Raw genomic sequence first — 143,210 nt, forward strand, 5'->3', positions numbered from 1 at the left:
CAGAAAGGAAGTGTGATAGTGGAGCACGAAAAAGAAAAGCACAAAAACTGAAAGAACAGCGAGACCAAGATCTACTAAAGAATTGACTAAATGAACAGGATTTTTCAAGGTTGCAGACTCTTCTTCTGTTCTAGAGGTTATTTTTTTTTTTATAAATCTTTATTAATAATGTGGGTACCCAAACAAACAGTAGCCTAGGGGCCCATGACCACCTTAATCCACCACTGCACGTTCCATGTATATAAGAATGGAAGGTTGCACACACACACACACACACACACACACACACACACACACACATATATATATATATATATATATATTTGTAGAGAGATAGAGAGGTGGGGGTGTTGTTGAGAAAGCCCTCATCGATCTGTCCGAGAGAGAGAGAGAGAGAGAGAGAGAGAGAGAGAGAGAGAGAGAGAGAGAAGAAAATAATTGAAGAAAGCGCAGCGCCTAGCTGCATCTTTATCCCAGCAGACCCCTCCTCTCTCCCCCCCTCCCCCCTCCCCCTCTCTCTCTCTGTCTGCCTGCCAGCTGATGCTGACTGGAGGTGAAGCTGTTTTTCCTCGCCACTCGTCATCACTGGGGAAAACCTGGACGAATGTTTTTGGATTCTGACACCGACTAACACTTGGTGATGACAACGGGAGGAAACAGCGAATCTAAAGAAAACAAACCCAAACCGAGAGAGAAAGCGGACAGAAAGCAGGACAGTGCGCAGTAACGCAGGAGAGGTGGGGGGAAAACAACAACTTCCTGCGGCTGTGTCCCCGGGGCGGTCTGCGGGGAGCTCTGGAGCTGTTGCCACCAGAAAGGTAAGACATTGCACAGCCTGCTACACAAGTATGCACGTAGCCTATATGTGCGTGTAGCTTTGCGTCTGCGTCCTGGACCCCCACAGTGCGCACTGCGTGTGAAAGCGCGCCTCTGTCCGCCTGCGGTCTCCCACTGTGTTTATGTTCAGCTGCTTCAGCTGAAAGGTTGCCTTAAACAGACCGTATAGATATCGATGGCGCGTGGCGCGGCGCGCGCGTGACGTACGTGTATTTTACATTATTGTATCTGCGCATTTAAGGTGCATTGGTGTGTGTTTCCTGATCGTTTAAGTGTGTTTATACTTACTCTGTCTTGTGACAGGTGGCATGGCAAAGATTTGTAGAAGTTTGGTGCATGCAGCCTGTGTGTTTACTTCAAACACCTGCTCTGATTGAGGTGTACTTGTCACTACTCATTGAGTGCGTGTGTGTGTATATGTGTGTGCGTGCATGAGAGTGTTGCATTTTGGCGTCTTTTGTTGTGCCAGGCTTGGAGTGGAGTCTTTATTTATGCTTTCTTGCAACACTTTTTTATTGTGTCTTCACTGCCCTTGTGTGTTTATGTGAGTGAGTAACTGTGGTGTGACTACTGAGATACGTTGCAGCTGATCTCTGTGGAAGTCTGTTAATGACAAAACAGCAGAACAAGGATCAGTAAAGTCTCACTGTTTTTGACAGATGTGGAGAACTTGAGGACATTAGTAGATCATAGGAAACACTTTAAGTTTACAGGTTTTCAACAACACATGCTCATCAGTCGTGAATTTGTCTGACCTGATGCACCTCAGAAGGTTGAGTTTAACAGAATGACGATTCATGTTCAGGTCAATTCCAGTGGAGTTTCGCTGTCAGGTGTAATTAAAATTTTGAGGGACATAACAGGAAACCGAGCTACTCATCTTTAAGGTTGTCAAAAGTATCAAGGATACTGTTGATACCACGTGTTTAGTTACTGTCGCCTCACAGCAAGAGGGTTCCCGGTTCGAATCCCGGCTGGGACCCTTCTGTGTGGAGTTTGCATGTCCCTGTGTCTGCGTGGGTTTTCTCCGGGTTCTCCGGCTTCCTCCCCCAGTCCAAAGACATGCAGGTGTTAGGTTAATCTGTCTCTGTCTGTCTCTATGTGCCCTGTGATAGACTGGCATCCTGTAACCCCCGCGACCCCGTTTGGGACAAGCAGTTGCAGATGATTGATGATGATGATGATGATGATGATGATGATGATGAAGATGGTGTGTAGTTACATTTAATAGTATTTAAAGTACATAATCGATAACAAAAACCCTACAATCAGACTCTAAAGCAAACTATCCCAATATTACATGTGTTGTATGTTTTCACTTACTTTTTCTCTACTACTTTTTCTCTGTCCTCTTCTGAATAAGTGCTTAAAATTAGATTTGTGTTGGGGTTTATTTACACAGTTTTATAATCAAGAGACTTCCATAGGTGCAGTTTATATTAGATTTATTAGGAGCAATCCTTAATTTAAAAAAAATCTTAGCAAAAAACATAAGTAGCCAACTGAAAGTCACAGTCTTAGTTACTGAGTTTTGTTAAACTAATATTAGAAATTTCTGAAATATTTGACCAAACAACTCAAGTCCACTGACCTGCCTGTTCTGGATCTCTCGACTGCACCACGCGGTCTTCGTCAGAAGATGACATTTTCAAAGCTGTCATGACCCTGGATATATTAAAACTTTACATTATTATGAGAACATATAGGACTCAATGTCCCTGTTGGGCTAAAAAGTTGATCTTTTAATAAATAATAGAGGTCATTCATCTATTGAAATTCTCCAGTATTGTCTCTCTGCAGAGAGTCACACAGAATGATCTCAGGCTCACTGCCTATTAAAGATGAAAGGATATTTGTGAATAGTACCGTGATGCCAGAGATGTCATATTTTCCACAACAGTAATGACCAATGACTTGGAACTTATCTCACATTAAAAAGACCATAAACACAATAACTAGTTGCGTACAAAGGTTGTTGAAGACAACTGAGCAGCTAAGAGAGAGCAGCACATTATATAGAGTATGTGGTCAGACTTGTTTTCCTCCTGCTGATGCTGATGATGTGCAGATAGAAAAACAAAATAAAAAAAGACTTATGTGACATTGGAGAAGCCACTGAACTCGAGCTTATTAAAATGTACTTGAATAAAACTTCATCAAAAACATGCACGTGTGGTGTGTGTGTCTTCAATAGAGGCGTATTTCAGCCTGTAATATAGGGAAGTAAACTTCTGCTTGAAAAGTAATTCCGGTGTAAAATCATCCCAGGGTCTTCAGATCAGGCATCGAGACAATTTTTTTTGTGTATGAAAGATTAACAAGGAAATTCGGTTCGGTCGCTAACAGCCGAATGTGTTACACTGGGCCGAACACTTATTAGCTCGGGGCAGCACGGTGAACGCATTAAAATGTCTTTTTTAACCACTAATACTGCTCGAAATAACACCAAACCTCTGCAGCAGCATGAGAAGAGCCCCTACACATTAACAAAAGCACCAATGGGCTCCTTCCTTTTGGATTGCATTTGGTAATCGACTTGAATGCACTTTACTATGAAAGGCGCTGGTACAGGGGCCAGTAGGTAAGTCTTTTAATACACTCCTTTAATAAACTCCGGGTTCACTAACTACAACTACTACTTTGAGCAGTATTAGTGGTTAAAAAGCTGTTTAATGCCTTCACCGGTCTGGCCCTAGCTAATAAGTTCTAGCTCTGTTAGGGCGTGATCACACTGTCCTCCCGGACCACGACCCGGACTTTAGGGTACTTGTCCCCCCTCCCTCTCCCCCCCGCGCCCCAGCCCCGTTTGTACTCACACTACCTGGGCCTCGGCCAATGCTTCTTGCTGTCCATACGCCTTCAAGCCGTAACACGTCACACGCATTGATCGCGTGTGTGGCTTTGTTTACAAATCTTTCCACAGACCTCGGAGTTTTTGTGCGTCTTGTCGACTGTTTTTGAATATTTTCATCCGACCAAATCTGCAGTAAACACAACGTGAACCTTTCACCACCATTGTTGTTGTTGTTAAATGTCCGCGCATGGTCCGTCCTTCTATTTACATGTCCGAACAGGCGGACATAACGCTACTGCCGTAGGGCTCGTGCTCGTGCTCGTACACGTGCGCACGCTCGTGCTCGTACATGTGCAAACGGCTCCGCTAAAGCCCACCTCTTTCAAGCGGGCCGTGGCGGCCCAGCTGGCCCCAGTTGAGCGCGGAGCGGGTGCGCTCACACTACTTAAAGGTACTAGACTTTAGCTGAAAAAACGGTTTTGGCCGCGGCCAAAAGGATAGTGTGATCACGCTCTTAATCGTTCGTACATGAAAAAAATGGTCTGAATGGCTTAATTTATGACCGAATTTGCCGAAAAAGCCCCTGGGATGATTTTACACCAGAATTACGCTTTAACTGAAGAGCAGAATATAGCTGGATAATCATCCCGGCCAATTAGTTCTCAACTATGAAATTAACTATGTTAGAGCGAGGGGGCTGCCAGTGGACCGGCGCCCCGGGCAGTTGGAGATTCGGTGCCTTGCTCAACAGCAAGGCACCAAGTAGGTTGAAAGATGAAGGGGATTTTTGGGGGAATAAGGGCCAAGGATTGTGTCTTTTTATGGAACTCTAACCATTTGCACAACTGTGATCAAGCTGAAAGGCTGAAAATAAGCAGAGACTACATCTTCCACCACAGTTTACCTAAACTGTATGGGCTTATTAACCGCTGTTTGTATTATGTGTTTCCTCTGAGGGGGTGGAGGAGCCTGCAAGTATCCAGTGCAAAGCATTGCTCTGCAACAGCTGGATGAGCTCTTGTGTGTATATTTTAGTTAGTAATATTTATTTCTTCAAACAATCATTCCAATCCTTCTCTGTGGATTTATTGTTTTGTGTTCCTTATGACCTCGTTGTGGATATTCTTCGAAACCTTTGTGTGGTGTTGGATAAACCTTTAAAAGTATGAACCAGTATACTCAAACTGGATCCCAGCTGTGTTGGTTTCAGCCATTTCCTGAAATAACATGCGTTTTCATCAATGGATTCATATGATATCTAAGAAAAGTTATGCACAGAATATTGTATGATATCTTTTGAAGTATGACATTTATACATAATGCTGTGAAACAGCGACCAGTAACAGACCGTGACTATTAAGCTGAGCAAATAACATGGGGCGGTTAAGTTCAGGCACCAAAACAACTTGGTTAAGGTGTGGTTTTGCTTGGTTCTTACAGGACATGAACACCAGTCCCCCTGGGGAAATTCCTGTGTTTTTGGATCCATCCACCACCTCGACCCTCCTCCCTATTCCATTTTCATTGCTCTTACACTACGTCACCTGCTTTCCTCCTTTTCACTGGACATAGTTTGTACATTAATAAATATGTGGATTACAGTGCATTACTTTTTGTAGTTAGATGTACAAACATCAGCCATTTTTGAACTGAAAATTAATTTGAGCCCAACTACACACTTGTAGGTATCATGACTGTATCTTGCAGGATAGGGACGCTATCGCATTGAGGACATCTGGCTGCGGACAGACCGATAGACAGATAGAAATATAAACAGTTGTATAGTCATTTTCTTATTTTTTACTCCAGAATTAAAAGAGCATAGATGGCTGACCTGAACATCCCCAGTTTGAGTCCAACTTGAGACACATGTTGCAGACCACCCCCACTCTCTACCTTCATAGCACCACACTACATGACATTCATTGATTAAAATAACAGTCATCTGAGGTTGGAAACAGCGAGTGTCACAATGAATCAAGAGTTAGTGCTGCGCGATTCTACCAGGGATTTAATGAACTTTAAGTGAAATTCCAGCTTAAAATCATCCCAGGCTCTTTTTCGGCAAACACACTCATCAAATTAGCCATCGAGACAATTATTTTCGTGTAACAACTATTAACGGAGAAATCCCGGACAGTCGCTAACAGCCGAATGCGGCTAACATTGATTAGCTCGGGGCAGCACGGTGAAGTCATTAAAATGGCTTTTTTAACCACTAATACTGCTCATGATAACACCAAACCTCTACCGTAGCATGCGAAGAGTCCCTACACATAAAGCACCAACAACGTAGTTAGTGAACCCAGAGTTTATTAAAAGAGTGTTTTAAAGACTTACCTACTGGCCCCTGTACCAGCTCCTCTCGTAGTAAAGTCCATTCAAGTGGATTACCAAAGTCAATCCAAAAGGATGGAGCCCATTGGTGCTTTGTTTTCTGTGTAGGGACTCTTCTCACCCTGCTGCAGAGGTTTGGTGTTATTTTGAGCAGAATTAGTGGTTAGCGACTCTCCGGGATTTCTCTGTTAATAGTTGTTACATGAAAAGAAAATTGTCTCGATGGCTTATTTGATGAGTGTATTTGCTGAAAATGACCCTGGGATGATTTTACGCTGGAATCACACTTTAATGCTTAAAACCGGACAACATTTAGGACAACACATGATTTGCACTTTGCACTGTTTCATCCAGTAACATTAATAAGAGCACCAGTCTCATTAGTGCTTCTTTGTCCTCTCACACGCAGCAGAAGTGGTCCATTGGCCCACCCAGAGTGCCACCACAGCCTTACATGGACACACTTCAGGCTCTAAGTTTAACCGTTTATTCATCAAGGCTTAGGCAGCCAAAACACACACACACACAGCAACAAGTGCACACACACGCACACACACTACTACTGCTGCAGCAGCAGCAGCAACAGCGATCGAACCCGTAAAACATGCTGTGCCTTAGATGTGAGAGGGAAGAAGGAAAGGAAAAAGAGCTGTCAACAGAGAGGGAGGGAGAGATGATGAAGGTATAGCAGTATGAGTGTATGAGAGAAGAAAGAGAGAGATTTTACGGCATATATGACCCATTTGTGTTGAGCCTGGCAGTAACTCGGGGGAAATTCAGCAGCACAGCAGAGTTACTTTGCTAGTTTTGATTTGATGAATATTCATGATCAGGCAGGGTGGGGGTGTGTGGATATTTTGCTCCTGTAGCTCACATGAAGAGGTGTTGCAGAGAAAGAACCCATTGCCTGTGAGGCCGTACCATGATATCTGAGCACTGACACCCCAATCAGAGTTGACCAATCACATCGGAGTATCACAGTTTATACAGTATGTCCTTACGTTTTTTTATATCACAAGGGAAAGATTAACGTTACAGTATAGTTTGTAACAGCCAAAGTAAAAAGTTTGGCTCCTTTTCATGTACTCTCTGCAGTTGGTGTCTGTGTTGAGCCAAAGACTGTTCATTCCTCAACTTCCTTTCTTCTCCTTCTCCCCATCTTCTCACCATTTCCCTCCTATTTTCCACTATCCCCTTGCGTCTCAAGCTTCTTCCTCCATTACTGTCCTTCAGCCTGTTCATCCACCCTTCTTGTTTGCTTTCCTTCATTTTCCATTTATTTCTCCCTACCTCCTCCTATCTTTCTCTATCTGTCCTTCCTGCTTAATTTATCCAACCAACACTGCTTAAAGCAACATGTGTTTATATTCAGCGAAGCAGGAATCAGTTTGACATTAAACTCTTGGTTCAGGGTCGAGGTTGTCATAAAAAGCTTGACTTTCACACCTGTATCATCTCTGCGTACAATAAATGTGGGTTTCTCTAAACCATGTAGAGGAACCTTCTATGACCTCAACCAGTTAACCACAAAAATAGATATAGAGCACATTAGCATTAGTTCAGGCCAGGAACTCAAGGAACTCAAGCTTCATGTTTCAAAATAATGACTCCATTGTGTAACCACATTTCTTCCTTCCATCAGGTGGGTGTTAAACTCTCTCCCCTCACTTGCGGTCAAAGATGGAGTTCCCAGATGACTTCCTGCTGGCCGAGCTGGGTCACCTGCAGCTCTACAACGACTCGCTCTTCCAGAATAACTTCAGCGGTACCTACAACGAGACTGAGGCCTTACTGCCAACAGGGGTCAAGGTCACCATCGTGGTCGTCTACATGATTGTCTGTGTCATCGGCCTGGTGGGAAACTTCCTGGTCATGTATGTCATCATAAGGTAAGAAGAACAATAGCTTATGCTAAATTAAGATTAGTTGAACCTGTTTCCAAACTCAATCAATATGTTTCACGACCAACAGTCTAGTCACCAGAAAAAAAATGTTGGCATTGAATGTTTCTACAAACCACAGAGACGATGATATTAATTGTTTTTTGCACCCTTACGGCTGTATGCGACATTCCTAGCTTTCAGCTGACTCCAGGAAGTCAGGTTGATAAGGTCAACAATCCAGGTCTACCAAGCCTCAAACTCCGGTGGGGGGGGTCAAACAAACACCGGACTTTTCACCCTGTAGACAGATTTTTTTTTATAAATCTAACCATGTAGTTTTAATGCCTAATCTAAGTAATTTTTTTGTTTATATCCACAATATTAACCATGGAGCATCAACGAGTGACAATGAGACACAGAAATTGGGATTCAGTGTATCTGTGGTTTGCAAAATCCTACAATGGCAACATTGTTTTCTGGCTTCAGGGTTGAGACCAAGCCTCAACTACAGCGATTTCCTGGTTGATCCAATCAGAAAGTGGAAAAACTGCAGTTCTCCGAGTGTCCACTAGGGGCTTTTCATAATAGAGCAGTTTCTCATTGACCCCCATGTTAAACAGGCCATTTTCACAGCATAATTATACCTATTTAAGGCCTGGTACATTCTGGTCTGTATGTTCCTGTCATATCTCCATGACAACACTGAGGGGTCGAATTTTTTGTACCAGGCTAGTTTTTACTTTACTAGAGGTTAAAGTTTATGAATAATTAGGGCCGTGGTCTCTTGAGCTAGCCGCTGGTCCTCACTTCTCCTCGGAGGTATACGTCAGCCAGATGGATGTATCTACCTCCCCCCAACGTCACATAAATGCCCCTCTTTGGTAAGAGGAAATGAGGCGGAGTCAAAGTCTGATAAGATGGCGACTCCTGTGGGCGAATGGAAATGTGACTCTTTCTATATCAATCGGTGCTGAAAGGATGAAATAGGTTTAAACCTATACAAAGGCTTTTAGATAATTTCAGCTGGTGTAGTTGTGAGCATTCCATCAGAGGTCCAGTCACCTTCGCCGTGGCCTGTTGATATCTCATTAGATTAAAATGATCCAATATCACTTTTTTTAGTGATTTCAAGTAAATTATCATCAACATTTGCTGTTTTTCGAACGTATCTTTTCACTGAATTCCTTTGTACTCTGGAAACCTCTGAACACTTTTCCTCATATTTAAAATCTTTAGACTGTAGACATGTATCATTGAATAACTTTACCTTCTTTTTTTTTTAAGAATAACTTTACTTTACCATAGATTTCTATTAAGGAGTCAAAAGCCAATACAGTTGATTTAGACTTAAGTCCAGTCAGTTAATAATGAGCAATTGCAGCATTAGAGGGCATCCTCTCAAGGTGACATTTCAAAGCAAAGGAGACACCCTCAGCATGTGTTTACCTGTCTTGCGTGGATATAATTGTGAAAACTGTCTTTTATTCATTTATTGTGTGTTCACGTATTCCCTGTGGATTTGATTGACTCAAGCGTAGGTGAACACCTTGGTGTTGTGTGAATTAGTGTATGTATGCAGTCCTGTAAGATGTAAGTCATGTTGACCACGTTGAGACTTTGTGTGTGTGTGTGTGTGTGTGTGTGTGTGTGTGTGTGTGTGTGTGTGTGTGTGTGTGTGTGTGTGTGTGTGTGTGTGTGTGTGTGTGTGTGTGTGTGTGTGTGTGTGTGTGTGTGTGTGTGTGTGTGTGTGTGTGTGTGTGTGTGTGTGTGTGTGTGTGTGTGTGTGTGTGTGTGTATGTTAGACTACATCTACAGTACATGAAGTATGTACATGAGTCACACATGCATGCGCACGCACACACACACACACACACACACACACAATAAACTAACTAAAGCTAACAGCAAATGTGTGTGTGTGTGTGTGTGTCTGTGTGTGTGTGTGTGTGTGTGGTGAGAAGGTGTGAACATTTAAGTTACACACAGGCCACTAGGCTGAAATGACTAAATCATGACTAAACCTACTCCTCAGGACTCAACCTACTCCTCATGATTCAACCTGGGGCCTGTTTCACAAAGCAGGTTTAGTGAAAACTCTGAGTCTGTTAACCCTGAAATGAGGGAAACTCTGAGTTTTCCGTTTCACAAAGGGAGGTAACGCAAACCAGAGAGAGAGGGGTAACTCTAGCCTGTTTCACAGAGAGAGGTAACTTAACCTCTCGGTCAGTTACCATGGTAACATGCTCTCTGAAACTAACCTGGTCTGGACCAGGTTTTTCTCAGAAAACCTTGAGTTTCTCTCTGTCTCCGCCCTCTTTCAGCCACACACGGTGTTTGATTTCCTCATTCATTCAGTCAGCGGGCGAGTTTTGGCGTAGTATAGTTCCGTCTGTTTTTTCAGAAAATCACTGCAAACATCAGTCAGTAGGCCGACATTAGAAGTTATATTAGGTGGCGAGTATTTCACTACCATGGCATGTCCTTTTGATAACGATCCCGTGGATGAAGGTGACGCATTACCGCAAAGAGAATTAAATATTCGTCGGGAGATGATTATCAGACCGCGCATAGACGTCCTTAATATACTGCAGCCATAATTACAAAATAAATGAAATGGATCTTTTGAGCAAGTTGAATGTATTTGACTAAGCATTTCCTAAATATAATCCCAGCTTTTCTTGCAATTCATAGGTTCAAAATTGTGTGCTTTTAGTTGGGTTACCGGTATATAAACTACTCCTATAGGTGGAAACGACAGCCTTCTGATCCAGAATATCACCTACTGTATAATGCGAGGGGGTCCATTTCACGGCAGGGGCTGAATACGCACAACACCGTTTCATGTCACAGTCCATCTCATCCCTCCTTACATTTCCAACATTAACAACCAGTAATGCTCTCATATCACAGCAGATATTGTGTTTTGCGCTGCGTTTTTTTGCAAATGGGAGTTTTTTATACAACATATAAAACAGCCACTTACGGTAATATTTACTATACAATGTAAAACATGCTCAAAATGAGGCGTCACCATGAGATTGTACAGATGTTTTACCTATTTGAACAATGTTTTTATTTTTCATCTTAAGCTGCTGCCAAGTGCGCTTCTCCCCCGTAGGAATGCACTTAAATGAAATAAACTAATAGGCTCCCACTCAAGCAGTTTCCCCTGTGATATTATTGTGATTGCAAAGGACTACATTTAAACTTATGCACTGACCCGAGCCGCAATGTTCTCCCGCACCGTCTCCCTCTCTTTTGCTGCTGCAGCGGTGTAAACCTGCTCAAACTCACCGTATGAGCGCATTAATATTTCCAATTCCAGTTGTAGCGTAGCCCTTCGCTTCCCCGTTGCCATGGTGACTCGTTGAATCAGGGCTCCATTGATGCTGTCTTTTTATACTTGTGGTGCACGCGCTTAACTCCACAAATCTGCTGTTCTGGAACTGAAAACTCAGAGTTTCCTATCTCAGAGTAGATCAACTCAGAGTTCAGGGTTAGACTCAGAGTTTGTTGAACCTGCTTTGTGAAACAGGCCCCAGAAGGCCCAAGAGTAAACCATGCTGAAGTAATGCCTTCACTGTATAAAATTAAAAAATTCAAGTAAATGTATAAAATACATCAAAAAGAAATTAGAGCAAAACTGTGGATTGCTGACATTACTGTATTAAATATTTAATTCAAATCACAGATTTGAGTTTTAATCTGAGTGTGTTTATACTATGTGTGTAAATTATGTATACACCACTGCATAGGTTAGGTTATAATGGCTGTCAGAGGAACCTTAAAGAGCTTGAATGCATTAAAGAATAATCTCAGACTCAGGTCAGAGCCTCAACTGAGTACTCGGAATTTAAAGATGTCCAATTATCACAAAGACTTGAATAACTGGGCTCAATTTGGCCCTGCTAAACTCAGTAGTAACATGATGGATTGTGGGTAATTACTTGGGATTGACTCACATCCAGGAGAGATGCAGCAGGTTCAGAAGCCCAAAATCTCACAACCGTGGGCTGCAGGACCAACTGACTTATTCATGTAGAGAGACTGCAGGGAGACTGAGAGAAAATAAGAAAAATATAAATGAAGAGTATGCAGACAGTGAACCAGGTGTGACATTTGGATGCAGTTTTTAAGATATAATCACAGCGTAGGAAAGTCTGAATCATTCGTCTAAAGCAGATGGGAAGAGGTAACATTTAACCTACACAAACACATGCCCACACACAGACACTCACATTTTACTATTGGTAAAAAACAGGTTGAACTTCAATATTAAAGGCAAAACATTAAAACTTCCCCACATACTGTCTTCTTCCCAAAGCCACTGAAAAATATAGCTGTGGCATTTTTGACATGACTGAAGGGATGCTTTTAATTTTATAGTTTGGGTTCAGTTGTTTTCTGCCATCATCTTTGTCAGTTACTAAACTTACAAAAAAATCAAATCTTGATTTGACTACCGTAATTTCCGGACTATAAAGCGCACCTGACTATAAGCCTCAACCAGCTAAATTTAGGGTAAAATACAGATTGCTCCACATAAAAGCCGCACCCGACTAAAAGCCGCAGGCGTTTTGATGTGTAATTACCGTAGTATATAGGGGTTCCTGCTACCACGGAGGGGATTGTCGGGACAGAGATGACTGTTTGGGAATGCAAAGCGTCCCATTTATTAACAATAAATCTTTCAATCATTCAATCAAACTTTCACATCTTTGACATGGCGAACAGCATTCGTGCAGAGTACAAATAATACAACGGTGTAAAGTAATACAAAGTTTACGTTATCAAAATAACCAGCCTACTACCGGTATATGAAAAGTCAGTTCTTCATGCTGCCTTCATGACATCATTCATTGATGTCAAGGGTACGTGCAGCAGCTCTATTTCCTTCTTTGACAGCCAGATCGATTGCCTTTAACTTAAAAGCAGCATCATATGCACTTCTCCGTTTGTTTTCCATGTTGAGGGTGTTTGCATGAACACTTCCTTCGCGCAAACTGTCGCTGAAGCTCTCCTACTCTTTGTTTTGCTCTCGTTACCTGGCGCCAGATGTCTCCTTCGGTCTCGCGCATCCTCGGTAGTGCGCGCCCCTGGTTACCGTAAGCCGTAGAAAAGCCGCACAGTTGTATAAGCCTCAGGGACCAGAACGAGGGAAAAAAGTAGCGGCTTATAGTCCGGAAATTACGGTAGCTGGGTGAAGCTGGGCAAGGTAACGGGAGGGGAAACTAACAAGCTTACTGGCACCCCTGTTCCCCTTTAGCTCTGTTTCAAGAACCAGTTCCATTCAGGATGCTTGGATCAGCCCACATTTCCACCAGTTTTGATTGGAACCATTGTAATCAAGGAGGTGTCATCAACACAGGGCAGAGTAAACAGTCTTAGCAAAATTTCTAGACCACACTGATTACCTGTGAGCTCTTGTTGTCTTTTCTATAACTAAGACCACTGCACACTCTTTTTTCCCAACAGTTCCTACTTGACTTTAGTGTTTTGTTTTAAGCCTGTGAATGTTCTCATTCGTCCAGGTCATCGTTATCCGCAAAGCAATTTCAGTCAAAAACAACTGGACTGGTTGTTTGTCTAGGAAGACGTTTCACCTCTCATCCAAGAGGCTTCATCAGTTCATGTACGCATCGGACCAGGCTGGGACTGGTCCAACTAACTGGTGTGAGATCCAGGTATTTAACCTCTCACAAGGCCGATGATGTCACTGAAACCCTTTGTGCTCCAAAAGCCCACGCCCGTCGTTAGAGTGACAGTCGTTGGTGGGCAGTTGGTTTCGACTTCGTTAGTGCTCTATTGAGTCTGAACGACAGTCGTTGGGGTCACCCGGGGCCATGTGTGAACAGTTTTGTTTTCCACTCTTTCTTTTACCACCTCTTTACAGGTCGCACTTCATGTCAAGGGAAACCTGACATGTTGTGCTTCCAGCTGGGATCCAACTTTTTTAGTAACGATCCAATTTATTTTAGGTTGAAAATGAGGTGTTCCATGTTGGTGGAAAGGGGTAATGTAATGTGTCTATCAAGAAGAGTGCCACGAAATATACCCCTTAAATTCTTAAGCATGAATTTCTTCTGAATCAAACAATAACTTTCACCCTTTAGTCCATCTTTTTGGAGGAAGTCTACCTAAACAACCTGCCCAGATACATCAGCTAATAGAGATTATTTTACCATCAATGTCTGTTCGCAGGTCTTGGGGAGTACTACTGTGTAATTGAAAAAAAAGTAGTATAAAGGCATTTGTGGCTCCAGAGTGAGCTCAAGTGATGTTATTTGAGGCAGCAATTTAAAACATCTGGGGTGTCGGGAGGTGAATAAGAAAGAAGTGAGCTTACAAGACCCCCGTAGACCACTCGAGGATACATTAAGTGGACTTGCATTTATAAAGTGTCTTCTTGTCTTCCAACGACTCAAAGCAGTTTACTCCACAGGCCACATTAACCCATTCACACACATGCGCACACACACACACACACACACACACACACACACACACACACACACACACACACACACACACACACACACACACACACACACACACACACACACACACACACACACACACACTAGCACGCACACAAACACACACACACACACACACACACACTGATGCTACAGCCTTTGGAAGCAATTTGGGGTTCAGTGTCTTGCCCAAGGACACTTCAACATGTGGACCAGAGGAGCCAGGGATAGAATCTTCTGATTAGTGGACGATCCACAGCCACCACCTTATTATCCAAAAATAAGCCATCAGCCTCAGCCACTACCAGCATAACACATCTGATTAGACTGTTGGTGGTTAAGTTGCATTGTGGGTAAATGATCTGTGGCAATGATTTTTTTAAACTTTCCATTGGGATTTCTTTTGTGAGAGCTCAGAAACCTTTGGAAGCTCAGAAAATAATCAGATTTGGAAATCTGGGGGATATAATACTACGAGTATTGAAAAGTTTCATTATAAGTTTCTATCTCACAAACTTTGTTTTGTCCTTCTCACTTGCCTCTGCAATTCTTCACAGTCACAGCTCAGACAGTTTATTCACTTTATAAGCCAGATGGAAAGATGTGTTTAATTTTTACTGTAAAATGTCCGTGGTGCAGCCATCAAATGGAAGAGAACAAAAGACAAACACAGGCTGCGCACAAGTCAGGTGCGATGGAGGGAGGCAGGGGCAGTGGGAGGCAGACATCATGAGAGAGCATCAGAAAAGAAAGACAAAGAAAGGTTGACAAAGACACAGAGGACCTCTGGGATTTGTCCAGTGGGTGGTTCACTTGGTTATTTGGCCCCAAACAGAGAGGGAGATGGATTGAAAGGCCTACAAGGATTACGCATATCATCTGTAATCCTCACGGACACTGATAAAGAAAATTCAAAGGGAAAACAAGAGCAAGAGGAGGATACATCAATAGGATCCTGTTGATGGCAGCAGACAACAGAGACAGACACAGAACAGTGCTTTGGGCCAACTGTTTTCTCCTCTATGACTCTTCATTTCTATGCTGTTAATATAAAGCTTCAGTGAAATCAAGTGGCTATCACCCAGCAGTGCTTTGAAAATCCCCTTTTTGTGTTTTGCCAGACAATTCTTTCTCGCTAAGTCGGTTCTGTGGGAGTCCAACCCTACCCAGCCTGACAAGAACTTTGATTTTGTTTCAGCTAAACCCTGGATTACGTTCTATGAGGTTTTTGATGTCCAGTGCCCACATTTTAAAATAGTTTCTATTCACAACTACAGTGTTACCAGTCGAGTTGGTAAGTTTTTCAAAACACTCTTCTAATAAACTCTTCTAACTACGTTGATGCTTTGTTTTATGTGTAGGGACTCTTATTACGCTACTGGAACGTTTGGTGTTACCATGAGCAGTATTAGTGGTTAAAGAAGCCATTTTAATGCAATAACTGTGCTGCCCCAAGCTAATCAGTGTTAGCCAGATTCAGCTTTTAGCGACTCTCAGGGATTTCTGCGTTAATAGTTGTTGCACGAAAAAAATTGTCTCAGTGGCTTATTTGATGTTTGTATTTGCCAAAAAGAGCCCTAGGATAATTTTACGCCGGAATTTCACTTTAAGTTAGGCTATAAAGATACAATGCAGCAAAGTTAGCCTGAACCGGCCGACTCTATTCACACAAGGAGTGCACTGAGACTTCACAAATCCCAGTGCAAGCGGAGTGACGCTCACCATATGAATAGACCTTTACTGACTGAGACACTGACATACAGGCTGATATCACACACGCATCCATGGTCACTTACATAAATATATGCAACACAATCCCCTCTCCCATCCCCCATGTGAAGTACCCCCTTCATATCCTCTTTTGTAAAATAATTTCCCCTCAGGGATGAATAAAGTATAATTGATTGATTGATTGATTACTGTCTGACATCTTTACATGTAAGACATGTACATATTGGACGTAGATCGCAAGGAGCAGAATCATCCAATATGATCGTGGACTGGTAAAGTCACATGTAGGTTTGTTTGGACACAACACCAGCAATAAACCTTAACATACACCTTAACAAGGAGTTATGTGAAGAACTGACCGCTTCAGGGCCACTGTGGGTTCGAGAAAAATTACAACAACCCATACTTCTCAAGGTACATTTGTCTTAAGGATACTGTCTTATGACAGACATTAAACTTTTATTGCTGTTTTGTCACGGGATTCTAGCTCATCTTTACAGCATCATCAGCAGCTACTTTGAATATTCACTCCATTTTCATCAGTGGAAAATAAAACCAGTACGCTGAGCCGCCTTCCATTAACAACAGATGATCCTGTTTATTGTTATTTTTTATGAGTATAATACCATCCTCTAGCAGCAGCAACTTTTTGATGCTTGGTGACACAAAACCCGGTGGATCAAACCAGGTCACTCGTTTAAAGGAAGGTAGAAGAGAGAAAAAAATAGTTTTGTATTTGATAGGTCAGACATAAATCATAATTGAAATGGCTGAGTTAATGACAGGGGAAAGCAAAAGCTTCAGACAGCGGCTGTCAAATCCACATCTTCCTTGTAAACAAAAAACAACGATAAAAGACACGGAGGAAAAGCCATCAAGCAGCATTAATTCAGGTCACTTGTCCGTAGGGAAACTTTCTTACTGTGTTTTGCTTTTTAGCTTTTTCTGACAGCACTGCAAGTATAGTGTGTTCTCAGCTACCAGTGTCAGAGAAAAGTGGAGAAAAAAATGTGAACCTTTAGCTGAAGAGCAGAGGGTTTTTGGCTCATAGCAACAACAAGAGCCAAGAGCAAGGATTTCTACGAGCATCTGTTCAGTGGTACAGACCCAAAGAAGAGATAGTGGGCGATGAGGGAGAGAGAAACCTCGTGCTGAATTCAGCACAGAAGACAGAGAGAAGAGAGGACTGCAGGCTGAAGCTGTGTTCACACAGAGCAGTTTTTCTGTGAGGGAAAAAGTGCTGCCTAGAGAGATTTTTGTAAGGGAAAAGGGTTCCGTTTCCATAACAACAGACCGATCCATGTCGACATGATCAGGCCTTAGCATCACACACACACACACACACACACACACACACACACACACACACACACACACACACACACACACACACACACACACACACACACACACACACACACACACACACACACATTGCCAAATCTAAGGTGTTGTACAACTGTACCAACAGACATTGGAACAAACCTGCTCAGGTGAATCTCTTTCTGCACAGACAGTGTTAAGTGAATGGATTCTTCCAAGCCATTTCCCAGGCTTGAGTAAGCCATTATGATGAGAATTTGGGATTCAATCAAAGACCAGCATATTTTGATTTATACTTATTATCAACTAGTCAGTCTGACTTATTCTGATTTTGCATTTATCATTCACAGTTATTATTCTACATTTTGCAGTATTACAAGTCACAACTATATGGATTTGATCACTTGACATTTAATAAGAGTCAACTTGGGTTTGTTCACCATACTTACAAATGTTTTATCACTAGTTTATTTTTAACACACATGCTAAATGGTTAATGTAAAGAAATCAATGTAGCCCCTGCTCTCACCTAGCGCAGTCGGCCATCATCCATATTATGTCAAAACAGAGGCCAATGGGTTCTACACAGGACTTTTCTCCTCCATAAAGTGATGAAATGATCAATAATGATTATATGATGAAGTAATGAAGGCTGGAGGTTTTTCACCTGCATAAGCCTCGGATTGGTGAATTGATTTCTGACGATAACACTTTTTCTGACGATTCTGATGACAATACTTTGATGAGGGTTAAGAAACTCTCAAAGGGTGGATATGTGGAAGAAAGTAAGGCTTTATCATGAAAAAAGTGTGTGTGCAACAATAATAGTGGATAACAGGAAATAGTGGCCAATATCATCACATCCTGAAAAACAGGACTATATATGGGCATGATTTGATGACGTTCTGGACACACAGACACACTGGGAGAGCATGGGAGGTGATCGCAGTAATAGGAGTGTATATATGAAATCATGGGGCCGTGTAAACTTTTTTAACACATACACACACTGATGTTCATCAGTATAAAGTCAGAGACTGGATTATTAATAAAATTCCCCCTTGATACATCGTTCTGCAATAGCCTGAAGATGAAACACTCCTGTTGAATCATCAGTGTAGGTGCATGACCAACTGTGTTGTAAATAGCTGGTTCTTAAATAAAAACTCAAATGTACAAGTCTTTTGTAGTGTTTTTCGACTGACAGGGAAAAGGGTCCATGAACCGGTGCTCCAGGAACACATTACGGAGTTAGCTATTTACTAGAGAGAACTCTAATTCATTCAGGGCATTCCATTAAGATGAAACTCTATAAAATATCTTACAATAGCTCAGTGTTAGCTGTTCCTGGTCAGGAATCCCTGAAGGAAACGCTTTTAGTTGTTGTATTTCATGCTACAGTAAGATTACTGTAAAAGTAGTCATTTTTGGCATACTGTATAATGAAATGTTACTCTAGTTTTTAAGCTGTTGATGTAGAATACTAAAAAAGGACAACTGAAGAATTAACTGAAAGACAAGAGCATATTATTTATTGTGCAATTTCAACAGTACATTGATAATACCAATAAAGAACAATAATACAACAAAACAACAGTAGTGTAGGCCTATGATAATATTATAATACAGTATAACCATAAAGTGCTGATTGAAAAGTATCCTAAATCCAATAATAGATAAATTTGAAGATGAGTGTTTGTGGTTTTTCCTGGGCAGTAAGTGTATAGACTTAGACTTAGACTTCTCTTTATTGATCCCTTTGGGATGACTCCCACAAGGAAACTGAATCTCCAGCAGCTGACAAACACACAAGGGAGGTATAAAAAATACAGTTTAGGATAACCAATAAACTCTTAGCTTGATAAATTAGCTTAATATTTCAGAAAGTATAAAAAAATAAACCGTAAACAATAAACCCTTAGTTAAATATATAGGAAGTAGATGTAAGAATACAGGTAAAATAAAATTCATGGAAAATGAAATCAGAAAAGTTAAATGTACAGAAAATGTATACAATAAAATATGTATGACTGTATATGACAGAAATGAGCAGTACGATTCAATTATTGCACTTAAGTGGTGGGTAAAGTTATTGCACAAAAAAAAGAAGAGGATAAGAGTCCGGGTATGTGGGAGTAGATTGTTAATTACACAGTGAGTGGCTCCCACTCCTTCCCTTCTGTCCTTTTTATTTGCTCCTCCCCCTAAGTGAGGAGTTGTAGAGTGTGATGGCCTGAGGGACAAAGGAGTTCTTGAGCCTGTTGGTCCTTTACTTGGGCAGGAGCAGCCTTCCACTGAACAGGCTCCTCTGGTTGGTAATAACGGTGTGCAGGGGGTGGCTGGCATTGTCCATAATGTCCAACAGTTTGTCCAGTGTCCTCCTCTCTGCCACCGTCACCAGTGAGTCCAGTTTCCACAGCAGTTTGCTGCAGATGTTGAAGGACCTCACTCTCCTCAGAAAGTACAACCTGCTTTATGTCTTCCTGTACAGGTGGCTGGTGTGTGTTGTCCAGTCTAGTTTATTTTTCAGCCACAGCCCAAGGTATTGGGCCTCCACCTCCCAAAATCAATGACCAGCTCCTTCGTCTTGGAGGTGTTGAGCTGTAGGTGGTTAGTGTGGCACCCGACCAGACTCTGATACTCTTCCTTTCTGTCACCCCTGATACATCCCACGATGGCTGCGTCATCAGCGTACTTCTGTATGTGACACAGGTGTACAGGGTGAAGAGAAGAGGGACCAGCACTGTGCCCTGAGGGGCTCCAGTGCTGCTGACCACAGCTTCAGACGTGGTGTCCTTCAGCCTGATGTTCTGTGGCCTGTCAGTGAGGTAGTCTCTGACCCAGTCCACCAGATAGGGGTCCACTCACGTCCTGTTCAGTTTATCCTGAAGTATAGGGGGCTGGATGGTATTAAAGGCACTGGATTCCTAACCCTCGTGTGAAGTCCAAGAAGAGAATCCTCGCTGTGCCGCTTCCCTTATCCAGATGGGAGTGGACTCGGTGCAGCATGCGGAGGATGGCATCCTCTACACGAACATCAATATTATATATATTGTAAGGTTTTCCCAGCATACATTGACAATCTAGATTAACTGTAAACAGCTTATACAGTGACAAACTGTATCTAAACTATATCCACAGTATATGAATTCAGCAACTAGGCAGAATTTTGTATTTCTTACAGCTCTAATCTTCAAGTATACATGTCAAATGATAGGACACACAGTGTTGCCAAGTATAATTACGTCTGTATTTGATAATTCCGCATCTAAATATTTAAATCATATGGCATCGTTCAGTGTTAATGCAGGAGGAAGCTATGACTAAAGTGGTGGTTGACTTAATCTTGATTTAGTTTAATCTGCTCGTGTTTAAATATTCTTATTAAAATATTGCACAGCTCTGGAGCGTTTTGACATGCGTCATGTACTTTGATAATTAAAAATGCTATCTTTGACAGTGCTCAGAATGGTTCACTTTTGTGAATTTTTTTTTGTGAGATCTTCAATTTAGTGGGTGTGAAGAGGACGACACTGGATCTCAAAAAGGGAGATATTTCACATCTCTTTGTCATTAAATATTTGTATTCATGAACATGAATCAATAAAGTGTGAAGAAAGACACAAAACTAAGCTTGAGACAACATCAAAATTCCAAAAGGTGAGAGGTGATATAGCTCAGCTGTACAACACATATTTACACTTCATGACTGATCCGACATTGCATTTTGAATGTGGTGAAGAAGGAGGGGAAGGAGCAGAATTCAGAACGAATCCACAGAGAGAGAAGGGAAACAGGTACAAGAGACGGATGTCAAGTAAATCTTTACTGTCCCCGGAGAACAGAGTAGAGCACACCTCAGCAATTAGGGCCTTATAGTGATTGTCCAAGTTATCAAAATCAAATATGATTGTTTTTTTTCCCATTTGATCCCCAGAGCAAACATTTACAACAACGGGGAATCTACAAAGGAAGTGCATATACTGTAAACTATGTTAGGGAAAGAGAAGGAGGGAAAGCTACTCTGTAAAGTCTCCTGAGATAACGTTTGTTATGATTTGGCACTATAAATAAAATTGAATTGAATTGAATTGGAAAAGGAGAGAAAGAAGGAAATGGTTTAAGGTGCAACTAGTTTTGGGCGATATGGCAAAAATATAATATCACGATTATTTTACAGTAACATCATGATCACGATTTAGTCACATTTTTTTTACATTACTTTTTAATTATTTTGCAAGTTACTGAACAGTGCAACCAAAGCATTTCCCGATGTAAAAATATAGTCCTAAAAGAAAAAAATTAACAGAGCATTTAGGCCAAAGAACTTTTTCTGAACAGATTTGAATCAGTTTCTGCAAATTTGCCAACTTGTGCCAGTGGACACAAAAATCTACCTAAAGCTACCTGTTGCCTCTGCTGGCTGTTGTGTGGCTGAACTCCTTGCTGATTCCCTCTCAGCAGACTGCTTAGGATGCTGTCTCTTTATGTGGTTGAAAAGGATTGTTGTGTTTCATCTGATGTGCGTGTGTGTGTGTGTGGTAGGTTTGGGCAGAAGGCGGCCTCTGTGAAGTGACGGCGCTCATTTCTTAAAAACATTAGGAGTCCTCGGTTGTTTATTTTTAGGCACATATTTTACAGCTTGTTCCACAAATTCTATGAATAAGTGTGGACAGAGGGTGCCGATGCAACGCGATAGTCTGAACTCGTATGCTGTTAGGACACGGTAGTTTCGTTTTCATTTTTTCAGCCATGATGTCCCTCTACTCTGCCTGTGGTATCTAGACAATAGTGTGTTTTGGATGAGTAAAAAAAAACAACCTGATGCATCTGGGCAGAGTTGAACAGCAATGATGGAATGTGTCCTACAGACGATACTACGATCTCTCTGCTTTGGGAGATCATCAGCACGTTCTAATCCTTCACCATCTAATATCGTTATATCGACCATCCCTAGGTACAATTTTGTCCCTAGTTTATTAAATTAAAAAATCAAACTAAATATTTATTAATGTTGATTCATTGTTGATATATGTGTTTCAGTAAGACTTTTGGTGTGGGTGTCTGTGTGTGTGTGTGTGTGTGTGTGTGTGTGTGTGTGTGTGTGTGTATGTTTGCTCTTCTATGATTTCTAAACCCAACAGTTAGACATTTTATGTCGGCCTAAGATCCCAAAAGCATGACCAGAGTTACAGAGCAGCAGGGCCGTTTGTGTCAGTTTTGACCATCTGCTGTGGATCAGATTTGGCATTTGAATTGAATTTTTGGTACCAGAGAGTCTAATTAGGTTGTATGTGTGTTCTGAGCTGTACTGTCTGGACCAGTTCTCTGAATCTCTGATGGCAAACAGGCTGCTTATCTGTGAGCTGATAGACAGTTTGTCTCGTTTATCCATGCATACAAGACACTAGAAGACTGTTAAAAGATGTTAAAAAGTGTTAAGTCTGACACCCTCACATCCAAAAACAATGTACGATTTTGCAAAGACTGGGCATCTTATAGCGTCACTATTTGCAAGACTACAACTAGATTCCTTCTGAGAATATTTCCCATCCTGCTCCTGTTGGAAATTTACATGAAAAAAAAACTGTTGAACAGTGGAGCAGCAAGAGAAGCAGCTTTTGGCCACAGCTGCCCTTGTGTGTGCATTTACGACTTGAGAATTATCCTGGTTGGCATGAAAAACACAGTAATGGGTCATGAGCATCCCTCCAGCACTCACTGTGTTAATGCCCCTCCATGTCTAGACAGTGACAGGTGTGCGTGTCCGTGTCTATGCAATGTCCCCTCCAAGTTTACTATATACCCAGTTTGCTACATCCTGTTTGGTGCTAAAGAGAGCGCAACTACTGGTGTTTGATAGTGTTCATGTCATTGAACTTTAATTTCAATTCAAAGCATAACAGAATTTTTCTCACTTTGTGGAAGAAATAGGAAACTATTTCTAAACTACTAAAAAAGACTAAAAACTTCTGATAATATTAAACATGTTTGATTGCAATATCCCCTTAAAAGCTCGTTATTAAAGTCTCAGTCGGCAACATTTGTTTAATCAAATTTTAAATTTTTTTTTTTTAATTTAGCCTTTATTTAACCAGGTTAGTCCCATTGAGTTCACAGATCTCTCATTCAAAGGGAGACTGAAGACTGCAGCAACATTATTTCATACAGGGTGATGGTATATCTGCTTGGCCTTGGGCCTGACGCACCTCCTACGGTGCCTATGGAGGACTGTGCATGGCAGGGGCGTCCGCTTCCCTGAGCCAGGCCTAAACCTGACCGCATACCAAAGAGCAGGTTGAGCTGCTGGGTCTTCAGCTGGGGACCACTGTTCTCGGCTGTTTCGCCCCTTAGCCCAGAACATCTCCCAGTGGCGGGGCAGTGTACATGGGGACGTCTCCCCGACACTCCCTGCAGCTCAACCTATATTGTTGTTCCCCCCCAAGACGTGTCTCGCCATCTCAGCCAGAGCCAGTGGCTTGCTTTCTCTGCTTCTTCTGACAGTTCTTTGGTGGCTTTGCTTAGGTGGGCCCCCCGTAGCCCCACTTCTCTCAGCAGACGTGACGTGGAACTGCCGACAAAGCCCCTGACACCCACCTCTACCGGGTACGTCCTTGCATGCCAGCCGCTTTCTCTGCACTCTGCGAACAGGTCTGCATATTTCACCCTCTTCCTCTCATAGGCAGCTTCCATTCCCTCCTCCCATGGCACTGTCAACTCCACCAGCAGTACAGACTTCGCAGCTTCGGACCACAGTACCACATCAGGTCTTAGGGTGGTGGTACATATTTCCTGTGGGAACCGGAGCTTTCGACCTAGATCCACTTCCATCTTCCACTCTGCCCCTGGTGTTAACAGCTTGGAGGATGGTGCTCTCTTGCTGGAGTGTACTACAGGTTCACCCTGCCTGTGGAAGTGGATCCTCTGTTGGCTCCTTGTTGGGTTCTGGTTATTGGCATCCTGCCGACTTTTCTCCAGCACCTCCGCCAGCTTCCTGAGCACTTGGTCGTGCCGCCATGTGAGTGGACCTTGGGTCAGAGCTGTTTTACATCCTGACAGGACATGCTGGAGCGAGACATTGATGGTGCCACAGAGGTCGCAGGATTGCTCTGTTCCAAACCACTAATGGGGTTTTCGGGGGCTCGGGAGCGTGTCGTAGGTTGCTCTAATGAGGAAACTAAGTCGAGCTTGTGGCAGTTTCCAGAAGTCTCCCCAGCTGAGTGCTCGACTCGCGACACCCTCCCAGGTCGTCCACCCTGCTGCCCCTGTCCCACAGACTTCACTCTGAGCTCTTCCTGTTCCACTCTGGTGACCTCGGCAGAAACAAGGTCCTTCCTCTCCTTCCTGTTTGCCTTGGACCATAGTATGGGTGGATCACTCCACCCATGGCCTGCCCTTCCTGTTTGGACCATGCCCACAAGCTCCTGGTGTTGCAGCCTGCCCATCACCTTCTGCACCTCCTCTTCAGCCCTCCATTTCCTTCCAGTTGCAACTCTGACGTTTGCTTCTGCCACTGACCTGTCGACGGAGTCCCTTAATTCCATCAGCAGTCTTGCCTTTTCCTGCCGGTAGCCCAGGGTGATGGATTTCAGGGGTAGCTGTAATTGATTCCGACTGTATAGGCCAGCTGCTGAGAAACTCTGTGGCAGCCCGAGCCATTTGCGGATGAAGGAGTTGGCCTTTGCCTCCATCTTGCCTACGGCTGTTGCGGTAACTTCACACAGTTTTAGAGGCCACATCACCCTTGGGTACAGGGTGAAGTGATAGCACCACACCTTGTGCTTTCCAGGTAGCTGGCTTGAGTTGATCTTTGCCAGGCCTTCTGACAACTGCTGAAGGATGGTTTTCCACATATCCTTGTCTGAGAGGCTAGATGTGTATAGTCTTCCCAGGCTTCGGATGGGCTGGTCCACAATGAGGGGGATGTCTTCCCCGCCGATGGTGAAGGAAACTCTGTAATTTCTCTCCCCTTTCCGCAGCGACAGCCTCCTAGACTTCTGAGGCTTGAACTTCATCCTTGCCCAAGCGATCAGTTCGTCCAACCTCTTCAGAAGCCTGGATGTACATGGGGCTGTTCTTAACAGGCAGGTGATGTCATCCATATAGCTCCTTAGAGGGCGAAGCCTCTGCCCTGCTGGCAGCCAGACATCACCCACCACCTGCCTAGCCCAGATCAGGATGACTTCAAAGGCTGCTACAAAGAGGATGGGGGAGATGGAGCATCCCATTGCAATCCCTACTTCTAGTTTCTGCCAACCAGTTGTGAAGTTCTTCAGTGCAAAGCCCATGTGCATGTCCTAGAAGTAGTTCATGATCATGGTCTTGATGTTATCTGGGATGTAAAAGAATTTGAGGGCATAGGCTATCAGCTGGTGTGGCACAGACCCGTAGGCGTTGGCGAGGTCCAGCCATATAACATGCAGGTCTTTTTTCTCCCTCTTGGTGGTCTGAATCTGTTCCCAAATCAGCGAAGAATGCTCTACGCAGGCAGGAAAACCCGGAACTCCAGCTTTCTGGCAACTAGTGTCGATATAGCTGTTGTCCATCAGGTAGGTGGTCATTCTTCTTGCCATCACAGAGAAGAAAATTTTCCCTTCTACATTCAGTAGCGCTATGCTTCTGAACTGCTCGATGGTCTTGGCATTCTGTTGTTTGGGAATGGAGACAGCCACTGCCCTTTGCCACTCAGATGGTATGCTCTGCTTGGTCCAGATGACTCTTAACAGGGTCCATAGGAGCCTCAGCACTCCTGGGCAGCTCTTATAGAGCTTGTACGGTATTCCGTTTGGGCCTGGTGCTGCTGCAGATCTTGCCCTTTGGACCACCTGCGTGACCTCGCAGAGTTTGGGTGCCGATGTTTCAAACAGGGCTGATGGTTCTGGAGGTCTGGGCACATATCCTGGTTAGCCTAGGGGCTTGTTCCTTGCTTGGTCACTGTATTGAGCACGGATTTGTTCCTCCAGTTCTTCTTTGGAGACATCAAGGGTTCCACTTGTTTTCTCCTCGAGGAGCCCTTGTGCGTGCTGGAATGGATTCCTGAAGAAGCTTGATCTTTCCTTTTCTTTCCTTTTCCTCCGCCTTCGGATGCGCTCTGCCCTCCTTAGGTTGGCGAGACGTGCCCTGATCTCATCCCAGAGAACTTTCAGGCCTTCTTTCTCAAACTCCTCTGCCTTCCTCCAAAGCTTGCGAAGCTGCCTTCTGTTTGCCACCAGGTCATCGATCTCTTTCTCTCTCCTCCCCTTTGTCCTTGAGGCTGTTTCTCTGATGGTCACCTCGCCATACCTGTTACTGCATTCTTCATACAAGATCTCCCCAAACAGGTTTAACTTGGATTCCACTGACCCGCGTAGTGCGCTTTGCAGCAGTCCGCTCAGATGTTCATCCAGCTTTCTCCACTCCTCAGTTTCGTTGGCCTTTGGCCACTTGACCTTATTCCTTCGGAGTGGGCTTTTAAGGATCCTGGTACTTTGACGTGAATCTGTTCTTGGCTCAATCGGGGGTGCGATAGGGTTCACTTCGTGGGGTTCATCATCATCCCTTTCGTCCTCCTCTCTCCTTTCCTCCTGCCCTGCCTCTGCAACATTGGGCCCTGTGGCACTGTGGTTGTCTACCTGGCCTTGGATCCCATTTGTCTGACCTGCCCTTTTCGGGGCAGTGCAAGGTTGCTTATGGCTTCCTCCACCGCACTTCATCTTTCCCATGTGGATGTGAAGTCCCCTCAAAGTAGTTGTTTTTCCCCAGCCACACCCACACTTCCAGGGAATCTTCTCTTCTGCCGTTGTCCTTGCGTTCATTACCGTTTGGTCTGTCCTTGTAGGCCCTTCTTCCATCCCGCCTCTCGGAGGGCCTTCGGGCTGTTTTCTCTGTTTCTTTTTCGTTGTAAGGTTAGGGTGTCTCCTTTTGGGAAACTAGAGGGTAGGGTTACTAGCCCGCCTCTCCTGGTACAGTCTATCCTGCCGCCACCAGTCTCTCCTGGTTGTCCTCCAGTCTTCCCTGGACTCCATCTGCTCTATTCACAGCAGTCACTGTCTCCAGAAGTGCATTATTTTATACAGGGTGATGGTATATCTGCTTGGCCTTGGGCCTGACAAACCTCCTATGGTGCCTAACACAGTTCCAGTATAAAATCAGAGAACAGATAGTTAGCAAAATAAAAAAACAAAAACATACTTATTTAAGACTCTTGCATACAAAGAGCCTGGTCTCCAGAGTTTTCACCAGATTTTTAAGTTCAGTCAAGGGTACTTTCAAATTCACTGAAGCCAACATTATGCTCCAATAGAACAACATAAATTATCCAGTTTTAGGAAAAATATGCACCTCTATATGCACCTAAAGCCTGTTGTTTGTTTTTCAAAAATTCACATCGCCCGTATCATCCTGTCCACTCAGAGCTGACTCATAGGCACAGTTTGTGCACACGCAACAGATCCCCCCTCCCCCCTCACGCATGTTACAATATCACAGGCACATGCCTCAAGCCAGGTATACACTACCGTTAGCAGTTGCTATCTATGAATAAGTTAGCCAGCCTACCTCCATGTAGCGTGTACTTCATGCCTTTTATTGATGAGAGCAGACACGGCGCGTTGGGGGTGTAGGGTCTTGCTCATCTGACATGGCTGCTGGTGTCTATTACTTGGTTATTTGTGGGACTCACACCTTCAATGGTAACATGATGACAATGTCTCAGTCCATTCTGCTGTTTGTGTTTTTGTGTGGTGACATTAGCCACTTGTAGCGAGCCAGTGGTGTCTCTCTCAAAAGACAGAAACATCAAATAGTCATACTGGCTCAGAGACATGGAGCTGAATAGCTTATTACGCACATGACGGTTCAAGTGCATGTGCGTGATCTGGAGTCACAAAAAACAAAAACACACTGTCGATTTTTGCCTCTCATTAGTCAGCTCTTAAAACCAATTACAGGACTTAAAACCAATTACATGGATTAAAAGAGTGTTATTTAGTGTGTGTCATTTTCTGTGTTTTCATTTACATCAGTACCCTCTGGAAATATCTCATTCAGCCCAAAAAGCAGGTGTGTGTGTGTGTAGATAGAGGTCAATGAACAGAGAGAAGGAGGGACAAATAAAGGGACAAAACAAAGAAAAAGATATGAAATAAAAGAGAGATGAAGCATTCAGTGTTGCATTATCTGATATCCTTTCATTTTTGATCTTTCCTTTACTTATCGTACTGCATCTGTGTGTGTGTGTGTGTGTGTGTTTGTGTGTGTGTGTCACTTTTCTATCACTTCTCTATCTTCTGGAATTAAACTGAAAGTCATTTATCAGCATAAAAATATTCACCATATTGCCAACACACAAACCAAAAACAGTGTAATTCCTCTATCTGTATGTCTGTCGGTACCTGTTGTTGTGTGCTTTCGTGTGTGTCTGTGTGTCAGTGTGTGTGTGCCGCAGGCTAATGACTGTGCCTTCCTCCTTCCTAATGACTAGAATGACTTATGAGGCCATTCAATCGGCTCTGCAAATGAATCTCTCGTACTGAGAACAGCGCGTGCGCGTGTGTGTGTGTGTGTGTGTGTGTGTGTGTCTGTGTGTGTGTGTAATAGACACCAAATATTGCTGATTGTCACATGACTCCTCTGTCTTTATGACGCAGACTCTCATTTGCATATTTTCAGGAAGTGCAGACTCTTTCTGTCCTCCCTCTCCTGTTTCTGTCCGGCTTCCTTTCTGCCATTTGGTCTCATTCATTTATGTTTCAAGTGTCTTTCATTAGATTATTGAATAATTACATTACATTACATTTAATTTAGCTGATGCTTTTGTCTAAAGCAGGGTCCTCAAGCTCGCGGCCCAAAGGCCGATATTTTTTGCGGCCCCCGCCTTGATATGAAAGTATAATATTGGTGCGGCCCGTAAGCGAAGTGGACCTCTGACGGGGCTAAGCTACACCGGCTTCATGCACTCCACACCTGCAACAACAGCACGGCGTGTAATTAACAGCCAGATAGCAGTCGCCCTTTTTGCGCTCGCCATCCCGATAGTTTCTACCATCTACAAATGTCATAATTGAGTGCAAAGAGAAAGGCAACTGCTACCGGGCTGTTCATCACACGCTGTATGGGGGACTGTGATAATCAGCGGGGTGGCAATCGCTCTAGAGTGCCGTGTCAGGGAACTTGTGATGGTCAGGTGAAGAATAAAAACAGATTCCAGGGAGAAACTGTCAACTGTTCACTTGTGTCTGATTGTGGATGTGTGTGTGTGTGTGTGTGTGTGCGTGTATGTGTGGGAGGCACACATTAATGATCCTTCAGTCTCTCATTATCGTCATAATCATCGCCATATCAACATGCACGTAAGTTCACGGAACCGGTGGCTGTAGGAATTTCAGAAGACCCGGGGCCTGTTTCACAAAGCAGGTTAAAAAAACTCTGAGTCTAACCCTGAACTCTGAGTTGATCTACTCTGAGATAGGAAACTCTGAGTTTTCGGTTCCAGAATAGCAGATTTGCGTTAGGTTGATCAACTCAGAGTAGTTTGACCTGGAGTTAAGCGCGTGCACCACAAGTAAAAAAAGACAGCATCAATGGAGCCCTGATTCGACGAGTCACCATGGCAACGGGGAAGCGAAGGGCTACGCTACAACTGGAATTGGAAATATTAATGCGCTCTTACGGTGAGTTTGAGCATGTTTACAACGCTGCTGCAGCAAAAGAGAGGGAGACGTGCAGGAGAACATTGTTCACTGTTCATTGTTCACCTATGGCCTCCTCTGACTCCAACGACTGTCGTTATGACCCAATAGAGCCCTAACGAAGTCGAAACCAACTTCCCAACAAAGACTGTCACACTTACGTCGTTTGCACTTGGAGCACAAAGGGTTCCAGTGACATCATCACTAGAGGTTCAATACCTGGATCTCCACACCAGAACTTTGGACTAGTCCCAGCCTGGTCAGATGCGTAAATGAACGGATTATGACTATTATTTTGAAATGAAAAGCCAGAAGTTACTCAGTAGTGATGAGATTTTGAGTAAAATAACCACACCTCTTTAACCAAAAACAAATGACTTGTCAGACTGATGAATACAATTAAAACAAAATGGCAACTCTGAGTAAGAGTTTTACAGTATTTTCCAGAAAACATTCTTTAGTAGAATCCCTAAAATCACGACAGTGCAATTATATTGTTTTTTGTATAATTGCCCTGTCGTGATTTGCTGCTCTGTGTGCCTTGAATTGCCCCCCGGGCACAAATAAAGTTTTTTGAATTTGAATTGAATTGAATAAGTGGATTTTACACTTCAGAAGTGAAAACCCTGAAAAGACTAAATGTTTTTTTCTCTGTTGAACACCTCCAATGAAAAATGTGAGAACTGATTTGTGTTTTTATAGGTTAAAACAAATGCAATGTAATGTAGCTGTGGCATATTTAATCACCTGGCAGTTGTACTATGTAGTTACCAAATGTGGCATAGAAACCTTTCCCAGCCACCAATTATAGTGTTACAACCTTGAAACAACCCAAGTACTCCCGAAATTCAAAAAGACAAAATCTCCTTTTCAAAGCACTGGATGTTTATGTGTGGCTTCACAGCTGCAAGGCTGTGTAATAATATATGTTACCATCAGTCCAAGGTAATGTGGACAAATCTCACCAGAACAGTTGTGTGACCCTCACCCTGTCAAAGGAGACTTGATGAGTTGATTGCAGTTGGTTCTTAAGGGACTGACAACATCTGGAGAGGCATGATCTGTCTCTTCCCTGTTTCATAGGTGCTTTGGATACTGCTGCAGCATGACTAAGCACATACATGGTTTAATAATTGGCATGTCATTTAATTTACTGGCATTTAATTATTGGTCAGTTTTACAGTTTGGTAGCTTTCGTTTAATTGTAAATTTTGTGTATTTTATGTTACATTTTATTTTCATTTAATGTTTCGCCTGGCTGTGAAATAAAATCGTCTTTAAAGACAATTAAGTTATATCATTGTAGGATAGTTCAAAGTTGCATTCTAAACACCATTTAGTAATATTTAAAGCTTGGTTTCATCAACATTATATTGAGTAACAGCTCAGTACTCTCAGTCACAGTAGTGATAAATAATTTATACACCCTTGCATCTGTGCCGGCACTTGATATTTTACTAATATTTTCTTGTATATTGGTCAACATTTTTTTCTAGTATTTAATATTCCACGTCCCCAGAGCCAGCCTCTGGGGACGTGGAATATCACCTCTCTGTGGGGGAAGGAGCCTGAGCTTGTATGCGGTACCAGCGCCCCCTAGGCCAAAGGTCGATGATCCATTTTGTGATCGTATCATCTGATCTGAGGCCGTATGTTTTGGGCACTCGAGTGAAGAGAGGGGCAGAGCTGTCAACTGATCACCATCTGGTGATGAGTTAGGTCAGAGGATGGGGGAAGATTCTGGACAGCCTGGGTGAGCCCAAACGGGTAGTGCGGGTGAACTGGGAACATCTGGAGGAGGCCCCTGTCTGGGAGATCTTTAACTCACACCTCCGGTGGAGCTTTTCTAGCATCCCTGTGGAGGTTGGGGGCATTGAACCGGAGTGGGCAATGTTCAAAGCCTCAATTGCTGAAGCTGTGGCGGTGAGCTGTGGCCTCAAGGTCTTAGGTGCCTCAAGGGGCGGTAACCCTCGAACAGGTGGTCAGGGAAGCTGTCCGACTGAAGAAGGAGTCCTTCTGGGATATTTTATCCCGGAAGACTCCGGAGGCAGTTGCAAGGTACCGACGGGCCAGAAGGGCTGCAGCCTCTGCCGTGTCAGAGGCAAAGCAGCGGGTGTGGGAGAAGTTCAGAGAAGTCATGGAGAAGGACTTTCGGGCGGCACAAAGGTGCTTCTGCAAAACCATTCGACTACTCAGGAGGGGGACTGTCTTGGTTAACACGTCTCTTCAACATTGCGTGGAAGTCTGGGACAGTGCCAAGGGAGTGGCAGACCTGGGTGGTGATTCCCTTCTTTAAAAAGGGGGACCAGAGGGTGTGTGCCAATTACAAGGGTATAACACTACTCAGCCTCCCTGGTAAAGTCTACTCTAAGGTGTTGGAAAGGAGGGTTCGTCCTATAGTCGAACCTCAGATTGAAGAGGAACAATGCGGATTCCGTCCTGGACTTGGAACAACGAACCAGCTCTTCACTCTCGCAAGGATCCTGGAGGGGGCCTGGGAGTATGCCCATCCAGTCTACATGTGCTTTGTAGATCTGGAGAAGGCGTATGACCGGGTCCCCTGGGAGAAACTGTGGGAGGTATAGGGTGAGGGGGTCACTTCTGTGGGCCATCCAATCTCTGTACACTCAAAGCCAGAGCTGTGTCTGGGTCTTTGGCGGTAAGTCGGGGGATGGCTTTATCACCAATCCATGGACAGGATATTGAGGCGTAGTCGTGGTTGGGAGGGGTTGCAGTCCGGTGGGCTAAGGATCTCGTCTCTGCTTTTTGCAGATGATGTGGTCCTGATGGCATCGTCCGTCATAACCACACCCCTTTGCCTTTGTCGGACCTTCAGCACTCAGTGGATCGGTTCGCAGCCAAGTGTGAAACGGCTGGGATGAGGATCAGCAAGAAAACGGCAGATTGCTTACTCGAGGTAGGGAATGAGTCCTTACCCCAAGTGAAGGAGTTCAAGTACTTTGGGATCTTGTTCACGAGTGAGGGGACAATGGAACTTGAGTTTGGCCGGAGAATCGGAGCAGCGGGGGTGGTATTGCAGTCACTCTACCGAACCGTTGTGATGAAAAGAGAGCTGAGCAGGAAGGTAAAGCTCTCGATCTACCAGTCAATCTTCGTTCCTACCCTGGGTTTTCTCAGGAGGGTGGCTGGAGTCTCCCTTAGAGATAGGGTGAGAAGTTCAGCCATCCGTGAGGAACTCGAAGTAGAGCCGCTACTCCTTTGTGTTGAAAGGAGCCAGTTGAGGGGGTTCGGGCACATAGTAAGGATGCCATCTGGGTGCCGCCCTAGAGAGGTGTTCCAGGCACGACCAGCTGGGAGGAGACATCGGGGAAGACCCATGGCTAGGTGGAGAGATCATATCTCCAAACTGGACTGGGAATGCCACAGCATCCCCAAATTAGACCTGGTTAATGTGGCCTGGGAAAGGGAAGTTTTGGGTCCCCTGCTAGAGCTGCTGCCCCCGCGACCCGAACCTGGATAAGCGGTTGAAGATGAGAGATGAGAGAATTCAACACCTGGTTAATGTGAATTAAAACAAAATACTTAGGTTTAGGAAATTATTGTGGTTTGGCTTAAAAAAAAGTGCATTTGTAACTTTTTGGTGAAAGTCCTGCATTTGTTTGTCCCATCCATCCACCCTGATCTCCTCCCTATTTTTCATACTACGTCATCTCACAGCCCCCGTACTCAAGTTGACCATAGTGTCTAATATTGCAGCGGATGGGTTAACTTGGAAATAGTTGAAAACCTGGTGCGTCTCATACAGACGCTGATGGGTGCGTGGCATCTGTATCAGATGCTGAAGGATACTGACTGATCTGACGTATTTGACAAGTTGGAAGGTAGAACTGCAGTTTAGTTCAACCGCCCTTGAATTTTAACTTTAATAGAGACCGAATGAGTTTGTCTTTTTCATGCTCTCACTTTTGTCTTCTTAGTAGAGTGAAGTCTAAGTCTAAAAGCTGTCGCCATCGAGGTACAGTCAGGAGATATTTCTGGCTGGTGATGTGATTAAACTGAGCCACAGGACCAAGACTATATCTCCATCCAACTTTAACTCAGTGCCTATTCTCCTCTGTCACATCAGGTTGTAGTCCCTCGTCCTTAGGCATACATTTTTACAGAGAAGCTCAAACATATTTGCCCAAGGCAAGATAATTCAAAGTCTATCAAAGTATAGAGATTGGTGTCTAAATCAGATTCAGTGTCCTCTGGCTCATTTTTGTCATACTCTATCTGTGCTCTCCTTTAAGCACCAGAGACTTAATGTTTGTCCCTTTTATCCTTAACTGCTAATTTATATATAAAGATTGTAAAATGAGATTGACTGACACCAAGTGCAGAAAAAACAGCTGTCCTAGTGAAACCCAGCAGATGCCATGACACATGTGTTCTTAAGAAAGTACCCGGCTACACTACAGGCTGATGATACGAAAGAGCTGGAGCTTGACCTTCTGTCTGTTGTTTTGTTATTCAGACGTAAGGGTCTTTGAAACTAGAAACTTGCTTCCTGACCACCTACATTAACCAAAACCTAACCATTAAAGTTCAAAGCCTAACCTTAACCAATTCATGAGCCTTTTGCAAATTTTGGGTTATCATTTAGACACCGCCGAAGCAAACACCTTAAACTTCTACTGGTTTAAATGTAGCCCTGCCTCCAACTCCTCTCTTATACTGTGTCCACACCTGCCATGTTTTGCATGAATTGGGTGGAGTTGAAATATTTCATGTGGTGCTAAGAAGAATTTTGCGTCTGAACACAGCATTACAATCTGAAAAAAAGCCCATGATATCATAAGAAAGGACCTTGATAGTGTTCAAGAAATCTGAATTTCTTCACTTTCTTTTTTAGTTATATATTTACATATATATTATTTGTATATGAGAGACTTAATCCATGCTATCTAAAGTTGTCTCCTTTAATGCCAACACCTTAATTCTCTCGAGGAAGCTGTCCTGAACTCAGTAGAATACTGTTTCTTAATCAGGTTTTTTATTATCAGATACACTTCGAGGGGTTTTGGATACTATGGTAAGGGTTGGTTCTCCACTTTGGTGTTGACTGGAATATCTTGATAAGTATTCAGTGGATAACCATGGAACAATTGCACTGATATTTATGGTCCCCAGAGGCTGACACCTAATGACTTGGATTTTTTTATTTTTCATCTAGATCCATAAGCAGATCAAAGTATTCAAGTATTCAATGGAAAATCTTAACATCATATGCATGGATTAGCACACGAAAAATAGTACAAATATGTATGATTCCCAGAAAATGAGCAAGATGGATCCTCCAAACTCTCTTAACTGCACAAACTGTCCTAAATGGCTCGTTCAGCCTGATGAATGCCACCTGTTCATGAGGATCAGGTTTCTGAGATGCATTGCCATATACTGTAAGGCTACATCTTCTGCTGCATGTGTGGGCAGGTTTCACTCACAGTATGTCATACTAGAGTAAAAAGAGTTTCACACTGCAGAGCTTCAAGCCCTCTTATCAGAAATAAGCAGACAGAAAATAAAAGATTAAGCAGTGCAGTGTAATTAGAAGACCTGAAATAATAAAAAAAAAAATATGAATACAACTGTCACCATTGTGTGATCAAATGGGTCCTGTGACAGACATAAAGATGCATTATCTGACATGAAGTTGGATGCCGAAAAAAACTAATATATATCAAAGGGTTATCTGATGGAAAAGGTAAAGTGGTAAAAAGTATTTTAAATATAGCGTTCAGTGGAATTACAACTTCAATGATGCCATTTGGCCCAACAATACTTTTTGAAAAAGAGTCCGAAAAAAGAACATGTAAAGCCATGGATAAATTTCAATGAATCCCAATTCAAGTTAGCAGGGCGCTTAACCGGAAGTAGCCATCTCTAGAATTCTCTAGTGTGCCTGCTGTGTGGGCTCAGCAGTGCAGAAGTATGATGGATCATCCAGGTGTTTTTAGATGCAGAAATTTAACACACTGATTCATACAGCTACACTTCAAAAATCTTAACTATCCCTTTAAGATTAAGTTGTCTTTACTGATCACTGGAACTTGGACGTGTATAATTTTTGGATGGATTTTTTGGTTTGTTTTTATGAGTGGAGAGAAGAAACTGAATGTGTTGGTGTCTTTCTTTTTTCCGGTGCTAGGAGTGTCTGTGTCTGAGTTTTAAAGGTCATCTTAATGACTTGTTTCCGTATTGAAATGTCATTAAAGCCTCCATTAAATCAGAAATCTGCTGGTCCTAAGTGCAGATACAGTTAATGACAATTAAAGTATAACTCTTATTCTAATGAGGAGCCAGATGTGATGAGAAGTAGAGTAATGGTTTCTATTCATCTTGCCGTGCCATGTTTCTTTCCGTCTCCATTTCCTCTTGCATGTACATGATATTTAAGTGATATTATTGTCTACTTATGGTCTAAAATTAAGTCATTTGATTGACTTCAAAGTAAAGACATTAGCTAAAAGTGTTTGCTTTCTATCATTTATTCTTATAATATCATCTAATAACATTAATGTCTGTCCCTTTTATCTCTCCTTGTTCTCTCCCACAGTAAAGGGAGGAGTAATTTGCCATAATTGGCTAAATCTTTTTTCGCTTTTTCTTTCCTCTCTCCTCTGATTCCTGAACCTCTCTCTGCCTCTCCTCTCTCACTATATGTTTATCTCTGGCTGATTTAACAGGGCATTATAATGAGACTGGGTCCATTATCTAAATCTGTGTGGAAGTGGATTTCAAATGTAGATTTTACTTAAGTGGTTCCACCCAGTCAGGCGGATTTTATACCAGGATTTTTCTTCAGCACTGATTTTTACTTGGCTCCAAAACAAATGTCACATCTGGTTTTCAGTTAGTCTGAATGTGCGCTGCAGAATCCTGTCCTGTTCAAGATGCAAATCAGAGGGTGGGGGTGGGGGGCAGATCTGAATTAGGCCAACTTGTGCTTGGATTTAGTTTGAATCTTCAGTTATTATGACCAGCCTCTCACCAGTCATGTTGGCGGTTGTGTCGGTACAGATGGAGATATCCCTGTCAACAGAATCCAACATCTCCTTCCATCCTTCTCACTGTGAGTGAGTAAAGCAGAGAGTGTTTGAGCAGAAAAGGCATGCTCAATTTAACTCCCATTTTCCTAAATATAATGTGCATATTGTCAACCCGGCTCAAGGGAAGGATGGGAACCCGCCAATGGGTTGAAGCTAAAAATACACCTATGTTACGTAACAATCTAAATACCCATCCTATAGTCTTGCAGCCAGACCAGTTGGGTTGAATCTCCCTGATGACCTGAGAGATGTCATGATACACAACTGAACTCTTGCCTAAAAGCTTTTGGAGGGAACGTCTAATGAACCGTGTTGTTTCAAGTGCCAGCCCATGTTGACCTTTTAATTTCTAACCAAGATTTCAGATTAAAGCCATAAATGTCTATATATTAAAAAAAAAAAAAATGTAAGGACGTTATCCATCTCTAGCGCAAACCTTATGCAGAATGCAGTTGAATTATTTTAAACATTCAGATGCTCAGTAAGCATTTTATTCAGTCCAAATACGTTCCCATGGTTTCATGTGTACAAGTGTGAGACAGAATGGGGCTACAAACAAAATACCACCCAATATTTGAACTCAAGCTAATCGTTTTCTTCTCTAGGAAAAGTTGAGATTTTGTAAAAGGTACAAAAAAAGCATATGGGTGGCTGTTGATGTATATCACACAAAACTTCATGACTGGTGTATGTACTTTTTCTAACCTTTTTCCTTGCTTTCAAAGAAATGTGCAGCCGATTGGTTGTAAAGAGCCGAGCAAAGGATCTGTGACATATTGGAGTGGAGAGAACATAGGAAAAAGAGGGAATGAGGGATCAGATGGTGGAGGGGAAAATGAGGAGAGGCAGGAGAATTCTTTCTTTCATTTTTTTATTCTTTTGGTTTTTGGATCCCTCATTATCCATTATGCTTTGATCATTGTTCATTATCTTCATTTTCTATCTCTGCAGTTCTCCATTCCCTTTCTTTGGTTTTCAATTGCATCTTTTCTTTTACTGCGGGTGCATGTTAATGAGTGCATGTTAACTGTGCCTGGAGGGCAAGAACAAGGGCTTCCTCCAAATTGGTGTTTACATTTGATCTGCATTACACAGGTAATATATATATATATATATATATATATGTATAATATATCTAACAGCACAAACTCATAGAAAACTGGTCAGAATAATGAGATGAATTAGTTCAAATACAGATTGTGGGGCACTAGGTAAGATGATGTCAGCATATGGCCATGCTGGCCATTTCGAAGGGATGTATCATTTCTTTATACAGAGGAGATTGGACTAAACTGGGATGCTGATTTGACACACACATACAGTTTTTTTTTTTTTTTTTGGGGGGATGGAGTGGTTGGGGAGGTTAACATTGTGTGCAATCATCCCTCCTCTGGGGCTCTGTGAGCCATTTCCCTTAATGAGGACCTCATATGGTGAAACAGAGCCAGACCATTTACCATCATCACGGCTAATTTCTGCTCTGCCCGGCCCGAACCTGCACCTCTTTTACCCCTGGTTTTACCGGCAGGCTTCTAGTATTCCTGTGAATTTTAACAATTGTCAGATTGTGAGCAGTCAGGACTTCATTTGCATGACAGTAAGGGGCGGTGTGGGGTTTGATGGCGAACGGATAAAAGGAACTTTTATGGATTTTTATGAGCAGGGCAAATTTAACCTGCTGATGAGGACCATGTGTTCAGGTCAGAAACACCAGAATAAGTGTGTATACTTTGAGTTGTGATTGTTGTTTCTAAAGTCAAGAACAAACTGCAAATCTCAACAGTGAACACTATAAAATATTTTATTCTCGCTTTTGGTGGTTTTTGCTACAACTAAGTTGTATATGGAGACGTCTTTGTCGAATAAGTTCTGATGTAGTGAACATTTCACTCACATTACTGATCAGCTTTTTCCTCTGTTGGCGTCCTCCCTGATATTCAATTAAAGTGTCTTCGTCTCTGAACAGCTACTAGCTGACATGAAAGACAACAATTAAAACTTGCCTAGTTGATGCCCAGTATTTCCCTTACTTCAACCAAGTACTTTAAGCTTCCTCAATTTAACAAATAGGTATTTTTTGTAATATGTATTTTTTGTAATATGTATTTTGGAAGGCACTGACAGACAATGTGGTCTGCTGGTAATGAAACACTCTTACTGACAAACGTCTGCAGGAAAGGAACATGAATAAATCTGGTGTTAGTGGCAGAATATGCTATGTGACACCATGTGACACTAACTGACACCATGTGACACCGTGTGACACTGTGTGACATTGCCTTACACCCTCAGCGAGTACAATTTAAAAAAAAATTTGGATTTCATTAAAAGCCTATCAGTTTTGGTTGTGTGGCTGCGTGTTATTAACAGCACAAACAAACATACAATTAGATCAAACAGGAGTCCGCCTGCAGTTTTATCCTGGAGGACACACAGAAGAGTGAAATGGGAAGAATGAGGTTACAAAAAAATGAAAGCATGAAGGGAACAGAAAGAAAGGTTAATAAAGGAAAAAGGTCTCTTAGCCAAGAGCTGGACTGAGAGGAGGGAGGAGAAAGACAGATGAGTGGGTTTTGTGGCCATTGGCTTAATTAGTTTAAGCAGGCGAGCTAAAGATGGAGACAGGTCTGCACGCTGCACAGTGGCCTGACATGCACATTCATAACTGCCTGACATGCACATTCATAACTGTTACAGAAAGAGGCTTCAAGTAAGGACAGAGGCAGAATAAGACAGAAAATAATTAAAGAGAGAGAGAGAGGGTAAACAAGACGGTTGATGAAACAGGATTAGCTTTGTCAAGAGAGGAATGTTGAAAAGAAAAAAAACCTGATGAGTGAAGGGAGAAGTAAAGATACAAAGGTACAGACAAGGTTAATGGTAAAAAAAAAATGGAGAAGGACTTTCAAAGAGCTATCAGACATGAGTGGCTGGATTCACTTAACCTTGTTTGCATTCTGTGCCCGGAGTCATTCATCTAAAACTGTGTTCAGTCTGCATGGAAAACCATTTTCAGGGCTTAGCTATAATGTTTATAAATGAAATTCACAACCACAACAACAAAAAGAAAAACTGTCACTAAGGTAATTCAATTTAGCTTACGTTGTTTTCAGTGAGCTTGGCATTTTCCCTGTTCTCAAATGACATATTTACTAATGTAACAAGTGTTCTGTTTAACTACATCATAAGTAACATTGGTCTATTTTACAGTAGCTATTGTAAGACTCCATGGAAGTAATGTTAACGCCTAATGTTACATCCAACGCACGGGGCGATGTAGACCCAGATTCCAACAAAACAAAAATACTTATGAGGCAGTATGGTCCAACTGTACCTCTTAGTTTGCCGTTATCTATTCTATTGGTAAACTGGATCACCCATCCACGTCAATCTCAACTGCTTGAACGTGGCGTTGTAAGATGATGTCATACAGAAAGTGACAATGGTAGGGAGAAGGAAGGTTTTTGTGGTGGATTGGTCAAGCACACACCTGACTTTCATCTCAAATATGACCAAAAGTCATTGCTAACTTTTTAAACTAACTTTCTCACGTAATGTTCTTTCCTATTTTAACCTAAACTGAACCTTTTCCTAAACCTAACCAAGGCCTGTTGTTGCCCAGACCTAATAATGTATTTTTGTTGCCTAAACCTAACCAAGTAGGTTTTTTTTGCCTAAACCTAACCATGTAGTTGTGTTGCCTAAACCTAACCATGTAGTTTTGTGGCCTAAACCTAACCAAGTATTTTGTTGCCTAAACCTAACCAAGTAGTTTGTTGCCTAACCATCTCAAGTGTATTTGGTATGTGTAGACCTGTCTGTGTGTGTATTACAGTTGATTTCTGGCGATTTAATGGAGAGCAACAGCACAGTCTATGGCCAGCAGAAAATAAAATATAGCCCCACAGATAAAGCTATATTAATATTCCATGAGTAATAGACATCTTGTATTGAACATTTTAAATTATTTTTTTTATAGTGTGTCATTTTTTTTCTGAACACAGTGGGCTCTCCTTCACTCCCAGAATGCACCTGGAAAGCGGCTCGAGGCACTGGTTGCATAAACTGCTGTTTCAAAAGTACACAGGGAGAAAAAAAATGTGGCCCCTCGTGTTTAGAACAGCTAATTAAAAAAGCCTGTACTGGTTGATTCACCTCTGTGTTACACAAACATCAGAGAGTAGCAAAACAAAGATCAGTAGAAAATGTCATAGACAGGAAGAAGAAGAAAAGGAAGGGAGATGAATGTCAGGCTTGTAATTGGATTGTTGACGCAGGAGGAGGTGGGCGGGTGGAGACAAGTGGGAGAAAAAGCTGGAGGAAGGAGAACTGAAGAGGTGGGGAAGGAGAGAGCAGGGAGGGAACAAATAGATGAGATGGAGCGAGAGCTTGAGGGGATTGATGAGTGAAGGGTCAAGCTCCTTAATTGGGTACTTATTGGTGTTGGTGGGTGGGGTGGTGGTAGGCAGAGAGGGAAAGTGAGAGGAAGATGAATAGACAATGAGATATAATAGAGATAATACAGTTTAAGACCTTTGAGAATGGGAAATAGGACTAATTTGCTGTTGAATTGAAATAAAGTAGAATATCGGTCTGAGTTTGACTGGGCTGCTTCTAAAAAAAAAGAATAATGAAAGACTTACATTGGAGTGGAGAAGGCATTGTGACTAAAATACGTCTGAAGTAACTTGTTTTGAAACCCCCCATTGTTCACTTTCCCTCAGTAAATGGATATAAATAAAAAAGAAGAATTCAGGTGATGGAGAGTATGAACAAAAGAGGGAGTTGAAGTGGAAAGACAGCAGGGTGGCAAAGAGGTATTAGGAGAAAAAGATGGGAAGAAAGGTGAAGAAAGAAAAACAAAATATCAAAGGTTAAATTATTCTGCATTCTGTGGATAGATGGAGATGAAGGGAAAACAATATGTGAGGATAATGTTAAATAAGAGCAGGAGAAATTAAGCAAGAGGTGGAGGCGGAGAGAGGTTGAGCAGGAAGCAGAGAGAGAGAGATTACATTTGAGGAGACAGGAGGCAGAGGAGGGGAAACATCAAGGGAGAGGAGGAGGAGGGAAGGAAAAAACAAGGAAGATAAAGATGTGATAGGACAGAGAGGTGATAAATGGTGAAGAGTGGAGGCTTCTCAACCTGTGTGGATCCCCTCAGGAGGGTAAAGAGATGATTCACAGTCCAGCAGGGAAACTCTGCAACAGGATTTTATTGGAGAGGAAGAGAAATGAGGTGGTTGAGAAGTTGACAGGCAGACTTTCTTTAAGACTGATACAGCAAAGGCTAGAGTGACACTGGTGCAGTGTCGAGTGCAAGCTCTTGAGATTTTACGAGACGTATCTATTAGTAGTGCATTATATACACACTGTGTATTGGATTGAGAAGGGACCCCCATTAACTTTTACACTGTTGTAGGGCATGCTGGGTGCAGCTAGCTCTTAATCATTCACTACAGAACATTCAAGAAAGGTGAAGAAACAGAGACCAGAGATTGTACATGGCAGCAGATATTTCAAGCATCAGTGATGTGACTTTCTGAATGAAAAGCCTGGTCCCAAATAGCTATCTGTTAGCATTGCGAGAGGATGCAACTATGTCATGGCAGGTTTTTTGTTCAGGAGCCAAGGAAGCACAGTGCTGAGTGTGAAGTTGTTTGAGTGAGTGGTTCATGTTAAAGCTGCACGTTTTTTAAATCATCAAATGGACTCAAATTTTGCTAGTCGATAAATTCTCCCAGAAGCGATAATATTGCCGTTTTGAGACAGTTGGGGGTGCAGGGGGCTATCAAACACAGGCTTCAGAAGTGACACGTGAAAAACTGGGTGTACCTTGAGTGCGTCTGGGAGCTTCAGGCGGACAGCACTGGGATTGATGATGCGGTCGATGCTGTATGGGCCGATGTATCTGGGAGCCATCTTCTGGGAATCCGTCTGGAGAGGAAGGTCCCATGAGGACAACCAGACTCGTTGACCCACCTTATAATCCGGAGTCGGTGTGCGATGACGATCTGCTATCCGTCGGACCGATGGAACGGCTGTCTCCGCCTCCTGGCTGGGGAACAAGGGGGGTTGGAACCCGTGCGTGACCATGAATGGGGACAGTCTGGTGGCAGAGCTGATCAGGGAGTTGTGGGCGTATTCCACCCAGGGCAGGTGCGTCGACCAGGAAGCCGGGAGACGAGACGCCACACAGCAGAGGGAGGACTCCAGACCTTGATTGGCCCGCTCCGTCTGGCCATTGGATTGTGGGTGGTAACCTGAAGTGAGACTGACTGAAGCCCCCAACTTTTGGCAGAAGGACGCCCAGACTCGGGAGGTGAACTGGGGACCCCGGTCTGACACAATGTCCTGGGGGATGCCGTGCAGACATGCTGTACCAGCAGGTCGGCTGTCTCCAGGGCTGTAGGGAGCTTGGGAAGGGGTATGAAGTGGACAGCCTTAGAAAAATGGTCTCTGATGGGGGGGGGGGGGGTCCAGTGACGAAGTCGACCGCAATGTGGGACCAGGGGCGGGGAGGGATGGGTAGGGGATGCAGGAGACCAGCAGGAGGGCAGTGAGAGGGTTTATTCCGGGCGCCGACAGAGCAGGCCGCAATGAACTTCCTGGTGTCTGTTGCCATTGACGGCCACCAGAAGCGCTGTCGGATGAGGGAGAGGGTCTGGTGAATGCCCGGATGACAGGCCAGCTTTGACGAGTGTCCCCACTGCAACACCGGAGCCCGGGCGAGCGGCGGAACGAACAGCCGCTCAGGAGGGCCTCCATCTGGGGCTGGGTGAGCCTGGAGGGCTTCCTCAACCACCTGCTCCACCTTCCCACCACGCAGGACGGCAGGAGGATGGTCTCCGTTTCAGGCTTCTCATCTGCAGGGGCGAACTGGCGTGACAGGGCGTCGGGTTTTAAGTTTCTCGAGCCCGGTCTGTAGGTGAGCTCGAAATTAAAGCGGCCGAGGAAGAGTGCCCATCGAGCCTGACGGGAGTTCAGCCTGCGTGCTGAGCGAAGGTAGGACAGGTTCTTGTGGTCGGACCAGACGATGAACGGGTGGAACGCTCCCTCCAACCAGTGTCGCCACTCCTGTAGAGCCAGAACCACCGCCAGCAACTCTCAGTTCCCCACGTTGTAATTCCTCTCTGTGGGGGTGAGGCGACGAGAATGCACAAGGGTGCAGCTTCGGGTCCGCAGGCGAGGGCTGGGAGAGGACGGCCCCACCCCTGAATCAGAGGCATCCACCTCCACCACAAACTGAAGGTCCGGATCTGGGTGAATTAACACATGAGCATTAGTGAACATGTTTTTTAAGTCATCGAAAGACGTTTGAGCAGCAGGTGGCCATTCCTAGGTTTGTGTTAGTGAGGTTAGCTGAGTGAGCGGGGCGGCTATGCAGCTATAGTTCCTGATGAACCTCCTGTAGTAGTTGGCAAAGCCCAGGAACCTCTGCAGCCGTTTGCGGGTGGTCAGGACGGGCCAATTTACCTCCGCCTCCACCTTGGTCGGGTCTGGTCTGAGCTGCCCCTTCTCCACTATGCAACCTAAAAAGGGGACTGTCGTGACATGAAATTCCCATTTTTCAGTTTTAACAAAGAGTTTGTTTTCCATCAGCCTTCTCAGTACCTCTCTTACATGGCTAACATGTTCCTCATAAGTGTGGGAGAAAATTAAAATGTCGTCCAAGTACACGAAAACCACTCTGTTCAGTAAATCTCTTAGCACATCGTTTACCAGGGCCTGGAAGACAGCAGTTAACCCAAAAGGCATCACCAAGTACTCGAAATGTCCCAAATGAGTGTTGAACGCCGTTTTCCACTCATCCCCCTCTCTAATTCGGATGAGGTGGTAGGCGTTCCTTAAGTCCAGTATTGAGAAGATTTTGGCCCTGTGAAGGGGGCCAAAGGCAGAGTCAATAAGAGGGAGAGGGTATTTGTTTTTTACAGTTATGTCATTCAAACCTGTATAGTCGATAGAGGGGCGCAGGGTGTTATCCTTTTTCTCCACGAAGAAAAACCCGGCTCCCACCGGGGATGAGGATGGGCGGATGAGACCTGCCGCCAGGGAGTTGTTGATGTAGGTTTCCAGGGCGTCTTTTTTCCGGTTTGCAGAGGTTGTAGAGTCTTTTGATCGGAAGAGGGGAGCCTGGGAGTAGGTCCATAGCACAGTCGTAGGGCCTGTGTGGCGGAAGTGAGAGGACCCGGTCTTTACTAAAAACTTCACATAAGTCATGGTAGTCACTGGGGACGTTAGTCAGGTCGATTTCCTCTGGCCGTTCTGGACCGCTGGTAGAGGTTGCTCCAGCTCTGAATGGTGGCCGTCGTCCAATCTATGTGGGGGACTATGGGGGTCAAGGGAGATGTAATTACATACAGTTCAATACATTCTTGGTGGTTGCCCGACAAAGTTAGCTCAAGTGGTTCAGTCCTGTGGGTGACGATTTTAAATCGTCGGCTATCTTGGGCTAAAACCTCTTTTGGTTTCCATCAGCTCCCTCAACGACGAGGTCTGGTCCCTCACCGCTAACTCGTCCTTGATATCACCTGACAAACCTTTTAGAAACACGGCTTGGAGAGCAGACTCGTCCCAACCGCTCTCCACAGCCAAAATCTGGAAGGTAACAGCATACTGGGTGACTGATTGCCCCTTCTGTCTTAAGTTCAATAGCTGACCCTCAGCCTCTCTCCCTTTAACGGGGTGGACAAAAAGCCTCTTCATCTCGTTGGAAAAGCGCCTATAGTCTGTGCTCAAATCGGGTTGCTGACTCGAGACCGCCAAAGCCCAGGCCGCAGCTTGCCCGGACAGCAGACTCATCACAAAGGCAACTTTAGATTGAGACGTAGAATAAGTATTAGGCTGCTGATTAAAAACCAAAGAGCACTGATGTAGAAACCGCGCACATGTCCCTAAGTCACCTGGGTATCTGGCGAGGATAGGGATGCAAGGCTCTCGTGGCGGGGGTGTAGAAGCGCCGGGTGGACCCTCTGCTGGCGGAGCTTTCTTCTTTGGGGCGGCAGTAGCTCAGTCCATAGGTGACTTGGCTGGGAACCGTAGGGTCGCTGGAGCGTGGACTGGTGGCTGGAGAGGTGCCAGTTCATCTCCTGGGCACTGCCGAGATGCTGTTGAGCAAGGCACCGCACCCCCAACTGCTCAGGGCGCCGGTCACTGGCAGCTCCCTCGCTCTAACATCTCTCCTTAATTGCATGTATAGGTCCTGTTTGTGCATGTGTGTATTTCGGGCATGTGTGTGTAACATGATTAATAATAAGAGTGAAAAAATTCAATTTCCCCGTTGCGGGATAAATAAAGTAATTCTTCTGACTCCGTGGCAGGAGCTGGGGAAGTGAGCCGGTCCGAGAACAAATCCATCCGTCCACTGAGCTGGTGGACGTTGGTGGCGAGATCCCGGACTTGCTCCAGAACCTGTCTCAGGTCTGGTGTTGGTTCGCGAGGGAGTGCCTCATGCGCTCGGTCTCCGTTGGGTCCATTTTTGGCCAGATAATTCTGTTACGGAGTGTCAAGGAGGAGGACCCAAAAGCGAAAGACTGATCACAGGTGTTTATTAACAAAAGTTCCAAAAGATTAACAGAAGGTGTCCAAAGAGATTAACACAAGGTGTCCGCGTTGGCTGCCGGCTGGAGGCTGGAAGTGAGCGCTTGGCAGACAGGGTGGCAAGGAACCGAGCTGATGAGTACAAAAACAGAGTCAGGGCAAAATTCTCTTCAAATATAAAAGTGTTACCAGGACGCAGAGAACGCTGGTGACAAGCTCCAACGATAAGACGGAATTATCTGGCACCGGAGTTGAGTCAGAGATGGCTTCTTATGGAGCAGATGATTAGGTGAAGATGGGAACCAGGTGTGCCTCGCTGAGCTTGCCTAATTGGGTCAGCCCCGCCTCCTGCTGCTCTCCACACCGAAAGTAAAAAACACAGAAAAAGGAGCAGGGTGCACACAATCATACGTCCCAGAATAAATCGGGGCAGCCCGAGCCATGACACTCCTGCGGCACTCTGGGTAATTCCAGGGGTCCTCCTCCCCACACAGAGACCGTGCTGCTGACAAGTGACTGACACGACAAGACGAGAGTTAACTCCTCATTACGCTGAGGAAGAGAGAGGACTCAGTGGAGACAGATGCACCAGAGTGAAAACTCTGGCAAAGTTATTGGGCTTATTAAAAGTTATCATGCGGTTAATTGATTTATTGCTTATTGGGACAGGGCTTAATGGACCTTTATATCTACTGGAGCGTCTCTTTACTACCATCCAATGTTCTCCCCTCGCCTTTCCCATCTCTACTCTCCACAGCCGCCCCCTACCTCTCTACCAATTAGACCTACCGCCCACCTACATTCTCAAATCCCTCCTTGCCACCATGTCCCTACTTGTAACTGTCTCTGTACCTGCTCTGCTTCTCAGTACTGTTTATTATTATTCTTATTATTACTATTATTATTAATGCCTCATTTCATTATTGCTTCTGTTCAGTAAGTGTCTTTGGGTCACTGAAACGCACTATATAAATAAAATGAATTATTATTAAAATTGTAGAACAACGTGGAAAATTGTATTTGCACTTACATTTATTTGGACGACAAAAGCCGGTGTATCATTCTGTGTATCAACCCTCCACTGTCCTGCATGTTTTAGGTTTCTCTCTGCTCAAACACACCTGAGTCTAACAATTATCAAACCTGTGACGAGCTTCAGCTGCTTGATAATGAGCTCATCATTAGAATCAGGCGTGTTACAGCAGAGAGAAACCTAAAACATGCCGGACAGTGGCTCTCCAGGAGCAGGGTTGGACAACCCTGATTCAAACAAATCCCAATCATCTTGGGCGGAGCTAAGCAGATGGTGCCCTTGCATAAAACAGATATCGGAAGTGGCCTGACATCCAGCTCGTGGTCACTTTATCCCAGCACTGTACATACAGCGAGCCAGACAAGATGTGAATAAGTAAGCCATGTCTTGATGTGTTCCACAAAGTCAGATTTCAAGAAAATCAGCTGGATCATTGAAACAGGTAGAGAGAAAAGCTAGAGCTTATAGGGGAACTGCACACTTAAACATGTGTTTTAAGTGCCAGTACCTTTTAAAGCCTGATTACATCACAGAAATGACTCAGATGATCCTGATTACCAGCAAAACATAAACAGGCCACAGGTCATTGGTCTCTCCCTCCCCTGCTCAAGTGTGTAATTGGATGGGTTTTGAATGCATTCATGGAGACACTAGACACAATCAAACCCTATCCAAACCAATCTCATACATGATTACACCCGTGCCCTTTAGAAAAACAGTGTGATGATATGTATGAAGACGAATTAAAGGGAATATTGAGTCAGACAGGAGATAGTTCAGAATAGTGCACTTTGTACTGATTTCTTGACATTTTTGCACAAAAAAAAAAAATTCCGGCAGAGGCACATATAAAACAAATGAGGTGATGGATAAATGTTTAAAACACAGATGATGTATGAGTTTAAGGTGAGAGTAAATTAAGAAAAATGAAGACAATGTACTTTAAAACTCTCTCTGTTAGTCGGATTAAGGAGTTCTTCAATGTGCTCCTTCCACTGCCCAATTTCCTCATCAGCTGAGGTCACCAGCTGGTCCCATCCTTACTGTCAACAGCTTGGACGGTTCCCCGTTTCTCCCCTCCTGGTTTTCCAGAAGCATTTTGGTGCCGCCCAAAAGTCCTTCTCCATGACTTCTCCGAATTTGTCCCACACCCACTGCTTTGCCTCTGACACGGCAGAGGCTGCTGCCCTTCTGGCCCATCTGTACCTTGAAACTGCCTCCGGACTCCTTCTTCAGTCGAACAGCTTCCCTGACCACCGGTGTCCACCACAGTGTTCGAGGGTTACCGCCCCATTAGGCACCTAAGACCTTGAGGCCACAGCTCACCGCTGCGCCGAAGCTTCCACAGGGATGCCAGAAAAGTTCCGCCAGAGGTGTGAGTTGAAGATCTCTCGTACAGGGGCCTCCTCCAGATGCACTACCCATTTGAGCTTACCCGGTTTGTCCAGAATCTTCCCCCATCCTCTGACCCAACTCATCACCAGATGGTGATCAGTTGACAACTCTGCCCCTCTCTTCACTCGAGTGTCAAAAACATATGGCTTTAGATCAGATGATACGATCACAAAAAGCGATCATTGACCTTAATGTGGCAGAGAAAGGGAAGTTTGTGGTCCCCTGCTAGAGCTGCTGCCCCCGCGACCTGACCCAGTAGTAGATGAGTGAGTGTGACTGGTTGTCTGTCTCTGTACATATAATGTTGTAAATAAGGGTGGGGCATATGGTAAAAATATCTTATCACGATCTTTTTTACAGTAAAATCCCAATCACGATTGTATCACATTTTTTTTACATTGACTTTAACTTTTTTTGCAAGTTACTGAACAGTGCAACCAAAGTATTGCCCTATATACGGTATATATATCAATGCATTCAAGCCAAAGAATCTTTCTGAAAAGATTTTGATCAGTTTTTGCAATTTTGCCAACTTGTGCCGAATACAATGGACTTTTAACTTGCCATTACACTCTCAGCAGACTGTTTAGGATGTTGTCTCTTTATGTGGTTAAAAAGGTTTGGTGTGCCACCATCCGAAGTGCGAGCCTTGTGTGACTGTGTCTGTTTGTGGCTGGTTTGGACAGAAAGGCGGCCTCTGTGAAGTGACGGCGCTGTCTCCTTGTTAAAAACATTGATTCTGTGGTTGCATGGTACATTTATCTGCTTTTTTTGGCACATATTTAACAGCTTGATTCACAAATTCTTTGAATAAGTGTGGACGGACAGCGTTGATGTCGTTTGATGCTGTTAGGACACGATAGATTCATCAACAAGTTCTAATCCTTCACCATCGTCATATCGTCATATCACCCACCGCCTGTTGTTCTGTTGTGTTTCTACATGGAGCCCCTCCTCTCCAGTGCATCTTGCAAGAGTAAAGTAAATATATACACAAATAAGTAATGCAAGGTGAAAACTCACTTTACGTTTGAACACAGAATAAGACTTTGATGCAAACAGGACCAGCTGTAGCAGAGTTATTTGAAGGCACTACTGCTAATTTTGGTAATTCTGGTTCCGGGCTGAAGATACACCTTATGGATGTCTGGAAAAGACCAATAATAAGATGAAGATAAAAGGTAAATTCTGTGCTACTCAACTTGAAAAAGTAGAAGAAAACAATGAACATATTTCAGATCTTAAATCACAAGCTCTTCCTGCAAAAAAAGTATAAATAATATAAATACTGTATTGCATGAATTAAAAGCCTGTGGAAAGTGATTTTCCTCCTACTTCCTCTTATCAAACATTCTCTGCCTCGCTGACAATACCTCCTACAATGGAAATCAGCTGACGTGCTGACAGTAGTGCTACAAATGTTGTCAGCTGCCTCGGCGGTGATAATCAGTTTCAGGTCTCATTTGTATAAATTTACATTCCCTTCTTCCATATTTCGCAGTCATATGTCATTGTGCCAGCCATAAACTTCAGTGAGGTCCTGAAGTAAATGATCACAAATGCTTTCTGACTTGCTCGACTCATCTGACTTGATAAATCGCTGCTGTTTGTGTGCTGTGTGAAAACAAAAGTCAACGGTGACTTATTTTATGTACGTAACAAACTTTTTAACCCACACACATCCCACAACAATAATTTCTTTGACCTAACCGAGTAGCTTTATTGCCTCACCATAACCTTGAAATTGAAAACATGACACCAAAGGGGTTCTCAGTGTGTTAAAAAATGTGATGCCAAAGGGTCCTGACCAGGCTACCATATGTGACATGTGTTCCTAACTTATCTGGTTTGAATAATTTTCTAGATGAGTGTATCTTGCAGGATGAAAGATGTTGCTTAAGACAATTACCTCACTTTCATTGGCACATTTTCTGAAAGAAAACACTTGTCTTCACTTCACTCGGTGATTGACTGGCTGTCTAAATTGCTGGAACAAATTTTGCAGTGAAGCAACTTTTGGCTTCAAATTTAAAAAAAAACATTTAATAGCAGAAAAGAAAGGAGCAGCTTTTCTCAGCTCAACTATAGATGAATCTGAAGTGAGCAGCTGGAGCTGAGTGAACAAAGGTGAAGAGAGAGAGAGAGAGAGAGAGAGAGAGAGAGAGAGGTGGAGAGAAAAATGACGGTGGTAAGAAGTGAAGAGGTGAGATGAGATAGGGCTTTGATGGCGCCAGATGGGTTGTTCTCCTGCAGCTGCAAGGTCTTCATCAACGACTTGGATCAGGCTCTTTACCTGCTTGTGGCTCACAAAAGCCTCAGCTGTAAGGTCCACAGGAGGTTAAAGGTTTCGCCATAATGCACAATATTTGCCAGGAGACAGCAGTCAGTAATCATGAGGCCGACATTCTAAAGCGTTTGGCAGAGCTCTGAGCGAAGCTTGCCTGCTGGCAGTAGCGATGAAAAGGCTGTCACATGAGGAGATACAAGCTGAGCAAGCATGCTCAACACTTCAAGGATTTATAGAAAAATCATTCATTATTTAAAGGCTGCTGCATGCAGGCTGCACCGCTGTGTGACTCTGTGTGTGTGTGTGTGTGTGTGCATGCCCGCATACACAGATGCTGACTGTGGCAGAAACTGTGACAGAATGGCAGGTGAGGCTCTATTGAACATCTCATCCCAGGGTGCAGCCTCCTCACTGTAACATCCTCCGATCTCTTTTCAAGATAATGAGGGCAGCCTTTCACCTTATCTATGCATATCGGGGAGTTAAGGTCCTCATGGGTCCATGTAACAGCCTTCACGACTAATATGTTTTTGAGGTGAGATGGTGATTTTGAACTGTGAAAAGAAGGAAGAAGGGCATTATAGTGGTGCTCTTCTGGAACAGCAGATACTACCAACCTGCTAGCAGTATTGGTCCTCTCTCTCTCTATTGGTGTGTGTTCACATAAAATCATCCTCAGGTCTATTTCATACTGATTTTAACTGTCTTTCATGCTATTTTACATTTTTTAAAACTGTAAATAATAATCCTCTGAGTCAATGAATGCTGGGCGATAATAGAATATTATCATTAATGGAATTTCAGTGGAATACTTTCATGAATATTTCTCAAAATATTCAGTTTGAAAGAATTATCTCAAGCAAATCCATCCATCCATCTTCAACCACTTGTCCCTATCGGGGTTGTGGGGCGATTGGAGCCGATACCAGCTGACATCGGGTGTGAGGCGGGGTACACCCTGGACAGGCCAGCAGTCTATCACAGGGCACATAGAGACAAACAGAGACAGACAACCATTCACACCTACGGGCAATTTTTAAACTCATCAATTAACCTAAAAGCTGCATGACTTTGGACTGTGGGAGGAAGCCAAAGAACCTGGAGAAAACCAACGCAGACACGGGGAGAACATGCAGCTCCACACAGAAGGGCCCCAGCCGGGATTCGAAACAGGAACCCTCTTGCTGTGAGGCAACAGTGCTAACCACCACACCACCGTGCCGCCCCTCAAGCAAATCATTAATGGAAAAACTTAAAATAAGTTAATGAAGTTTGGTTAACACATGTCAACAAGGCCTGATATGTCTGGTGTAACAGCAGCACACAACAGTTCGTGTTTTTCTTTGTCCTTGGGTTTTATTGTGGTTTACTGGCTAATTTAAAACCTGGCCAAGGGACAAAAGTTGAAAATTAGCCTTTTGGCTAACAGTGATGCTGATCAATGTGCATCGTCACTTAGAACAAATTAAAAAAAGAAAACCTTACTTTACTTTTCACATTTTAGCCATCCCTATCGTTGGTATGTTAAAAAAGTTGATTGCCAATTTCTGAAAATGGCTGCCAATGGCAACCTGGAAATTGTTACTGTTGAGCCCTGCAGTCCCAATGGTAAACCATTTATTTCAGTGTAAAGGTTTGGTTTTAGTGTTGGGACCAGATTTGAGAATGTGTAAATCAGTATACCTTGATATTATACCGTTACCGTCTATGCTTCAAATTATAGTGTGGTATAAATGTTTGACCATACTGTACAGCCCTAATTTGCAGGTAGAAAGCCTTCAAATGGGCTATATGCAGGAGAATTAATTAAAAGAACAAGTAAAGCCTTGTTTCTTGGCCTGCTTTAAAATATACTTGACTTTAATAAGTTGTTTAAATTAACCACAGTGATCCTTTGTAGAACTAAGTGAATAACTCAGGCATACACAGTAACAACCCTCAGTCATGTGTAGTTTGGTGAGGATCCACATTAACTCTGCACACACTGTGGCTAAGAAGTCATTTATTCGAGCCATGGGTAGATTTAAAGTTGAGAAATGGCAAATTCCTTTGAGGAAATTATCTGGCTCATTTGCTGCTGAATTACTTGACCGATTGTAGCTCAAAAGCAGATTAATGGTGGACACATTTTTATATGGAGAAATCCTCTGTTCCCTATCTTTGGCTCTGAAATGTTCAAGTGGAAGTAAGTGAGGTGATTCAGACAAAGTCAGTCAGACAGCCAATTCAAGTTATATATTCATTTAGTAACTGAACCAGGCATCAGCCAAGACATTTCCGTGAGATAATTTGAACCTTAGAGTTTAGGAAGATTTTCAGTACAACTTCTCTGATTGTCTGACTCTGGGTCAGTTGGTCCACTGTTGAATGTTTCATAGCACAAAATCTTAACTAACTCAGAGAAAAAATGATGTCATAAATAATGGGAAAGAGTAAAACTCTGATAAAAGATTTTTGTCATTTGAAAAGGGAAAATTTGTAAATTATACAATATTTATAATGCAAAGAAGGGACGGAATATATTTTTTACTGAAGTGATGAAGACTGATAATCAGACAAATTTCCATTTTGTTTTGCTTCATACATTCATTAAGCTTGACATTGGGTTCATATTGGCCAACTTCTCATTGAAAGGGGCTGTAGTGGTCTTGCATGTAAAGGCTTACGAACCATACTGCATTATGTGTCTACAGACACCTGCAAACTTCTACAGGTCTGGCAGCATTCATGTCACAGACCAGAGCGGATCGTCACGAACATGTGGACATGGAAAGTATGAAGAAGTAGGCGTATTGCATAATGCAGTAGACCAATCTACCTGAGTTTCAGTTGAAACAGAAGCTTCATTTGTCAATTTCTTTGTTTTATGTAACTATTGAGGTAACTAAAAAGCAGGGTGAGTTCATTCTCAATCCAATCCAATTCCTTTGAAAGTCAGATTCATCTTGGATTGATTTGATTCTTTAATTGGCAGAAATAACCATCAATAGGCACAAAGATAGACCTTTAAGGGATGTGGGTTGTTGTTTAGCTTAGATAATGCAGACAGCCCTGATGTTGTCATCAAGGATAGGTAGTCACTAATGTTCCCCACACTCCACTTTACAGGTAAAGTACAACAATATACACTTCAGAAATACAGTATGTCCAAGTAACACAAAGGAAGCAGATGGTGCTCCTCAACACACAAAATAACAGCAGCAAGGCCAGATTTACCACATGGGCAATTGGGCAGTGCCCAGGGGCCCATGACCTCTAAATGGCCCAGGGCAGTGAGGGAACAAGCAAAATATCTGGTTATATCTTGCTTATATGTTAAACTGTCCACCGGAGCCGTTGCACTGCACTTATATGTTCTATGCATATAATCTCTGCTCCTGACTGACCGTGAGCTGAGTCTGTATGAGGCAGGCATAGGCAGGTCAAGGGTGACACCAAACAACATGCACTGAGCAGGTCGCGTGACGTTATGCGCTGCCACACAACACAACTCAAAAAATGCAACCATGGAGAAGCTAAGTGCTGTTTCAGTGCTATGATTCGCTCCAAATCCTGACTGGAAGTCCTCAAATAACTCATTAATATGTAAAAAGTCACACAGCTGATTGGCGACTTATTTCTCGAGGATCTTAAAGAGAAAAGGGAGGTTAGATATAGGTCTATAGTTGGCTATAACCTCAAGACTGGGCTTTTTAAGAAAATGTTTAATTACAGCTACTTTAAAAGTCTTTGGTACATAACCTGCTGATAAATACATAGTAATCATATCTAATACAGGAGTGCTAAGCTAACTTGCCAAGCAAGTTGATTTTGTCTCTAATAGTTATAATTTTGTCATTAAAGAAGGCTATAAAGTCATTACTACTGAGCGTTATAGGAATACATGGCTCAATAGAGCTGTGGCTCTCTGTCAGCCTAGCTACAGTGCTGAAAATAAATCTAGGATTGTTCTTATTCTCCTCTATTAAAGATGAGTAATAGGTTGCTCTGGCATTAAGGAGGGCCTTCCTTTATGTTTTTTTATTTTTTATGTCAGTCTGCCAGTCTGTGATGTTTTACACCAAAGAGAAGATAGAAGAAAAAGATCTGTCACTGGTGTGTCTGGTCCTGTTATCCTTCAATTTTCACCTTCTGTTTGGAGGGAAAATGTCCAATCTGCAGCCTGACCCGATATCAAACTCCCAGTGTGGTCAGCAGAGCTAATCTTCCACATCTCAGTCTGTGAGAAGAAGAGAGAAAGCTCTTCTCCTTACAGCTGTCTTTGGTGAATTAATCTGATAACATCAAAAATCTTGCTTAGTGCAGCTGTGACTCCCTTTGGAGTGAAGCTCACACGCGGATGACAGTGATGTTCTCAAAATAAAAAAGACATGGTTGTTAAACCACTTTAATATTACACATGAGCATGGTTTTAAGCAGCTGGAGTTTTTAATTTTAAGGCATCCAGATGTTGGTGGAAGGGAATTACAGATGATAACCTTATGTGAGTGTAAACTTCTTCTTCTTCTTCAGTGCTCTTCTTCTTCAGCTCATGATTCAGTGGTTATGATTCAATAATCATATTGGATGTGTAACTCACACATCCTACCTTGCACATTCAAAATTCTTACATTCAGGCGTTCCCTGAACCTATGTGAATCTCGGGATATAGGCCACCACCATTTCCGCTATATTTTTTTTCCGCAGGATCGCGTTCAAAGGCTACTTTTTCAAACTCCTCCAAGATGAATCAAAATCATTTTTATAATCCAAACAATATTGAAGTTATAGAGGAAAGACTTGGCACACTGTAGTCAAACAGCAAGTGGTGCATTACTTTGAAGTTGTTTCTCTGATTATCACGCAACTTGGAAAAGTTATTTCCTCAGCCACACTGACGGTCTGTGCAAAATCTGACATCAATCGGCCACAAGCTGGGGCTGTTGTGCAAAATTGAGTAATGCATGCATTATGTGAACAAACAAAATATCTACTAATTAAAATACCTAAACTTTCTTTTTCAAACTACAAACTATGCTGCGTTCAAACTGTGACTTGCGTCATGCCCATGGACCTGCTTGTTCCAAATTGCATCGCCTCTGCGGGTCGCCAGGTCCGAGTTGCACGGGGGGCTTGGACCCCGTTGATACCTGCTTGCAGATCTAGTTTAAATTGTGTTCCAAGAAAAATATCATAACTATTGATTAACTGTATGGATATTTTCTTACACCCCTAATTGCTTTTTTGCTATATTTTAGTGTGTGCATGTACTATTATATGTGTACAGAGAATGTTCAGTATCAAGTGAGCCTGATTTCAATCATAATGTGAGATTGTAATAGTCCTTAGGAATGAAAAGGAAGACTTTTTTAAAACCTTGCTTGTTTTCCTGGACTAGAAAGAACACTCCAAGAGACACATTGAGTCTCCTCTCTCCCTCTCCCTCCATTTTATTTCACATCCTTAGATTACAGCATCTGGGGAAATTACTTTCAGCCAATGTTTTTCAAGAATATACCAGAAGAATAAGATGTCTCTCTCGCTGACAGTTTACCAGCTGGGATGTTAATAATGGATGTGTGTGTGTATGTGTGTGTGTGTGTGTGTGTGTGTGTGTGTGTGTGTGTGTGTGTGTGTGTGTGTGTGTGTGTGTGTGTGTGTGTGTGTGTGTGTGTGTGTGTGTGTGTGTGTGTGTGTGTGTGTGTGTGTGTGTGTGTGTGTGTGTGTGTGTGTGTGTGTGTGTGTGTGTGTGTGTGTGCGCGTGTGTGTGTGTTAAAGAAAAATAAAGGGGAAGTCAGTATTGTACCTGAAATTGCACCATGGTTAATTACCAGGAGATTAATTTTGGATTGGTCTTACACAAAATATATTTTGTGGATCTTTACAATCAAATGGGGCACTTGTGTCAGGCAGAGAAAAAGAACCTACAAAGAAGTGAAACAGCCAATAAAACTGAAGGAAGACCTTCCTCTGTGATTGAAGCTCTGTTAGAAGTACTGAGAGCTTTGGTCACCGCCAGTATGATTCATATAATTGTTTAGGGCTATATATATATATATATAGTGCCTTGAAAAAGTCTTCAGGCCTTTTTCACATTTTGTCACTTTACAACCACAGACTTAAATGTATTTTATTGAGATTTTATGTGAAAGACCAACACAAAGTAACAAATAATTGTGAAGTCGAACGAACAAAAAGGATACATGGTTTACAAAAATTTAAGCAAATAAAAATCTGAAAAGTGTGGTGTGCAATTGTATTAAGCCCCCTCTACTCTGATACCCCTAAATAAAATGCAGTTCAATCAGTTGCCTTCAGAAGTCACATAATTAGTTAATCCACCACAGAGTCCACCTGTGTGTAATAGTATCAGTATAAATACAAGTGTGCTGTAAAGGCCTCAGTGCTTTTTTAGAGAACACTAGTCAATAAAGAGCATCATGAAGACCAAGGAACTCACCAGACAAGTCAGGGAAAGTTGTGGAGAAGTTTAAAGCAGGGTTAGGTTATAAAAAAATATCAAAAGCTTTGAACATCTCAAGGAGCACTTTTCAACCCATCATCCAAAAATGGAAGAAGTATGCCACAACTGCTAACCTACCAAGACATGGCCGTCCACCTAAACTGACAGGCCGAGCGAGGAGAGCACTGGTGAGAGAAGTCTACCAAGAGGCCCATGGTCACTCTGGAGGAGTTGCAGGAGAATCTGTCCACAGGACAACTATAAGTTGTGTACTCCACAAATTTAGCCTTTATGGAAGAGTAGCAAGAAGAAAGCCATTGTTGAAAAACAGACATAAGAAGTACTGTTTGCAATTTGCCGCAAACCATGTTGGGGACACAGCAAACATGTGGAAGAAGGTGCTCTGGTCAGATGAGACCAAAGTTGAACTTGTTGGCCTGAATGAAAAGCGCTATGTGTGGCGGAAAAGTAACACTGCTCAACCTGAACACACCATCCCCACTGTGAAACATGGTGGTGGCAGCCTCATGCTGTGGGGATGCTTTTCTTCAGCAGGGAAAGGGAAGCTGGTCAGAGTTGATGGGAGGATGGATGGAGCTAAATACAGGGCAATCCTGGAAGAAAACCTGTTGGAGGCTGCAAAAGACTTAAGACTGGGAAGGAGATTCACCTTCCAGCAAGACAATGACCCTAAACATACAGCCAGAGGTTTGTCCTGTCTTTGGGTTTTTGTCTTGTGAATTTCCTGTTTTATTTTGAAAGATAACTCTCCTCTCGTTCCAGGTCACTTGCCCTTCCTCTTGTGTCACCGGTCTGACATCATTCCCTGATTCACGATTGTTTCCACCTGTGGTTCCCCTTCCCTCATGTGTATAAAGTCTTTGTCTTCCCCCTTGTTGTGTGCCAGATTAATTGGTACCTTGTCGAATGTATCCAGCGTTTTATTCCACAGTCTTGTTCATGCCTTTGAATTCTTTGTTTCCACGTTCAGGTTTTTGTATTCTTTGTTTTGTCCAAGTAAGTTTTCCGTTTTTGGATTCTCTTGAGACATTTCTTTTTTCCTCCTGGTTGGAGCGTCTTTATTTCATTAATTATTTTGTTCACTTTGTTTTTGGTAATTCCTCCTGTACGGAGGGACTTTGTTTTGAGATTTATTTGTTAACTTTGCCTTTTGTTTTTTCCTCCTGGACTGAGCGTCTTTATTTTGACCTTATTACTGGCGACTTTTGTTTTGTTCCTCCTGTGGAGTGATTTTTTTGTGCCACGGTCCTGTCGTCAAGCTAATACATTCAGTGTTGATCCGTGAACCTCCGAATCCGAGTCCTCATCAGAAAATGTGAGCACACTACACCAATTCTTAAATCATTACACTGGATCCTCTGACACCAATCTGTTAGTGGTTCCTAGAGTAAACTCAAATCAAGGGAAAGCATCTTTCAGTCATTATGCAACAAACGGCTGGAATAAACTTCCTGAAGATGTAAGACTTTCACCCACTCTGACCACATTTAAAACTAGACTGAAAACTTTTATGTTCACCTTGCTAAATCTTTGCACTTTTAACGTCCGCACTGTTTTTATTATTGTCTGTTTTTATTCTCTTTGTCTTTCTGTAATGCATTTTAATTCATGACATGTTCCTGTGAAGCACTTTGAGTCTGCCTTGTGTATGAAAAGTGCTATACAAATAAAGCTGCCTTGCCTTGCCTCATTCCTGCTTGGGTCTGACAATAGCTAAAATGGAATGGTTTAGATCAAAGCATTTCCATGTGTTAAACTGGCCCAGTCAAAGTCCAGACCTAAATCCCATTGCGCATCTGTGGCAAGACTTAAAAGTTTCTGTTCACAGGCACTCTCCATCCAATCTGGCTGAGCTTGAGCTATTTTGCAAAAAAGAATGGGCAAAAATTTCAGTCTCTAGATGTGCAAAGCTGGTAGAGACATACCCCAAAAGACTTGCAACTTCAATTGCAGTGAAAGGTGGTTCTACAAAGTATTGACACAGGGGGGCTGAATACAAATGCACACCACACTTTTCATATTTTTATTTGCCTAAATTTTTGTAAACCATGTATCTTCGTTCCACTTCACAATTGTGTTACTTTGTGTTGCTCTATCACATACAATCTCAATACATTTAAGTTTGTGGTTGTAAAGTGACAAAATGGGAAAAAGTTCGAGGGGCCTGAATACTTTGTGGTGTGTGTGTGTGTGTGTGAGACCAGAAGTTTACATACACTGTGCAAAAAGACACGTTTTTCTCCCAATCCAAAGTTAAATCAGACTAAACATCTCCTCTTTCAGTTCATTTAGAATTACCAAAACTATTTCATTTTGGTAAATGCCACAATGAGTGTGAGATTCTCTTAGAGATTTTATGTTACTTTCTTTGAGGTCAAAAGTTTACATACACAAAAAGTACATGGGGAAGCCCAGATGATGATGATATGGCTTTGGAAGCTTCTGATAAGTTAACTGACAACATGTGAGTTAATTGAAGGCACACCTGGGGATGTTTTTTAAGGCCACACCTCAAACACTCTGCTTTCTTGTTTGAAATCATGGGCAAATCAAAAGAAATCAGCCAAGAAATCAGGGAGAGAATTGTGGAACTCCACAAGACTGGTTCATCCTTGGGTGCAATTTCCAGATGCTTCAAGGTGCCACGCTCATCTGTTCAAACAATTATATGCAAGTATAAACATCATGGGAATGTCCAGCCATCACACCGCTCAGAAAGGAGACAGGCTCTGTGTCCCAGAGATGAACATGTTATGGTCCGAAAGCAATCAACCCCAGAACGAAAGCTAAAGAGCTTGTGAAGATGCTTGCTGAAGCTGGTAAGAAAGTGTCGTTATGCACAGTGAAACGAGTCCTGCACCGACATGGGCTGAAAGGCTACTCAGCAAGAAAGAAGCCGTTACTCCTGAAGAAACATAAAAAAGCTAGATTACAGTTTGCAAAAAGACACCAAGGCAAAGATCTCAACTTCTGGAGACATGTCCTATGGTCTGATGAAACTAAAGTGGAGCTGTTTGGCCATAATGACCACCGTCACATTTGGAGGAAAAAGGGGGAAGCTTGTCGGCCTGAGAACTCCATACCAACTGTGAAGCATGGACGTGGTAGCATCATGTTGTGGGGCTGTTTTGCTCGAGCAGGAACTGGAGCTCTTTATAAAATAGATGGCATCATGAAAAAAGAACATTATGTGGAAATATTAAGGCAACATCCCAAAACATCAGCCAGGAAGTTAAAACTTGGGCGCAATGGGTCTTCCAAATGGACAATGACTCTAAGCACACTGCCAAAATAGTTAAAAAGTGGCTTGAGGACAACAAAATCAATGTCTTGGAGTGGCCATCATAAAGCCCTGATCTGAATCCCATCGAAAATGTGTCGGCAGATTTGAAGAGGCGTGTGCAAGCAAGGAAACCGACAAACCTGGGTCAGTTACACCAGCGCTGTCAGGAGGAATGGGCCAGAATTCCAGCAGAGTACTGTCAGAAGCTTGTGGAAGGTTACCCAAAACGTTTGACCCAAGTTATGCAGTTTAAGGGCAATGCTACTAAATACTAAGGAAATGTATGTAAACTTTTGACCTTGAAGAAAGTAATAAAAAAATATCTAAAAAATCATTATTGTGGCATTTAGCCAAATTAAATAATTTTGATAATCCTAACTGACCCGAAATAGGAGCGGTTTAGTCTGGCTTAACTTCAGACAGTGAGAAAAAAAGGGTTATGTGTCTTTTTGCACAGTGTGAATGTAAAATTCTGGTTTCAACGATATATATATATATATATATCCCGCCATTCACACAGATTTTCACTTAATATTGACAAGACAGCTCCAAATGTTTTTTTTGTTTTTTTTTCCTGCGACCAATGAACCAATTAAATTTTGGTCGGCTAAAGATTTTTTGGTGGATCAATGCTTGGTCGAATATTTGGGGGCAGCCCTATAATTGTTAAAACTGTCCTCCCCAGGACAATGATGTACGTTTGTGTCTACCTGATGAGAACCTTTTGTGGCTGTGATGCAAATATGGAAGTAGCACAGCAGTGATGTGAAAAGACATTCCCTGAGGACGAATGACTGGAGCTTCCTTTAAAGTAAGGCACGTACTACAGCTGAAACAGTAATTCAAGTTAAATAGGAGAACATGAGGGAGAAACACAGCAGGGAGTATGTTTGTCCGTGTTATGTTCACGTGGAAAATTAATTGAGAAATGATTGTACAGTGTGTTCTTTTTCTTCTGCCTGGTGCTCACACAAAATAAAAAAATCATTCAATTAAATTTTTTGAAAAGAGAACAAAGCAGGCTCCACTGTAATAAAGCTTAGTTGGCTACAAACTGCATCATAAACACACATAGCAAATAAATAATGCAAATTACCGTATTTGTCATTAAAGCTTCCACTAAAGAGACGTAAAGTAGAGGCAGTCTAAACTGTGTCGACCAATTAAAGACTGCAGAGTTATGAAATAAACACAAATGCCATATTTCCAACTTGCTTTCTCCATGGTTTTCCACTGCCTGAGATTTGATTCTTGTTGTACCTCTTCTTCTGCAGTGGTTTAATGGCTCCCAAAATAGAGCTCAGATTCTCTGCCTGAACCCAACTGGGCCCGATACTACCCACCAAGTTCTAGCCGGGCTGGTCTGTAATTTCTCAAAATTCCCTTGGTCTTGAATCAGGGTGGATTTGTGGACATTTTCTAGCCTGGCTATTACCAGACCAAGTTCAATGGTGGATTGCACGTTGGTCTGGGAAGGCTGCTGTCATTTTCTTCAGCACAAGAGATGGGCGTAGTTCAAATGCCTGCACACGATTGGACAGTCCCGATGACCTACTCAATTCGTTTGGCGACCAGCAGGGCTAACTGCTAGATTAAACTTTTACCAAAACCGGCAGTAAAGCAAATGCGCTTCTCTGTCACCATCAGGTTTAACCTGCCAATAGAGCACTAGGTGAAAAAAGCCAGCTTGGTGATTGGATCCAGAAAAAAGGGAGAGAAAACGGGAAGAATAGACCTGCTCTTTTCCAGACCCTTGTGCACAGCGGATTGAAATCACTGGCAGAAAGGGGCAGGGATACCCAGTGTTCCAGTTTCCAGATTCCAAATTTCCAAATTCAAAAAACTTTATTTGTCCCCGGGGGCAATTCAGGGCACACAGAGCAGCAAATAACGACAGTGTAATTATACAAAAAATTATTACTTTATTTTTACTTTAAATAATTAGTTAAATTTAGGATTATCCCTGAAAGTGAATCCTCCAGAGGTTATTTTTTTTTTTTTAGTAGAAGTGCAAACTGTCTGCACATGGATTGGGGCTTAAGGTTTTGTTGAGTCAGTTACGGCAAATTTTAAAAAGTGTGGCTCTGTCAAATTTACTCGCGGTACACCCGTCTGGTGTCAGTCGTTCCCTGGGTTTGTGTTGGAGCGTGTGTTTGTCCACTTGTGTGCTCATCAGCGCTACTCCAGTCTCTCTTTCTCTGGAGTGATTTCTGATTGACTTAATAAAGTGGGCTTTTGATTCTGTGTCTGAATGCAAAGCATGTGTTTGAAGTGTGTGTTTGTGTGATTACACCAGTCTTACTCTCCATTATCATTGTGACCTCTGGGACTGGAGTAAGTGGGATGAATAAGAGAAATGTTGGAGATTTACACTCACTGAACAACTTTAACACCTTACTATCCATTAAAATGTCATCTCAATGGTTTAAAGCCAATGGTTAGGCCATTTAGATATTAGGCTCCTTGGAATAAAAAAGGGGAAGTTGAATGGACTCTGAATCTGCATTCATTGGGGAAATTATGTATTATGATGGGGTTTGAAATTTTAGCCAAGGAAGATCAAATTTAGAAAATTTGGATGAATTAGAGCAGAGCTGTCCAACTCAAAAGATCTACTCATTATCAAGCGTTTTGATAAGCTTTAGAATCAGGTGTGTTAGCGTGAATTAGGGGCCGTCCACACAAACGCGTGAATATTTGAAACCGTGTGTTTCTCTGCTCAATTTGGCCTTTTATCTACACGTAATCGCAGTTGTGGACTCCTGAAACCGGAGTTTTTTAATAAGAGTCCAGGGTGAACTTTTTGGAAAAGTCCGGTTTCAGCAGTCTTGTGTGGACAGGAAAATCAAGGAAAACCGCAATTTCTTGTCGATATTGTTTGACGTCACACTTTGGGCGGTATTCAGTCAGTTGTATCCATGCAGACTTGTAGAGCACTCTAGACGTGACCAGCTGACGGAGTTGCTGTTGTGAAAGACTGAGCCAAAAATACTGGTGCTATTTAGCAACTTATCAGCGCTTTGTGTGATAAGTTGCTAAATAGCAAGTTCTCTTTCAGTCCAGACGAAGGAATCTGCCTTGGCCTCTTTTCGCCATTGTTGTTTTTCCAGTATGAATTTTTCCAGCCATGTCATTGGCTAAAATGGCCTTCCTACCGGGGGCCATAAAAGTTCAATTTCCAAAAATACCGGTGTTCGTGTGGACTAGGCCTTAGAGGATCGGTAAAGGTGTACATTATTTGGTGCCATCCAAGTAATAATGCAACTTATAGAGGTACTGCAAACCTAAACATATTTTTTGAGCTGTAAACTAAAAAAGATCACTGTACTGTGTTGAAGAACATCCATGCTGGTAATGACATTTCTCACCAAATCTACATAGAATTGCAACTCTACCTAAGCCTTAACCTTGCAAGTACTGAATAATGCTGAGATCAAGTTAACCACTTATCTATGAATGAAATTGAATAACATTGACGCCCTCTGTTCAGAGGGATGAATCTGAAGAGAACTGTTTACTATGTTAAGTATGTCATCTGCTAAATGACTGAAAACAGAAAAAAAGCTGGAGTGGATGAAGAGGACAGGTTGTTAAGAACGGACACTGGGAAACTGAGAGCAAAATTCAAGACACAAACGGGTAGTACAAATACAAAGTGATTTAATAAGTGAATAAAGATATACAAATGGACAAAGCACAAGGAGAAAAGGAGTGGGGGGTTAGTGAGTAATGGTGAGCTCTTCTGAACGTGCCCAGTGCCAGTGAGGTTTGTAGATTCCCAACAGGTGTCCCTCCACATTGTAATGGTGTCCTCAGGCCGGTCTACTTATACTGGAGCAGAGATGATTAGTGGAGATGGAAAACACCTGGGGTCCGTTTCACAAAGCAGGTTTAGTGAAAACTGTCTGTTAACCCTGAAATGAGGGAAACTCTGAGTTTTCCGTTTCACAAAGGGAGGTAACTCAAACCAGAGACAGAGGGGTAACTCTAGCCTGTTTCACAGAGAGAGGTAATTTAAACTCTCGGTCAGTTACCATGGTAACATGCTCTCTGAACCTTTCTCAACAAACCTCAAATTTCTCTGTGTCCGCCCTCTTTCACCCACACACGGTGTTTGATTTCCTCATTCATTCAGTCAGCAGGCGAGTTTTGGCGTAGTATAGTTCTGTCGTCTGTTTTTTCAGAAAATCATTGCAAAAATCAGTCATTATAAGTTATATTAGGTGGCGACTATTTCCACAACCATGGCATGTCCTTTTGATAATGATCCCGTGGATGAAGGTGCAGCATTACTGCGCAGAGAATTAAATATTTGCCAGGAGATGATTATCAAACTATTGATTATAGATGTTCTTGCATTTCGAGGCAATTATCTTTTTGAGCGGTACCGTTTCACGTCACAGTCCATCATTTACATACACAACCTCATCCGTCCTTACATTTCCAACATTAACAACCAAAGTCATGCTCTCATATCCCAGCAGATAGTGTGTGTTGCGCTGCGTTTTTTGCAAAAGGGAGTTTTTTATACAACGTATCAAACAGCCACTTACGGTAATATTTACTTTCTAATGTAAAACATTCTTAAAATGAGGTATCACCATGACATTGTGCTGAGGTTTTACCTTTACATTTTTTTATGTTTCATCTTAAGCTGCTGCCAAGTGCGCTTCTCCCCCACGGGAATGCACCTAAATGAAATAAATGAATAGGCTACCACTCAAGCAGGTCTCCCTGTGATATTATTGTGATTGCAAAGGACATTTAAACTTATGCATTGACCCGAGCAGCAACGTCTCCCACGCCGTCTCCCTCTCTTTTGCTGCTGCAGCGGTGTTACACTTCCGGCGAAAAACATGCTCAAACTCCCGTATGAGCGCATTAATATTTCCAATTCCAGTGGTAGCGTAGCCCTCCTCTTCCCCGTTGCCATGGTGACTCATCGAATCAGGGCTCCATTGATGCTGTCTTTTTATACTTGTGGTGCACACTCTTAACTCCAGGTTAAACTACTCCGAGTTGATAAAACTAACGCAAATCAGCTGTTCTGGAACCGAAAACTCAGAGTTCAGGGTTAGACTCAGAGTTTGTTGAACCTGCTTTGTGAAACGGACCTCTGGTGATCGCCACGCCCCCAGCCCCCAGACACACACACCCACACCCACACCCACACCCACACACATACACACAGAGGGCTGCCATGATGCCATCATGACACAGGTGGGGGATATAATTCTAATTCATTACATCAGCAAGTTCACTGGAACTCAAGATGTTAAACTGTGACTCAGTCGGGATGCATATTGAACTGTTTTTTCAGGATAGTGTCTTTGTTATTCTGTTAATTTAAGAATTTGTAAACATTTTCATTTTTTTTTTCTAAAGGAGAGTATTATAGTTGGAGGAGGATAGATACACTTGTTTAGAAGAGAAATTGGGCATCATTCTTAAGGCTGTTTGAGAGGTGGGATTTTAGTTTCATGATTCTGTTAAATAAATCAAGAGCATAGATTTGTAGCAGTTATCTGTGCACTTGAATCCCCTTCCGTCTGAACAGGGATAATCGTACATCTTTTCGATTGCTTTCAGAGGCTCTTAAAGACCTTAAATAGGGCTGATGACACCATAGAAGAGCTGCTATAATAACACTATGCCGGTACCTCTGCAATAGCTGGCGGCTGTGAATTGGACTGTGTGAACATCATCGGAGCTCTTCGGAAGACTCTTAGAGGGCTTATCCTGTAGAAGAACACATATAAAAAGGTCATTATGAATCTCTGCCATTAAATCACAAAGGGAGAGAGTGGCTGAAAGACAGGTAGTTATTGTTAGTGATGTCTATCCAGCAGAATTGAAGAAATCTGCTCTTTAAAGATGCTTCTGGAAATTATTTCAATGCAAACCAACATAATTTGTCCGTTTTCAGGCACTGTCAAAATGATCTCCTCTTAGCTATTAACAAACTACTGTACTCACAAGAAAAAAAAAAACAATTATAAGTTATTTATTCAATTGCTTAAATTGCAGTCTGATTATGGGTTGGGATAACTTGGGCACTCCTCGCCTACAGATTCATAGCCTGGAAACCAGATGAATCTGCCATCTTTAATTTGCTTTTTTAGTTCTGCCCCCCTGTATTAATTGAATATTGAATATAAAAATATTTGCAAATCGCTCTGTTTTTATTTATGTTTTACACAACGTCCTTTCTTCATGTGAATCAGGATTGTATATGTAGTATTTGTAAGGGTAGAGGGATCATACAACGAAGACCACTGTTCCTTACCTGTTTCTTACCGTCAGCATATGTCCCTTTCTTTTAACCTTGACTGTGATTGTTGGTTGTTCATTCTCGATCTTGAAAACTGACAGATCAAGGTTGTATGTGTTGCCGTCATAACAAAAGCTTCATCTATAAAGCTGAAAGAGATGTATTGGAAACTCTGCTTTCACTATGATCACATTTAACCTGCATTTGTAGTGTTCCTTGTGTAGGGTCAGGTATTATTCATATGGTGTGCTTTTATTCTGAAAGTTTTTTTGAAAAGAGTTGTTCATTACTTTTTTTTTTTTATGTTTTACTCCGACACTGAATGAACCTCTGAAGGACACATTTCCTTCGTTGGCTGTACTGTATGTGTTTAAGTAACATGTCTGCATTCAGTATGATTCATTTTGATCTTTTATTTTATATATTTTTGATCAACAGGCAGCAAAGGGTTACAGACCTTTATTGCTTTTAGAGTAGACTGCAGAAAACATTTATTTGACCCTGAAAACATTTTGTTCAGTGAGTGAGAGAAGCCTGTGGAGAGCCTGAGTCAAAGACACACAGCTTAATGAATGAAACAATTTTCTTGTGCCTGTGTGGCTAAGCTGCCATGCAGAGAGCATTTGAGCCTGTCTGTTCACCACCTCCTGAAATTTAGAATTGGCAGACTTCATCTTCTAAATTTTAGCTCGTCGTCTATCTTTGTGCACAGAGCAGTCTTGTTTCTGCCATGGAAATAGGGCCAAACTCTTGTCCAGCTGCTGATTTTAAAGTATGAACATCTCTTTGACTTTAACAGAACGTATCTAAAACCTAAATTATTGCCCCTAAACAACACGTCCGCATACCTAGATGAACAGTTGTCATTTTAGACAAGTGGTTAATTTTGTGACACGGTCACAGTTTAGTTATATTTAGGCAGTGAAACTACTTGGTAAGGTGTCTGAAAAGATCATGGAGTGGGTTAAAATAAGTACATGTTACATAACTGCAGTTATTGCATGAATATGTGACATAGTAACATGATGTACAGTAGTTAGGTGATGTGATGTAAACGCAAGCAAGAATAAATCAAATCAAATCAAATCAACCTTTATTTATATGGCGCTTTTCATACAGAAAAGTATCGCAAAGTGCCTTACAGAGATGAACAGAAAAAGAGAAACATCAAATAAAATCAGGAGAAGAAAGTTAAAAGAACCCAACCAATCCACAGTCATGCACAGAGACATACACAAATATATATATGTTCATTCACACATTCACACAAACACACACAGCCACGCTGACACATAGTGTGAGACACACACTCACACCTACACAAACACTAGCTGTCACTACAGAGACATGGCTGGGCAGCGAGACCTGAGGTACAGAGGAGGCTAGAGGAAGCTACCTTTGGGGGGGCCAACCACCATCCCAGTCCAAGGTCGCAGAGAGCACCGCCACAGAGACCACCCCAACCCCGGCAGACAGGAGGCTCCGCACCAAGGTGCAGAGCCCTCTAGTCGCCCGGGCCGGAACTGTCCACGGGACAGCACCCCCCGCGGCCAGATCACAGACAACTTCCAAACTGGCAGGCCCCCTGAGGAAACACTGGAGATTAAAAACTTTTGCCTAAAACATTAAAGGGTTAAAATATGGAGGCAAAAACACGAGGGACTAAAACATAAAAGCATAGAGGCTAAAAACATGAACTAGTAAATAATAGCATAAGACATGAGGCCATAAAAATAAATAAAATCATGAAGGCTAAAATACAGAGATTAAAACAGTAAAAAAGGATAAAAAGTGCTCTGATTAGCACTGCCTAAAAGAAATCAATTAAAAGCCTGGTTAAAAAGATGGGTCTTAAGCCTCTTTTTAAAAACCTCAGTAGTCTCCGCGACCCTGAGGCTCTGCGGCAGGCTGTTCCACAGTCGGGGCCCATAACAACTGAAAGCCGCCTCCCCGTGCTTTTTTGAACTTACCTGTGGTATGGTTAAAAGGCCGGTGCCCGGAGGACCTCAGTGTCCGCGGCGGCCGATAAGGTAAAAGCAAATCAGATAGGTAAGAAGGTCCATGACCGTTAAGACACTTAGTAGAATAACGTTAAAATCAATCCTGAAACGCACAGGGAGCCAATGCAACTGGTTTTATGTGCTCCCGCCCTCTGGTCCTTGTCAGCACTCATGCAGCTGAGTTTTGTAATAATTGTAGATTTGAAATGCTCTTTTTGGGAAGGCCAGAGAGCAGGGCATTACAGTAGTCTATACAACGAGAGATAAAAGCATGCATCAGCACCTCCGTGCTGGCCTGAGAGAGAAACGGGCGGACTCTGGCTATGTTCTTAAGATGGTAAAAACCTATTTTTGTTATATTTTTGATGTGTGGAATAAAACTGAGCTCAGAGTCAAAAATCACACCCAGATTTTTTACAGATTGTGATAGTTTAAATTTCTGTAACTTTGGTGATGGTTTCTCTTTCTGACCCTCAGGACCAATGAGTAAAATCTCTGTTTTGTCCTGGTTGAGCTGTAGGAAGTTCCCTGCCATCCATGTCTTGATATCTAAAGTGCAGTTAAAAGGGACATCAATAGGCCCTGTGTCATCAGGAGACACGGCAATATACAGTTGCGTATCGTCAGCATAACTATGAAAGCTGATGCCATGCCTCCTGATGACGTCCCCAAGGGGAAGCATGTGAAGATTAAAAAGAGTTAGACCTAAAATTGACCCTTGGGGAACACCACACTTTATTTTGTGGGTTTCTGAGGAACATGTATCCGTACTTACAAAGAAGTGTCAATCTGTAAGGTAAGAAATGAACCAGTTAGGAACAGTACCAGAGAGGCCGACCAGGTTCTTCAGTCTATCTAATAAAATGTGATGGTCTACTGTATCGAAGGCGGCGGTTAGATCCAGTAGTACCAAGACTGTGAGTTCATTGTTATCCAAGTTGCACCTGATGTCGTTTAAAATCTTTAAAAGGGCTGTCTCTGTACTGTGGTTCGCCCTGAAACCAGACTGACACTTCTCAAATATGTTGTTTGCAATTAAAAAGTAATTTACTTGATTGGAAACAAGTTTTTCCAAAATTTTACTTAAAACGGTAAGTTGGATACAGGCCGATAATTATTAAAGATGTTGGGATCTAAATTGCTCTTCTTCAGAAGGGGCTTCACCACCGCCGTTTTAAAGGAGGCGGGGAAGACCCCCGTCTGAAGAAAGCAATTCCACATGTATAAAAGCTGATCCTCAAAGAATCCACAAAGTGTTTTAAAAAACGGTGTGGGAACTGGATCTAATAAGCAGGTGCTCTGGTGGACTTTACTTGGGAGGGGATCGGCCAAGTGTCCCCGCATCAACCAGGGCAAAACTCTCCAGCGTTTCCTCGGGTGAAAACAATGATCCAGGTGTGTCAACATTGGAAATCTGTTGGGGTAAAAGACTCGATCTGATGTCATTGATTTTATTTCTGAAGTGGTCTGCAAAGTCCTCACAAAGCGCGTCAGTTGGTGTTTTTGGAGGATCTATTAAAATTTTTGTTTGTTAAAAGGTCAATTGTGGAGAAGAGGAATTTGTGGTTGTTTTTATGTTCGTTGATTAGTTTATGGAAATGGGAGATTCTTGACTGTTTGATTGCGTTATTGTATGTTTTGAGATGTCCACGTAAAATTTCATAGTGAACTGTCAGTTTTGTTTTTCTCCATCTCCTCTCAGCACTCCTGCAGTCTCTCTTTAGTTTTTTAGTTTCTGCATTTCTCCACGGGGGTGTCGGTCTTGTCATATTTCTTTTTATTGAGATGCGTAGTGTTACTCGCCATAGACAAAGTATCAATGAACAACATCCACCTTAACCTCCTCCCTACACAGACTTTGTTGCTCTTTATACTACATAATCTGTCTTTGCTCCCACCATATTTACTACCTTCACTAGAAGTAGCAGCCACAATAAACATAAGTAGGAGTTGTAATAGGCTGCTTGTACAATTGATTTATGGGTTGTATTTGGGGGACAACAGTCTATATTTGCACCACTCATATATGTGTGCTAGGATGTTAGAAGCAGTTGGCTTCACAAAGACTAGAATTAGGGAGAAAGAGCTAACTTGGCTCCAAGGAGTATAAAAATGTACTTTATTGCAACTCATTGTATCTAATTTGTTTATGTTACACATACAGAGACATGTAAGAAGGTTTTGATAGTGCACAGTGTCTGATGCCACTTTTGTTTTAACTTTGGAGAGAGCAAGGCTGGCTGTTTCCATTAATGCTAAGCTAAACTAATCACCTATTAGTTTAAGTGCCGTACTTAATGCACAGACATGAGTAGTATCAATCTTCACATCTTGCTCTCAGCAAGAACAATAATAAACGTATTTCCAAAAATGACAAATTATTCATTAAAGCAGACTTTCAGGTCCTAAGGAAGAAATATGTATATAAGTAGGATGTCAGAGGATGTGAAGTAAAGGAGCTTCAGATAGTAATATATAATGTAGGCCAAAAATCACTACTAGTGTTATTCTTTTTTCTTTCTTTATTAAGCTGTCACTCCAACGTTCAAGTCACTCCAACTATTAAATAAGAAGCAGTGTTGCCTTCTGGATATAAAATATATAAAACAGGTTGAGATATCAAGCTCATTTATTCAGGTGCTGTGGCTCAGAGGTAGAGTGGGTCGTCCTCCCTTCATAAGATAGGTGGTTTGATCCTTTAATGTTGTACTTTGTAGTAGTTTGACACCGTTATCGACATGTCGAATGATCTCTATTAAATTGAATGTGGTCTGGTATGAACATGATACACACACAGGCACTAATTCCACAGCATGAGCTCCCAAAGTCAAGACTATGGGCACGAACACACACACACACACATTTGTGCCAGCGTATGACAGCTCATTGAGGCCGACACAGTGCAGACCGGCAGTTTGTGAATAATTCAAAATGATTATTAATATTTGAAACGGAACAGCACGGCAGATGAAAGAGTCATCTGATAGTCTCCTTTCATCATCCTTCCTTCTCCCTCTCTTAATGAAGAGAAGGAGCGGAGTGAGAAATTGAGTGAAAGAAAAGTCTGTCAGAGATACACATGGAAAGAGATGAAGAAAGGGAGGAGTGTGAGAGTGTGACTGAAAAGAGTGAAGACAGAAAATGAGACTCTGATGTTACTGGTTCCATTACAGGACAACATCATCTGCAAAGAATAAACCACACCCTATGTACAGTAGCCTTTATACATAGATTACTATCAGACTAGCCTTACCCCAAAAAACAGTTACATCAGTCATGTATTTTACCATGTGGCTGTTTCACAAGGTTAAATAAAGCAGTATTGTATCATTTTTGACACTCACCCTATTCATGTAATTTAAGCATGAGGATGTGTTGTTACTATTATAATCCATTTAGAGAAACACTGAAATGAGCTCTAATGGTGGATGAAACACATAAAGGAAACAAGGGTATCCAGATGCTTAGGTCAAAAGTTCATCTTTTGTTAACAATCCATAAACGCCATGTTGTCAAAACCTTGACTGAACCCGAAATAGTCTTGCGAACCATCATGCCCTATTTTCATCATAAATGTGAATCTTCAGTTGATATGATACACAAGGGGATCATTTCACCAACATCCAAATGTATTGTAGTTTTGAACTGAAAAAACAAGAGATTTAAAGACATCACAATATTTTTTATAGACGAAACAAACTAAGTCTATTAAATTACAAAATGAGCTGCAGATTAACTGGTATTGAAAATAATAAGTCCTAAAATTACTGCATCATGTTGAAGCTCCTTCAGGCCTCCTTAGTTATTTGGGACATTGGGCAATTTCAATCAGGAGAGACAAGTGAATGAAGAAAAGACGATTGTTTATTTGATAGTTGATTATTTGACAGATGATGAAACCATCTCAGGGATGTGTTGTCTGGTCAAAAGTGAGTTTTGGGGATCTATCTAACTTCAACAGGGCATACAAAGGCCATGAAAAAAGCAATTAACATGTGAGATCATGTGCAAGGTTAATTAGCTTGGGCAGAGTCAGGGTTGAACATGCAATAAATGAAGGTGCTCGCATTCAAGTAGCAAAACATAATGAAACAATCAAACAAAACAGGGTTTTCCTAAACCGCCTTATTGATGGGACTTCCTTGCTTGGCCATCAGGAGCTGTCATTTAGGGGGCATGATGAGAGTGGTGAAACATCCAACAAGGGGAATTAAAGGGAGTTTATAGAAACATTAGCAAAATATGACCCTGTCCTTGCCACACAATTCCAGTCATCCGCTGTGTCTTCTGGGATGTCCCATTCAATCCAAAATGACTTGATCACTGCTCTTTCAGCCACTGTTTCTGATGAGATCAAAGATGAAATTCAGGCTGCTCCCTTTTTTGCATGGCAGGTGGATGAGACAACTGACATAGCTTGCTGTGCCCAACTGTCATTGTTCACTATGTGGATTTTTTTATGTTTCTGGGGGAAGAGATGCTTAGTCTGTTTTTGAAGTCTTGATGAGAACATGCAGGGCTATCATTTCAGGGAGAAACTTGTGGCACAAACCTATGATGGGGCTGCTGTCATGGCTTCAGCTCTCAATGGTTTGAAGGCCTAAGTTAAAGCAATAGCCCCCAGTGCAATTTGTGCATTGCTATGCACAAAGATTGAATCTGGTGCTGTCCCAGGGGGCTAAATGCTTATCTGAGTGCAGATTTCTTTTGCATCTCTCTCTTACGGTTTGCCACATTTTTCTCAAAATCCACAAAAAGGACATATTTTTTTGAGTCTCCAGAAATGCTCCTACTCGATGGAATTTAACATCACAGATAGTGAGCACTGTGGCAAACAATTATGATGCCCTCCTGGAGACTTTTGAGAAGCATATAAGACCATGGATGACACATTAGATTGTGCCAAAGGCTTTCTGATGAAACAGGATTTTGAGTTTGTGTTCATGTTGTACACATATGAACAAATCTTCTCTGACACTGATGTGGTGTCTGACATTGTCCAGCAGAGATCTATGGGTGTTCTGTATGCAAACTGAGTCCCTGAGAAATCGCTGTCTGTCACAACTGCAGGATCCCAAAGAACGCTACAGAAATCTGTACATGGCCATTCTAGACAATCTTTCAGAGCAGATACCTCAGCGTTTTGAAAATTTGGAAACATGCACTTCTTAGAAACAGTCAATCTAGGGAAATTTGATGAGATGAAACAAGTGTTTCCAGAGGAGGTGTTTCAGAGTGTCCTGAAAAATTATGGCAAGTTCTTTGATTCAGAGAGACTCAGGTCTGAACTTCAGGTCCTTTATTCAAACCAGGACTTGCAGGGCAACAGAGGAAAGCTGTGTGATTTCTTGCTGTTTCTGAAAGACATGGAGTTGGACAGTGCAATGCCTCAGCTGTACAAACTTTTGACAGCAACAGTTGGAGCTACTGTACATCTGCAGGTGTAGAGAGGAGCTTCTCCTGTTTAAAGCTGCTCAAGTCTTACACCCGCAACACAATGGGCCAAGGCCGTTTAAGCAGCCAAGCTCTGCTGGCCATTGAGAGGACACTGGTCAAGTCCCTGGAAAAGATGCCCAGTTTGTACGACCAGGTAATTTTCTTGAAAAGGAACAAAGGGTAGAATTTACATATAAATAAACAAACACATTTATGATGTAGGCCGGAAAACTGAGCTTCTCCTCCTTCCCCCCACTGGTCCACTGATGGCTGATGATTCTGCTGAGACAGATGAGACTGATGGAGCTGATGGCTGGTGAGTCTACGAAAACTGGCAGCGATGGGGCCGTGGATAACAGCAACATGAATGTATCATATTATCAATCATATTTAAACAGAGGTAACAGCAGGGTGATAGGCTAACAATGCAGGTGTGTCGCTGAGCTATTGAATAGATGCGATCTGCTGATAAGTACAGCTGATGACATAATTGGCAGCCCGAACAATGATAGCAAAGAATAATGAGTGAGGATGTGTGAGAGGAGTGAATGGCAGGATGCATCCAAGATCTGCTACAGTGGTATAACAAAAGTCAAAAAGAAGAACACTGAAAGTTGTGGATGTGAACAATCCTGACTTTAAAATGCTTAGAAAATCGTCTTTGCAATTGTTTTATAAGGACAATGAAAGGTTTGTTAAGCCTCAAGGATACGGTCAGTATAGAGCTCCAATAAATTGAATCATGATGTTTATTTACAAGGAAACTCCACAGAGCCCCTTAAAATCCAGTGGTGCTGTTGCTTTACAGATAATCAAAAGTAACTGAATGATCCAGAATTCATTTCAGGTTTACCTGTACGCAACTAAAAAGCATTCCAAGAAATGACTTTATTGTAACAGTGATGCATTTTAACCATAATTTGTTTGTTGTATTTTTTAAAATGTTTTTTGTATTTGTTTTTAATCTCCCTCCTGAGATGAAAAACTGAACACTGTTAGATCAACTGCAAAATATCTCTTAATTATACACAACTGAATTCAGCACAATTCAATATCTGCTACAAGTTTCCTGGAAGGTTCATGAGGTCCATTAGCTGCTTTTATTGAATACAAAACCCCAGTTGCATACAAATAAAGGTGTAAGGTGAAGAAGAAAAAAGTAAAAAGAAGGGGGGGGGGGATCTAAACAGAGCTGAGTCTATGAAGCAAAAAGAGCTGCGAAAATACAGAGATAATTCAATTATTTGTTCTAACTCATGTGACATGAAATATGAACCATGTTGCTGTCTGTAAGTAGAGAAGCAGAAGTGATTTTTGCTGTACAGGAGCATGTTGGATGTCAGCCATGTTGAAAAATTAGTGAATCCAGTGTTTCCTGCTTTTGTTCAGTTTGTTTGGCTGGGCCATTTTATCTGTCTCAGGTGGTACCAAGGGGAGCACCGTTTGTCTTGAAAGGGGATTCCTGGTTAAAGTTGTTATAGGCAGAACAGTGAAATCTCATTAAAATACAGGAGTTTTTGCTGTAATAGACGGCCAAATGAAGTCCTGAATAATGCTCATTTTGAGCTTTTGTTTGTTCTTGACAGGAATAAACAGCTGAAAAGTTAAAGTTTACAAATCAGCATGTTTGTTGCAGGCTGACGGGTCACAGAGGCCCGTTTCATAAAGCAAATTTAACAAATTATTTAGGTTAGCCTGACTCATTTTTAGTTGATTTGGTTGTTTAAAGTAAATTTAACATAGTTCAAAAACAGCTTCAACCCCTCAGAAACAAGGACTTTTGATGTGGCCTACTGCTCTAATCCTACGAATAGAATATCGCCCACCCCGACCATCCTCCCAGTGCAGATTTTTGCGATTATCTCCTGCTTCATCTGACTTCCTTTTTTGCGCCTGGTGTTATTTCTAAAGTAATACATTAATAGAATACATAGGAATTAGAGTGCATTCCTTTTTAGCTAGACTGTGAATTACTGTGAACCTATGAATTCTTCATTTGTTTCTAAAGGTAAACTGGCTGTGAACATCGCCTCTCTTTCTATGCCACTGCTGTTTGCCATGGTGTATCCATTTGATCCATGTTCGACCTCTCGGGCTCCTTTAGAACAGCCGCTACATGCAATTATCCTGACTACTTGAACCAGTCTGTCAAATTCCTCTGATTGCGTGAGATTGACTTGACCTGTATGAAGCCGCTTTAGGGCTGACTGATTTGTTAGGTTCATTCAAATCAGGTTTGGGACTTTAATCCACATTATTCCACTTTAATCCCTACTTATTTTAGCATGCTTTATGGAACAGGACCCAGAACTGCCCAATAAACTCTAAATGTTGCTTCACCATGTCCATGTTGCTTTTGTTACTGTCTCTGGCTTTCATGTAATGATGTAGTATTTGCTTACACCAATGATATGCAATATTAGTTTTGCAAACATTTAGATATTTGTTGCCTGACCTTAACCATAGTTCATTTGTTTTTAATTTGAATTTAGTCTCTGGTGTACGGGGGTTGGGAGCTGCAGCTGAAGTTAGTGAGCTGGTATTAGCTCGCAGATTGGATTTTGTACAGAGGATGACACCAGTCTCATAGTGTTTATATGAGGACAATTAGTCCAAAGAGACTTGGAGAGAGAGGGATGAGGAATTAGCTGGCATGAGGGAGAAAACAATGAGAGAAGCATAAAGCAGTAATCCCTCTTTAATGGATGGTTAAATATTTCATGCTTATTTTGAAGATTGTAGAACTCCTTAAACGCAGACAGACAGTGAGTGCTAACAGAACAGATTAGTGGGTTCCAGCTGCATTTCAGGAATCTAAGAAATAAACACTGGGGGGAGTCATGAGTGCTCAGCTCACACAGTTGGAGCAGTTTGAATCCACAGCAAAGCTTTGATCCCGTGTCAGATTCACAGTTGTGATCGACGATCAATGACATCTCTTATTGACAGGTGTGTGTGTGTGTGTGTGTGTGTGTGCGTTTCTCCTTTTTCAAACACGTGCTGAAAATATAAATAATGTCCGCTTCTGTTTCCACAAAGACACCGTGTAATGATTTGTTTCTTTCCTTTTGCTTCTGTATTCATTTTCTTTGTAAGTGACTTGTCTTCAGAAACACTGGCGTTATCTTGTGCATGAATGACTCATTTATGCCCCTTTATATTTGAACACTTCTTTCTCCTACTTCCTGTGCTTTGTCAGTGTACATGAAAGTCAATAGGACATGCCTGCAGTATATCATCAAAAGAACAACAACCCCTCACATGCTGTTTCCACTGTAGAGCTGCCTGAAAGTTGCCCTCTTTGAGACTGAATTAAAAAAAAAATGAAATACACTTCCGATATGTCTCTGAAGCAGGACAGTACGGGAATATCTCTGTTGGAAATAATCTCCACACTGCATGTTACTGATTGTAGCTCTTTGCTCAGGACTCGCCTCTCTGTCCTTTCTTCTGTACTTTCACTGAATGACAAAGAGGAAGAATAAAAAAGGAATTGAGAAATAGAACATGAGATAGTGTAGAGGAACAGGGCTGAATATTGGGAGATAATTAATGTCAATAGAGATAGAGAGCAAAAAGAGAAATAGTTTTTGAGTGAGACAGAAGGCCAGAATACAAGAGAGAAAAAAGACTGTAGGAGATAAAAAGACAGATTGAAAGGGTTTGGCTGGGTAGACATGGCCCCTGATGTAAAGAGGAAAGCTGAACAGCCATGAAATATTCTCTCTGAAGATGCTCCTACCAGGGAAAGGGAAGGGAGGTATGGAAGAAAGAGAAAGAGCTGGAAGAGGAGGACAAGAAGGAGACAGAGAAGAGGAAGGTTAGAGGAGATGAGTCAAGATAAAGACAGTGATGAGGATAGTGGGAAGGACATGCCAGAGAGGTTTGAAAGAAGTTTAAATCGATTCAAGGAGGGAGGGGGATTTAAGGTGCTGGGGAGATGGATGAAAGATAGAGGGGGTTGAAAGAAGCTGAAGAAAAAGTGAGGGTTTGAAAGGATAGAGAGGAAGGTAAGACAGGACAGTAAGATGAGGAGGACTTACGCTTTTTATTGTCTGCAAGGCGATTTTTAGAGTGAAAGGAACAAGTGCCTAAAAAGACTTACACTTTGAGTCATTTTAAGCCCAGTTCACACCAATGATTGCAACGCAACAAATCTGTTTTAGAATATTGAAGTGGTGTGATCTGACCCATCTCCTATGACTGAAACGGCTGATGCCGCTCCTGAGACTCAACTTGTCAAATCACCAGCAGCTGGTTTTAGAACGTAAGGGCGTGATCACACTGTCCTCCCGGACCGAGACCCGGACTTTAGGGTACTTGTCCCCCCTCCCTCTCCCCCCTGCGCCCCAGCCCCGTTTGTACTCACACTGCCAGGGCCTCGGCCAATGCTTCTTGCTGTCCATACGGCATCAAGCCGTAAAACGTCACACGCATTGATCGCGTGTGTGTGGCTTTGTTTACAAATCTTTCCACAGACCTCAGAGTTTTTGTGCGTCTCGTCGACTGTTTGCCGCAGTTGAGCGCGGAGCGGGTGCACTCACATGGCTTAAAGGTACTAGGCTTTAGCTGAAAAACCGGTTTTGGCCGCGGCCAAAAGGACAGTGTGATCACGCCCTACGACACGTCACCTGCCAATTAAGTCTTGGCAAAGTCCTCTGGTCAAGTCAGGGAGAGCAAGCGCCATATTCCAGAACAAAGCAGTGAACCAGAGAAATAAAATAATTATATATATATTATATAACAATAATAATTTTCGGCGTTTCATCACAACTAGAAATGCAGCTATAGTAAGTATGTCACTATCTCTGTCCTCATTTGTATTTTATAATGCTACAAATTATATCCAGCCCAGGATTAGGGAGATTTAAGACTTACTTTACTACAGCTACATTTAAAAGATCCAACTGTTTGAACAATTTGTGAGTTCCAACAATTGGTTGGGAACAAATTAAGATTTTTATTAAAGCACAGGTATTTTCAAGTAGTTCTGGGCTATTAGACTCATTAGAGTAAGATATCTTTTCATTAATTAAAAAATAATATTAAAACACACAAGACCAATCAAGAAACATGTGAGTAGTCTTGCGTCAGTGCTTCATAAATGCTTCAAAATGGTAATGTAAAATTGTGTTTTACTTGTGCAACTTGTGTTCCATCTGCAGCTGTTCTTAACTATTTGTCTCTCAGTTAAGGAAATTAAGACTAAGATTTATTTTCAGTTATATAAAGTACTATAAAAGTATTGAAGAAATCTTAAATCCAGCTTCTTAAAACCTGCAATTGCAACACAGACAAAAGCAGGAAGGATGAGAGAGAGCAGAAAGAGCTGAGGGCGTGAAGACAGATAACAAGTGAAGAGGAGGAAAAATACAGAGAACTAAAAGTTAGGAAGGTAATGAGAAGGATGAAAGGATAAAAGACTGAAAGACACAGATGTTGAGATGCAAGGGCATTGATGAATGAAAGATCTGAAAAAAGAGAGGGGGAAACATCGTCTAAAATTGGATATTGGGGATAAAAAAAAGGACACGAGGAGGAGATGGAGAAAAAGAATGAAAGAAAGAAGGGGATGTTTTGAGGAAAAAGGGAAAGTTCAAAAGAGCCCGAGGCCAAACTGAATGAAGGGGGGAGGGAAGGGTGGGGAGAGTGGGGGAGGCAGAAACATTTGACTGCAATGCGTTTTTGTTAAAGTTTTATCCAGGGCAGCAGAAGAAGAAAGAGGCAAAAAAAACTGTAGTTACATAGCAGACACACCTGACACACACATACATAATATTTGTCTAGATTGTTTTATAGGACATTCTATTTGCATGTGTATTGTTTTTGGCTATTTTATCATTACTTTTAAGATTTTAAGGTAAGGTATTAATTTGCTGCAGAGGCTGAACCCTGATATTTTCCACTGTTACGACCTCAGATAGTTTTGACCAAAAGGTCAGTAATATAATTCTGAAGGCAAAAAGTAAACATTTTTATTCATGATATCAAAGTATGAGGGGAAAAATAATGAAAAGAAATATGAGCAAGACAATCCAGCAAAATGAAATAAAAACAAGAGGAAGCCTTGGGGCAGAGCAGACTCCAGTCTACCAACAGATAACTGAGAACTTAATCTGACAGAAACCAAACCGCAGAAACCAGACAACTAAACTAAGGAGCAACACAAACCACAGGGTCACATCAGGTGGCTGCTGAGCCCAAACCTGAATCAGACCACCTCATCTCTGAGGAGTGGATTCATCTGACTAAAAATGGAAAGACTGTCTGCCCCTCAATTTTATCAACAATTATTCATCCAGTGGACTTCACACTTTTCGGGTGTATTGCTGAGAAACCAAGGAAGTGTAGCGTCGAGGGAAAGCTCTTGAGATCCACGGGACATATCTATTATTTGAGTGTGTCATGCACACTGTGAAAATGAACTGTCACAATGCCGCAAACAGCATGCTGGGTACAGTTGGCTCACCACCGCTCACTACAGTACGTTCAAGAACAGATAAGAAAGAGAAGCTGCAGATGTTACATCATAGCAAACTCAAACATTTCAAGCATCACTGATATCATTTTCACACGCTTTTGTTCCTGGAAATAGCCTGGTCCCACATAACTAGCTGTGTTAGCGGATGATACATATACTCGCCACAGCTATGACATGGCTGGTGTATTTCTCAGGACCCAGGAATTGTTGAGTGTGAAGTTCTCAACAAAGCTGCAATCAGCAACACTAGAGGCCAAGCAATCAGCCCATTCCTAACAGGCATGCTGGGAACGGGCACTGCACTAACTTTCCTGCAGTATCCAAAAACTTTTAAAAAGCACCCTGTGGAGGTTACTTTATTCAGTTAGTATTATGTGAAATATCCTATTTATAGTTTTGTCATTTTGCAGAGTTGCCATTAATTTAAACTTTGGAGACTACAGTCCTGTGTGTTCTTGTGATTGGGCCCAAGTGATGTAATTTCAGATCATCTAACTAAGGCTTAGTATTGGAATCATAGCCTGTATAAAAAATGGACTTAGCTAACCCGCCAGGGTCTCTCAACTTGATCAAATCGTCCTCGCCTATGGGAGTGGTCATCTTGTAAAACTTTGACTCCACTTCACTTCCTCTTACCAAAAATGGGCATTGATGTGACGCTTTCTCTTAAGAATCTTTAAAAAGGCCAGAGCATTTTTTCCCTCATTCCATAAAGATAAGCCCATGCAACCGGTGCTGGAGTATGGTCAGGCAATGCTCTCACTCCTGTTACTGCAGGTGCTTTGGATACAAGGTCCATCAAATTGTTACTTATTGTAACCAGGAACTTTAGCAGCAGCAGCAGCACTCAATGACACTCTGTGCATTCTAATGGTTCAACAGTGTCTCTGTTTATTATGCAGACTGCAGATGCCCGACTTGGCTGCAGACACTTGATTAAGTTGTTGAATGTGTGTTTGACCTACACAACTAAAATGAGCTGCCTGCCTGTCTCAAGCTTTCTCATTTGACTGAACTTTTCTGTGCTTCCTCTCTCCTCAGATACACTAAGATGAAAACGGCCACCAACATCTATATATTTAACCTGGCACTGGCTGACTCTTTGTTCCTGGCTACTTTACCTTTCCAGGTATGACTTATTCACATGTGCAACATCATACAAAAGTATTTCAAAGTATCTCCCTTGTTTTTTTCCTGAACTAGTCTTTTCCCCCCTACCTTATGCTGTGTTCACACCAAAGATGAAGCAAATTCTTACGGTGGGATCACTTCTGGATCATGTGTGTTTATTTGCATTACTTGTGCGAAACGTGCTGTGCAACTGCTCCTTATCTTGATCAACCATGGCCAAACTAACCACTATCGCTGCTTTGTACCTGTTGGGAAAGTCAGAAAAATAAATGCTGTTGTGTCTGTGTCATAAGATAATCCGGAGGTGCTCACAGCCTTATTAATTTCACCCCCTTCTCCAGGAATTTTCTGGATGACTGCCGCTTAGTTTTTTGTATGATTTAATAACAATATATGGATCAAAAGGATACGGAAACAACTACATCATGATGCTGATTGGTGAAAATTCTGAATTCATGGTTTGTCATGTCTGTCCACAAGGCAACAAGCAATTTACTCAATGGATTTCGGATTGAACAGGTCTATGCAGGAGAGTCTCAACGCTCTTAGCACCTTCATATCACTTACTTCAGTGCAACATACGGAAATAATACTTATCTTTTCACAGCTCAGTTTTACTGCTTTTATGAGTCATATGTTTTAAAAATTTAAAAAGTGTAATTATTGTTTTGCACTCTTGTCAGCATCAGAATAATGACTTCAGTCACTGGTTGGTTGTCAGGTGTTGCATTTTAAAGCCTCACCCCACTGATTGGTTTCCAATTTCCATTATTGAATAATTATTTGTCAAAAGTCATAATTAAGAGGTGATCAGAGTTCTTTGTTCTACATCCAGCTGTATTTCTGATTATTCTTTAATTTCCGTCTGATTCCAGGGCACCGATGTGTTCCTGGGCTTCTGGCCCTTTGGAAACGCTCTGTGCAAGGCGGTGGTGTCTATTGACTACTACAACATGTTCACCAGCACCTTCACCCTGACAGTGATGAGTATGGACAGATACGTGGCTGTCTGCCACCCTGTCAAAGCACTGGACATGAGGACTCCTCACAAGGCCAAGGTAAAAAAGCTTCCTTTCAAAGTGAGATATTCACCTTTCTGAAACCTTCACACATATTGTATTGTCCCTGCAAGGACTGCAGACATCAGATCAGTTGTTAACAGTCACTCCGGTTCATGTGTCAGCGCATGAATCATTTGAACTGACTGTGTGTGCTGTTGTCGTCTTTGAAAAATTACATTATACAGGCTTCATCATTAGCCCCAGCAGTTATTTAAAATTGCATCTATGTGTCACTATGTATGCTAAACATGGACGTGGCTGCAGACATTTAAAAACTAGAAATCATCTTAAAAGTGAGATGAATAGGGGAATGATAATTTAAATGTAAACTCAGATGTGATGATGACTTAGCCAAGCTACCCATTTATTTTTTATGTTTTATATTTTTCTCAAATTTTAAATGGATTTGCAGTCTTTACATTCACCAGAAAACAGACTCTAATAAAGCAGGAGGTTACATAACAGGATAACTGCTGTGATTACTGCACAATTGTGATAAATGAAAACTGCAAAACTGTCTGCGAGCTATCCATTGTTAGTCAGACAATTTCATAAGATAGCAATTCTGAATTGGTTGAGTACTCTTGAGATAAACACAGATAACCTTAGCGGCCATTTTGACTCATTAAACTCAGGTGCAACTAGTGTCAATCAACCCTTTGGGTTTACCAGTTAGAGGGTCCTGGTAATGTATATTTCATCTCACTGTCCTGGCTAAGTAGAACACTTTAATGGAACAGAGAAATTGTTAAAGTTAAAACTAAGTTTTCCTGCTATAAGTTTTATGAATAATCACTGATGTGCATTTGAACAGTCATGTAACTGCTTAGCATAGTAAAAGTTGAAACAAACTGACTATTCATCATTAAACTCAAGTGAACTAAATCATTTATATACCTAAGTATAATGCAATGCAACATTTTTTTACAGTTTTTTTTTAACAAGGTAGTTTGAATATTAAAAAAATATATTTTCACGTATGCAAATAGCCATTTTAGATTAGTACATGAGGGTTAAAAATTATATATCTTACTATACAACCACTGTTTACGTTGTTGAGGAAAAGGCCATATGTAATTCACCATCACCATTATGTTATCATGTCTTCAGGTGGTAAACATCTGTGTGTGGGTGTTGGCTTCTGCCTTTGGTGTCCCAGCCATGGTCCTGGGAAATGTTGAGGAAGAACAAGAGCATAACAGTAAGTCATTTTTGCACACATGCACCCATACAACACCTTTTTTTTCTCTTTGTGGGGACTAGCTATCTCATTGACATAATGCATCTCCAAGCCCCTTGTTCTTACCATACCATCAGAGACCTTAACCTAGACCTTATTCTAATCTTAAACTTAGAAGAACCTTTTAGAGAACATAGGACTAGCCAAAGCGCCCTCACTCTGTTGGTCTTCAGTTTGTAGCAAGGACAAAAATGCACAGACACACACACACACACACAGACACACACATACTCACACAGACAGACACACACACACACACACACGCACACACTGCATTTGTCGATGTACTAACCTGTTTTTATACACATGCATGAACCTTCCCCACAAGTGCATTTGAAACAAACAGCCTCACAGCATATATCATCTTACATACCGTACCTGTGCATTTCACTCGTGACTGTGATCGTGTGAATTGTAATGTCAAATGAATATGCTAATTGCTCAGAGAGGTGTGATGTGAGTGAACCCATTTACAAATCCTGCTGCTGTTCCAGTTTTTACAGCTTTTTTGCGCAGCATCTTACTAATAAGCTGAACACACTTTGTCATGCGGTGCCTCTTTTCCTCTTCATTTTCTATCCAACAAATGTAGAGATTTTAAACCTGCTGCCTGTGACATGACAGTGCTACTCCACATGGTACAGTGCTTGATGTTATGATCTTTCACACAGCAGGTGCATGTTTATGTTTACTAAAATAGAAAGAGACTTCCAGCTCTTGATCTCATTCGTCAAACCAGTCAGTAGAGGCGATGTTGAAAGGCCAATGAGATAACAGCATGAGTCCCTGGATGTTGTAATTTTATGATACAGTAAATTATTAAATTGCTTTTGTCTAACTGAAAATGTTATGTAATTTTCTGCACAAAGTCTATGTAGCTTTCGGACAATTTCAATGAGTGAATGGTTTTATGTGACATAACTAGATAAATACACAACTGGTAGTTTCTTAAATCATTTAAATCATATAAATATGCATGACTAATATTAACTGAATAAGTAACGTACAGGTGGAATCAATCAGCAGAAAAACATAATTATAGAGTTTAATACCGTTTCAACTTACCAAACACATCCTCATTGTACTGGTTCCGGTCAAGAAGTATGCACCACTTTGTTTTCTTCAATTCACCACTCATTTGTTGGACAAAAATCCAAACACTTTGGGTAGTCTTGCATCATGCAGAAAGTCCCATACCTGTCTTTTGATATGTTACATTCACATGTTACATTACATTCCCTAAAAACATTGAAATATCATTGTCAGTTTATTGCTAATGAGTAATTTTTTTTAAATAATCTAGGTCACTCTACGTGAAAAGCAACTCATTTTAACAACCCAAAATCCATTTTACGAGAGAGTTTCTTACCCAACATTTACTTTCGTCTGCTGTTCTGTTCACATGAACTTTCCTGATTATTCCAACACCACATGAATGCAACAGTTGTACTCTTGGTCTAGTAATGAATGTCAGATCCATTCATTTTTTCTTCCATACCTCTTTATATGTTGTAACATGTCCAGAAACAATTTTGAGATTTAGAGTTTCTTCTAGTCAGACAAATTAGTTATATGGTACGGATGTCCTCTTACATTTCCTTAGCTAAAAGAGACACGCCAAACAACATGAGCAGAAGAAAAAAGAAAAGAAAACTAAACAAAAACAAGAAACCAAAAATAAAAATTGGGACATAATAACACTACCGTACGTCAGAGGGAAAAACAGAATCCATACAATGCGCCATGAAAAAACATCAGATAAGCACAGCCGTAAAACCATACAAAAAACTCTGACAACAACTTGTACACCCAAAAGACAAAATAACACCGGACAAGAAATGTGACATCATCTATGAGATTCCATGCAAATCGTGCAATGAAACATACATCGGAGAAGCCGGACAAGCTTTCAGTACAAGAAAAAAAGGGAATGTGAGCAAGAGACAGCAGGCAGGCTTACCAGAACAAAGAAACACACAGCAGAACAAGAAAACAAAAAATTCAGCCATAACAGACCATTGCACACACATCATGGACTGGGACAGGGGAAAACCATCACCTCAGAAACAAACAGATACAGACGATGGATAAAGAAGGCCATAACAAATAAGGAGGCATGAGGACAACATCATGAACAGGGATGAGGGGGCATACTTGCTCCCACACACCTGGGAGACCATTCTCTGCCAGCGGCACCAGGGCGAGGAACGGACACAACCGAGTCAGGTGTTTTCATAAAAAACATCATACCCGCAAGAAAACAGCAGCTCTGAGGAAGGCTGGAGTTCAGCCGAAACTGTCAGCGAAGAAAAGATAAGAGGACATCCTTACCGTATAACTAATTTGTCTGACTAGAAGAAACTCAAAATCTCAAAATGAATAAGAAGACATTAGGAATACAATTGATCCGTCCAGAAACAAAATCAAATTTTTCCATCAGATGCTTCCCAACTAAAACCAATCCATTTAGACATGCAAGCCTCTTTCAATACTATGCATGTGGTGTGTAATTTTCTTGGCAGATTCTCCTAACGAATACTATGAAAGTTCAATGTTGTCAAACTTTGAATCCAAGCTACAGCTGGTGATGAGAAATTAATAAACTTTGCTCTTCTGAATGCATTTTTTTTTTCGCAACCATACATTTCCATCATACTGTGACAAACTAAAAAGACATTTGTTAAATGCTGTTTCACGTTTGTTAGAAAACACTACTGCTTGCAATATTACCATTGTCGTGACAGATCTCAGATCTTTTATTTTAATTACATAATCACAGAGCATTGGAACCTATAAAAGTAGCAACAACATTTTATTAAATAAATTAAATTTCTGTATGAATAATTTACCCTAATGCACCTCCGAGTTTTAACGTTTAAATGCTACATCTCTTTATTTCCAACCCCAGCCAGTACAGGGAAGGATGAGATAACTATACTAATAACTTTGTGGACCTGCAGCTCCTCTTTCAATGCTTGACGCCTATATTTACTTTCTCATTGCAGCTTTTGAACATTTATCTGTTTCATTGCCCTTTCCTCCAGAAATCCAATCATACACTCAACTCAATAGAGCGTCACCTGAAGTTCAATGATTAAATCCAGTCTTGCTTCCAAGCTGTACAGCTCAACTCAATTCCTTTAATGTAATGTCAGTTAGGTTCTCAACCTCTCCATGTAGGTCAACATTTGCTGTGCTGCTCTTACTGCGACATGGATGATAATCAAAAGAAGATTCATTTAATCTTCTTGGTTCATCTCACTGTTTTGTTAAATTTTAGAACTTGTGTGACACCATTCATGATGATATTCATGATGATACACTGAAATGATCAGCAATCTGTTTGACTCGTTTTGCAGCAAATCATGAAACCTGACTTCACTTGTCATCATTATTCCTGGTTATATTTGAACCTGAGAGGACTTGGTTGGTGTTTTTAATTAGTGTGTGAAGCCCATATGAAGTCTTCCTTCTCATCTTTCTGTCTCTGGTCTTGTCGGCTCATCTTCTTGTAACTTCAGTTCAAAAAGATGTTAGTCTGAATTGAATGCCATCAGATTACTGTAAAGGCTGAAGCAACGCAAGGTAAAACATGCAATAGGTGTGTTTCCACTATGGTCGAATACCCGGAATGAGGCGGGTCTATCTCCCCTTATTTGTATGTGAGTCACTTGAGCGGCTATTTGTTGGCCCAGTGGGGCCAACAAACTGTCGCTCAAAAACTGGGAGAAGCCCGGTTGTTGATCGGATATAGCTGTCAATAGGATGTAACGTGTGGTAGTACAGCCACATTTTACCCAAATGGAAGCACACCAAATGATAAGGATTAAATGCACATCCTGTTTGCATTCTAAGATCACTGTAATACATTTGTCACTTTATATTATGTCCCATGCATAGAGAAAATAATCTCAGTTAAATAAACAAAACGGTGAATGAGCCAAATGTAAGTTGTTGAAAGTATTTGCGTCATGGAAAAATGTTCTTTCTCCTAATGGCATGGGGCTTAATAGGAAGTAGTTTTCCAAACCACAATAATAATCAGAAAGCACTCACCATATTTTCAACTTTCACAAATAATGAATATCGACCAATCCGAGTTAACTTAATGTTTTGTTACAGTTATTAAGTAAGGCTTTTAATAGTAAAATGTGATGTGTCACAACATCATTCAACTCACTGCCTCCTCTCAGGGATCAGGTGCTAAATATAATGCAATCATTGTGTTTCTTTCTGTAAATGTCCTGTCATGTGTGCATAAAGGTAAAATGAACATTTGTGCAACAGACACTTGTGTTTGCGTATCTAATACATGAAAAGTGTTCACAAGAGTGAGCTCAAAGTTCAGTTCATCCAGATTAAAATGAACTCGTTTACATTCATAGTTCATAATTTTGAACTGACTTCATAGTCCCTGCAGCTTTATTCTCAATTTGAAATATCTAATTTCTCTTCGTATAGCTACTTATCAGTTTCTGCTGAGTGGATCCAGATGAGTCCTTCTTCTTTCCACATTGTGTATGTGTTTCAAAGCAGTACATTATAGGGTTGTGTGAGAGTGATGAGCATTTGTGTGCATGTGTGATCTGATCATGCCGGCAGTCTTGGAGACCATAACACACTTCTGCTGATATTTCTAGTTTATTAAACCACATTTATTCTCTATTCTGATTTGGAAAAAAATAAATCCTGCCCACTTCAGTTTTAACACACTGCCTTTTCGCTCGCTTACTCAATGGTGTTATGACAGATTGACCCTACTGTTTATGACATGTTTACCTAAAGTTCGAAAGGAGAGGATGAGTTTAATGGTCTTTGTATTACTGTTGTTGTAATTCTTCAGAATCAGAATCATAAATACTTTAATAATCCCAGGGGGAAATTGTTTTTGTTTCAAACTCCAGCTATACAAACAACATATTTAACAACAACAGAAATATAAAACGGCATATATATAACTATATATATATTAAGTATCATGGCGCTCTGTGGTGCCTCTGGGTGCGAGGAGTCTTCTGCTGCAGGTGCTCCTCTGCTGGGCCAGTGTGTCGTAGAGAGGGTGGGAGACATTGTCCAGGATAGACCAGAGCCTGGACAGCATCCTTCTCTCTGCCACGGTCATCAGAGTGTCCAGCTCATCTGACAGTTTCTTTGTTACAGTTTAATCCTCATGGGTTCCCCAGGGTCCTATCTCGGGTACCTTAAAGTGAAATTTCGGCGTAAAATCATCCCCGGGTTTTTTCCGGCAAATACACTCATCAGATAAGCCATCAAGATAATTTCTTTTGTGTAACAACTATTATGAGAGATAATAGTACGGTGGAGGCATTTAAATGTCTTTTTTTAACCACTAATACTGCTCAAAATAACACCAAACCTCTTCAGTAGCATGAGAAGAGTCCCTACACATAAAATGAAGCACCAACAACGTAGTTAGTGAACCCAGAGTTTATTAAAAGAGTGTTTTAAAGACTTACCAACTGGCCCCGGTGACAGAACCCCTCATAGTAAAGTCCATTCAAGTCTATTACCAAAGGACGGAGCCCATTGGTGCTTCGTTTTCGGTGTAGGGACTCTTCTCATGCTGCTGCAGAGGTTTATTTTTATTTTGAGCAGTTTGCCTTCACCGTACTGACCCGAGCTAATTAGTGTTAGCCACGTCTGACTGTTAGCGACTCTACTGAAGTTTAATGATTTAAGACAGATGTTTATCTAATTTCTCCCACCAGTACAAACTACTACACCTACACTTTATCTCGTTTTTTTTTTTTGCCTGACTAATGTGAAGTTAGAATTTCCATGCATCTAATTGAAAGAAGATTAATTGAATCTTCCTGGTTCCTCTCACTGTTTTATTAAAAGTTAGCACTTGTGTGACACTTGTGAGTCACTGATTATTCAGGATGATACACTGGCTGAAATGATCAGCAACCCGTTTTGCAACAAATCATGAAACCTGACTTCACTTGTCATCATTATTCCTGGATGGAAAATGTCTTAACCCTGACCTGATATCTGATTCTCAGTTCAGCAAAGCTCAATAATAAGCACATCAGCTCAGGAACATTACATTCACCCACATACCTGGAGGAGGTCATCAGTTTATTTCCTCCAGGCTTAATCACTGCAACTAGCTTTCCTTTTACGCTGCTGCCAGACTGCCAACACACTCCAAGAGAGGACATCTTTTTATTCCAATACTTCCTGCCCCTCACTGCCCGCCTGTCAATTGCATTGATTTTGCTACTTGTTTTTAAAGGTTTGCATGGTCAGCCTCTTGCTTGTATGTGAATTGATTTTCCCCTTGAGCCTGATCGAGGCCCAGGAACCTCTGGCTGCTTCTGTTGCTGTTCCCCAATCTGTCAGTGACCTCTTTTAAATCCATCTTTAAAATCCATTTTATCTTCAGACTTTCTTCTTATACGCTCTGTTTCTGTGTAACCTAAATCTGTTTTTACTGTTGTTTTGAGAATTACTGCACATAAAAAGTAATTACTAAAGAATTTGAATGTGAACTGGTGGGAAACAGTGAGAAAAACATAAATTATGCCCTTACTATTTATATTAATGGTATGATAAACATTAAGAAATTTACTAACTGAAGCTAACTGTCAGTCATTTTCCACATGCCCACACACGACACTGCTATAACCGTGGGTATTTTGCAGTTAAATGGAGTAATATTCCGCAGCTAGCAGGGGAATGGGAGGTCTAGTTGTTAGATATTGATCCCCTCTCAGCCTGCAGCTATGGCCTAATCCTATAATCATTTTTATTAGTCTACTCTATAGCTGAGCTTTCCTGCTTTCGCTATTCATCTCCTGTGTGCTCATGTCTTCCATCTTCACGTAACTTTTTTGTTTCCCTCTTTCCGTTTTTTCCTTTCCTTTTTCCTAACTATGACAGATCATGACACTTCACTATGACGCTTCACTGTTACACTTCACTGTTACGTTTAGCCAACAAAACTAGATGGTTAAGTATGGGAAAAAACATGATTATTTATTTTAAAATAAGGAATTTTGTGATGTGCGTGCAACAAAATTATGATGTTACAGTTTTGCTCATTTGCTTTAACACATTTGTCAGTTACTTTTCCAAAACAGTGAACTGAAACCAGACCTAAAATTTTCTGGACAAAATAACTATTTTATATCTAAAATAAAGATTTTGTTTGCAAAATGCTTTAACATTCACAAAACATCTAATATATTCAACAAAAGCAAATTCTCCATCAAACAACACAATTTGTGGTTAAATTAATGAATTATCTCAATCAGTCATTACACAATACATGTATCAATATGTATCGGTTCAACCTGTGCTAGATGCCTGTTGATACTTGTTATGCAGTGACGGCTGCTGGTCTTTTCAGGAGGGGAAGGTAATTATTCCGGCCTACATCATAAATGTTTTTAATTTATATGTAAATTCTACCCTTCGTTCCTTTTCAAGAAAATGATCTGTGACCTTGTCGTACCAACTAGGCGTCTTTTCCAGGGACTTGACCAGTGTCCTCTTAGGGCGCGCTCACACTATCCTCCCGGACCGAGACCCGGACTTTAGGGTACTTGTCCCCCCTCCCTCTCCCCCCCGCGCCCCAGCCCCGTTTGTACTCACACTACCAGGGCCTCGGCCAATGCTTCTTGCTGTCCATACGCCTTCAAGCCGTAACACGTCACACGCATTGATCGCGTGTGTGTGGCTTTGTTTACAAATCTTTCCATAGACTTCGGAGTTTTTGTGCGTCTTGTCGACTGTTTTTGAATATTTTCATCCGACCAAATCTGCAGTAAACACTCCACCTCCGCATCACACCAACATGAACCTTTCACCGCCATTGTTGTTGTAGTTAAATGTCCGCGCATGGTCCGTCCTTCTATTTACATGTCCGAACAGGCGGACATAACGCTACTGCCGTAGGGCTCGTGCTCGTGCGCGTACACGTGCGCACGCTCATGCTCGTACATGTGCAAACGGCTCCGCTAAAGCCCACCTATTTCAAGCGGGCCGTGGCGGCCCAGCTGGCCCCAGTTGAGCGCGGAGCGGGTGCGCTCACACTACTTAAAGGTACTAGACTTTAGCTGAAAAACCGGTTTTGGCCGCGGCCAAAAGGATAGTGTGATCACGCTCTTAATGGCCGGCCGGCAGAGCTAGGCTGCTGAAACGGCCTTGGCCCAGACGGAGCTACTGTGCCAGGCTACTGTGAAGTGTGATTGCCTGTGAGTGCGAGTGATCGTGACGGGGGGAGAAACCCCGCAGCTGTCGCTGCTCGTTTGGGAAAGAAACTGCAGAGTGATAGAACAGAGTCGGCAAACACAACGCTAGTCGTTTTTAACAAATACAAAGTCTCTGGGGATCGGAAAAGTCTCCAGATCAGTTCAGAACGACGGAATAAAAAACTTGGAAAATGCTCTGCTGGATGTTTATTCTTCAAGATCGCTGATTCGCTCATTTAGCTGCCAATTAATAAGAAAGTTTTCTTCATTCATTTTATTCTTGTGAGCAGTTATTTCCATGTCCATGAACTGTCGATGACATGTAAGACCGACAGTAAGCACCTCAACTAAAGTAGTTCAGACATTCACGGTACAGCTTTTGTATTGCATCCATTCTTCACAAAAGAACCAATAAAGAATTTCACCCAAACTCAGATGTTCAGACACTTTAAACTTTAAAGTGTACCACATCAGATTTTTGAATGTCAGAATCAAAATGTCATTCTCTTGTGCTGGACCACAACAGCCCCATAGAAATATTCATCAAACTAAATAAAGGGTCATTTTATTCATCACTGATCACTGATAAAAATGTTTCACACAGGTGAATCAGACATTCCTAATCATTGAAGTAATTTCTCTCAGTTGCGAATAGATGTTTTCCCTTTATTTAACAAGTTAATCCAATCAAATTTTAGGTTGTTCTATCAGTGTTAATTGTTTCCGAAAAGGGGGAAGAAAATATGTGAAACAAATAAAAAAGTGACTTGATGATGATGAAAATTAAGTGGATCCCAGTTTATTATTTTAGCGTGTCTTAGCAACAAGAAATACTGTAAATTTAGGATTAGGCAACACTGGAGTGTGGTTTAAAATGAAGTTGTTTGTTATGTTGATAAACTTATGTACATAAATTACATGTTACATATTCAACATAAATAACCTGTGTTTATTCACCCTTTTGCCCACACAAGATGGAATTTTTGGTCTTTATATCTCCTCCCTACCTTTAGTAATGACGCGGATGGTTTACAATTGAAAGCACGTTGCGACTACATGGCATAAAATGACATGCAAAAATCAGAAATAGCCTTGTGATACCACGCTAAATGACTTCACAAATAGCATCGATGTTCACACGCGGTTTCATGAGATCATTTCCTTTATTCACCTCTCATCTACTTCCTGCGCACAGCATTTAAATTTTGTTAGCTTTGTCCTGTAGCTGTTTCTCATTTGTGTTCTCACGTGACTGCTAACTGTACAACACGTTGATATTCAGGGAAAATAAAGGTTCACCCCACTGCATTTCTGTTCCTTCCCTCTTCTTGTCTCCTCTAAACAAACAGAGAAGGGACAAAGTGGCTTCATAACCCTAACAGCTCCAGGAAAAGTCAGTAATTGGGGTCAAAAGCCTTGCCCAAGGACACCGTGGCAGGAAGGAGGCTATAATCAGCAGCCACCCTACTAATAGATGCTCTGACGAATCCATCCAAAAGACTTGTAGGGAATGTGTCGGAGCATGTTTCCTGGCATCACAGAGATGTCTGGCAGTGCTGCAGTTTGCAGGCACACACAAGTTATGCTGTTTGAGTGGCTCTGTGCACTGCTCCACACACAGGGTTTGGTTTCCATTCGACAGTTTGAGACTCTCTTTGTTCCCAATTGGCTGGCCAAAATGATACCTCTTATCTGTTTGTGCCTAAAATGTCCTGTTGCTGTCTTTACACAGACTTTTAGTGGCACTTGACTCCAATCAGCAACACAGACAGATGTAGCGGGATGTTAGTGTTTGCACCACAAATGTTTGTAGACATGGGAAAAATGCTGTTTCCAATGGGTTTTTAAATTATTCTTTTTTTCATGTAAGAATGACTGCAACCTTTAAGCAACTAAACAAATCTAACAAATCAAACATCAAACTACAGACCTTTTAATGTAATTCCATTGCTAGGCAACAGCCTTCGTCCTTGTTAACTTCCTGTCCGCTGATGTCATTCACATACACTGCAACAGGAAATAAACTAGACACATTTATAATGTTTATGCATCTTTGAAAAGGTCGATGGAGGTGGTACATCAGAAAACAATAACATCATAGAACTTTTTGGCAGGAAAAAGCCGTAGATGACCATTTATTTTCACGTTAGTTTGGGGGACTATGGGGGCTCATTTAAAACATTTTGTTGTTCAAATGACAAATTCCTATTTTAGTGTGAAATTATGCTCTGACTCCATTTGTGTATTCTAGTTTAGATAATGTGTTTTTGCCCACAACGAACCATTTGGATTAGAAATTTAGTTCAGAAAATAATAAACCGTCTGTATTTCGATCCAGTCACTGCATTTTGCAGGTTTCTTCCTTAAAGAGGACCTATTATGCTTTTCCGTCTTTTCTGACCTATAAATGTAGTTATAATGTTTTATAGTCATGTTAAATAAAATCAAAGGGTCAAATAATAAAGTACTTGCATTTAGACGTGAGCTCTGCCGACCGTCTGGGTTGGCTGTGCTCAGCTCTGAACGCTAGGGTGTCGGTCACTATTTGAGATTTCTCCGAATACTTCTCTATTGGTCATGCTGTTACACACTCAAACTGTAAGCTGTGAGTTCGGCCAGTATTATGCTGTTTTAGTGTCTATTTTGGAAGTTAACCTGTTAAAGCTAATGTTAGGAGGAGCTTACGTGGCTAGCTTCCATATAGACAGTTTTCAGCTGCTGAGGTAACTGATTAAGTTCTTAAGTTAATAAGTTAGTTTGGTAAAGGGCATTACATTTCCCGGAAAGCAGCATAAAATAGTTTACCAAAAACAGCAGAGCAGAACAGCCGACTAATCAGAGCACACTGGACTTTTTTTTTGGGTGGGGGGGTCAGACAGAGCCTGTCACACAGAGGTGACTGCAGTAATGGACAATATGAGAAATATAATGTGTTTTTTAAACATCGAAGCATATAAACATATTGTAGTTGACCCGAAAAATACAAATATGACTGAAAACTAGCATCATAGGGCATCTTTAAAGATTTGTTGCTCTGACAACAGTTCCACACATAAATTAAGCCCTTTTCAAGGAACCAAGACTCATTTCCAATCGTCAACTTTGATATCTAGAAAGATATCTAACCAATCATGATATTCTGAAGTGGAATATCAAACCTTAGCAGCATTCCTACTCTTGCCTGTATTTGACATGACATGTTGACATTTTCTTTGCTGTTCTTACATTTTCAAAGCTGCAGTATGTAGATATTATTCAATATTATTACAAAATCAAATACATATGCTAATAAAATGAACAATACAAATAATTAATGCTGGCATCTAGGATAGTGTGGTATTTATTATGACCTAGATACTGTAAAAGTATCACATAGTATAATGAGATAATGTATCATATATTACTTTGGTGATGATACATTTTGACTGTTACTGTTGGCATAACATATGTTTGTTTTGTTTCTGAGAAAAATTATAATGGCAAGAAAGTATGATGTTATATTCCATCACCATTATGATTAACATTACTAAACATCAGTACCAACAACATACTGTATACTGGACTCTTAAAGTAGCTGGTTTACAAAAAGCAAAGGTCTGCCCTTTTCAGTATTAGCTTACAGTGGATGGTCTCAAGAGAGCACATAGTGTACAGTTCTTCTACCCATGCTATGTAATAAATCACTCCTGTTTCTATATTTAGCTCTTCTTTTATTTGTTTCCCAGCACAATTGTATCACTCTGCGGTGGCAATATTACCATGTCCTTATGTCAGGACTGCCACCGTCCAGGTTTATTTGCCATTATGTGACAATATGTTTGAAGGATTTTCACATTGGATTAAAAGGAACTCTGCACACACACAAAATGCAAAATAATAGAATCAAAGAAAATATTACTTTTGATATTCATCATCTTCAACCGCTTGTCCCTAACGGGGTTGTGGGGGGCTGGAGCTGATCTCAGCTGACATTGGCCATGAGGCGGGGATCACCCTTGACAGGAAGCCTATCCATCAGGGCACATAGACAGACAGAGACAGACAACCATTCACACTCACATTCACACCTACGGGCAATTTAGAGTCATCAATTAACCACATGCATGTCTTTGGACTGTGGGAGGAGGCCGGAGAACCCGGAGAAAACCCACGCAGACACGGGGAGAACATGCAAACTCCTACTTTTGATGTTCAGGTACATAATAAATTCAGAGTTTTGGCTCATGTTCCACTGGATTTAATCCAACTTTGGTTTGACTTAAACCAACAAACCACAAGTCCATGTAGCGGGAGATGTTGAAGTTTTATTTGAAGTGTGATCTCAGAACTGTCCAGGATTGGCTTTATGTCCCGCTCTTCAGAACGGCCACCTTATTTAAACAAATTACTTAAAAGGTATAATATGCAAAATAGTTTGTTTTTTTTAATTTCTAGGTGTGTACTTACATTATCCTAAACGATTACAACAATATGCAAATCCAAAGGAAATACGTAATTTTAATTAACTATATGGGGTGTGTTGTTGGCATCATTTAACCTTTAACCCCAGTCTTTGCTCCAACTCCGGCGTGACTCTCACACAGGAGAATTGATCCTTCAGGGCCAAACGGGAAATAGGAAACATCGCCAATATGTTACAGAGCGATTGTGAATCACAATGTCACAGAATTACACTCAGTAAAAGTAATAAATCATTTATGTTCACCACCATGTTGGTAACGCTGCTGACAGCGGTTGGTCTGCCAACTCAGATGGTTATGCTGCGTTTACTTTTAAATGGATATCGGGAACTTCCAAATTCCAATCCAGCCCTACACCCTCCCACACTGACGGAGTTTAGCTTTGTGTAGAGTCACACTCAGAGCTGGATAAAGCACCCTTCATAAGGTGTAAGGTAACTATAAATATAGCAGCAAGCTCTGGGACTCTCTCTGGCAGAGTTTTGTAACCATGGTTTCGTATCAAGCGCAAACTGTTACACATAGTAATAATAATGAGAATAATTAATAAGCGTGGGCAGTGAGGTGGCAGTCACATTATATTCACGACCTAAACCTATGGATTAAAAATCAAAATCAAAAGGAATTTGCTTTTTGTTTGTTTTGTGGTCATTTTTTTAGTGCCTGCTAAAATCATGTCTATAGCTCTGTGTGTGTGTGTGTGTGTGTGTGTGTGTGTGTGTGTGTCCTGTGTATGATGTTGCTGACAGTCATGCATGTGATCTTTTGTCTCCATGTGTTTTGCCTGGAGCTGCAGTATGAGATGAGCTATAAACATAACACTGCCATACACTTTCAAGCTTTTGAACCCTTCAAAACCAAACAATCCCTGTCCACAAGCTTTCTACCAGGAAGATGAACTGTAACCCCTGATGGGGACTTTTATTTTCCTCTGCATGATATTTTAGTCAATTAGTGGAAAACACCCTGAGACTGAATATATTCTAAATTCCACAAGAGACAGGCATCAGCCAGCAAAGACTGAACTGATTGAGACTTCCCAACAAGTCTAGAAGGCCAGATCACATCACATCAGCTTTTATTTTGAAACTGGCTTATTCATTCTGGTTGTAGGTACCCTCTAGGCTTCGTTCTTAAGAATTGCTGATCAAGTTTGTCATTGCTTGTCAATCCCAGAGCTGTCAAACCTAGAAACTAGACCTCAGCAATGATGCAAAATCTTTTGAATTTTTAAAATTTGAATCATAGATGATATAGTGATAGTGTTCAGCAAGTCCAGGTAGAGTGAGAGGCTCCGTTCACACTGCAGTTCCAAGTCACCTGAATCAGATTTTCCCTCTCATATCTGACCCATATCTCATTTTCTTTTGACAGTGTGAACAGAACAGGTCCCATTGAATCTGACATTTTCTGAATCAGAATCAGGCCTCTTTTATATTGTGCTACTGAATCAGATACATATCAGATTTCTTTTGAATGCGGCAATAAATCGGAATTGTGCATTAAACCTGCAGTGTAAACCAAAATGTCTTCAATGTCTCTATGAAACCTGTGGCTAACTATGAAGTGGTTACACTGATTCTATTTGAGTCAGAACAACATGCAGGCGAGTACCTGCAAAGATCCCTGTAGAGCTGCAAGGTTTTCATGCAAGCTAAACAAGGACAAACACAGCTCATGTATGAGCCCAGCTCAGCTGTCAGAGCCATTTATCAGCCAGGAGCTAAATAAGCTAACACAGCTGGAAGCCTCACATATACATTTTACATGTGGATTCACATATAAACCACTCGCTACAGGCTTATTGTTTCTATTTCTGTTTGTCCTCAGTCCTTTTTCTTTTATTTGCCACAGAAAATATTTCACTTTCTCTCCTGTCTGAAAAATAACATAAGACACCACTGCTGCAAGCCCAAATAATGACATTATAATGTGTCCTTCTCTGTTAAAAGCAGGGGAGAGAGTTATCTGTAACACTGTACAAATCAAACCATGAGCATACATTGTCAGAGTATCTCTTTACTGTCAGAGACACAAAGCAGGGGCAGATCTGACCAAATACAGACTCAGTAACAACACCACTCCAAGTCGTTACGCTCAACGTTGCTCAATGCTCAGATAGATGTCTCAAACTGCTCTGCAGTCACGCCATTGTCCATCTGTATGTGCTTCTGTGCTACAGTAACACAGAAAAGAGAACTCATGTTGCGAGTGGTACTAGAGGAATGTCCACATTATTATTGTCAAATATTTATTTTACTGACAGGGTCAGCCTACAGTTCAGTGCTGACTACGGTTTTGTTTTGTTCACACTTAATTAATGAAATGTGTTGTCATTAACAAAGCAAGGTAATGACTTATGACAATTTAATTTTACATATCATTGCTTTATCAGTAATCCATACAATTACTGTAAATTAACATTGATGAACCATGATGATAATGACACAATTTTAGTGTCGAAATTGAATTACCATATCTTTTCCAAGAGTTTGTTTCTTTGCAGAAATTGACTTTCTGGTGGTTAAATATCGAAATTGACATCAGGGAGTTGCTGGGCTGCATGGTAGTGTGGTGGTTAGCTTTGTCGCCTCACAACAAGAGGTTTGCTGCTTCAAATCTGGGAATCACAGAATCCTTCTGTGTGGAGTTTGCATGTTCTCCCCGTGCCTGCGTAGGTTTTCTCCGGCTTCCTCCCAAAGACATGCACGTGTCCGGAGACTTTACCAATCCCCAGATACTTTGTCTTTGTTAAAAACGACTAGCATTGTGTTTGTCAACTCTGTTCTGTCACTCTGCGATTTCTTTCCCCAACGAGCAGCGGCAGCCGCTGAGCTTCTCCCCCCGTCACGATCGCTCACAGGCGGTCACACTTCACAGTAGCCTGGTGCAGCTGGGCCAAGGCCGATTAAGCAGCCTAGCTCTGCCGGCCGGGACAGAGATAATTTTTTATTACACCAGTGGTGTGGACGGGAATTTTTTTTTGTGTTTGTGTGGCTCCGAGTTAACACACTTTTAAGTGTTCAGGTGGGAGGTTGGATCCAATCAGTGCAAGACCACAGCTTTTGTCATCAGAAGCGAAAAGGAAGATATGGGGGAGGAGAGGAAAGAAAAGGAAGAAATGACGACAAAGGAAATGTTAGAAAAAAAACAGGAGAATGCTGTTAAGCTCTGATTGAAAATGAAAGTGGAAAAATGAAGAGGGGATTAGCAATATAAAAGAGAGAAGAAAATAAAGGTAAAGACAGGAAGAGAGAAACATGAAGAGGGGGAATGAAGAAAGCAACAAAAGAGGTCTAAAATAGGAAAAAAGAAAGAACAGGAACAGATCTGAAAGTGAAAGAACAAAGAAAAGCTGATGAATGGAGGGCTTTAAGCAGAATGGACTGGAGTAAATAAGAAAATAACAGGTCTGAACCAGACTTGAGGAAGGTAATAGAGAGCAATATCAAGAAATTGAAAAGAAATAGCAGCAGAAGTGAGAGAATACAGATAATCCAAGCTGGAGGAATAGGAAAAATAAGCAAAGCGCAACAGAAAGGAAAAGAAGTGATAAATGAGAAGAACAAAAGCAGCCGTGGAGACTCACCAACTGTGAAATGGAAACCACATTTGGACACACATCCCTGGCTGTATATGAAAGAAAGGGAAAATAAAGTATGGGAACGAAGGAAAGAGACGATGGAGGGACCAAAAAAATGTGAAAACATTAGCTATGAACAAGATAATGTTAAAGTGAAAGTCCGCTGTAAAATCATCCCAGGATCTTTTTCGGCAATTTCTGTTAACGTGGCTAACACGGATTAGCTCGGGGGGCAAGCTGAAGGCATTGAAACATCTTTTTTAACCACTAATACTGGTTTTGAATCTGGACATTGAGATGCCGATCGAGCTGCTTAGGCAGAGGGATTACTGTGTCTGCAGCAAACATTTGGAAAAGGATGACTTCATAATTCCTAGAAGACCTTCTGTCCCAAACAAGGTGTGCTTGAAGAAGAATGCCATTCCACGAGTACAGCAACTGGCTATGGATAGGCTGAAGGTAAAGATATTTCACCAAACTACAACAAACCCCAACGTTTAAGTGTTTTGCTGGAATAAATCATCAATGGGCTCCTTCCCTTTGGATTGTATTTGTAATCGACTTGAATGGACTTTACTATGAGGAGAAGCTGGGGGCCAGCTGGTAAGTCTTTCAAAACACTCTTTTAATAAACTCTGGGTTTACTCAGACAGAGACTAGTGCATCCCAAGGACAGAACACCACACAAAAGCAATCTGGTTTATCCTGTCCAATGCAACGAGGAATGCAAAGATCACTACATTGGAGAAACAAAACAACCACTGCATAACCGCATGGGCCAACACAGGAGAGCTAACTCCTCAGGCCTGGACTCTGCTGTCCACTTACATCTCAAGGAGAAAGCCCACTCCTTTGATGACAACAATGTCCAAATCCTGGACAGAGAGGACAGATGGTTTGAAAGAGGAGTAAAAGAAGCCATCTATGCAAAAGTAGAGAAACCATCTCTAAACAGAGGAGGAGGTCTGAGACACCACTTATCTCCAATTTACAATGCAGCCCTTTCATCCCTTCCCAGGAGATTCAACAATCTAACCTGAAAGAACAACTGTTCACAAATGGCCTCCTGTGACTCCAACGACTGTCGTTAAGACTCAACAGAGCACTAACAAAGTCGAAACCACTTGGAGCACAAAGGGTTCCAGTGACACAATCAGCCTTGTGAGAGCTTAGACAAATAACCAAGTCCAGCTGCTTTTGACTGAAATTGCTTTGAAAAGTAGTTCAGGATGTTGCGAGCAAACCAAATTCAATGCACTCTAAACATTCTTAGGACACAACCCAGTACCCTAGAAATGAATGTGCAAATTGTGTATCTATATCCACTGCCAACTTTAAGGAAGTAGTGTTCCCTTGAGGAGGTCGGATGGGACTGTAGCATGCTGAGTTTCAGACCTGCAAATTAGCATTTGCTTTTTGATTAACCATAGCCACAATATAGCCCTAACCTCATCCAGTGCTTAAATTCAGTAACCCTGCAATTTTTTTTCAAGTTTTTTACTTTTATTTTTGTCACTACTATGTTTCTGTAATACTGAGTCACTTATTTGCTAGTCATTGCTGCTGCTTAGAGCTACATAGTTTGATGGTTGTATCTAGATGGTAACCCTAACTACCATCCTTAACCATTATAACCATAAATACACTGAAGAACATGGTGGAACTATGAGTTAAACATGATTTGCTGTATGTCATGAACGGTACAGAGATAACACACAAAAGAGAGGACCCAATGCAGAAACAGAATAAAAATACAAACAAATATTTAATACAATTACAAAACGTAAAACACTACAGGGAAAAACAGGCAATACTAAGAACGAGACGCTCGAGGGAAAAACAGGAACGAGGAGGAGACGGAGAATCAGGGAGACGGACGAGGAAACAGGAACACGGGAAACAACAGAAAAACAAACAACGATTAAATATACTCAACGACAGGAAGCGTGAAACCACAACGAGAAAAGGAATGCCAATCCGGGGGGAATAGTTTTACCAATGGAGGAATACAACGGCATGCCTGTCAGCTCAGGGTATAAGTAGTATCTAGGTGATTAGCTAAACAGGCTGCAGCTTGGGGGAAATGCCTACCGGACCTAGGTGACAGAAAACAGAGGGAAACACACATGCAGGGAAACACAGAGAGAGGGAGACGAACTCACACAAAAAGAGAGAGAGGAGGGTACTGACAGAACTGACTCTTGACTATGTAGTGCCCTGCACAGGCCTAATATCTGGGCCCCAGCCCGGCCCAACAGAATCAATCAATCAATCAGAATTCTTAGGCCTTTTTTTAAACCTGTAGGCTGTTGATGTTACTGCTGACATTACACTTGTTTGGGCTATATCTGTTATATTTTTGATTAAAAGAATAAGTTAAATATGAATTCATTTATCTTAACGACTGTATTATCCTATTTAATTAGAAGTGGTGCATAAAGATGCAGTTTGACATCCGATCTTATATGAGCACTATAATGGCATAAGCGGGTATATTTAGTTTTTCTTTCAATATTAAGATTATTTTATGAAGTTTTTAAAGCGTTTTTGGGGGTGAAATGACTGAGCGATACAACTGCAGCAGCACACAGCAATTTCACCTGCTTATCGCAGCAATTACGCTCATTAATAAATAAACACTTATTTCCAAAAACCAGCATACTTAAACCTTAAACAACAACTAGGAGTAGTACTAGAACTATCAATCAAATAACAAGCATCTTGTCTTACCTGGGAGTAGTAAAACTCAAATAACAAGTCTTCACCTGAACATGGCGATATAATTGTTAGAACAGTTATCGTAGCCTACATCCAATTCAACAACAGTGAGCCCTTAACATGGCTAAGTCCTCAGTTCTTTGAACAGCACAAGAAGAACAGTCTGTTTACTCGGCATCATGCAGAAAAAGAATAGCATCCACAGTTTCCGGGGCAAGTCCAATCCTCCTTTCTTTTATCACTCTTCCAGCTGCGCTGAAAGCGCGCTCGCTGCTGCTGCTTGCCAGGATACTGTAATGATCCCCTTTTAACTCCCACAGATAATGACAGCGTTTCTGAATTAGACGTGGAACTACGGCATGTTTGTTTCACTTCATGCATAACGTGCATATAATCCGATTGCTTCCTGTATATCTTCCCCCTCCCCAGGCTGCTCTGTTTACTATCCCATAACTCCCTGTGTCCTCAAAGGTACAATTGCCTTATACCGAACATCGCATCCCTCTAAAATTCCCCAAAGAGTGAACTTTACATTCCTGCAATAGAAAGGTGTTGAGGTTTCTTTGAAACAAATTCCACCGGAGGTATCATAATATAACATTTTGAATAGGCAAGTATGTTAAAGTTATCTTAAAACAATTCTGCAACAAACTCAGAAACTAACGCTTTTGAATTTTTTTTTAGCGGCTTCAAGAACCGAACTAGTCTGCTATGACACGATCTAAGGTGTAGTGTGTTAAATTATGGCAAAAATTATTAAGGTACTCTGGGCGCTTCACAGCAAATTTTCTTGTGTAGCGCGGGGCATCTGAAGTCACTGGGCCTGGCAGTGCTGAGTTCATCATAGTGAACAAAGCCATTTGGGTCAGTCTCTCTCTCTGCGTGCTGTTGTCCTCTCCCAGTGTAGCAGTTTGACCGAGTGTGGGGGACACTTGAAGAATGGGACATATTTTTCATCACCACCTGCTGGCCCCGTTGAGCAGTGATCATTGTTTCTTTTGCTGTAATGATTTGAAACTGCTCCGGATGGAAATTGGACTGGAATTTGTTCTCTGGTCGCAGTCTTTTTACCAGCACATGGTCAACCACTTTCAGAGCAGGGAATGGGCGACAGAAGTGTTTGTCGTGATGCCCTTTCATCTTCTCTTTTACTTGTGTGACCCTTGCTCTCATGAGTTTGTCTGGAACTGTGAATTGGACATTGGGTATTGTTGTCGCACCTGTCTGCTAAAGATGGCTGTGGTGGGTGGTTTCCTAATGGTGCTGTGTGGGATTGTTCTGTATGCTCTCAGGAAACGATTCAGTGCCTGTTGACTGTTTTTGCATTCAAGTGTGGCGATTTTGATTGTGTTTTTCAACGTTTTGATAAAGTGTTCAACCTCCCGATTTGCTTTGGACTAATAAGGGATTCTGTGGCAGAAGCCTAAGTATGAAGCAAACTTACAGAAGATCCAAAATTGAATGGAGGACCATCGTCACTCTTGACATCCTCTGGGAACCTTTGGTATAACAGCTTTTGCAGATGTAGTGGACACTTTCTCCACTACTTGGAAACGTGAGCAATCATCCATCACTGCAAGTAAATACTCTCCATTTGGCACTGAGAAGAAATCCACACTCACCTCAGTTTAGGGTGCAGCTGGAAGGGGAGTCATCTGGAGTGGCGTGTGAGACTTTTGATGCAGTCTTCTGTCTTTTGGTCTATACCTTGGAACCACACTTTTCCCCTTAAAAGTTTGGTGGTGTTTGTGAGCAATGCCAATCACTCGGTTGTCCCTCTGGAGGCAAGAGTGTGGCAGTGTGGATCTCTTGCAGTGACATAGCGCGGGGAACATCATGGTCAATGATAAAACGCACATGTGCTTCAGCCAGCTCGATGGCATGTGTGCCATTTGACTTGTGTGGGAATCGGATGTCTTGAGAAGTAGTCTGCTGGGTTACCAACACCTGCCTGCCTTGTAGGTCACAGAGAAGTTCAAGTTCTGTAGCTTTAGTACCCAGCATTCATTTCTAGCAGAGGAGGATGGCTTGTTAAATAAGGGCATCAGCGGCTTGTGGTCAGTTACCACTGTGAATGGGCACCCGAGTAGCTACAGCTGGAAATAAAGGCAACCCCAGATTATAGCTAAAGCCTCCCCCTCAGTCTGTGAAGATCTCTGTTCCTGTTTTGCTGGACCTACAGGGCTTGCGTCCACAACAACTTCTGTGTGTTTCGATTGGTCAAAATAGGCCATGACTGTGTCGCTGCTCAGTGGTTTTTTTTTGGGACTTTGACTAATTGCTGCTGAAGCTCTTTTCGGATATTATCTCCTGCTGTGGCATGGTTTTGGGAGCATGTTGTTGTGCGTAGCTTGCTCTTCATCTCATATTTTGGTGTGCTATAGTGACATGTGATAGCCATGTAGCTCATTTTACGAAAATCATCCATCCACATGTCTGTTGTCATGCCAATATTTATCAGCAACATTGCCTCCTTTATCTCTTCAACTGTTCGCCCTCTCTCGCCATGATTTTGCACCTTTTGGAGATTGTGGTGGGGTCTGGAAGAACTTTGTTGGCTGACACACGGCCATATGTTGCGCCGACAAAAAGAGCCCGAGCCCGACCCGGGTCTGCCGTAATGATATGGCTATTGGCCCGAAATCCAACCCTCGGGCTGTCGAGCAGTCGGGCTCCAGTGCAGATCTCTACTTTGCTGTAGCAACAGAACATTTTACAGAACGTTAATCTGGGTTAATTGCGAGCCCCATTTCATTGCATGCCTAAAAGAAGACAGCACCACATGTTTTCGTAGAAACAGAGGGAAGCAAAAGGTGGGATATTTCAAAACAGCCACTGAGTGACTGCTGTTAACAGATATTAAGTGATTACTGCTTGACCTTTTCATATACAGTGTCCAACGTTGCAGAGACGCTTTAATGGAACAGCAATGAATCCCATCTCAGAGATTTCCATCATCAGCTCCTCAGAGAGATGACAGCTGAGGTATTCAGTGTATCTTGTCAAACTACTGAAAAGTGTGCACCCATCAGTATATTTCCCTGAATATAAGTGTGTGTATGTGTTTTTTATGTGTGGTAAAGTGTTTGAATTAAGGCTGCAGGCAGTGTGAGTAAAGCTTAAAAAGTGGTTTTGATTAGTTCAGTGTTTTGGCCATTTCTTTCATCAGAAAACTTCCCTCTCAGTAGAAACCATGTCAGTCTGAGATAAGTAAGCCTAAATTGGTGGAGATAAATGTCTTTACCTTAATCTGGGCCCGAAACCTCCACATAGATTTTAAAGATCCCCGTAAAATGTTTGTGATTATGATGTAGCTCTCTAGAAGCTGAATCTGTGGTAGATCTACATGGTGTGGTGTGTATACTGATGAGCCGGTCTCTGAGCAAAGTCAAATTATAGATAATTAAGTCCACAAGGTTTCCCTGTCAGAAATGTGAGCACTGTCTGAAAAATAGAAGAAAAGAGAGGGAGAGGAAGCAGTTTCCTCAAGATGGAGACAGGTAAGGGGAAGATGAACTGAAGGTTGAATAGTGAAGATGATCACGCTCATGGACCCATGTGCACACCAGAAAACAAAACTTGGATGTATAAAAGCATTTTATACATTCTACTTGTAACATGTTGACATGCTGTGAAGTACTTCATCCAATGCAGCCCCTGTATTGGGATAATGCATTGATTATTCCCCTACAGGGATCAATAACATCATTATATTTGTCGGTGTTGTTTTCTTGTTTAAGACCTGCATTTCTACAAGACAGCCAAACAACTTCATAGCCCTATCAAGCAGCTTATTACTATCCCTGTCCTTTCAGAGAGACCTTTACTGGGTTTTTGATCAATGACTGGAGCGTGGCCGTAATGGAACCGAGGCTACAGCTTCCATTTTACTCAGGACATCCACACACTATAAATCATGCACACTCAAGATGTGCAATGAATAAAAGCATCCACCAAATGGAATAACAGATCAACTTTTCCCTCACTTGATCTGGCTTTATCTCGACTATTGATGCAGCCTATTCTGCAGTGGAGGTGTGTCCTGCCTTATCTTCCTGGTGCAAACATAGTTAAAGGATTTATTTCAAAAACACACATTACCACTACATCATAAGTTACTTATGACTTTGGTTGAGGAAAAATACAACCGAAATATCATTGTTTTTTTTTTTAAATCACCGACGGCCTGAATTCACTACACCACAATGGCTCTTTTAAGAGCCACACACTTCATCTGAGACTAATTTCTGTTCTTGATTCAGACCCAAGGTTAGCACTAGCATCACTTCCATTTAGCACAACAGCAGAGTAGGATGAGCCGGAAGCTAGCTGCAGTTAGCTTTTTTTTGTTTAATTCACAAATGGAGTGTCTCTTTGTGCTCTTCCAGGCTCAGAGCGTGCTGCTTTTTCACAAGGCTGACAGAGCAAGAAAGTATTAAACTGCTGCTGTAGAGAGTACTATACTTCATATCACTTCAGTTCAAAATATCAGGTTTACAAAAATAGCTTGTCCCGTGTTACAGAATTTCCTCAAGCCATACCACAGTATGACTGAATGAGAATTAAGATGGGAAAACATTTTTACATGGCAAGATCGATGTAAGATTTTTACAGCCATTAAATTACATTGCATGTTATACTTGAAAAAATGAAAAATGATCTTTTAAAAAACAAATGCCTTTGGACACAATTAGAAAGATGCAGATCTATCTATCTATCAAGATCAACGGAATGTAACACCCAATCAGAGCAGAGAAATTAAGTAGCAATATGCAGGTTGAGGCCGTACTTGCTCCATTTTGAAGCAAGAACAAAAATGGCAGCTGAGATTTTCTAAACGGTACACAGAAGGACACCACAGAAGGACGGTGGATGGTGAACACAGCATTTTCCTCTTGTTTTGAAGTGAGCGTGATTGATTTGTGTGGAGCGAGGTGAAATCAGAGCCTAGCACAGAGCGATTTTGAATTCTCCGGTTTGGAGCGAGGGAGCAGAGGGAACGCAACAGCGGAAATCCTTACAGGTCCACTTCACTCGCATTTTCTGATGTCGACACATGAAATGGATAGATTGCCATCAAATTTGGTGCACACATTCATGCCCCCCTAACCTGAAGTTAACTTTTTGGCCACCAGCCACTGTGGCCAGCCAAATTGTTTTTAGTGCCTAAAATAAAGGTGAACGACTCAGAAAATGCACAAGAATGGTTCTTGAACTTGTAACTGTGTCTGACCTGGTGTGGTAGGCATTTAGAATAGAAGATAACAGAAATAAAAACAGCCAATCATCTCACTGATAGTCTCATTTACTTAGTTAAAACTCAACTGCAATCCATTAGTCGCTGTTTCTTTGTCACTGTAGTGTCATTAGATATCCAGGTTCAACATTTTTTATTTTATTTTAGATTAACAATAAACATTTAAAACAAATTACTTACAAGTTTATTTTGCTTTTCAAGATAAGTATTTTTGCATATTTTGACTATTTTGATTGAATAATATTATATAAACGACAACAATAACAGTTATATTAATTAACAGAAACCCAATTCTTTACACTGTAATGTTGAGGTCAGACACTGATTGAAAAACCCTTTCACAGAGCACAGACTGAGGGCTCTGAGTCCTCAAAAGAGGAGAAGGAGCAGACGCTCCCCTCTGCTTCCTCCACTTGCCAAACATACAGCAATCCAGACAGTGCATCTCTTCTGTTGTGGAGTCGTACAAAAGCCAGTTGCGAACCTTGCCATCCCTTTCCACTTTCCAAATTGCATCAAGCCTTCTTTTTTTATTATTATTATTATTTTAATCTTCCTCCTCATCCTCTTTTTGTTGCCGCCTCTTCACGCCAGCAATACCGCCGCCAAATTTTTTATTTTTCTTCTTCTTCTCATTTTTTATTTTGAAAGTCCAAGAAAAACGCCGGGGGCTTGCTTAGCAACAATAGGCTACCTGATTGGTCAACAACACTTGCTCAGTGTTGTGTTGTCTTATTGGCTACACGCCAACGTGGCAGGTAGATTGACAGCTTCACCCGCCAATAACAAAACTTACCCGCGGGTGCCAATTTCATGTCCTGCCCCCTAATAATTGTAATATTTGTGGATTCCTTCATTTTTCATCTGTCATATCAATATTTCAGTTCAGAGGCTTAAAGGTTCATCATTTCCCAGAGATGAACTAATAAGTAAACACAGCACTCCTTGGATCTTGTTATTGTTTGGAGGTGAATAGGCTCACTATCTGTTTTTACACCGCTTCTCACTGCTGTTGTGATTCATTGCTTCCTGCATGATAAGAGGATTTTCCTCCAGTGGCCAGCTGAATTTCAGTGGGCAAACAATGTGAATTTATTCAGTGTTATCAGGAGGACTGGGATGATGTCCTCTGTTGTGATTCAGGCCGAAAGCACACAGTGTGTTTTTGTACAAATATTGTGGAATGTATTCTCCTGTAATGATTCATTGAAAAGGTTTGTAACTCAGTATATCGTCCTGGAGCAGATTTATTTTCCTCCTCATTTCTGTCTCCTCTTTTGACATGCTTGTTTTCATTTTTTTTGGTGTTTAGAATATGATCTTTGTAATATGAATCTACCCTTTGCTGTTACTTTGTAACACTTGTTCTAATATATTATTAAATAGGATTTTCTATTTACCTTTTCAATGCAAAATCTGCCCAGCCCACCTGCTTCCGAAACTCTACCGTCATCGATCTTTATTTTATTTAACCTGCCTCTTCTTATATTTCTATAGATCCTGATACATTTTTTGTCCCGCAATGTCACTATCTTCCTTAAACTGCAGACTGTATTATGATTGAACTGATTAAACCCTGTGAAAACTGACTCCTATCATAGTTAATTCATTCTGCCACACTAGAGATGCAGATGTTTTTTCTTTCCTCAATTATGTATGCCTGTCTTCTATTATCAGTATCACTGCTTAATCTACATGAGTAATTAGCCATTTTAAATAAGCAATTATTATTTAGATATTACCCACATTGTTCCCTGTAATATACACCGTAGGTTTAATCCCAGTTTAATTGCAATTTGCAAATAAAGGCTTATTTTTGGAAATACACTTCAATCACATCAGGAGACTTCTGTCAGTGTCCTCTGTGCATTCAAACTCGTTTAGCCTAGCTTAGCACAAAAAACTGGATGCAGGAGGAACTGCTTTGTGAGAAGTAAAAAAGACAGACCTTCCAGCATCTCGAAAGTAGTGATAATGAATAGCAAGTTAGACACCAGTACATTCAGGGGCCACAGTTTTTGTTCCTACTCAAGAAAAGCTCCAATGTGTAACTGATCATATGATTGATTCAATTTTTTCACTTTTAAGAGAGCAAGACTAGCAGTTTCTCCCTGCCTCCAGTCTGAAATATATCCCAAACGCACTCTGATGCTGCTAGATTGTTCAGTCCATTCTTCTGGGGTTTTTTTTCTTACCACATATCTAACTTTTCTCCTTAATCCCTCTTCTTCTCTTTCTTTTCTGCAACGCATCTAGGCGTCGAGTGTATCGTGGTTTTACCCGAACCAAGGAGTCACTGGGATCCTGTCTTCGGCACCTGCGTCTTTCTCTTCTCCTTCCTCATCCCTGTAGCTATCATCAGCATCTGCTACAGCCTAATGGTCAAGCGGCTGCGCAACGTTCGCATCCTGTCTGGCTCCAAGGAAAAGGACCGCAACCTGCGCCGCATCACCAGGATGGTCCTGGTGGTGGTGGCAGCGTTTGTCGTCTGTTGGACCCCCATCCAGATCATGGTCCTGGCTCAGTCGCTGGGCTTCAACCTGAGCAGCTTGTTCACGCTGGTCCTGATGCACTTCTGCATCGCGCTGGGCTACGTCAACAGCAGCTTGAATCCAGTGCTCTACGCCTTCCTGGATGAGAACTTCAAGCGCTGCTTTCGCGAGTTCTGCAACCCGTCGCCCTTCCGCCTCGACACCCAGCAGTCAGGCAGGATGAGAAGCATCGCCAGGGAGGTGGCAGCAGCTTACAGCTGCAAGGCTGATGGTGGGGGGCCTGGAGGAGGGACGCCTAATCCAGCATGACTAGGCGTGGAGCTTCCCTTGGTGGGGGTAGATCCCCAACAAAGGGGAGAGAACCAGGGGACAGGGAACTCCAACACAGAATTGACTCAGATTACAGCTCTCTAGCGGCACGAGCCCCCCCGCCCCCCAACCAGAAGACTGGCCTGGGGTGGGGGGGAGGGAGATGAGGAGGATGGAGTGGAAAGAAAAAGAATTTAGGAAAATGAATGGGGATGACAAACATAGGATGTTTACGGTATATGGGTGAAGATAAATGGGATACTTTGAAAGCTTGGGTGGGATGGGGGTGTACATCTGAGTAGGAAATGGTGCCAGATATGGAGGAAGTCAAAACCATCATGGATCCTGGATCTTGGAACGACTATGGCTCTAACTCCGCTGAGAGGGTAAGATATTTTGGAATGTAAGACTTGCTTAAGGATCCAACTTTATGTGAATATAAACACAAAAGAGGTGACATCATTATTTGACACTTATTGCAGCTCCGAAAGCAAAAGCCTCACTAACAGAAACTGCATCTGCCAACTGAGGCAAGTACACAGCTGCTTTATGTCTGGAAAGATGTGCTTGGGCATGAGAAGGCAGGGGTTGGGGCTACACATTTGGAGAGAGCATATCAACATCACAGGATTAATAGGAGTGCGGATGTCAAAATCTCCGAAGCCACCGTGCACTACAGTACTTTGGTGCTTGTAGAAATAATATAAACACCACTGAAATTACAGATCATGGCTATCTGGTGGTAAGGAACACAGAATGAAGACCTGCCAAGGAAGGGTAAAGCTTTCTGAAAGTGTGAAATACTGAATAAACACTTCCACAACAGTTTATTGTATCTTAATCAGTTGATGTTTCACACTAAAGAACGTGTCATGAGTGTTGGACAAAACGCCCACACTGATCCCAAGTGTGATGGTTTCTCTATTATGGTAATATGCTGCTGAGCCCTAAGGACACACAAAGTAAAATGTGATATGTCAGCCTGTGGACAGGAAGTTGGATGTAATATCTGCCAAAATAGTTGGCATAAGGAAAAGAACAGTGTGCAACAAGCTACTCTTGAACAATGTTTCTTTAACTGCGTCTCTGGACCCAAAATGGGTCACATGAATGTTATTTCTCATAGGGGAAACATTTATTGATGTTTTCTGAAGCAAATTAGCCTGAGAAACCATGTCCAACAAGTTTCTTAGAGTTTTTTCTGATTTTTGAAAACGTTGGTGTTGGGAATTAAGAGGGTGGGTCGGGGACTAAGAAAAGCCGGTAACCTGAACGTACAGCAAAAACCCAACAGCAGAATCAGTGTTAGGGACAAGCCTAGTGTCGGTATGAGAGTCTTCTTCTTGCTAGTTTTAGGACACAAATGAATGACAGTGCCTGTCTGTGGTGGGTCCGCACATTCAATTGCAGTTAACCTGTATCCAAGGGTAGATGTACCCACATCACATTTGCAGCTGGAACTTGAAGACTTTTCCATGACCATAATCTTTTCAAACTGACCTGGGGAAAAACAATGCATTTGTAAAAGCTGTTTTTTTAATCACTTAGGAGACATATTACACTTTACTAGACAACTGAAATACATTATGTGTCAGATAACAATGAAGTGATTGGCAGTATGTGAATGTGGAACTTCTTATTTGGTATTAATATTGAAGAACAATCCTATTTACTCGTAAATGTGTACCAGATGGTATTTACAACACATCTGTGATTGTACCAATGAACCAGACATCTCTTGTAGAGACAATGAGAAAAAAAATGAATACAAGGAAATGTATATTGCAGCAAACCTGATAGCAGTCACACTCCACTAGAGATTGTTGATCCAACATTGCCAGTCAGTAAAAAAAAAAGAAAAACAACAACATTAATGTTTGTTTGCTAGGGATTATGATGGTTAAGGCCTATTGTTTAGATTTTATATCTTCAGTTTTTGCTTAGGGATTCTAGCTCTTATTGAATCCTTGTTTTGATTCTTTGCATATTGTTTGAGTAAAAACAAACCAAAATATGTTTAAAGGGCAGAGTTGGGCTTTGGTATTGAGTGGTGTTTTTTTTTTTCTAGTTAAAAAGACAAAATAATATAAATATAAATACAAGTTAAATGTTTTTTCTTGAGCTGACTGAATTGACTTCCCTGTAGTGATTACATTTTTCTGTGTTTGCCAAGCTTAGCCACACCTGTTAGCAGTACCTCTGTACATTATAACACTATACTGTACATCAGCATTGATGCATTCATAACTGGTCATGTAGACTGAAACTTACAAGCATAAATAAACCAAAGTTTGCTCTCAAGACATTATAATTGTAGGGCTTGTTTTGAGGGAAGGTATGTTTCTTATAAATGTGTGTGTAATTGTAATTCCAAACCCTATTTTGATACCCCGCCCTAATTTTCTGTTAGGAACTCAGTTGGTAACTGGCAAACAACTGAAGCTCTCTTCTGATGGTACCAATGCAATTATCACCTAAAGCATGTTTTTCTTAGACAATTTAATTTTAAGGACATGACAATTGTTGGCAGGTTGAATGGGAGGTCATTATTCATTATACTAAATTTGACCCATTGAAGGATATTTCTATATAAACAATTATGTGAGAGGGCAATACCATCCGAGACATCCTGCTTTACTAAATAAATACTATAACCAGGCTTTGGATTGGGAGTGTCGGTGGTGAAGTCTGGGTTTGAGATATTTTGAGGTTAGGACATTTACATTGGGTGGGGTTGGTTAAGGGTGCTAACAGTGAGTCATTTTGACTCCCAGCACCACAGTGGCAAAGAAGGAGGATGGGGTCACAGTGGTCTGACCCCACCTCATGGGACAAAGGGGCTTTCTCTCTTCTTAGTGTCTTAAAGTGGAAATCAACCCTGAAACAGCAACCACATCAATTATTCTTATTTTACTGGACATTTTTAGAAATTATACTGAACCATGGAAGAACATATCTATATAAAAAATTATGTGAGAGGACAATACCATCTGAGACATCTTGTTATACTAAATAAATAATATAACCATGCTTGTGATTCAATTTCCCAGATGTACCAAAGGCGGTATAATCACAGATGTTTTGAAAATTACACATATGGGTATGCTGTTTTTCCAAGGTCTGTAGCTGCTGTCAGGTTTGGGGACTCAGAGGTGATACTGATGGGGTTAGGGGTCAAGGTTGGGATTGGGATTGGGAGTTTTCTCTGGTGAACTCTGGGTTTGAGATATTTTGAGGTTGGGACATTTACATTGGGTGGGCTTGGGGTGCTATCAGTGAGTCATTTTGACTCCCAGCACCACAGTGGCAAAGAAGTAGGATGGGGTCACAGTGGTCTGACCCCACCTCACGGGACAAAGGGGCTCTCTCTCTCTTCTTAGTGTCTTAAAGTGGACATCAACCCTGAGACAGAAACCACATCAGTTATTCTTATTTCCTGGACAGTTTTGGAAATTATACTAACAGTTTCAGACTAGATACAAAATTCCAACTTTTGGACATCTTCTGGGACAATTAGTTGACAGTTCAGCTGACAGAAATAGACAAATAACAATATGAACCAATATGATTGAATGGAATGAAAATATATTATGATTTCCTTTTGTTCTTATCTGGAAATGTGTCTTTCACAGTTTCCCGCAGTTTTTATATAGGTGCTATTTTGGTGACTAAAAGCAGTTGTTTGTGACAAAACAAGTTATTTTTTTACATCCAAACATGTATGTATCAGTTTTTGTCATCAGTCTTTCAATGAAATCAGCTTCTTATTTACAATCAATGAACCTTCTATCCAGAAATTTCTTTCTCTGTCTCTAGGTCTACTGTATTTTTAGGTGAGAAATCTTTGTTTGTGAAGTGCAATGTTTACTGTGAGCAATTAAAAAAAAATGACGATTTCAATTAACACACTTTCACACTTGAACATTTCCACTACAGTTATGGTTTTGGCTGTAGTGCCAAGTAGGCACTTGACAGTTAAACTTTCCAGGCTTTAAGAGTTAACATGTGGATTTTGTTTTAAGGTTGGTGTCCCCTTTAATTTTATAAATGTCTCTTCATATAATGTGGTAATTTTTGATTGGTGAAGATGTATTACTTTGAATTTTAAAAATATGTATTTTTCACTTTTGTTTTTCATTTACGGGATGAATTTGAGGATACCGAGTTGACACCATTTGCTGTCAATTGTATTCTTTATGTGGTTTCTGTACAAACCAATTTCTTGTCTGCAGTTACTCTTTGCAGCACAAAGATATCTTTATTTTGTCTTCTTTTGTTTGAGAGGAACACTTTTATGAACTTACATTGCCTTAAATATCAAGTGAAGTCTGTTATCTAAAGCTCGCTCTCTGGCTGGATAAAATGTGTTCTAGTTTTACTGGTGCTTCGCTGTTAGTTTATACTAGTCCTGACCTGTATTCATAAAGCCTCTGAGGACAGGAGCCATGGGGCCAGAGAACAATTTTGAGTGTTTATGTTTTCGAACAGCTATCTTCAGCCTTAATTAACTAATTTATTACAAATTTCTAAATCACCAGAGGTAAATCAGGTGGCCTTAACCCCATTGGCATTTTAGGGAGTTTTTTTTTTTTTCTTCTTTTTCTTCTTCCTTAAAATTTGTACAATAAAACTGTGTGCTGTCACCTTGATTCTAAGCTTTGGTGGCATGCAAAAGAAACGCACACTTGCTGAATTGTTGATGGATATAGAAACCCAAAAATAGCTGGATGGATTATAGACTTCCATGACCATAGAAAGTATTGAAAACTCATTTCTAAATCATTACACAAAGTATAATAAACTGCAAGTATCTTTGACCACTTACCAACAGTCAACTGTCATTGATCAAATTAACCTTACAATGGGTTAAACTGACCAGAGTGATTACCAAAGCATGTGAGAGGAGTGGAGCGATCAGAATACCCGCTCCTTGCTCAGAGAGCTGTTCGTTCCCCCTGCTCCCTCGCTGTATCAAGCCGCTCTGCTCATGAATGGCACCCGCCGTGAAGGAGGGCGGAAGCTTTGTCCATATCTATGTGCTGCCACACTGCAATCATACAGAGACGAGCTCTGGCATGCTTTGAACTCGTGGTGTGAGCGGTACCAGAGTGAAACTGGAGCTGGAGATAGAGGCGACACTCCAATCCTCCCACTCATGCTGTTCACTCACTCACGCTCCCTTCACATGCTCTGATAGAAGCTTTGAAAATCTGGCTTATGGTTTAACAAAGCTTCGCTTTTTGGTTTTGGTATCTGGCCATGGTATAAACCTCATGCCGTAAGCATGATGGTACACTCCAAGGTGTTCTGTTGGGGAAAATAATGGCACCGGTTTTGCTTCTGATATCGAGATTTACCACACATCACCACTTGCAAAGTGTACAGTGCCTGCAAATCTCTAACTTTCCTTTCAACTTACTGTTAAAGTTCAAGTCCAGTTTCAAATCATCAGCAGTGGGCAAGGAGTGAGTGGGCTATTGGGTATGAAGAATCAGGAAGGGAATCTTTAGATTGTATAAAAAGACGTTACCAAATTTTTTTTTAAATGATCTAGCTTTGTGAAATTGTCTTCACCACGTAAAGGGTCATACATTCTCGGAGCTCTTCATTTTCGTCACACGCCTGGTATCCTTGATGATCAAGTCTGTCTGTTCTGAGATAGTTTTATGAATACTGGTCATATTTTGTACAACCTAGCAGACTCTGTGTAGGAAAAATAGTCAAAGCATAAAGGACACTGGCTTCGATATGATTCATCATTTCGAATAAGTGATAAAACGCAGCTGTGAAGCTCTTTGTGCTTAACTGTCACTTAAAACTGAAGACGCTATGATGTTTTGTATAACTGTTTGGTGTTTTTTGTAGCACAGAACTACATAAAGAGGGCAAAATCCTTCTCTTTAACAATGCAGAGTGAGCATAAGTATACTGTCTGTTAGCTCTGTATCGACATTCTGTTTAAATATTACACTTGTGTAAAAGTTTAAAACATGGTTCTGATCATCTTTTAACTTCTGACCTCTTTCTCTTGTTATTCTTGGTGTATAAATAAAAACGACTTCTCTCCAACCATAATGGTACGTATTGTTACCTCCGTGCATCCGAAAGCAGGGAGATTACTTTCATTCGTTTACATTTTACAGACCACATGAATGTCAAATGAAAATTTTGTCGAAAATCCAAATCTAGGAAGAAAAAAACAATGTTGATGTTGTTGTTATTACTATTATTGTTATCAAAAGAGAAAAAAACAGTGTCGCATTAGTGTTCTTTTGCTGTGCGGGAGACTGTCTGGTATGTATCTAAGTATTACTTGTGGACTGCATTGTGCTCACTGCCTGAGTTATGAAATGAAACAGTTCTTAGGGCTCAAAAATTAGAGACTTTTTGCTGTTGTTGCTGTCAAGTCCCCACTTTAAAACCTCTCCTTGCCTTTTTTCCAACCACAAATCCACTGACACAATTGGCTGACACAAAACTTAAAGTAGTTTCTTATCTCACATTGCGGTTGGGACTAGGTCAGAGTATCACCTAAATGCTAAAATGTGATGTGATTATATCAGTTTAAATATGAACTGATGACATCTAGTCACAATTTTCTATTAGTGGGATTTGAATATGTGTTGTGATTGGTTGGGGTCAGGTGACAGAGCTGTTTGTATCACATCACTCTGGCTGTAGCTATATAAACTGTTCTGCAGATTGGCAGACTGAACTGCCATGCTAGTTGGCTTGTCAATGCATAGAGCTTGAAGCTTGAAATTTAAATTGTATATTTTTCTCTGCATATGAAATGAATAAATAAATAATGGCCATGTGTGACTCATTGTTTTATTGTTTTGACTGACATTGTGATCAGTTCTGTTAAGACATTTAGTCCATCAAGAGACAACCTCTGTGGCAAAAAAAGACATGTCAACAAGGAAGTGTCAAAAACTGTAGTTCATCAAATGACCACTTGAGGCTGGCTCCAAAAGTGAGTCAATCCCCGTAGAGCCCCATCTTAAACTATCAAACTTTACAGCAGAAATAAATATGTTTACAGCCTGGTACAGACGAAGTTTGGTTTCTACAGCTAATTTCCAAATTTAGGATAACTGTACAGGGGGAGACTACGTTCATATATATATATATATATTTTTTTTTTTTTGACTTGTCATAGCACGGTAGGTAAAGCACAGGTGATAGTAATAATATTAATGATGGCTCTGTTCTGTTCAAGTGTCCTAGTCAGCAGTGAAACTGAAGCATCTAAATTAAATTCAGCTATATAAAATGCCTAATAGTGGCCTTTCAAAAGAAAAGCCTGACATTTTCCCAACTGTCAGCTGCTCGGCTATTTCTCTGTATTGTTATATGTACGATAAAAGCATGAACAGCCTGTTTTATATCTCACCAAGGCTAAACATCATCCATGTTTGGTCCTTATTTATCGGTGGTCTGTAAAGGGCCATCCATACCAGGAACTATAGCTAAAACAGTGTGAGTATCCACACTGAAGACATGTCCCTCATCTTCTGCATTATTCTGTTTCGTGTATTGTGTTATATGTCGTCAAATGAGCTTATGTAAGAGGTAGTCAGAAAGGGCAGAAATCACAAATTAAAATCACAAATTATCTGCAATGAGCTGTCAGGCACGTCTCAAAGTGGACTGACGAATATAAAGAGAACTGCTAACTGGAGAAGGAGGAGGAGGAGGAGGATCTACTACAGAAACTCATGTTGGCGGTCCAAATCAATCAAACCCGTTTATAGTTACGGACAGCTGCGGACAACCATCATAGAAACACATCAGACATCAATCTTACTTACATAAAGCAGAGTCCTTCACATGTATATATATTTCCCTTTTAGAGTGAGTCAGACCCTTGTGACAATACTGTCAGAACGTCATGATTTAATATCAATAGTTTGCAATTGACAGTGTCTCCCACACTGCAAACACAGAACCATGGCAACAATGGTTATGCAGTCTAAAGTAATGTTGATTAAACATTTAGAAAAGTGGACTGACCTTGAACTCAAGAGTTCTCTATTCAGTTTCCTTCAATTTGAAATTAATGATTGAATGAATGATTTGTCTTCATAATCAGAGTTTTGTGTATGTAAAAAGGTTCTGACAATAAACATTTTGGAGACAAAACAAAAGTGGAGCAATAGCTGTATGAGCATGTCAACTTTCATCTTATTATAAAGATAAATTATATAAAAAGGTATATTTGTCTATATCATTTCTATGGCGATGTCAACATTCTGATCCTTGCCCCTTTTGTTAACTTTGCACTAAAGTTTTTTTTTAATATAATGAGAAAGAACTGATTTTGGGAACGTGATTTTGGCCGGAGAATCAGAGCAGCAGGGGCGGTGTTGCAGTTGCTCTACCGCACCGTTTTGATGAAAAGAGAGCTGAGCCGGAAGGCAAAGCTCTCAATCTACCGGTCAATCTTCGTTCCTACCCTCACCTATGGTCATGAAAGCTGGGTCATGACCGAAAGAACGAGGTTGCAGGTACAAGCGGCCGAAATGGGTTTTCTTAGAAGGGTGGCTGGAGTCTCCTTTAGAGATAGGGTGAGAAGTTCAGCCATCTGTGAGGAACTCGGAGTAGAGCCGCTGCTCCTTAGCGTTGAAAGGATCCAGTTGAGGTGGTTCGGGCATCCAGTAAGGATGCCACCTGGGCGCCCCCCTAGGGAGGTGTTCCAGGCACGTCCAGCTGGGAGGAGGCCTCGGGGAAGACCCAGGACCAGGTGGAGAGATTTTATCTCCACACTGACCTGGGAGCGCCTCAGGATTCCCCAGTTAGAGCTGGTTAATGTGGCTTGGGAAAGGGAAGTTTTGTGGTCCCCTGCCCCCGCGACCCGACCCCGGATAAGCGGTTAAAGATGAGTGAGTGATGAAAGAACTTTTCATTTGTCAAGTATTTAATTCACAAAAGTTTGTACAAATATATGCTTTACCATGTGATCATCTCATATGGACTATTTATTTAGTGAATTACCAGAAAACATGCTACATCAAACATAATCATTTGATTATTACAAAACTACTCATATGAAATGAACACAGCATATTTTATCAACATGAAAAAAGTCTCATAACAACGACAGTGATGACAGTTACAGTAAGAGCTAGAGAGAGAAGCATCTCCACAAGGAAAAGGTAAAAATAATCAACTGAGAGTTTTTCATGAAAAACCATTTGACCTTTTCAAATACTTTTTCAGAGTTCCTGGGCATTTGGTGTTTGAAGTAGTTGTGAGAGGAAAAAAAGGTTAAAGTAATTTCCCACTGTTGCCCTTTCAGCACTGAAGGTCAGTTGTTTTCAGCCTTTATATCCATCCTGAATGTGAAAACGGCTGATGACTGTATCTCCTGTAGAATAGTTTTTTCCCCATGAAACAAATTAGTCCAGAGCAAGAAATCTCAGCAGGTCAACATGAGATATATTGTACTGTACATATCCATGTTTCCCAGAGGATAAACCCTTATGATGATTGTGACTCCTGTCCTTTCGCACAGCAATACTCGCCAAACACTTTGGTCCTTTAAAATACTTTGACAATACAGTATTTGGTCACATTTCACTGACATTTGCTTTGGACTCTCTCTCAGACTCCCCACAGGATGATTCCAGTGACCCCTGATCTTTCCTCTAATACCATCACCAAGACAAATTTACCACTTCAGAAATAGCAAACTTAAATGGGCAGATTGGTGTTAAATTAACTGAGTGCTTTCATGCTTCCCAGAGGTTAAGACTTTTGGTGTTGAATTAAATTTCAGGCCACGCCCTCTCAAATGGTTCACTCCCTGTGTTTCCATTACAAAAAAAAAGGCCCGAGAGGGATTTACGAGACTCTGGAGGTGACACATGATCAGCTGATCCGTGATACAGCAGCGCACCGCTCTTTCTCAAAGTGAGAATTACAGAAAAGTAGTAGTTTGATTTAAGGTGGCCCGTATGATGCACAACGTTAACTTATGTGCAAGTAACATGAAAGAAAACACTCCACCTTCTGAGCGCAGCACTAATTTTAACAAGCCCGTGCAAAGTTGTGCATGCACGGATCATTTTCGGTACTGCGTTCTTCTACACCACTGGATAACAGTGTTTACTTCACCATGTTGTTTTGGTGTCTGTACAACCACACTACCACATCCCACTAAGAGCTACATCCAATCAGCAACCGGGCTTTTCTCAGGGGAGAAAAATGTCGACAGGGCCAAAAAACAGCCGCTCAAATGACTGACATGCATATTAGGGCCGTTTTGGCGAGACCGACCGGCTTCATTACTGGTATTAAAACCTAATGGAAATGCATCTATTATGCTGCACATTCTGTTCGATGACTTCTCGTTTTGTTGGGCACTCTGTTGAGGTTGCATTACATGTCTGTCTATGGCAACATCCCAGCAACAATGGAGGAAATGTGAAAATCAGAAACAAAACACTGCTCACATGGTTTACGTGGCTCTTACCATTTGGTACCAACAATGCCTACATTTAAAGCCCAGTTCAGACCAGATTTGTGATATTATTCAACTGTTTCAGAACGTCCAAGTGAAAGTTGCAGCTGTGTGAACTAACCCATCTCGTCTGGACTCAAACCGGCTGATGTTGTCTCCTGACACTCAGCTTGTCAACTCTCACAATGAATAAGGAGAGGGAGCACTGTAATCCAGAACAAAGCAGTGACCCGTTTTAAAACAACTAGAAATGCAGCTGTATAAAGTATCTCCCTATCTCTGTCCTCATTTATACTTTATAATGCTACAAATTATATCCAGCTACGTAAAAAAGCCTGAAAAGTATGGGGTTAGAACAGTAGGAACAGCAGGAGGAAGTACAGAGAGACGTTGCTTTGGAGATGATACACCATCTCCTATCGTCTCACTGGTGTGAACTGGCAGACCTGCACGTTGCAAGTTTCAGCTCCTCTCGCTCCGAATCTTTCGTCTGAACGGGGCCCACAGAACAGACCTACTGTTTAGGTACATGTCAGTACAACTTCTAAAGGTACTATACCAAAAGTGCGAAATTTATTTTAAATGCATTTTTGTTGCTATATCCTCATTCTGCACTACGTCAACTAAGTATGCTTGACTTAAAAACAATAAACTATGTGGTTTTAATGCTAACAGGAATTTTGGGTCTTGATGACTCAATTAACCAGTTTAACTATACAAATTTAGTAGAGGGTGAGTCATTATTCACAGAGAAATACAGCCTTTGTTAATACCTAAAAGGATAAAGCTGACGATCATCTCCAGAATGTGTTAGTCTGTCTCTCATTACTTTCCATTCTCCCCAGTCTGGTCATTCAGAGGCAACATATGTGTTTTATTTCCCCAGGATTGCAGAAAAACTGCTGGCCTAATTTAATGAAAATGAATAGAAGAGTGTAGCATGGGCCAGGGAAGAACATTAATATTTGGAGAGGATCCAAATAAAGGGGCACTATTTATGTTTTGCTTTTGTTAACGATAGGGCATTTGTCCTTAATGGAGGTGTGCACTCTCTGCAGTGCTCTTCTAGTTCAACATTTCATCGTTGGTAATCCATTAAAAGAACCAACAGCAGCTGTGCTCTGATACAGAGATTCCTCTTTTGTCCTTGGTCTCTTACTGTCCCCTGTCATTTCTCCTCAGTTGCATTTATTAAAATAAACTTGGATGACAAATTAACACAAACTACCTCTACTTGTGAGGACAAGCATCTATTAATCTTCCTCTCCCTCTTTATCTTCCTCACCATCTGTCTCCTCTACCATTCCCTTTATTATACTGTATAACATCTCATCTCAGTCCTTTTTAACCTCTCTCCACCCACCTCACACTGCGACTAAATCTGCCCTCACAAATGTCTCTTGTTGACTTCTCTCTTCTTTTTATTTCATTTTTCTTCTTTCTCTTGTTTTCAGCTGCTTCTTCTCATCTCTTTTAGAGCTTCCGCTCCTCCTTTTATTAAATGACAAATCCTTTTCTGTCCACACTCTCCTTTACATTTACCTGTACCTGTGCATATCAAAAGAAGCTTTTTTCCAAAGTGTCTGCTTTGCACTTATACTTTATGAATATTCTTACTCATCTGTAAATAGACCATCTATATAATAACTAGACTGTAAAATCCAATTTGTTATCATTACTTAAAAAAAGCATGCAAACCGGTTGCACTTAAAAAAACAAGTACAGAGAACTAGGTGTTTTAAGTTGTACCAACTAGTGCTCCCTTCGTAGAGTACACTAATAAATGAGTTAAAGCAACTAAAACAATCAAGTAGAGTGTACTTGATAACTTACTTTAGATGTACTCACAACATAGTAAAGACTACTCAGAATTTCTATTTTAATCTACTAAATCATTGCTAGTGAAATTTACTCCGTGTTAAGTCAATATAACACACTTATCTAAGTTGTACCAACTTAGCATTTCTAAGTTATATTTACTTGAACAGCAATGTGACTTACTTGCTAAAACAATGCAAACCGATTGCAATAAAAAAGAGCAAGTAAGCGTTACTTCAGCCATCTAAGTGCCTCAAATATCTATACAGGAATGAAAAACAGGTTCCAATCTCCTAATCTGAAAAACAATTTAATGTAATAAATCAAGTTCATGACACAGTTGAACGTTCAATTATATCAGTTATTCTTTTCAACTTTTAAAAAAAAAAATTGCCATCAAAACACAGCTGTTATATGAATAATACACTAAACACACTGTAATAACAGTTTACAGACCACCCTGGCTAAAGAACCAACATGATCATTTTTATCCCTGACTAATTAATGTAACTCAAAAACAAAATAAAACGTGTACATATTTACAGCATATATATATATATAGTGTTTTAAATCACTCAATTGTGTTTCTCCAAGTTGAATTATGGAACAAAACACTACATTAATGTCACTTTTGTTCTAATTTCTCAATTTTGTTTTAATTCTTTTTCTTCATTTCACCCTTCTTTAGACTACAGGCATGCAATGCAGTACACTAATTTTAATATGGCTTCAGTGAGCGTAATAACCTGAGAGGGTAATGACTGGCAATTGATCTCACATATGTGTGAATGAATATAAATACATCTACAGCCTCTAATAACTTGCTGATGAACCCATGTGCTGACAATTTGAGTGTCTTAATTTAGTGAACAATAAAAAAAACTAACTGATCCCACTCATGAACAAGTGAGAGTTGCCAAATGTCACCACTCGTACATTTGCATTCTAACTCAACAAGAGATTTTTAAGACTTTGCAGTTTTGGTGGGAGTTTGTTCTCTCCCAAACCAAGCATCACTCTGAATAAAGCCGAAGGCGTTTTTCATGGCTTTAGGGTAGTCCAAATGTAAAGCATATGACAGTCCGAACAAGAGGCAAAGTGCCTTGGGTAGGTTCTGGAGATCATCCATTACAATACCTCCCTCAACAATGATGGCAGTAGACACTGGGTGAAGGTGGAGCTGATTTGGAATTAGTTGCCCATCTTCACAGACAACAGTCAGCACCCCGACAGATACTTGTGCCCAGGTCTCATCAGTGTCACAATCCTGTGATGAAACCAAACAAAGTGGAAATGTAAATGTTGGAGTTAAGTCCTTCTCTATCATTTTCATAGTGAGACAACATGATACAAATATTTTATGTGTCTGTACGTCCAGTAGCTGGCTTTCAGCTCTTAGCTCAGCGCAAACAATGCAGTGGATGGAGTCAGTGGCATACTCCGTAAAAAGTGAACAAAATATTCACTGCCATGATTTGCACTGAGTTATGAGGCTAATACCTGGAAGCCAGCCAATGGACTATATCAATCTAGAAATCATTATTTTTTAGGCATCTCTGCTTTATTTGATAGTGACAGTAGAGAGACAGAAAAAAACAACAATGCAACAAAGCGCTCCTTCCAAATGAAACCACAGCTGCTGCGGTCTGGCCTCAGCCTGGATATGTGGTACATCTCTACCAGGTGAACTACCAGACAGACCAAATGCACCTGCATTTAAAACATAATAATTTCAAATTTTATTTTCTAAATCTTAAGTCATATAGGCAAGGTCGGGAGGGCTCTGGCAGCTCACCCGGTAGAGCATGTATCACATACTCAGGCTGTGTCCTTACCCACTCTCATTTATACAATGGTAAATACAAATAAAATTTCCCCATAACTGTGTGTGCTACTTTAAAATGCTCCTCTGAGAACTTACGAAGCAGGTGTTGTAGAAGTCACTGGGGTCATCACCAAGTAGAACAGGGAGGCCTCGGAATACAATGGTGTGCATAGCGGTTACATCTGGTTTCTAGAAGTGGATGATGAACATATTAAGCTCTAGTGCATATTTCTTGGGAGAATCCACCTGAATTCATCAGTGGAGGGGTGTGCTGTGATCATCATCATGACACAGCATATATCAGTTTTTCCTTAGTTCCATCAGGAAGACAAGTTCTTCCAGGTCAAGATAGCTTCATACCATCAGAATGCACCCCCACTATGCTCCTGGCAACTAAAAATAAAAAATACTACTGGTGTTTTTGAAAATTAGAGGTGGAGGTCATGATTTTAAAATACTTTTGACAGTAAAATTGCACCTGGCAAAACAACTTAGACCCTAAACATTGACCAAAGTCCGACTGTAGTACTAGACCAGTACCAACCACAGCTCCTCTGCAGACTCACTACTGTGGTTAAATGAACACAGAGCAAACAACTCCCCTAGTCCATGTAAATATAAATATGGCTTTGTGTTAGTGCAGCCGTGATCAGACCCTTCAAATGATCAGCTTTCTCCAGGTCCAGTACACGTCTAAATCAATGTTAGTATTACAACCATTAGCTCGAAAACGGAGTATTCACAAACCTGGTGTGATGCTTATAAACCTCCAAGCATTACGTCTTCTTCCCAGATCGTGACATGACTTTAATGTAACGTTAAATAGTCCGGGAAACTCCAACACACAATAAGGTTGAAGATGAATGAATGGATGAGGATGGGAGGGGAGATGGTTGTTTCCAACAAACACAGGATTTTGACCCAGGAGACCGGTGTTTGTGTCCCGTGTGAAACCAATTAAGTTAAGTTAACCGTTGATTTTGGGTAGTTACATTATGTCATCTTTGTATTAATTGACATATATTAACATAAATTAACTGAAGTGACAAACATTCGTATTTTAAACCAAACCATTGTTGTTTTCCTCAACTTATCCACCTAGTTTTGTTGCTCGCTAGTTTTGTTACTGCTTGCTTGTCACAAAACTATGAACGTAGTGAAGCGTTTGGTGTGTAAAAGTGACATTAAGGGGTCCTGAAAGCTTCCAAAATATGATATGTATGACAGGAATGGAATTTCACTTACAAGGTCTATTATCATTCCATTGAAGTGGTGATTGTGGCGGACTGATGAATGAGTCCAATATTCACTCTTCTTTTAGCTTGTTTTTGTCTCCACAAATGACCTTCTCTTTTGCTGCTAAATGCTACACTTTGTTTAACAGTTTTCAATTTTGGTACTGGACAGGTCGTGGAGTTGTTTAATCAAAACGTATTTGCTGACTGAACCATGCCGTAAAACCAAAACGATGAGCTATGAGACTAAAAGTGCCATTTGTGCGAATGTAAATATAAAATAAAGTGATAAATCAAAATCTAGACTTTTGGATGGCATTAAATACTGTGACGCACACTCACATCATGTTCAATAAAGCACGTTGCACACCAACACAGTATGAAGCTCCCATTATAATTCCTCTCACATACACACACACACAAATTGGAATCATCCCCCTTGGGCCAATGTGATAATTACTTTGATAAATGGCTTGCATCCGTCTGCAGATATGAGGAAAAGAGAACATTTACATAGAAACATCTTGACCTTTGACCTCCACAGAGGGTCGTGAACTCCCGACCGTGACTGATGAATGTGAGGGAATGTTGCCAAATTGATCTGTGGTGATTTGTTTCCAAGCTGCGCAGGACAACATAGGAGCATTGGCTGCACTTGCAGTGCTCAGACTGACCTTTGACCTTTATCGGGTTACAAATGAACTTATACAAAATGAGTGGGGTGTAAATCTTTATACTTCACATCAAAAAGTGTTAGGTGTACTGACTCAGGGAGGAACGAAATCTGACACAGTTGCTGATTTTTCTCAAAATCAGCAAAGTAAACTAACAAGTATTGAACAAACTTTACAGTAGTAATTTAGTCAACTTTCATTTCATTTAGGCGGTTGGAAAATCTAGTATCAAAATCTCACAATGTGACTGTTGATATGACTCAACGCTTCAAAACCAATAAATCCAAATACAGCTTGAATGATGCAGAATTCACTGGGGAGACAGCACACCGCCCCATCTGACATGCCACAAACTCTCATCCTGCAGTCTCATGCCCGGTTCAGACGAAGACGATCTAGAAAAGAAATGCAAAAGTGGCGTTGCATTCTCACTTTTAGATGAGCATATTTTGGGGAAATCTGTGTGCATATGGTGACACAAAAGTGTGTGAAAGTCGATATAGTATGCAGGTCAGAGGTCCGTTTCACGAAGCAGGTTCAACAAACTCTGAGTCTAACCCTGAACTCTGAGTTGATCTACTCTGAGATAGGAAACTCTGAGTTTTCGGTTCCAGAACAGCTGATTTGAGTTAGTTTTATCAACTCGGGGTAGTTTGACCTGGAGTTAAGCGCGTGCACCACAAGTATAAAAAGACAGCATCAATGGAGCCCTGATTCGACAAGTCACTATGGCAACGGGGAAGGGGAGGGCTACGCTACCACTGGAATTGGAAATATCAATGCGCTCATACGGGAGTTTGAGCAGGTTTTTCACCGTAAGTGTAACACCGCTGCAGCAGCAAAAGAGAGGGAGACGTGTGGGAGAACATTGCTGCTTGGGTCAATGCGTAAGTTTAAATGTAGTCCTTTGCAATCACAATAATATCACAGGGGAAACTGCTTGGTAGGGAGCCTATTAATATATTTCATTTAGGTGCATTCCCGTGGGGGAGAAGTGCACTTGGCAGAAGCTTAAGATGAAACATAAAAACATTGTTCAAACAGGTAAAACCTCAGCATAATCTCATGGTGATACCTCATTTTGAGCATGTTTTACATTGTAAAGTAAATATTACCGTAAGTGGCTGTTTTATATGTTGTATAAAAAACTCCCTTTTGCCAAAAAACGCAGCCCAACACACAATATCTGCTGGGATATGAGAGCATGACTTTGGTTGTTAATGTTGGTAATGTAAGGACGGATGAGGTTGTGTATGTAAATGATGTGACGTGAAATGGTACCGCTGAAAATGATAACCGCTGGAAATGCAAGAACGTCTATGCGACATCTCCCGACAAATATTTAATTTTCTGCGCAGTAATGCTGCACCTTCATCTACGGGATCAGACAGAACAATACTATGCCAGAACTCGCCTGCTGACTGAATGAATGGGGAAATCAAATTCCGTGTGTGGCTGAAAGAGGACGGAGACGGAGAGAAACTCGAGGTTTGCTGAGAAAAACCTGGTCCCGGCCAGGTTAGGTTCAGAGAGCATGTTACCATGGTAACTAACCGAGAGTTATCTCTCTCTGTGAAACAGGCTAGAGTTACCCCTCTTTCTCTGGTTTGAGTTACCTCCCTTTGTGAAACGGAAAACTCAGTTTCCCTCATTTCAGGGTTAACAGACTCAGAGTTTTCACTAAACCTGCTTTGTGAAACGGACCCCTGGTGGCTAGGTGGAGCTGTAATGCACTGCCATGCAACAGCGCCCAGAGCTGGTGCATGTGTAGAAACTTTCTTCTACTTCTTTCCCTAACAGTGGAGAAGCAGGACGCCATACATTGTGACAGGGATCTGCAGCACGGTCTGCAGCCTCCAACTGCCTCGGCTCCCACCCAGGACACTGGAATGTCCCACTGATGGAAATAGTCCCACATGTGTTGTTGTTTACTTGTACTCTGCACATGGATGTTACATAAACGGATAGGCAATGTGAGCCAGCGTGAGCAGATCAGAGCAAACTTTTGTGTTTTTACCCCTTTACAACAGAAACACAACAGTGGAGGTCTGCACAAGTTGTCCCACTTCTGAAAGGTGGTGATCCAACAAACTAACAGTTACATTAAAACTCTCAGTCCTTGCTAAGGTTTTGGAGGGACTTATTAGTAATCAATTAATGGATTTTTATCGAGTAATGGCATTCTAAATGACTTACAATCTGGTTTTAGAAGAAAACACAGTACTGTCACTGCTTCAATGAAGGTTTTAAATTATATTATAAATGCAATTGATGAGAAAGAGCATTGTGCTGCAATATTTTTTAGATTTATCCAAAGCTTTTGACACAGTCGACCACTCTGTTCTATTACAGAAGCTTGTTAACTTAAGGATGGCCTCTAAAACAGTTAAATGGTTTGAAAATTACTTGAGGGATAGAAGACAATGTGTCCAAGCTCGGGGTTTATTTTCTGACTTCATGACTATACAAAATGGTGTCCCCCAAGGGTCCATTTAGGGACCTATTTTATTTACTATCAATATTAATAATTTGTGTAGTAATGTCACAAATACAAAATTTTATTTTTATGCAGATGACAACATTATTTATAGCTCTGCCTTATCTTTAGAAAGTGCAATTAAGGACCTTCAATCTGCCTTTAATGTAGTTCAGAAAAATCTTTGTGGATTGAGAGATTAAATGTTGATAAAACTAAAATGATCTGCTACTCAAGATGTATGAAAGTTGTATGTCAGACAAATGTAAAGGACTTACAGATTGTTACTCCCAACAATAAGGTGATTGAGAAATTCTCAACCTATAAATATCTGGGCTTTTTCCTTGAGGAAAATCTGTCTTTTAAATACCATATTGAGTGCCTTTCTAAAAAACACAGGGTGAAGTAGGGTTTTTTGTATAGAAATAAATGTTGTTTTTCTTTAGTGCTAGAAAAAAAAATCATCCAAGCCGTTCTTTTATCTGTTACTGACTATGGTGATATTTTGTACATGCACGCAAATACGTCATCTCTAAAAATGCTGGATTCTGTGAACCACGCTGCTTCACCATTCATCTCTGATTCTGGTTTCCGAACACATCATCGTACTCTGTATGAGAAAGTTGGACTATCTTCATTACACACCTGTAAAATGGAGCATTGGTATGTGTTTCTTTATAAGGCTTTTTAACATCAACTTCCATCCTAAAAACACCAGAACCTGCAACACCCGCTCCAGCAGCCTTATTATGTTCAATGTTCCTCGAACCAACACTGTGTTTGGTGAAAGTGCTTTTAAATATTTAGCACATTTATCTTGGAATAAACTCCAGGGTCATTTCAAACTGGAATTCCTCATCAGCATGAACCATTTCAAAAGCAGGATTAAGGACTTTTTTAAATACAATTTGCACATGTACTGTCTCTGAGCACTGATCTGCTTCTTTATTTTTAATGTTGTTTTATCTTGTTGTTTTATCATGTTTTTTAAATGTGTGTTGTTTTTGTTTTAAATGTGAAGCGTGTATATGTATGCTGCTGTCTTGGCCAGGACCCCCTTGGAAAAGAGATTTTAAATCTCAATGGGAATATTCCTGGTTTAAAAAAAGGGTAATGAAAATGAAAATGGAGCATTATTAAAATTCCCACTCTGGAGGGGCAGTTTCACTTTTTTGTGTTTTTAAGCCACAAAAACACTGTCACCGTCTAAACGAAACGTCACGTCTATCTTTCTTGTGCTCTCTCTATCTCTCCATTTCTCTTGTGCTTAACCCTTTGAGTGACTGTGTTTGAATATATACAAGTTCTATTTGTGCATGTGTATTTCGGATATATGTGAGTGAAAACTTGAATTTCCCCTTGCAGGACTAATAAATTAATGCTTTCTTTCTTTCTCTGGGGAGAGGCCCACCTGTCTCGATCAGTTTGGTTGACAGGAAGCTGCAACAAGCTGCAGATTGAAATATTATAATAGATAAATCATCTGATAATCTATTTCCAATGTGTGAAGTGTGAAGATGATATTTCATCCAATTCTATGAATAACACAAGTTTAGTGGGTGAAGCAGCTGTATTATCAGAGAGTGATCAGGGCTTTTTGCAGGCAGCAGCAGCAACTCTATTCTCCACCGTGGTCTATTATATCAGGAGCTCCTTTATGATACCTTCATTGAATCATTGCAGCAGGGGGCTGACTCTTGGGAGAGGAGAGCTTTTCAAAGCCCCAGTTTAACAGCACCATGTAATATCAAGGAGAAGTTTGCCATTATGTCTTTTTTAAGGCTTTTTTAGCAGCACTATATGTTCACACCGGACCTGTTGACTTACCCCAGCTTGAATGGTTATTATATTTGCTTTTCACTGTACTTGTGCACGTTCCACAGTGCAAAACAAAGAAAGCTTGTACAGGCTCCTCTGCCTACGACGTCACATGCAACGTCAGTTCTGTTTGAGAACAATAATGGTGAAGCCCAGTTGACGCCATGAGACAATTACAGCAATACAATTATACTGAAATCATTTCCAGGCAGTGGAGGAGTCACTCATTCATCCAACCCAGCACACGCATATACAAACATAATCCTCACCATCGTCATCATACAGACCTTTATGTTGAAACAGATATTTGCATTAATGCCACTGATACAAACACTTAATTCGACTGCCACACAGTCACACACATGACCACGGCCTCGTATCTGTTTGTAACAAACTAGTTACCATGCAATTAGCCGATCTAGAAATAGAAGCAGCTATGACTAATGAACAATGATTAGTGGCAGAGGGGAGAAGCAATAGAATGCACGATGGAGGACAAAGTGGAAAGAGGCAGAGAGACAGACATTGCATGCCTTGCTTCCTGCATCATAGCCAGTGTCATTATTTGTCCAGGGATATTTGTTTTTCTTTTATTGCCATATTTACATCATAGCCGAGAGCAGCAGAACAATTAGGCAAAAACAGAGAGCAAGAGAGAACCTTTATTGTGTCCCTCAGTAAGTAGAATAATAGAGTGTCCAACAATTCTGTAACTTATCAGAACTGACAAACAAACTGACTTGCAAACAAACAAAGGTTATCTTTGCATTTAGTGTCTCTTGCCAAAATCCATCATTACTAGGACTGCCCCCAAAATAGTCCACCAAGTACTGGTCGACCAAAAAAACGTTATTTTTTAACAAGGCAGGCAGGTCCCCTGGCTCTACATCGTGGTTAGACAGTTAATTATTAATAGCCAATCATGTTGGGAAAGACGTCTAAAATATGGGATCACTTTGAATAGAACAAGGATGACCCCAAGAAGGTCACATGCAAACTTTGCCTATCACTCATCCACGATGAACATGACCTACCACCTTAAACATTGAGGTAACGTTAGACGAACATGACCTACCACCTTAAAACATGAAAGTAACGTTAGACGAACATGACCTACAACCTTAAACATGTAAGTTACGTTAGCCAAACATGAACTACCACCTTAAACATGTAAGTAACGTTAGACAAACATGAACTACCACCTTAAACATTGAGGTAACGTTAGACGAACATGACCTACCACCTTAAAACATGAAAGTAACGTTAGACAAACATGACCTACCACCTTAAACATGTAAGTAACGTTAGACGAACATGACCTACAACCTTAAACATGTAAGTTACGTTAGCCAAACATGAACTACCACCTTAAACATGTAAGTAACGTTGGACAAACATGAACTACCACCTTAAAACATGTAAGTAACCTTAGACGAACATGACCTACCACCTTAAAAATTTAAGTAACATTAGACAAACATGAACTACCACCTTAAAACATGTAAGTAACCTTAGACGAACATGACCTACCACCTTAAACATTTATGTAACGTTAGCCTGGCTACCTCTGTTTTTTATATATATATGTTAATATATATATATATATATATATATATATATATATATATATATATATATATATGTTAATATATATGTTAATATATATATATATATATATGTTAATATATATGTTAATATATTAATATATATATATGTAATCGTTCTAAATGATGACCAGTGGTTGACCAAGAAAATCCTTGGTCGGGAGCAGCCCTAATCATTACAGAAGCCCTGAGAGGAAAGGTGAAAAAGACAAGAAATTGTGGGGAATGTTGTCAACGTACGAAATAACATCTCCTACGTACATGAAATTTTGATAAAAGGTTAAACACCTTGACGTGTCTTTTTGAATTCCTGTCTGTCTCAGCTGTACTGATTTTAAAGCTAACGTTGTACGCTACTCAGCCTGGCATACTGTTTCTAGCAATAAAAGCTACATGTGTCTCTAATCTCCCAGCACCATCCTACAGGTAAAGACTTTCTTTGTTAAGATTTACTACACTAGCCAGAGAGAGAGGAGTTACAGGGAGAGAGAGACAGTGAATGGCAGATATACCAGATAAACAGAGAAAGAGAGAGAGCTGGAGGTCAGCTCCGCAGGTCTGTCTAACAGCCTCAGAGACCTCAGTCTGCCCTGAAGCAGCAACACTCTCCGTCCAACAATGACCGTGTAATTGCTCTCTCCTCAGTGACACAAGAGCTGCAGAGGAGAAAATGCCTGCTGACCTTTCTCAAAATGACATTTATGTTACCTGGTGATGATACATCATCGTGTGTGTGTGTGTGTGTGTGTGTGTGTGTGTGTGTGTGTGTGTGTGTGTGTGTGTGTGTGTGTGTGTGTGTGTGTGTGTGTGTGTGTGTGTGTTCCTGACTTAGGCCACCTTCAGAGACACATTACAGACTAAAGACCAGTTAATTGGGGACAAAAGTCATGTCCCCAATTTAAAAAATGCAGGGGGGTAAGAGGTTAAAGGTCAGGGTAGGGGTTAGGGTTAGGATAAGACTTCAGGTAATGAATGTATTGGCACTTTTCCACTAGACGGTATGACTCGACTCGCTCTTTTGGTATTCCATTAGCAAAAGTTGTAGATAGTTGTACTCATAGACAGTGTTGTGCCATGAGTTCATGAGTCTGAACGACACGCTCCCTTAGTTTAACTTTGTTCAGTAGGGTGCCAGATTTCTATAAAGACTTCCAGGCAAAACCCAGGCTAAAACATACCGTAAACAGGCTTAATATGTAGCGGGAAAAACACCCAATCTGGCAACACTAGCCACCACTGTCGCACCGCCACATACGCCATCAAAACAAAACACAGCATGGTGGCGACAAAGCAGCAAGGAGTCGTGTATGATCATTTAAACAAATTATATAACAAGGTCCGCGAGGATAGGAAAAAACCTTACACTTCTGTGCAAACATTGCCCGCAAGCTTTCAAAAAGAAAAAATCCATACTTTATTCACATCCACAGCAAACCTGAAACACATTTAACTGAAGCTCCCGGCCTTTTGAGGTCTGTGCAAGCAAATAAAAAATCAAGACAGTCATGACAGATCCTCGCCCCAAACCCATTAACTGCGTACAGTAGCAGCTCTGCTGCCATCTCCCAGACACAGCTGAGCAACCTGTTGGTGCAGTATACTGTACCTGGAGTCCTGCAGCCTTTGAGTAAAGTGGAAAACCCAACTTTCATAAACTTAATTAGGGGGTTGTAAGTTAAAAGTTAAAACTGTTAAAATAATGCTGTCTATGGTTCTATATGGGCTGTGGCAATTATTTTGAAAAATAATAGCTTGCAGCAACATATTAAAAAGAGAAGTATGAACTATTTCATTTTTTGAACTGTGAACTTAGTTCAAAATTCTGAATTATGAACAATGGACTGAATTAATTAATTTTAAAATTTGTGAACTGAACTTTTAACTAGTTCATGTAGAAAGTGAACTTTCCCAACACTGCCAATCGTCCTCACCTACGGGAGTCGCCATCTTGTCAGACTTTGACTTCACCTCATTTCCTCTTACCAAAAAAGGGCATGTATGTGATGTTGGGGGGAGGGACATACGTCCATCTGGCTGACGTTTACCTCTGAGGAGAAGTGAGGGCCAGAGGCTAGCTGTCACTCAATTATTAATTATTCATAAACTTTAACCTCCAATAAAATAAAAATTAGCCTGGTACAAAAAAAATTCACCCCCTCAGTGTTGTCATGGAGATATGACCTAAACATACAGACTAGAATGTTTTTTTGTACCAGGTCTTAAACAGGTTTAATTATGCTGTGAAAACGGCCTGTTTAACATGGGGGTCAATGACAAACTGCTCTATTATGAAACCTGCCCCTAGTGGACTGCAGTTTTTGGCACTTCTGTATTGGATCAACCACAAAGTCACTGTGGTGGGGGCTCTATAGTAGCTGATAGCTTTAGTTAGTTAGTTTAGTGAGTTACTGCTGCTCAGGTCGAGGACTGAGAAGATACTAAGGCAGAGTTAAGGGGAAAAAGATGAGAAAGAAAGATGTCTTAAAACTGTTAAGTTACTGCTGATGAAAGCCTAACATTTCCTGATTGAACTGCTTTAACCTCTAAATAAACAAAACAACGGGGGAAGTTCATTGTGAAGATTTTAGAGAAATGAAATCTGCTGTTTCACAGCCGCTCCTCAGGCTCACCGGCCTTCTAATAAGCAACAGCAGACGTTGCAACGTCAGAATAGGAATGTAGTATTGTCCTACATATTGATATATTCGGGTCGCCTACATTTAAAAAATATAAAAATAAGGTTTTTGTCTCCCAACAGAGCAAGATTCACTTTCAGTGGTTTCTGTGACATGACAAATACTTTTATGATATTTAAAAATACAAAAACTTTTACACCTTTAAGTGCGTAGCCCTGACGCGTAAACCTCACCTAAATCAATGTCAGGCTTAGGGCCTCTCTGTTCTCACCATGTACTTTTAATTATTTCAGATGTACAAAAGGTGAATTTTATTGAAATTAATGGAAAAGGATGGTTTTGAATCGATCAAATATTTTTTTCTTGTGGCCACATTTAATAAAACCCTACCAAGGTCGATATGATCAAGGTCAACTGTGTGGAGGATAAATGTAAAGCAGTCTTTATAGTTCTCAAGCTCTCTTTTGAGCTCACTTTATGAAAACTATATTGTCAGAACCTGAGTTCTGTATGTCTTGGTTCTAGTTTATTTTTGTCATGTTCCTTGTTAAGATTCTCTCCTCTTGTGCCCTGTCTTCTTTTCCTGTCTGTGATTGTCTCCCTTGCCCTGATGTGTTTCACTTGTGATTACAAGCCCCGCCCTAATGTGCAACACCTGGATACTGTTGTCTGCCCTTCCTGAGAGCATTTAGGGGGCGTCCACACGAACGCGGGTATTTTTGAAACCATGTGTTTCTGTGCATGGTTTGGCCTTTCATCCACACGTAGGAAAACTGAGGAAAACCATAATTTCTTGACATTGTTTAAAATCAAACTGTGCAATAGTAAACAGTAAGTTGTTTGACACTCCTCAAAACCAACGCTAATTGGTTCGGTTGCCAGGCAAACTTCTCCAAATTGTCTCTGCTGCATGTTACCAGACTGATCTGAGAGAAAAATACAATGGAGCTCAGAGATCTGGGGCCCGTTTCACAAAGCAGGTTTAGTGAAAACTCTGAGTCTGTTAACCCTGAAATGAGGGAAACTCTGAGTTTTCCGTTTCACAAAGGGAGGTAACTCAAACCAGAGAAAGAGGGGTAACTCTAGCCTGTTTCACAGAGAGAGGTAACTTAAACTCTCGGTCAGTTACCATGGTAACATGCTCTCTGAACCTAACCTGGTCGGGACCAGGTTTTTCTCAGCAAACCTCGAGTTTCTCTCTGTTTCCGCCCTCTTGCAGCCACACACGGTATTTGATTTCCTCATTCATTCAGTTAGTTAGTTCTGTCGTCTGTTTTTTCAGAAAATCATTGCAAAAATCAGTCAGTAGGCCTACATTAGAAGTTATATTAGGTGGCGACTATTTCCACTACCATGGCATGTCCTTTTGATAATGATCCCGTGGATGAAGGTGCAGCATTACTGCGCAGAGAATTAAATATTCGTCGGGAGATGATTATCAAACTATTGATTATAGATGTTCTTGCATTTCCAAGCAATTATCTTTTTGAGCGGTACCGTTTCACGTCACAGTCCATCATTTACATACACAACCTCATCCGTCCTTACATTTCCAACATTAACAACCAAAGTCATGCTCTCACATCCCAGCAGATATTGTGTGTTGCGCTGCGTTTTTTGCAAATGGGAGTTTTTTTTACAACATATAAAACAGCCACTTACGGTAATATTTACTTTACAATGTAAACATGCTCAAAATGAGGCGTCACCATGAGACTGTGCTGAGGTTTTACCTGTTTGAAAAATGTTTTTATGTTTCATCTTAAGCTGCTGCCAAGTGCGCTTCTCCCCCTCGGGGTTGCACTTAAATGAAATAAACTAATAGGCTCCCACTCAAGCAGTTCCCCCTGTGATATTACTGTGATTGCAACAGGACTACATTTAAACTGACACACTGACCCGAGCAGCAATGTTCTCCCGTGCCGTCTCCCTCTCTTTTGCTAATGCAGCGGTGTTACACTTTCGGCGAAAAACCTGCTCAAACTCCCGTATGAGCGCATTAATATTTCCAATTCCAGTGGGGTGAAAAACGTAGCCCTCCCCTTCCCCGTTGCCATGGTGACTCGTCGAATCAGGGCTCCATTGATGCTGTCTTTTTATACTTGTGGCGCTTAACTCAAGGTCAAACTACTCCGAGTTGATCAAACTAACTCACATCTGCTGTTCTGGAACCGAAAACTCAGAGTTTCCTATCTCAGAGTAGATCAACTCAGAGTTCAGGGTTAGACTCAGAGTTTGTTGAACCTGCTTTGTGAAACGGACTCCAGGACGGTCTCCTGAGGCTAAACATGGACAACATAGGACACACTGGCCCCAAGGTAAATGTCCTATGTTTTGGCACCCGTCCACCCCCTAACCTGCCTCCCTAAGTGGAGATTATCGGTCTTATTTTGCTTGATTTCCTTCTTTTGCTGCGGATATAATTTCAACAGTAACACATATGTGGAATATACATGAGAAACGGTGCAATACTTTTCGTAGTTATATGTACAAACAATGTATGAAAAGAGCCTGATCTTTACATTACCTTTACATTACACCACAAAATTGAGTTAGACAAATTAACGCTGGTGTGGATGTAAAAGTTTGTTCTCAGAGGCACAATATGAAAGGTCTCAGGGTCCTTCAAATCTTTGTTTGAGTTGTATGGATGTCATGATCAGCTCAAACAATTGTATGGCATTGTGCCCATCAGACTGAGACATCTTGTTTATAAAGTTACAAGGACATTTGTTTCCTGAAGGGTTAGGTGGACCAACAGAGGAAAGCTTGTGGAAAATAGAAAAGGTTACCCCTCTGGCAGTCATGAAGTATGCATGTAGCTCTACACATATGGTAGTGTGCTCATTAAATTTAGATACAACTTATGTACAAAGAGAAACATTGGTCCAATGGTGGCACTGAAAAACACAGTAGGACACATCACCAGTTACCATTAATATCCAGAGGACATTTCACAACAGTTACAAGATCAGGCTCCGAGTCAAATTCAGATGAACTGAACTAAAAACCTTGCTGTCCTCAGGCGTGGTGCCAGCAGTGAAAATTAAATCCCCTGAGGGGCAGGCTTCACAGGACCGGCTTGGAAAGGGTAAGTGTGGAGAATGAATGAGTAACACCTCCTCCTTCAACAGTTCCTCTTCACCGGCCTTTGATCCAAGCAGCTCAACTGCCAGCAGCTCGAGTGGAGCAGCTCAGTGGCCAACAGTGGAGGGCTGTGTGTGGACCTGAAGTCTGATAAGTGTGAATGTGAAGTAGGATGTTGTTGAAAGGAGCGTGTGTCTTCAGTTGGCATTCTGTTGACTAAGGGAGGTGGAAAACAAAAAACGTGTTAACGTCAGACCAAAATGAAGCAGAATGTGTGGAATAATAAAGTTTATATCTCTGGTTCTGCTGTATGGATTTTGATACTTTTTAAAAAAAACTGTCCATCAATGTAATATTATAGGAGTGCAACAATACATTGGTGGAAAAAATAAGTGTTTTATGACAAATGTATCTGCAATCTTGGTCCTTCGGTCATTACCCAATGCTCATGACTAAAGGTGAGGGTTGGTAGGTACATGAAGGCCCTGTTAACACAACAAAATATTTCATCAGCTGTGCCTTTCGTTTAGACAGCGACAGTGTTTTTGGGGCTTAATGCAAAAGTGTGCTCTGAACTGCTCACGCTGGCTCACGTCACGTACCTGTATCCGTAACATCAATGTGCAGAGTAGAGGTAAAGAACAACAAACATGTGGGACTGTTTCCATCAGTGGGACATTCAAGTGTCCTGGGTGGAAGCTGAGGCCGTGGGAGGCTGCAGACCATGCTGCAGATCCCTGTCACACTAGGCGGCGTCCTACTTCTCCACTGTTTGGGAGAGACATAGAAGAAAGTTTCTAGTGGTTTGCACCAGCTCTGGGTGCTTCATAGCACCACATTGCCACCTGGTGCGTGTACTACATCAAACTTTTGTGTAACCGTATGTAAGCAGATTTCCCCCCAAAGATGCTTGTCTAAACGTGGAATAAAAAGTGAGAACGCATCGCCACTTTTGCATTTCCTTTCTAGATCGTAATGAATCCAAAGCTTCACCTTCCAGCTCAGCTCCCTCTGCACTACAGCGGTCTGTTAAATCACCCGCAGTGTGACGTACTCGAACAAAACAGTTACAGAGGCAGGGGGGAACAAAGGCTAAGGGGGTAAGGCTCAGCCTTTTATATCACAAGATACCAAAGCGATGACCGAAGAACATCTCATATTGATCAGTCTGGGTTGTGCTAGAAGGAGGGCTATATTTAAAATCCAAGTTATCTGTTTTTGCATGCAGATCAAATGTCCTGCCCTTTTGTACCCGACATCAGAATGTAAAGTCAGCAAACAAAGTTATCCATTAGTGCGCCTCAAAGTAATATGAATGCAGCATTGTCTGAGACTACCCAATTGTATCTAATGGCTACTGTTTGAGTTCTCTGACTTTGTCTCCATGCACCCTTCATTGAATCTGGAAGTAATGACTAAAAGGCAGAGGAAGGACAAATCAATAAATAAAGTCTGGTGGTCCAATCCAAAATCTTATCAGGCCCTGAACTAAATGCACACTCAGAGACAGGTAAGTGTTTGAATAACTCTCTCATGAATAAACTGTGCAGACTGAAGAAGTTTGATGGAATGCAACTTTGATCAAAAAAACTATCCTTTTTGGTTTAAACTGATTTTAACAGCAGAACAGAAAGCACTCAAAGAACAACACCAGTGACACATCATATCCTTTTGTGATGAAAGCTTCATGATCCTGAAGATGAACTAATGTAACTTTGTTCAAAAAAGTAAAGAGATGATAAATTGAGCATGAAAGTTAGTTCTGTAAATAAAATTCTGACAAACTTTCTTAATACATGGTACATGTCGTTGTGGCCTTCCTTCTATCTGACCAAATAGTGTTTTGAGGAAGTGTTTTTACGAACACAAAAAGAGCAGTGGTCTTTTCAGCAAATCCCCCAGCAAAAGGCTATGACTCTTGTCGATCAGGAGCAAAGGAAGGAGTTAGGTGATGTTATTACACAGAAACAAGAGAGAAGTATGCAGAGGGAAGAGGTCGGGGTGGATGGATGGGTCAGCAAAAACTCTGATTTTAACACAGAAGGCTGGTGTTCACTTCCTGTTTCCTACCAATACTCAACTGTTTCTTCAGAGCAGGAAGGTGGTTGTCCCTAAATCTGAACAAACTTGTTGTCCCTTTCATCCACCCGACCTCCTCCTTATGCAGACTTTGAATAAAAACATATTGTGAAATGTCCAGGGGTGTAGGCCTGCTGGAACGCACCGGAGCAGTGCTCTGGCACTTTTTCCTCCAAGTGAATTATAGAATAGTATAATCTTGTTGATATTCAAACAAAACAAGTAGTTTTTCATCATTTTGATTTTTAAGTTGGCTCGATTGATTCAAGACGTCAACTTGTGCAGTTGCTGTCAAAGAGCAGTTAAAGACTGTATGAATGGGGCACTATTCACAGTGGCAGCAATGCGAACATGTGACATTAAAGGGTAGAATATTCCCACCAGCTCAGAAGGAGCCCTGTGTGTTGTTTCTGCTGCAGAGTGCAGTGACAGAGGATAGCACCGGAGGCTTCGGCCAGAGCACTAAATAAAAGCTTCTCCTCCTGTTTCTAAACACAGTCAGGAAGCTGAGGCAGAAAAAGCTAAAAACTGAGCTGCTGTAAGATATTTAATTGAGTTTCCTTTTGGTAAAATGCTCTGAATGACCTGAAGTTCCCTCTGGTAAACAGTTAACTGTTGTGTAGTGTGTGTGGAGAGCTTTTATTGTGAATGGTCAGAACGGAAGAAGTGAAGCTATCAGCGTTGCCTTTGTCGGGGTTGAAAGTCAACGTTTTCCGTCTGATCCATAGATGAATGAGGTCTAGCAGCAGACCTCAGTGTTGTTGTTTTATAATTCTCATAAGTAAACAAACAACCTGATTAGTTGATGTCTCGACCTTGATCCGGAAAAAATAACATAACTTTTTTCGTTGTGTAATATTCACATTCTGTGTGTGATAGTATTCATGAGAAATAAATAGGCAATCGAAAAACACAATTAAAGTGCAAATTAATTGCATGAAAAAGACAGTCAAGACTGAACCTTCAAGCTCAATTAATCTTCAGTTTGATATGACTGACATCCTCCCAGGGTCTTTTTCCACAAGTACACTCATCCTATCATAGCCATTGAAGAATTAATAATCAATGAGTGAAGTATCATAATCATGTGTTAGCGTGTGTATTAGTAATGATTAATGAGAGTTTGATAATAAGACGCAATAAGTATAATCATTTAAGAGTGTGATAGTGTGTGCCTCTGCAAGGTTCAAACTTTCTGCAAAACATCAGCACACAAACTTTTGGTAGTCAGTCAAGGTCACAAAGACAATGAAATAGCCAGATTGCACAAACGCACCTAGCAACTAGTTGAGATTAGAGAATTGCAGTTCGCAAACAACAACCATATAAGGAGACAGGAACAACCATATAAGGAGGCAGAGGACAGGGAGGATGAGAGAATGTCCTTCCTTCACAGATAAAGAAGACAAGTCATGCGGAACAGATGATACCCCGAAGGACGGGGGTGGAAGATGGAGGAATTGGAACGGCTGCTTCTGAAATACACATATGGATGCACAAGCAGACACATAAACCACGCCTTTGTAACAAGCATAAATGCTGGAGTAGTTAGAATAGATGCACACAGTTACTCCAATAGAACATTTCTCCAGACGTCTGTATCGTCCGATGTCCATTTGCCAATAAATGCCTGCTGCTGCACTAAACTGCCAACCACTCTGCTGACTCCAGGAAGCCTCCTGTAGAATTTAAATTACGTAATATATACTCTGTGAGGTCCTTCTAATTTGACT

The 143,210-nt window shown here is 41.3% G+C and overlaps 1 protein-coding gene across 1 annotated transcript; it reads left to right on the top strand.

Annotated features, from left to right (window-relative positions):
- Window positions 1-7,648: 7,648 nt before the first annotated feature.
- On the top strand, window positions 7,649-111,764 carry oprl1 (opiate receptor-like 1; the record flags this gene model as incomplete). Its single annotated transcript, XM_083920878.1, is given in 6 exon segments — window positions 7,649-7,857; window positions 82,332-82,419; window positions 83,297-83,479; window positions 84,593-84,683; window positions 111,216-111,724; window positions 111,726-111,764. Coding segments are annotated over 6 exon segments (1,119 nt in total).
- Between the last annotated feature and the right edge of the window lie 31,446 nt (window positions 111,765-143,210).

The sequence above is a fragment of the Echiichthys vipera genome (assembly GCF_963691815.1).
Source record: "Echiichthys vipera genome assembly, chromosome: 9".
In the NCBI taxonomy this organism is placed as follows: Eukaryota; Metazoa; Chordata; class Actinopteri; order Perciformes; family Trachinidae; genus Echiichthys; species Echiichthys vipera.